Source organism: Euleptes europaea, chromosome 16, assembly GCF_029931775.1.
Source record: "Euleptes europaea isolate rEulEur1 chromosome 16, rEulEur1.hap1, whole genome shotgun sequence".
Taxonomy (NCBI): Eukaryota; Metazoa; Chordata; class Lepidosauria; order Squamata; family Sphaerodactylidae; genus Euleptes; species Euleptes europaea.
This window is the reverse complement of record NC_079327.1, coordinates 45,073,850-45,188,754: the sequence shown is the minus strand read 5'-3', so window position 1 is coordinate 45,188,754 and position 114,905 is coordinate 45,073,850. Positions and strand designations below refer to the sequence as shown.

General features: G+C 40.8%; 1 protein-coding gene and 1 long non-coding RNA gene across 2 annotated transcripts; one reads left to right on the top strand and one right to left on the bottom strand.

Annotated features, from left to right (window-relative positions):
* Positions 1–4,481: 4,481 nt before the first annotated feature.
* CTPS2 (CTP synthase 2) lies at positions 4,482–73,637 on the top strand. The gene is made up of 17 exons (XM_056861757.1): positions 4,482–4,683; positions 12,113–12,283; positions 13,463–13,563; positions 14,144–14,260; positions 16,136–16,219; positions 17,899–17,979; positions 20,153–20,304; positions 21,215–21,347; positions 24,636–24,724; positions 26,999–27,093; positions 28,606–28,668; positions 34,613–34,656; positions 61,606–61,702; positions 63,988–64,043; positions 66,024–66,120; positions 67,581–67,725; positions 73,527–73,637. Exons 1-17 carry the CDS (start codon positions 4,518–4,520, stop codon positions 73,594–73,596), a joined length of 1,761 nt encoding a protein of 586 aa, XP_056717735.1. The 5' UTR covers positions 4,482–4,517; the 3' UTR covers positions 73,597–73,637.
* On the bottom strand, positions 39,179–42,963 carry LOC130488156 (uncharacterized). Its single transcript, XR_008933815.1, has 3 exons — positions 42,922–42,963; positions 42,354–42,525; positions 39,179–39,294 (listed from the first exon to the last, which is right to left on the bottom strand). It is a non-coding gene; the product is annotated as an uncharacterized LOC130488156 (long non-coding RNA).
* Positions 73,638–114,905: the final 41,268 nt, after the last annotated feature.

Here is a 114,905-nt window from a genome sequence, read left to right as displayed (position 1 = left end):
AATTAGGCCTACTACTGCATAACAATGATGAATATTTTTCTACAGTCATTTTATCATGGGCCCATTGCTTACATCCTAGGAGCCTACGCAACACAAAACACTGTTGCTGTGTCTAGGTTTTGTTTTATTTGTTCATTTTATTTGATGCGGCCCTAAGCTATTGAAGGTAATGGGGGCCCTTTATATGTCCAGCTGTCCTTGGCCAACAGCAGTATTTCTATATATAGTATTATAGTAGCAAGTGGGAGGTAATAGGGAACTGTGCTGGAAAATGATAATATAGGCCTACTACTACAAAATAATGATGAATGTTTTTCTACAGTCATTTTATAATGGGCCCATTGCTTACATGCTAGGAGCCTACACAACACAAAACACTGTTTCTGTGTCTAGGTTTTTATTTGTTTATTTTATTTGATGCGGAAGGTAATGGGGGCCCTTTATATGTCCAGCTGTCCTTGGCCAACAGCAGTATTTCTGTATATAGTATTATAGTAGCAAGTGGGGGTAATAGGGAACTGTGCTGGAAAATAATAATATAGGCCTACTATTTGTTTATTTTATTTGATGCGGCCCTAAGCTATTGAAGGGAACTGTACTCGTAAATAATTAGGCCTACTACTGCATAACAATGATGAATGTTTTTCTACAGTCATTTTATAATGGGCCCATTGCTTACATGCTAGGAGCCTACACAACACAAAACACTGTTGCTGTGTCTAGGTTTTGTTTTATTTGTTTATTTTATTTGATGCGGAAGGTAATGGGAGCCCTTTATATGTCCAGCTGTCCTTTGTCAACAACAGTATTTCTATATAGTATTATAGTAGCAAGTGGGGGTAATAGGGAACTACTAGTAAATAATAATATAGGCCTACTAGTACGTAATAATGATGAATATTTTTCTAAAGTAATTTTATAATGGGCCCATTGCTTACATCCTAGGAGCCTACACAACACAAAACACTGTTGCTGTATCTAGGTTTTATTGTATTTGTTTTTTATCTTATATTTTGGAAACTTACATCCAGTTAAAAATATTGTCGAAGGCTTTCACGGTCAGAGTTCATCGGTTCTTGTAGGTTATCCGGGCTGTGTGACCGTGGTCTTGGTATTTTCTTTCCTGATGTTTTGCCAGCAGCTGTGGCAGGCATCTTCAGAGGAGTAACACAGAAGGACAGTTACACCTCTGAAGATGCCTGCCACAGCTGCTGGCAAAACGTCAGGAAAGAAAATACCAAGACCACGGTCACACAGCCCGGATAACCTACATCCAGTTGTTTTTTCCTTTAATTTTTTTGGGGGGCCCCCAAGAGAGTGGGGCCCTAAGCTATAGCTTGTTAAGCTTATACGTAAATCCGGCACTGCTGGGGAGCGAGAGCCCCCCACGCGGTGGCAGGCTGGCCAGGGTGTCCGCTTGCCCGATGGCAAGTGGGCCCTGTGGGCCCCTGATGAAGTGGGGGGGGGCCTTAAACATTTAGACATTACGTTAAAAGTGTTAATGGCCTTTTAAAGGTAAAGGTCCTCTGTGCAAGCACTGGGTCATTCCTGACCCATGGGGTGACGTCACATCCCGACATTTCCAAGGCAGACTTTTGTTTGCGGGCTGGTTTGCCATTGCCTTCCCTAGTCATCTAAACCTTACCCCCAGCAAGCTGGGTCCTCATTTGACCGACCTTGGAAGGATGGACGGCTGAGTCAACCTTGAGCTGGCTACCTGAAACCGACTTCCGTCGGGATCGAACTCAGGTCGTGAGCAGAGCTTTTGACTGCAGTACTACAGCTTAATACTCTGCGCCACGGGGCTCCTAATGACCTTTTAGTAGCTAGAAAATATAATAGAAGCTCCAATGCTGTTAACTGTATGCAACGAAAAATTTAATGGAACCTTTTTTCCACTTGTGCATTTTTTGAAAATTGTATTTATTTCTTATAAAGATTAAATGGTAGCCTTATATTCGTGCGTGGGGGCCCTTTTTCTCCTGGCAACCAATATTTTTAGACCCAATCTGCCACTGGCCCCATGGCTATGGTGGTGGCTTGTAGCCGGTGGCTCACAAAGTGTGGGCCTTTGCCCTGCTCTGTGTGCATGAGCTTAACAAGTGCTGATTTGACTCTCCTCTGCCTCACTCATGTTCCTGGAATAATGTCCAAAAACTACTTTTAGCGATAGCAGTTCTGTTTTTTAAAAAATGTTTATTTTGAAGCAGTACATTTGCCACGTGACAGGCAGTGGTCCATCAAGTATGTCATATATTGGAGGGGAGAGGGTTGATGTTAGAGAAGGGACAGTTTTTAACAACACCAAAAGAGTGGCAAAGACTGTGGATGATGCGGAAATGCAACTATTTCCGTTTATGTGGATTATAGAAAAGGCTTTAGCAGTTGAATTTCTGACTGTAGAACAGTTATTAAAAGCACAGGAGTCTTGTCAGATTTGTCTTCCTCCTCTCAGTCTGCACAGTTTGTGAGCATGGAGGCACTGTATGTACAATCCCTCTGGATTATTTGTGAAATAAACAGTGTGAGGCTTCAGCCTAGTTCTTTCACTGGAAGTTAATCTTCCTGACAATATAAGTGTGTGAGTGCTTGAGAAGCTGATCTTAATTTCAAGGGATTCCTTTTATTTTCAAATGATTCTATCAATATATCTATTTCCAAACTGTGCCATAGGTGATATGATTGACAGAGCCACAAAATGGAGCTAATAACTGGAATCCTTATTTCAACTATAAGTGTACATTGTAAGGCTGAGGAAATTCAGTCTCTCTCTCTCTCTTTTTGACCATGAAGTTACAGCAAGAGATGTTCGGAGGTGGTTTGTCATTGCCTGCCTCTGCATCACAACACTAGTTGTCCTTGGAGGTCCCCCATCCAAATACTAGCCAGGGTTGGGGCTGAGAGTGTGTGACTGGCCCAAGGTCACCCAGCAAGCTTCAATGGTGCAAGTGGAGATTTGAACCTGGGTTCCCCAGGTCCTAGTCTGACACCTTAACCACCACACTGTCTCTTTTTACTACCTCGGTAATTAAAGAGCACCAAGGAATAACTGAGGGGTAACATTAAAGCTGCAGTTCTATGCATCCTTTATTTACTTGGGAGCAAGCCTTTTTGAATTGAGTAGGATTTATAAACTTGGATATTATTGAGCTGCAAATGATCTACAGCATGGATTCACCTCCAACACGTGTATATTTTAGTTTCTTAAATTCTAGATGGACAGTCATATTAGTCTGTTGCAGCATAATAAAACAGGATTTACAACAAGTCTATCCACTAAAATAACGCCTCTTTGTCCCCTCCCCCTTGGTTTTGGTTATTAACATCTCTGTAAAAAAGATTTTCCACACTATACGACTCTGATAAAGTAAGCTCTAATTTACAAAAACCTATACTGGAAGGAACTTAATTAATGTTTCAGTTGCAACTAGGTCTGTTTTATTTAGAGCAAGCTCTGGCATGAGGGAAGGTTTTATTCTATATTTTTTGTCTTTTGTTCTATTTAAAGTATAGCCGAATGAAGGGAAAACTGTAGATTTCTTTACTTATACCATTCCAGTGATTGTAGTACAATATCATGCTATATGAGAATGGGGGGATGGATATGAACCTGTTGGTCCACTAGCATAAAGAATGGGGATAGATATGCTGCAGAGGGCTCAGCAGTTCACAGTTGCTTTTTTTAAACAACAAAAGAGAGTCAAACGTTTGGAGACATAAGGGTCACAAACTCAGTGAAAATGTAGACACATTTTTTTGATCACAGTGAAACATGGAGCAATCAATGCTGACTATGACAGGGCACCATAAATATTGGAGTGGGTGGGTAAATTGGCTCTTTCATTCAAGAATATGTTCCTGCCTATTGTATTATAATATTCAGTTGGATGTGAGAGTGGAGTATAACCCATCTCTTTCCTTTGCATCTGGAAGCATATAAACTCTAGTAGAGAGTTGGAGGGTTATATATTATTTATATAAATAAATAATAAGGAGCAGCAGCTAATAACAGTAAGCCAATCAGCTATTGAGCAACAATATATTAATATAACCTTGGTGGTAAATGGAAATTAAACAGAATCTCCACTATTAATTTTGTTTGTATGCCTTTAAAAGACATTCTTGGGAGTAAAATGTATGAGATGGGAACTGGGTCAGAGAAATTATTTATCTAACTCAATATTCTGTCTTCAATAGTAGCCATATCCAGATGCTTCAAAATTTTTACAAACACACATTGTTATTTCATGCCATTATGGACATCGTAAACATTATAATGAATTCCTGTGTATCCTGCCTTATGGCTGTTTATGTTTTTGTCTTCTAGGAATTTCTCTGGTGGGAATAAAATGTTATGCAAAAACATCTGCATGAAAAAAATAAGTTATTTCTTTGAAGATAACTTTAATTTTCTTCTTCTGCAGGAAATGTCAAAATACTTCACAAATCCACATTTAACAAATATTTTTATTTTTAGATTTCCAGTTCGAGATTTGCAGTGTACCTTTAATTACCCCATGAAGTACATCCTGGTAACTGGCGGTGTTATTTCAGGCATTGGTAAAGGAATTATTGCAAGTAGCATAGGCACCATCCTGAAATCATGTGGCCTTCGAGTTACTGCTATCAAAATAGATCCTTACATTAACATAGATGCTGGAACCTTCTCGCCTTATGAACATGGTATGAGTGTTGCAAATTTTCTCTCTACAAATCCAATTGTATTTATTTTCTTAAGACATAGGGCCCGCTGAAGTTTTGAAGCATCTGATTTTGTAAAGACTCCCAACAGTGAATTGATGCATATTTATCTAAAAGTACTGAACTTAGTGAGAGAGTTTTTTCTGAAGAAAGAGTGTTCAGGATTGCAGCTAGTGGCAACCTTGGTATTTGTTTAATCTGAGGATGCTGAGAGTTTATTTACATATTCATGATTATCATTCATTTGCTATATCATCAAGCAGTGAAGTGCACATGTGAATGAGCTATCATATCTACCCTTCCCCCATGGATCCAAAAATCTGTGGAGAGGGGGCTAAGACATACACATTTGCAAACCTGGCGTAACAGAGAAATTTGAAAACTTTAACAAAAAGGACAGGTTTTTTAAAAAAAACACCTCATACAGGAATAGGGATGCCTGTACATGCACAGACATTGCAGGGGGGGGGGGGAAACCCCAATGTTCCCATCAAAACAGAGTTGACCATTGTCTTGTCAGTGGGGCCTTTTGGCAGTGGCTTAAGGGCTAATTAATTGCTTACTAACTTTAGAATATTGCTGAGAATCTGAGCATTACAATGTCACAATAAGAGCTGGCAGTAGAATGTGATATGTCTTAACTTAGACATAAAGCTGTAAGTGAATTTTAAACAGCCTTGTTTGTGTGCCACATATAATATGACTGGTATAGATAGTTAATAAGAGCATACAGAGTATAGGATATGTTTTTTCTATATTATTTTGAATTAACTATTTTTGTTACCTATAGCATGTTGCAAAAGAAAGAAAACCCAACAGGTACTGTCAGGTCCAAAGTAGAAAAGCAGTATAGGAGATGAAAAATGATTTTTTTGTTTTTCCCTATGTAGCTGTTTGACTTACATTGCAATGCTAATCAGAGCGATACCTTCCTAAGACCGTTGACTTTGATGGATGTAAAAGGTATAACTATGCTTAGGATTGCACTGTAAGTAAAGTTTGGATCTTCTAAATGCATGTGGATGTTCCAAACATTGTTTCTAAACAATTGTTTGTTAAAAAGTTATTAACAAGGATTTTCGAGTGATGTCTTTAATTTTCACAATCTTAATTCAGCTTTTTGTACAAATAGATTGTGTTTACTTTTAATACATTCTCCTTTCCACTTTACGCAAAATAAAATTACATTAAACATCAAGTACCAGTTATGATAAACATAGTAAAAATTAATGTTAAAGCAAACATTGAAGCATGGCAAACCATGTCCTAAATCCCTCCATCCTGAAGCAGTAAGAATGACAGACTGGATAAAATGCTAGTGTCATGGGCCCTGCTTTGGGAGCTGAGGACTCGGAAGACTCTGAAGCTGAAGTGGAGGAACAAGTTGCCTCTGGGCCTTCAGTACCTCCATTGCAGTCAGTAGCACAGAAGCCTGAAACAACTCAGCAGGAACCACAGCTAGGCAGAGAGATGGAACAAGGGCAGACAGACGCTACTCTTCCCCCAACCCCTGCAGCGGAAGCTGAGAATGGCAGCCCTCCAAGCTCACCTGAACCTGATAGGCATATCAGGACTCGGCAGCGTGTGATTTTGCAGGGTAAAAGGAGAAGTGCTCGCTTGGAGAGGCTAAGCAGACAGAGAACTGGTGCTGAGTCGTTTCAGGATGAAGCCTAGCTTGGAAGTGCACTGACTGATAAAGGCAGTGCAGGCATGCTTTCACTTTGCGGAAGCAACCGTGCAGTTTCTCTATGTTCCTGCTACCGCCCGTGATTGATCTTTCCGGCCGTGACTTCCTGCTTTGACGACGCCTCTGACTTCTGACCTTGGTAGATAGCATAATCTTTGTTGCCTGCTCCGAAAGGGGCTAAATACCTCCCGCACGTCTGAGGACTGCGGGCACCGCCCAGCCCTTGGCCTACGCCGGCACAGCTAGTTTGTCTCAATTTTCTAAAATGGATGGAGAAAGAAAAGCCTTTACCACTTACCTGGAGTATATAATGAGGTAACCTGGTTATAGATTTCACAACAGAGTAATTTTTCCAGACTCTTCAAATTGAAAGACCATGATAGTTTAATTCTTCAGAAAAGTGGTCCAGCTGTCCTGTGACTTGGCTTTTGTAATGGAAAACTGGAGAGAGAAAAATAGTTATTTGTTACTGGAATGTTTCCTGCTTTGTTTAGAATCTAGGTAATTACTAGACATTCCTCTGATTTCGGCTCAACATAGAAAAATCTTGTTCATCATTGGGATCCAGTTTGTAGCTTGGGTCCAAAGCCTGGGGTCTATTCCTTTGAAGAACTCCCTTTTCCCGCTCTGAAGGAATCTTGATCTTTGGGTGTTTCTCGCCCATTGCTAGGGGTAGGCAGGACATCACTAACAACTTTCTGTCTCCTGGGCGAGGAACGCCTCCACTTCCAGTTCTTCTCCTGCCTTCGCTGGGGTAGAGTGTGTGCAGCCATAGCTGCAATCTAGCATAGATAGAGAAGTGGATCAGATTTCCTTTTTACCCTATTTTCATATCCAGCTGTTCTCCCTCCTTCCCCCCCTCTTGTCTGGGTACGTTTGTAGCTATTTTTAGCTCCTGGCTCAGCCGTCTAACAGCTGAGCCGTGGGAGAAACCATGGGAAAAACGCGGCAAACAAAATGGCTGCTGGAAAAGATGCATCGGAGGAGATTGAGCTCCTTTCCGATGCAGACCAAGAACTGGCCCTTAAATTGGCTCCCGCCGCTAGCCGCCCTGGCGGACTATCGGAGAGGGAGTCAGGGAAGATTTCGCCGCCTTCCGACACAGCCGGCAAAATGACTAAGAAAAATAAAACTAATGGCAGGAAGAAAAACGGCAGCCGCAAGCGCCCGTTTAAGCAGAGTTCCACTTCGACCTCTAAGATCCCCGCCGGATCCTCTGTGGCGCCTTTGAATAGGGAGCCCAAGAAGTCATTGGAGGGTAACATATTTCCACCTTCTGAAGAGGGCCCCCCCTCTAAGAACCCTACCTTTGAGCAAGTGCAAGATATGATTGAGGGATCCGTGGAAAGGCAATTCCAGAGGCTGCAGGCTCTTATCCTTCCCTTCCAACAAAGTTACCCTCATCAAGGGTCGTTCCAAACTTATTCACAGGGGTGCCCACTCAGTTTGGCTTCTTCCCCTAGGTCCTTGGCCATTTCTGAACCCATCCAGGAGGAGCCTGGCTGCAGCCAAAGTGCGCCCTCTAGGCAGTGGCTTACTAAGGCAGCCATGAAAGCAGGGCCAGTTACTCAAGTGCAGTTCAATAGGGATGACTGCTCCCTTGCAGATAGGGCCTCTGTAGCCGATGATAAATAGGAGGGAGAATTCATGTCAGACGAAGGACTCCCTGTTATGCAGGAACAGCAGCCCAGGCTGTTCTGTCCTGATGATTTTCAAGCACTTCTAGCTGATGCTTCGGAAGAATCTAAACCTAAATACAGACGCAAAGGTTCTAAGGAATACTTTTCCCAATGTGATGTTCAGACTGTTAAGGTTCCCTTACCGGAATACTTTGAGAAAGTTATTAGAGCGGAATGGGATAAACCCCTCCATAATAAGCAGTTCTCTGGCAATGCCAGGTACATTGTATCTAGGTTTTTATTTGTTTACTCACCGAGAAGTACATTGTTTACTCACCGAGAAGGTCCTTTCCACTCTGAAGTAGAAGGGCATCTTGCCCACCCGGAGATGGTAGCATCATCTTCCAAGGGTGGACAGACGCATACCAGTCTGACATACAGATCCGATTGACCTCATAGTATTTTAGAGTCATCATTAACTAGTTCTACTTTTCTTGTTCAGTTGACTGTTGTTTGTTGTACTCCTTGTTTGTGAGTGCTCTTTCCCTGTCTCTCGAGCTTGCTGTAGAATAACTAGAAGTGGAGGCGTTTCTCGCCCAGTTGTTAAGTCCTACCTACCCCTAGCAATGGGCGAGAAACACCCAAAGATCAAGATGCCCTTCTACTTCATAGCGGAAAGGACCTTCTCGGTGAGTAAACAATGTACCTTTCCATTATGATAATTCACAGTGGGTAGCCGTGTTAGTCTGTCTGCAGTAGTAGAAAAGAGCAAGAGTCCAGTAGCACCTTAAAGACTAACAAAAATATTTTCTGGCAGGGTATGAGCTTTCGTGAGCCACAGCCACTTAAAGACAGATGGATTCACATTCTAGCTGTATCTGAAGAAGTGAGCTGTGGCTCACGAAAACTCCTACCCTGCCAGAAAATATTTTTGTTAGTTTTTAAGGTGCTACCGGACTCTTGCTCTTTCCATTATGGTAAGACTATCTGGGCAAAAAGGCAATGCCAGAAAGGAAATATAATTTCAAATGAGAGATGAGTAGCTGAAAAAAAGACTGGATTCAGAAGTTCCAAATCTTCAGTTTCCTACTTTAATCTTTTAGAACTTTGAATAAATAATCCACATCCATGTTTATTTCTTATATGGCCACAAACTTATTCATGTGTATAAAGCAGATTAATAACCATTATTAATTAGTTTCCAAGCAGGAAATGTTTCAGCAATCAAGAAGAATCTTTTCCTCCTAGCTAGTGATCTACTGAAGAAGCAAACCCAATAGGAAAGTGGGCCCATGCTTCTGAAGAATTAAACTGATCAGTGCCAACTTCCATTTATTAGAGGCTCCATGCAGGTGCCAGGCACATTTCCAATTTCCTAGGCATGGATCCAGACAGCTACGCAGCAAAATCATTCAAAAGGAAATAACATAGAGGCACATAATGGGTGCTAGACCAGGTTCATTTATAGCTGCCCAAACTGGATCCAGTCAGAAGTGCACTTGTAAGGTTTCTCAAAAGCACACTCAAGTGAAGCAAGTACATACAGGCAGGGAAGGAAAATCTGGGCAAGGAGAAGCTGTGTTGGAGGTAGTGTTGGTTATACCCTTGAATGGAAGTTTCAGTGGGAGAGTCCAACAGTCCAAGTTAGATCACATTATACTTGGGACAGCTAATGTAGGTGTAATTCATTTCTAAGGTTGAGAGTTAATGTAGTCAGATTCTTTGTATTTAGGATCTCAGTAAGAGTACACATAATACAAAGGATCTGTTTTGATGACCACATAAATTGATAAAGGGCTTGATCTTTTAACACAGTTTTAATAAGTGTTCAGTTTGCAAATTGGTATGCTTCTTAAGGTGCTCAATTATCTATGTTTTTATGCTTTGGTTGGTTTTCTTTTTAATTTTTGGTTTTAATTAACAGCTTTTAATGCTTTCTGTGTTTATTATGTTGTAAATCGCCTTGTGTAGGTTGCCTGAAAAGGTGCCACATAAAATTTCTAAAATAGATAGAGAGAGCCATGTTTCCCTTTGAGACTTGTCTCCAGTGAGTGTCAAGAGATAGATCATGGTGGGATTATGCCTGATCCTGCTTTCTCTCAGCTAGCTCCCAGTCTTTATCTTTGAATTGAGCTCCAGACTTATTTTCTGGGCTGAGTCGTCTAGCAGAATGAAACTGATTTTAGTGCCAAGGTAGAAAGAGGCAGAAGAAAGACATGCCAAAATGGAGGCTGGATAGCAACATAAGACAAACTGCAGTTTGACTCTGGTTTGTTATCTGATTGATAATTCATTTATTATCTGATTGATTTGGGGCTTGGGGGATTTATGCCATGTGTTTACCTACTTTTGTTTTTTTGCTGATTTAAAAATTATTTTTAAAAGTTTTTTTGTTATAAAATTGTTTTATGTCCATATTTCTTCACTTCTGAAATTCAACAGTCACATACCTTTCAGGATTAAATTTAACATCATATTTAAGTGAATATATTAGAAGGAATGGTAAAAAGAAATCTGGTCGTGCTTCTTTTTACATATTTTTGAGACATAATATAGACTGTCATGAGGGATAATGTCATGAAGGATAATGTAATAGAAAGCAGCTTATTATTGTTATGATACTTTTATGAAGAAAATGCAAAGAGGTTTTGCTTGTGGGTTCCCTTATTATAGTCCCATCCATTATACTTAGGAAATACTGTGAATCTCATCACTTGCTATAAGTGGGGGCAGTTTGAGAGTAAATAATAAGACTACCCCCATCTACTGCTATAGAGAAGGCAGCTTGAGGAAGAAGAAAAGCCAGAATCATACTACTTACTCTGGGCATTCAACTGGAAAGAATATGTATGCCCTTGTAACACTGAAATAGGGCTGAGTAGAGAAAATATTGGAACAGAGTAAGGTACAATGCATATCTTGCAGATCTCATTTGACTTTTGAAGTGTTTTCATATGGTACAACATCTCTGGTCAGACGATCACCTGAAGTGATAGTATCACTTTACTCTGCTCTAGTTACACCTCAGTTGAAGTATTGTGTTCAGTTTTGGGTACTGCAGTTTAAGAAGGATGTTGACAAGCTGGAATGTGTTCAGAGGAGGGTAATGAAGATGGTGAAGGGTCTGGAGACCAAGTCCTAATGAGGAAAGGTTGAAGGAGCTCAATATGTTTACCCTGCGAGGAGACAACTGAGAGGTGATATGAAAGCCATCTTCAAGTATTTGAAGGGCTGTCACATAGAGGATGGAACGGAGTTGTTTTCTTTTACCCTGGAAAGTTAGACCAAAACCAAAGGGTTGAAATTAAATCAGAGTTTTCGGCTAAACATTAGGAAGAATTTCTTGACAGAGTGGTTCCTCCATGGCACAGGCTTCCTCGGGAGGTGGTGTGCTCTCCTCCTTTGGAGGTTTTTAAGCAGAGGCTAGATGGCCATCTGACAGTAATGCTGATTCTGTGAACTTAGGCAGATCATGAGAGTGAGGGCAGGAAGGGAAGAGTCAGTGCTCGGCACTTGTGGCTCTTCCTTACATATCTATGGTAATACCAGTCACCACTTTGGGGTCAAGAAGGAACTTTCCTTGAGGCTAAATTGGTGAGGGATCCTGGAGGTTTTTTGCCTTCCTCTGGGCATAGAGCAGGGCATAGAGCATTTGGAGAGTGGGTGGGGGGAGGTGGCTGTAAAGTTCCTGCATTGTGCAGGGGTTGGACCAGATTGCCCCTAAGACCCCTGACAGCTCTGTGTTTCTATGTTTCTGTGACTTCTTTCCAACTTTCATTTTTCAGAAATAAGTTTCTGACAGCACTGTCCTAAGCAGTTGCACCCATTGACTTCAGCGGTCTTAGAAGGGTGTAACTTAGTTTAGTGTAGTATTGTAGGTCTAATAATAAGTGCTGGATGCTTCAAATGAATACATTAGTAAAAGGCAGTTCAAATAAATTATATGGTTTCAGATCTCATGACTTTTCAGGTTTTTTGGTATGAAAAATTTCCTCTTCCTACAGGCTATCTGGTGTTTCATGTGTGTTCTTTGGAAAGTTATTTTTTCAGGACTGAAAATGTGTGTTGTCAATTATATATTTAAAAGATTGCTTTGTTTCTTCAGGTGAAGTTTTTGTTCTAAATGATGGTGGAGAAGTTGATTTAGACTTGGGAAACTATGAACGATTCTTGGATATTAACCTTTACAAGGATAACAACATTACCACTGGAAAGATCTATCAACATGTCATCAATAAAGAGAGGCATGGTGACTACTTGGGGAAAACAGTTCAAGGTACTATTGTGTTGTTCAGATTTGTATAGACCATTCCTTTATTGTGCTTGCCTTCTGCTGTTCCTCAAAGGAACTCAAGCACTGTGCATGTGGTTATCCCATTTTGTCTTTGGTGAGACTGAGTGACAGTTAGAGGTGTGTTCCATTTTTTGGGGTGCATTTTTTGGATTTGGGTTTAATAGACATGAACATTTTCAGAAAATCTGAAAAAAGCCAAATCCCCATACCTGTTTTTTTACCTGTTTTTTATGAATATCCGAAAAATTTTGGGTCCATTAAACCCTATGGGAAACCTTTGCGGGGCTCGGGGGGCAGTTTTTTAAGGTAGAACCACCAAATTTGTAGCATAGCTGCTGATGCCTCCCCTTACAAGAATCCCAAATTTGTGGGGCCCAAAATTTTCCTCCATTGTTTCCAATGGAGGACAAATGGGGCACCCTCTTTGGGGGGCCATAAAATTGGACCCCCTGACCCAATCTTTACCAAATGTCGAGGTTCTTGTAAGGAGTGTCGCCTGCATCTATGCTGCAAATTTGGTGACTCTGCCTCAAAAAACCACCCCCCAGAGCCTTCAAAGATAATAGACCTCAAACCCCCCCCCCCAAAAAAAAGATTGGCATTGCCTTTTCAACTCCATTAAAATGGTGCCTTTTTTTCCAGGGTTTGGCATAGCTGACTGCACGCCACTAGTGACAGCTGCTTGCCAAAGGCTTCCTAGCAAGCTTCATGTTGAAGCTTGTGATTATCTTTGTTTGCAGAATTGTTGTCATAGATTTGTTGTGTATTTGGCTATTCACTGTCGCTTATTTATTTACATATACAACTTTATACTTGAGATGTAATGGCAATAATTATATAAAGCTTTTCAAACTGTACAAAGTCAATTATGAAACCCTGCATAAGAATCTATTTGTAGAAACTTATTTTGAAGTGCTAAGTATAAATGTTCATGCCCAAATAATTGATATTTCAAACAGAACAGTTTATGTTGTCTTTTCCATTCACACTCCTTTTATTTATCTATTTAATTTGAGACTCTCTGAAGGATTTCTTTAGCTTAGATAAAGATGGCATGATTTTTATATGCCGAGCTGTCTCAAGTCTATTTTGCTAGTTAGTTTCTGATTTTTAAAAGTACATTATACTTTTTCTTGCATTAACATTTAGCTTGCCTTGCAGTTGTACCACATATTACTGATGCTGTTCAAGAATGGGTAATGAACCAGGCAAAGGTTCCTGTGGATAGTGATAAGAAACAGCCACAGATATGTGTAATTGAAGTGAGTATTACCATTATAGATATGGGTAATCAAAATAATATATTTTATAATGTGAATAGAGAATACCTTTACTTCCTCCTTTATGGTATTATTCTGAAGGTTCTTTAAGGAAACTATTTTGATATAATAATTGATCTGTTTTATTATCAGAATCTTTTTATGTGATGGTGCTTCTTTCCCTTTTGTTAAAGAACAAATGTAAGCAAATTACAAATGAAGAGTCTAGAGTAGCATGAGGGTTGAATTTGAGAGCCAGCGTGGTGTAGTGGTTAAGAGCGGTGTTTTGGAGTGGTGGAGTCTGATCTGGGAAACTGGGTTTGATTCCCCAGCGGTGGAGGCTCATCTGGTGAACTGGATTTGTTTTTGCACTCCTACACACGAAGCCAGCTGGGCGACCTTGGGCAAGTCACACTCTCTCAGCCCAACTACCTCACAGGGTGTCAGTTGTGGGGAGGGGAAGGGGATTGTAAGCCTGTTAAGTCTCCCTTAAGTGGCAGAGAAAGTCGGCAGATAAAAACCAACTCTTCTTCTCCTTTTCAATTTCTGTCTTATTTGATTAACTATAGACATTCCTTTACAGCTGGGTGGAACTATTGGAGACATTGAAGGAATGCCCTTTGTGGAAGCTTTCCGACAATTTCAGTTTAAGGCCAAAAGAGAAAATTTCTGCAATATCCATGTCAGTCTTGTGCCACAGGTAAATATTTATATTGTGTGTTGTGTTTTGAATATTATTATTAATTTTTCTAGTTTTAAATGTTATTAATAATAATATTTAAAACTAGAAAAATCAATTTAAAGTTTGTTTAAAGGATGGTGGATGAAGAGCAGGTTATGTTAACTTAGTTACAGATGGATGTTTATTGTTGCATTGCTGGCAATTGTGTATATTTTATATTTTCACATTAATTATTGCAAACAAAATTGTATTTTTTTAAGGCTGGATTGCTTTTAGGGTAGATTTTAGAAGCTAAGGATTTATTTACTTATTTCTCTGTGTGGTGTATCTTATTTTGATAGACGATAACATGTCTAAGCATAACTAAAATTAACAATTATTAATCTGAATTTAAAACAATCCATTAGTTGTAAATGAGGTACTACTTTTCAGAGATATGTTTTTGGAAGTTCAACAAATGCAAGGGTCCATGCCAATTTATCTTTTCTTTTAATGTGAAAATTGTATATTTTCTTAATGTGAACATGTAGTGAACAGTGCTGGTGCCCTTGGAGAGGGATGGTTGGTCAACTATGGGATTGGCGAGGACCCCTTGCGCTTACACTCCTCCTAGGAGTGCTTCACCAACCCCATGTCTCATTCCCATTGCCCAGTAGCATGATCATGAGCGAGGGGAACCGGAAAGGAGTTTTGGGAAAGAGGATCCTGCTTGTCAATGCACATCTGCCCCTTTGGGTCCTTCCTCCAGAGATGGGGTATCTGTTTGGGTTCTGAAATGGGAGAGGTCAGCCACAGAGTGTGGACTTGCTTGCCCCTTTAAGTGTTGGCTGAAAGTGCTCATCCAGTAGTGCCCTTTCTGTGCTTTTCCCATCGCCAAAGCGCCTTCCCGCTCGCTCTAAAGTATGCACAGCAGGGAGCTCTGAGACAAAGTCCTGTGCCGTTCACCCTACCTCATGAGTTGAGGGGTGTCCTGGCTGGGGTTTTTGTAGGATGAGAAGATGGGATTGGGTGCTAGGGAGGAGGCTTGGCTGCCACAAGGGAGGGGAACAATTGGTCGCGCCCATAGTCAGCATCGTGAGCTGCTTCGGGCCTCATGGGCATGGCTGCAGCAGTGGGTGCGGGCTTGATTTCTGAGTACAGTTGGCACCTGTGGGCTACACTGTGCTTTTTGTTGGCATAACTTTCTGCCTCTGACAGGGGGCATCCCCAGGCTGAAAGGGCTTAGGGAGCTGACTACCTCTGGCTTTGTCCCTAGAACTGGCCACAACCATGCTGGCGCAGAGGCCTACTCAGTAGCACTGATGGGCAGACATTGTGGGGCTGTGCTGGCACCCACGAGCAGCACAGTGGCATTGGGGGCCTGCACTGGTGTAACTGGCCCTTATGCTGTTGTAACTCAGAGATACAGCAATGTAAAGGTTAGTTGGCTCCCTGACCGCATTCGCCCCCCCCTTAGGATTGTGCTAGCCTTATAAAGTTTAACTCACTATCGGAGTTATTCTAATCCTATTATGACTGTTTGAGACTATCAAAAAATACACTTTCTTTTCTTTGCCACAAAGTTTATCCTTTTCATTTTCAACTTTTATTTTCTTTCCTGCCTCTTATATGTAGATACATTTGTTAAAGTAGCATACGGTTTGGCAGTTTGCAGCTCTCTGTCTCTAGTATTGTGAATATGTTCTATTTTGATGTAGAAAACTTAGTTTTAAATGTCATAAATGCACCAAATAATACCATTTAATATGCTTTTAAAATTATTTATTTTATATTAAAGCAGTAAAATATGTTTAGATTTGATAAAAGAGTAATTATTGCATATATTTCTGTTTTCCCAACATTTCTTGGAATTTTTTAAAATGTCTTTTTCACCCTCCCCTGCCAAATTTTCAGCCTAATGCTACTGGAGAACAGAAAACGAAGCCTACCCAGAATAGTGTCCGAGCTTTAAGAGGTCTCGGTCTCTCTCCTGACTTGGTGAGCTTGATAAAATCTAAACATTTATTTTCAAAGGAAAACCAATATAATTAAAAGAGTGCAAGTTAGAGACAACCATCAGTGTATACAGTGTAGCCCGTGGAATTCAAGTTGACTGTGTGAAATACGTTCTTTAAAATCACAAAAACATTATTTGTACTTTTATGCCCAAAACCATAGGGTCTGTTAAATGTATCCATTCTTTGATGTTTCATATGTTGATGTTACATTTATGCCCTGATATGTCAGGCGCCTTTTGGTTATACAATTACATGCCTGGTAGGCTCTTCCAGCTGTTTCCTTAATTACAGTAGGAAGTATACATTAGACTTCTCAAAAAGAGGCACACACAGGTTAATTAATCATACCTTATCTTATTTATTTTTATTTAATTTATACCCTGCCTTTCTCCCTCATGGGGACCCAAAGCAGCTTCCAGCAGTACTCTCTCCTCCATTTTATCCTCATAACAACCCTGTGAGATAGCTTAGGCTGAAAGTGTGTGACTGACCCAAGAAAACCTAGCAATCTTCCATGGAAGAGTGGGGATCTGAACCTGGGTCTTCCAGCTCCTAATATAACCCCTACACCACACTGGCTTTCTGCTGGTTAGCTTGTCTGCAGTGCTATGAGATGGCAATATGAGGAGTCTGCTGTGGTCTTATCACTTTTATTGTTATGTAGTTCCCTTTGCTAGCTTTTTCTCATTTGCTCTCAGCTTTTGTTGTTTCGTTATTCTTCTTCTGGTGTGTTGGTCATCATATATTTTAGGCTTCTTTGCTGCTGCTTCCTTTGTGCTCTAACTTGATCTTTAATAAGGCCTTCCTTGTCCTGCAGTTATAAAGATATCACTTGATCTTGGTGTTGTATTATGTATTATTGTTATGGTTAAGCTCAAGACCTTTGGTCAAAGGAGCTAGTAAATAAATGGAATGGATATCACTTGATCTTTTACCCAGTTCTAACCCTGATGGTTCCCCAGTATAGGCTAGTCCATTCTTCTCACTTGCAACATAATTTATTCCTTTTTCTTCTAGATAAGAGTAAATTTCAGTGTATTAATTTAACCAATGGAACATAGTATTTACAGCCAAAAATATAATGCCATGTTGTACAACATGATATCTGTTGAAGGCACAGAGACTGCATATACGTTCCAGTGTAAACTTTGGTGAGGCACCACGATTTATTTTAGTTTCAGCAAAACTTTTATGTGTAAGGAAGGAATATATATTTATATATCACTCTGCTGACAAAACTATAGAGGACAAAAACAGCTTTTATTTATGTATGAACGTATCTAGATGCTCAGATTCTTTAAAAAGTTCAGTGCATCTCAGGAAACCTTATAAAAATTGGCAGGTACAAAAGAAACCGGGAAGGAAAATATTGCAAATGGTGGGGAAATGGAAGAGGAAACTTGCATAGCATTGATTTGCGTGTGGCTGGAAAGAAACATAATACAAACACCTTGCTGAAGCTAAGCAAGTTAGTGGATGGGAGATCTCTTAGGAACCCTATGTATATGCTGCCTTGAGTTCTATCACGATAGAAAGGTGGAATATAAATGTAATAATAAATGAATTACTTTGTTGACATTTTGGGCAGTCTACCATACAGTTCTTTAAATTGTCTTTCTACAACCCATGTCGTTTATCTGCTTGTTTTTATTTTGACAGATAGTCTGCAGAAGTACTAAGCCTATAGAAATGGCTGTGAAAGAAAAGATCTCCATGTTTTGCCATGTAGAACCTGAACAGGTTTGTAGGCTCTTCAATGTAGCTGCATATTTAGGCTTTCCACTGATTCGTAGTTTTTTCTTAGTTCATGAGAGGGAGTAAATTTTTGGCTATTCAGTGTTAAAGAACAGTAAGCAGTCTTTTATTGAGATGATTACATTCTTCCCAAATCTGTGGACTATCTTCTACTTCAAGTCCTTCGTACTTCTCAGAATTTTCCTACTTGATATTTATAATCTCTTGTATTACATGTAACATACTAACTAGAAAAAATCAGTAAAACCTAGGCAAGTTTATGAAATCAAGGTCTGCTGTAATCCAGCAGAGGTCAGTATTTTATCTTTACACACCAGTAGTTCATATACAGAAATTTTTTTAAAAAGACGTGTAATTTTTTATGCTATTAACTAAAGAAGAAAGCACTATTATTTTTAACATAAACAGTTTAGGGGCTGATTCTTCAAGTATTTATTTATATTCATTGAATAAGTGTAACCTGTGCTTTGTCCCTAACGGGACTCAAGGCTTACAAAAATACAAATATAAAAACATACATGTTACAGACATAATAGTTAAGCTAGGACAGATCTACAGCACAGAACCCTAAAAACAGCACTCTTATTTATTTTATTTACATTCTCTCTGGGGCTCAAAGCAGATTATACAGAATAAGTCAGTACAATCAACAGGTTGGGACATCCAATAGACAATGCAATAGGATTTGACTTGTAGAAATCTAGAAACTGATCACAGGTGAAGCCCAGCATAAATACAAATATGGCATGAGAAACAAAAGCAAAAAATACGTAGTAGGAATCTACTTACAGCAACAGATTCTACCCACCCATACTAAAAACCCATCTACAAAAAGCTGTGCCTTATACTGTCTTCTAAAGATTAACAAGGAAGGACCTTCTGGCCTCCTTTGGGAGGCCTTGTCAGGAAGCCACAACTTAATTTCTTGACAGGCCTTTCCAAAGAATAGGAAGGGTTATGGTGAATGACTAGGCAGAGGCTATTCTCACTGACTTTAGGAGGGGCACTCAAACAGAAGCTGCTGGGCAACTCCATATTTGATACAGAAGCAGTGTGTTTGTATGTAGGCACTTCCACTCATTCCAGATTGCGTAGGGGCCTCCTTATTCAGCTATGTGCATGTAATCCAGCTCAGGTGCAGCGGGCATCATCCCACTCTCTTCTATTTGTATACATTGTATATGCTTTTGAATGCATGATTTGAGGCTAAAGTGGTATCTTTTCAATATCTGGGGCAATCAGGGTTTTGGTTTGTAGATAGAATGTTTATATTTTTAACAATTTAAAAACTATATTTTACAGTTGGTGTATTACAGGCTCGTTTGCAGAATATGAGTATAGGAAATTATTGAATAGAAATTTACAAGCTGCTTATGTCACTAAAAAGATAATTTGCTTGTCTATAATCTTGTCATCCTTACCAATACCATTTTGCTGACTGGATCTTTCTTCAGGTTTTTTCCATAATATAAAATAAGATACCGAAACATCTTGAAGAAACTCCTTGGATGCATGTGGGCTTATAAAACAGTAATAATATATGAATTCTTCTTTTCATATTCTGTAGGGTTGTGAGCTAATGATAAAACCTGCTTAGCACGGGCCTATGAATGATTACTTGGAAGTAAGTCCCACTCTATAAAGGGACATTCCATAGTAAAGGCATTGAGGATTTCATATTTAGATTATTCATTCATTCAATGATTAAAATGAATAAGATATATTAAATTGCCTAATTTTGCATTAAAATAAATAAGGATTTTGAAGATAAAGCATGCTCTCCTTATTTTTAAATAATACCTGCATACAATCACAGCAGGCACAACCTTAGAAACAAATAATAGCAGAGGGAAACACCTCTTCTAAGATTGTGCCTGCCATCTGGGTTTTTTATAAGTGTTTGTATTAAAAATAATCCATATGAAGGCCCATTTAAAATCTGCTGTTCAGTTGACCAAGGCCCGATTTTGCTCAATGAATCTGACATTAAATTTTATTTCTGTAATTTCCCCAACGAATTTTTCCTTCTGGGTAAGTAGTCTGGCAAGGTTTAAAGGAACATTAGATTTAATAGGTCTCACTCTTTGTACTTGTAAGTATACATCTATTTTGTTTGTTTTTTAAATTTAAGATATCAGTAATTAAAATCTGTTTCTAGGTAATATTCATCCATGATGTTTCTTCTACTTATCGGGTGCCCATCCTGTTGGAAGAGCAAGGCATAATTAAATATTTTAAAGAGAGATTGAACCTGCCCATTGAGGTCCAGCCAAGTGATCTTCTTTTCAAATGGAAAAAAATGGCCGATAGGTACTGCTTTCTTTTTGCTTGCCTCATTTCTTTCCACCTCCTCAATCTTAATCATTTGCACCAGAGCATCTTCTTGTAGCACGTTAGTAAAGGACTATGCTCACATAGTATATATTATTTTTTTTGTGATAACTGCAGAGATGTATCATTCCAGGGCTACCCTAAATTCCTGGGAAACCTGCCAAATGGCATATGGCTGTATTGGCTATATTTTTTAAACCCACAAGTAATGTAATTTTTTTTTTGACAAAATGCCACACAATAGAACATTTTTACCATACCGTTTTCCACGAAAAACAGTATTCAGCTTGATCGCTCCCTGCTGTTGCTCATCTTCTCATCTGAAGCACAGCAACAGCTGAAGAGCTCTGGGTTAGGCTGTCTGTACGAAGAGGTCACCCCTCGCTACAGCATATCTAGCTGGCCATTGGTACATCCTAATCGTTCTCTCAATTCATGTGGAAGGATTTTTCTTCACAATAACCCTTCCAACTAAATGCTCAGCTGGAATAACTGTTGTTATTCCAGTTTCAGCCCAGTCATATGTATTCAAAAAGAACCCCTAATGATTTTAGTGGGACTTTCTTCCAAATGTGTTCGTTTAGGATTGCAGCCATCAGTTATAATGCAAAACATTTTGGTGTCTGATGTAGAAAATCCAAATGGTGCCTTTCTGTGGGGAAAAAAATGTAGTGCTGCCTTTTACTGCTTCTCCAGAATCTGTTGTCTGTAGCAGATTATCTTGCCCTCCCTAATGGCAGCCCTAGTTCTAACAGCTACAAGCCATCTGTTTTTTTTGTTCCAAGGAGGAAATATGATTATTTTTTAAAACTTTTATAAGCTAAAAGTGAAAAACCTTTTGATGATTTTACGTGTGATGAGTGCATTGAATGATAACTTATATCGTCAGGTATGAGAGGATGCTGAAGACATGTTCTGTAGCTCTCGTTGGAAAGTACACAAAACTGAGTGATTGCTATACCTCTGTTTTCAAGGCCCTGGAACATTCAGCTTTGGCAATTAATCACAGACTTGATTTAATGGTGAGTATTGATCTTTTTTTCTTTCATTTCTTTCACTTGATGGCTTGACTTCATCAAAGGGTTGTAGTTGAGAAATAAAGTGTAAAATACTTAGGACTTCAGAGGCATAGAACTATAAAGTAACTTCAAGTCATTGTTTAAAAAAATCATAACAGTAATTTGCCAGTGTCATGTAGTGTAGACTAATCTGGAGAACCAGGTTTGATTCCCCACTCCTCTACATGAAGCCTACTGGGTGACCTTGGGCTAGTCATAGTTCTCTCAGCCTCTCCTACCTCCCAAGGTGCCTGTTGGGAGTTGATTGTAAGCTTCTTTGAGACAGAAAAGAGCAACCAAAATGACTAGAGCAACTTCCCTATAAGGAGCGGTTAAAACGCTTAGGGCTGTTCAGCTTGGAAAGAAGGCAGTTAAGGGGAGACATGATAGAGGTCTATAAAATTATGCATGGTATGGGGAGTGGACAGGGAGAAGCTTTTCTCCCTCTCTCATAATTCTAGAACACAGGTTCATCTGCTGAAGCTGGACAGTGTGAGATTCAAAACAGATAAAAGGAACACATTTCTTCACACAACGTATAGTTAAATTGTGAAACTCCCTGCTCCAGGATGTGGTGATGGCTGCCAACCTGGAAGGCTTTAAGAGGGAAGCGGACATGTTCATGGAGGAGAGGGGTATTCATGGCTACTAGTAAAAATGGATGTTAGTCATGATGCATACCTATTTTCTCCAGTCTCAGAGGAGCATACCAATTATTGATTGATTAGGTGCTTTGAAACACTGGCAGGACAATGCTGCTGCAGTTGTCTTGTTTGTGGGCTTCCTGGAGGCACCTAGTTGGCCACTGTGTGAACAGACTGCTGGACTTGATGGACGTTGGTCTGATCCAGCATGGCCATTCTTATGTTCTTATGAGACTCCTTATGGTAGAGAAAAATGGGATATAAAAACCAACTCTCCTTCTCTTCCTTCTCTGGATCTCTGTGCTCTGAATGGAGGGGCATATACTTGGCAAATATTTACTATTAAGTTAACAAGCGTGGTGTACTGGTTAAGGTGAACCTGGGAAACCCAGGTTCGAGTCCCTACTTGAGCCATGGAAGCTTGCTGGGTGACCTTGGGCCAGTCACCACACTCTCAGCCTTGACCCTGGCTAGTATTTGGATGGGAGACCTCCAAGGAATATTAGGGTCATGGCAAAAAACAACAACCCCAATGTCTCTTGCCTTAAAAACTCTGAGGTCACCATAAGTCAGCTGTGTCTTGACAGTAAAAAAAAGTATATTTATTTTCACTTAAAATGCATTAGTGAGAAGAATATGTGCAAGAGTTTTCTGGATTATACTGCCATTTGGTAAATAGCAAAGGATTGGATTTAATAACTTCAAACTATTGTAAAACATTTTGAAATTACTAATTACCTTTCAGCGCTGGAGCAGCTCTGCTCTTTACAACAGTCATGTTTGCTACATGAATGTTACAAACATGTAAAATGTACGTGGAGTATTTAAATACCTGTACAAAATGGGAAACCTGGCTGTTCAGATTTATTATTTTAATTAGCTTGGTGCAAATCTAAAGAGTACTGCAGCAATATCAGCTGTTATTTTAGCATAATTATGACCTTTAATTCTGCTAACAGATGAGCTGTCATTTGTGTCAATAACATTCAGCTGGACTTTTTTCTGGTCAAAAAACTGACAAGACTTACGTTGCCATCATAAGAGCAAAACCCCACATTATGCTGTACATGACTTGCAGCCATACGGTAGCAGGGTCCTGATTTCAGATCGAGACCATTGGGGGGGGGGGGGATCCTGCCTTCCCCACTCACCATGATCCGGATCTGAATTGGGACCTGCTTTGCTGTTACATAGTAGTTGTCATTAGGAAATCTCAGCTGCAGTATGGCTGAAAGTTCCTGTGGCAAATTCATGTAAAGCATAATATGTAGTTTGGCCCTAAGCTGAGCTACACACTAAATTAATTGGAAGTCAGTGGATTTAGAAGGCTGTAACTCTGCTTTGGATGGTACTGGTAGAGACCTTGCTAAAGATGCTGTGTAAATTATTTCCTTTTTGGAAATGTAGCTTGTTCCCACACATTCTGTTGAATGCCCCTTGAACCATCCAGGAGTCACTCATAGTAAGGGAAGATGGTAATTCTTTGAACAGAGGTGTTAAACAATGGGAAAAGAAAACCAAAGGCAGCTTTGCATTCGAACAAAAGGCAGTTTTGCATTCTTTTTGTTGTTTGCGCAAAAACAAATATCCCATAAAATATTCAAGATTTCTAAAAGCTAGTATAAAATGTGTTGCCAGGCAAGCACCTAAAATTATTACTTGTGCCCTTTGCCCGCAGACCATCACAGCCACCACATATCTGCTTAAAATGCCTCGGTAGCAGCAGATCTTCCAAATAAGTTTCCCGTAGAAACAGAACACATCATTTCAGTAGCATTTTGAATTTGATTGCACACACAGTCACAGATGTATACTTTCTCAATGGAATTTATTATAAATAATGTTGCTTGAGACAGAAATGTAACTGTTTTATCATTGAAATGAGTGGTACCTTTTCCAAGAAAAACTTAAAATGATATGAAGGTCTCAAACTTGTAATTATAAAGAAAAGAGAACAAATTTCACAGCACTTAAATCTATGAAAGCGTGTTTCCATGTCCTGCTGTGAATGTTTACGTTGTGAAGAATTAGGCAGCAGTGGTAACAGATGTTTAGATCTTTTCCTGCTTTGCAAGTTAGACAAGAATTAGCGTGTGTTGTGTTTCTTGTGGTGCTCTGTGTCTGTATCATTTTTTTTTATTGTATACCACTGTTTAGAAAAATAAAATGTAAAGCTACAATTTTATTTCGTCTTTTATTTTCAAGGAGTTAAAATAATGATGTAGACTCGCAAGACTGCTTCTAGCAAAAGGAATACTTGAACAATTCTTAGGCCACAGCCAAGAAACTTAAGCAGAATAATGTAGATCCTGTGGATCAAGTCCACTAATGTCAGTCCTTTCCTCTGGCTCTTCCACTAATGCAGGCAACTTTTTTGTTAGTAAAAGGGCCTCATGCTTCCAGCGAAGGTTCCTTGTGCCATGGGGAAAAACTGCCATTAGAAGAATAGATCTTCAAGGTTCAGCTCAGGGTTCTATAATGTTCTGTGGTGCTGGTATTTTTCATTCACAATTACTGGAAAATCCCATAGGTTTTAGAAAGTATGGGGAAAATATGGAAACAGCTATTTTATTTCATTATTTTATTGTATGTATGTTTTCTTAATTAGTATATAGACTCAGCAGATCTTGAACATAATACAGAAGTTGAGAATCCAGTGAAATTCCATCAAGCCTGGCAAAAATTATGCAAAGCAGAGTAAGTGGTATTTGGTATTCTTTAGCTAAAATAATTGAAAAGTTTGGTTTCTTTGTACCTAATAACGTCTCTTACTTTATTTTTTGTCATTTTTATTTAAAAATACTATGTGCAAATGTAGTTCGATTCACTTTGTATGCCTATATCTGAAGTTCTTCCATATCAAGATTTTTATTGAACGATAAGCATTATATATTCTGCTGGTTAAAGCTCTACATTAAACTGCTGGTTCTTGCAGCAGCATCTGTAGAATTTTATTGGAATATTCCAAATCTTTGAAGAACTGTCAGAGTGATAGGCAAGTGAGGCTTCATGACATACACAGCTTTTGAAGCAAGGCTTTCTTTACATTTGGGGAAAGTATTAGGGATGGATATAAGTTTCTAATCCAATGCAGGTCTACTCAGAAGTAAGTCTCATTTGGTTTAGTAGCATTTACTCCCAGGAAAGTATTCTTAGGATTTCAATATAAGAACAGAGCCAGTTTGAGGAAGCGATTCCTCCAGCAGAGCCCTGCACTCCTCCAAAAAGCCACTGGTGCATACTGAGGACCCTGCAGAACAATGCCACGCAGCCGAACTCAGCTAAAATTTCCCCCACACATGTACACCCTCAACTTTTTGGCTCTAACTCAGTATATCCAAAAAGCCATCGATCTTCTTCCTGGCAGGTGGGCAAATAGTTATTTCTATCCTACTTATTTGGCTCCATAATGGGAACCATTTTCTGTAAGCCTGATACCCAAGGTTTTTATTACTTGGTTCACAGGCTAGAGTGTTTTCTTTGAGACCAGGACCTCTCAGAGCATTAATCAGGACCTCTCAGAGTGTTGATCAAGGCATCCTGCATTTCCCCATCACCAGATTCGTATTCACATAATGGTTAATTAATTTTTGGAATTCTTTGCCACAAGATGTATTAGACAAATTTTTGGAAGACAGTTAAATCAGTAGTTAGTGGCTGAAAGGAAATGCTGTGTAGAGAAGAACTGTAGTTCTCAGTTGCTGGAGACTTCACAGTATAAACATTACTTCAGTGGCCAATTTGGGAGCTTCTGAGGCCTTTGGTTGGCTGCTGTTGAAAGCAGGACACTAGACTAGGTAGATCTTGGTCTGATCCAGCAATTCTTAAATTGTGCAGTTAATTCCCTTTTATTTCAGCTGATTAATACAGTTTTTAAAAGGTTATACATGTGATGAACCAGGAGGCCAGCTTCCTGTGACTGATTTCCCTTTTAATAAGTACCAAAAATAGGGGAACTGAGAGTCAATATCTTACCTAAAACCATGTATTAATTCATGGAAGAAGAGTGGGAACCGAGACGCTGTGATTTGTACCAAAGTATCTCAGGGCCAAAGTAGATGATATGTTGAGCCATGAACTCTGTATTCTCCTCAGACACATGCATCTGCAAGGAACAAATTTCCCAAGTGCTTCAGAAGCCTGATCCACATTGGGACTGTGGTCGAGTGGCAGGAGGGGCTTTCTGTGCTCTTTTCCCAACTAAAAATGGCCTGTAGGTGTTGTTATATGTGTAGTATTCAGTGCAAATTCAGCCCTCTGTGGGCAAATAATGCCTTCCTGGGACATTAAAACGCTGGGTGGAGGAGCTGAGTATTCTTCTCCATGCTGCAATCCTCATCTAAATTGGGCCCCTGCAGAGCTCGAGCAGTTAGTTCCCCACACCTGGCATCTGGCTGTGGGGAATGTGAGTTAGGGAAACCCAGATCCAACTTGCTAAAAAAATGTAATGTCTACTTTGAACCTTATTGTGCAATCCTGAGCAGACAATGGGCTTGGAAGGATGTAACTCCATTTAAGATTGCACTTAGTCACGTAGGATTGCACTTAGTCACTACTTCACCAGCTGTCAGGACTGAGAATCCTGTATGCAAGTATTTATCCTTCCCCTTCTGGAACCATTATTTAAATGTTTTATATTACACATAATATGATTATTATTAATTGCATTAATGTGCCTGTGAATTTTTAAACTCCTTGAACTACCTGTACTTAATCACTCTGCTTTATTAATTAAAAACTTAACTGGTAAACCAGTTCCTAGGTACAGAATAGGGAAGTTTTAGAAAAATTCTTTGCCATAAAATTAAGGATGTAAAAAAACAGAAAAAGTAAGAGCCAGTAAAAAAGACATATTTTATTTTCAAGCAACAAAAAGCAATCAGATAAGGCTGTAATTTATCACTTTAGGTGATCTGAACTGTCGTTCCATCCTCTCATCTCTTTTTGCCCTTATATTCTGTATTGTTTCAGTTGCGTTTTAGTCCCTGGTGGTTTTGGGAACAGGGGAACAGAGGGAAAGCTTCAAGCTATTTCATGGGCAAGAAAAAAGAAGAAGCCTTTCCTTGGTAAGATGTTTACTTCAGCAGTAGACTAACCTCATCCTTGCACATAGATCAAGTCCTTGTGTTGAAACCTTAGAGGAAGAACAAGCTAGAAGTGGCTTGGGAGGGACCATTCAAAATTGTATCTAAGGTTCTGAATGTGAATTACTTAGTGAATGTAGATCCTGAGGGAGGTCAAAGTAAATTATTACATATAAATATGCTGAATCCATACCATGATGGAAGTAATCTTGTCCTTGTGGCAAGGGAAGGTAAGAATGAGGAAACGGAATTGACTGGGTGGGGACAAATATCCAAGGGTAGCACTGAAAGCGAGGTGAACTTAGCCCCTAGTTTGACCAAAGAATAAATATGGCAAGTAAAAGTGGTTTTAACTGATCAGCAGACCATTTTTCCAATGTTTCAGGAAGAAATAGTCTAGGCCAGCATAAGATTGATACTGGTGATTCGAGACCTATAGCTCTTCCACCATACAGAGTTACTGGTCCATATGTAGCCTATATGGAAAGACAGATTAAGGAGATGCTGAATCTTGGGCTTATTACACCCTCTGAAAGTCCTTGGGCATCACCTGTAATTTTGGTAACCAAACTAAACTAAACAAGGTAACAATATCTGATGTGTACCCTATGCCAAGGGTATTTTTATAGAAACAGTTAGGACTGCCAATTTCATAACAACTTTAGACCTGACTAAAGGATATTGGCAAGTGGCAGTGAGTCCCCAAGACCAAGAAAAAACTGCTTTTGTGACAAAAGAAGGTCTATTTGAGTTTACAATCTTAGGGTTGGGTCTGAGAAATGCACCAGCAGCATTCCAATGGATAAGTTGTTAATTGGGTTGAAAGCTTATGCTTTAATATATATTGATGACATAGCCATATTTAGTAAGACCTGGAAAGATCACCTACAACATTTCGCTATAGTATTCAAATGAATAAGGGATGCTGGCTTAACTGTGAAAGCAGCAAAATGCCAAATAGCCCAGAACCAAGTAAAATATTTAAGACACATCCTTGGAGGAGGAGGAGAAATAAAACCTGAATAGAACAAAGTACAAGAGATACAGGAACCAAAAAGCAAATAAGAGCATTTTTATGAGTTTATTTATTTCTTATATTGATCGCCTGCCCTCATTCCCAGTGAGCCAGGCTCAGAGTTGTTGGGTTCTATAGAGGATTCATTCCAAAATTTAGTTTCATTGCAGCACCTCTGTGTGACCTTGCTAAGAAATGTGGATCTGACAAAGTACGGTGGACACCTGAATGCCAGACAGCCTTTGACCAACTGGAAAAGAATTACACACAGCCTTTTATTCTTTACACTGAATCTTCCAATGTTGGAATTGGAGCCATGCTCAGTCAATGAAAATAAACAAAAAGTGCCCTACATTTATTTTATTTTTATATCCCACTTTTCACTTGCTGGTCCACAAAGCACTGCATATGCTATTGTAAAAAAATAATAATATGTAGAGTTCTTCCCATTCATTCTTGCTCCTTTTTCTTTCGTATAGGAGTTTGTTTGGGGATGCAGCTGGCAGTAGTAGAGTTTGCACGGAACTGCCTGAACTGGCCAGGTACATTTATCTGCCTGCTATGCAATTGTTCAGTAAAACAGTGGTTCTCAACCTTTTGTGTTATCCTTCTTTCCATTCCTTCTATCAAAGAACCCAGGTCTCAACATGATAGAAACAGTCCCACTTTTTCTGAGGACAATTATATGTTTACAGGCTTTCTGTTACATTTATCATTTATGGTAAGTTTTAAGGATCTAATAATTGCTGTAGTATTTTCAGGAGTGAATTTTATTACTATAGCTTTAAAACACAGATAAAAAGCAGCAAGACACATCAAATATTCCCTCATCAACCCTTACCCCCCAACCAAGTAACTTGTTTTTGAAAGCTTCTATCTTAGTTGTAAGGTGGAAGGATGAAGTTAACAGACCTTGCATCTGCAAATTCAGTTCATTTAGGAGCCCAAATACATCTGCCATGTATGCTAGTTTTGATATCCATTCAGTAGATTGAATCCAACACAAAATTCGCTGGAGCTCTTATGCAAGCAGAGATGCAAGAAAAAGATCACGGTAGTGTCGCGTTTCAGTGCCTACGCTCTTAGAATGGACCTCTTCCTCAGAAGAGATACGTTATCTTATTCAGCAAGGCACGTACTAGGCAGGAATCACTAATTCTTACCGGAGTAAGCTTTCTTGTGAGATGCGTCAATAAATTTATAAGATGAAGCATAAAAGTATATAATGTTTATTGAATATAATGTATATATGCATGTAAATGGTTTCAATGTGACATTAGTTCAGACATTATAAGTCTTGAACTCATTCATGTTTGCAAGCAGTCATTTAAAAATCTCTATGCCTCTATATGAGAGTAATATTATTTCATTTCAGAATGTATACAGTTACAGAAATCATGTAAAGGTTGGTTAGTGCATTGGATCACATATATAATACTCTAAGCATCTTATTTCAGAATACTTATAATCTTAGACATACATTACCCAGTCATGTCATTTCAAACCTCCCCTTCACGGATTGGTATGGTCTGTCAAGTTTCCAATGCCTGTTGAACCATCAATGTTGCAATCATTGATTGTTATGTTGTTTCTGTGTTGTATGCAAAGGTAACAGATCTCTCTGATTTCATGTATCCATGTTAGAGCTAGAGTATGAAGCTCTTAATGCAGTCTATATCAGGACTGAAGTCATGAAACCATAGAATCATGAAACTATATGTTATCATGCTTCTGATGTATGTTAGGATCCGGAAAATCTGTGTGTATGTGCAAAGCTGAAGCTATGCATTACTGTAGTCAGTCAGTTGTAAGCTATGTGTAAGCTTAGAGCTTTATGTAAGCTATTTGTAAGCTTAGAGCTTTATGTAAGCTATGTGTAAGCTTAGAGCTGTATGTATTCTCTCTGTGTGCCAGTCTCAGAGAGTTCTGTGAGTGAATCTATAGCCCACTGTAGGAGCTTAAAGCTCCATGGATCTTAATCCATGTATTATATGTAGAGTTCTGTATGAGAATTAAGTGTAGAGAATGTGCAGGGTTATCTCTGTGAGGTGGAGAATCTCTGATGCATGTTCTGAGAATGAGCTCCCAGCTTCTTTAAAGAAGAACTTGTAAAGGGAGCTATAAGGTTTTACAATCTCCATGTCTGTCAGGACTGGGATAAGGCTAGTTAGATCTGGTGAGAACCCATATATAGCTAATAGCATCAATGAGATCTCAGTGTTACCATATTCAAATATGGTCAGATCTATACTCTTAGAACCCATACTCTTAGAAACCATACTAAGATGGATGGTTTCTAAGGGTCTCCATCTCTCGAGATGGAGTAGCATTCAGACATTCATTCCACACATCCAGTCCTTGCTAGGGCTGGCTGTCTGGCAATGAATCCCCTTAGGGGAATTCTCCAGTCTCCAGTCATAGGTAGAATTGCAAAAGCAATATGTTTATCATCATGAGAATACCAATCCATGCAAGGATTTCCTTTTACATCCTGGGGAGGGATGGAGAGATACCTGTGTAGGCCAATATGCAGTGACCTGTCAGGTTCTCCTCCTGCTGGTTGGGTTGCTCCTCCTTATATACTGTTCAAAGACCTCCATCCTTGTCCTCTCGAAGGATCTGTTACTTAAGGTTATACCTTTACCCTTGAGCAGCCAGCAGTCATCACCTCATGAGGTACTTGCCTTCAATAGGTAGGAAGAACTCATGAAGGACCTATGAAGGTCTCCAACTTCATAGTCTATTTTATGACAGTATAATGAGTCTTATACTATAAACAGGACACAGGGTCTTATTCTAAGACACTGAAATACTGGACAATTCTACCAACTATTTTGTCAGATTGCACAGAGAAGCCATTGAAATTCATAAACATCAGCACAACTTTAACAGAAAAGAAGAAAGTTTAAGAATGAATAAGGCTTGGCTTCCTGTCCTGAAAACCTCCAGACTAAAAAAGACTACAGTCTACAATAGCCATGCGGATTAGCTTTGGATTCCACATGTTAACAGATCACTTCAGGATACAATGGCTCCACATTAACATACCACACCCTCATTAGCACATTATCTTGTTACTTATAGGACAATGATTAGCACATTACCTTTAATACTTTGCAGGACAATGACTCAGCTCAAACCCAACCCCCTTCTGACTATATATTACTCTTCCTACTCACTTGACACTGAGAGACACTGTCCTTCAGTGTTACTCCTCTGAAGATGCCTGCCACAGCTGCTGGTGAAATGTCAGGAAAGAAAATACCAAGACCACGGTCACACAGCCCGGATAACCTACAAGAACCGATGAACTCTGACCGTGAAAGCCTTCGACAGTACTTATAATATAACTTTAAACAGTATTTACATGGTGCTAAGAATACTGATAATGCAACGTATTTCATGCCATTATAAGACATCCTTAACTATATAAATATACATACATATTCATGTATCAAGTGCTACTTTACTTCAATGTCATTAGATCATTGCTATCCAAGCACAAGCTAAAAGTCAAAGCAGTATGAACTGAAAGTCAGTTACATCTCCCTTCTTCCAGCTGAAAGTCATTCAATTGTCTGTCCTTTCTCCCATCTGGAAGCCTATCAGATATCTGTAGATATCTCTTTGGAGTTGCACTGTGTCAGTGTGACATCCTTCTAAGTGCCAGGCAGTAACTTTGAAGCACAGGCTATGTCTTTGAGGGACAGATTGTATTAAACTTTGTAGAATCCTTGGATTCTCCTTGTGAACTGTTGCTGCTGCTATGGGTTACATAGGGGTAATGATCTAACCTTATATGCCATTGCCGGCGACAGTAGCTACTTATATTACGTCAAAATTATTAGGTCCCCAGGTGCATTTCCATTTGCTCAAGATCTTCTGCAACCAGTTTCTGGGCACTATAATATATATATAAGAAGGAAGGAACAAAGTGTTGCACAAGGTCCTGCAAAAATAGAAGAAGAGTTGATTTTTATATGCTGACTTTCTCTACCACTTAAGGGAGAATGAAACCAGCTTACAACCACCTTCCTTTCCCCTCCACACAACAGGCACCCTGTGAGGTAGGCGAGGCTGAGAGAGCGTGACTGGCCCAAGGTCACCCAGCTGGCTTGTGGAGGAATTGGGAAACCAACCCGGTTCACCAGATTAGCGTCCGCTGCTAATGTGGAGGAGTGGGGAATCGAACCAGGTTCTCCAGGAGTCCACCGCTCCAATCTACTGCTTTTAACCACTACACCACGCTGGCTCTCTGCACTAAGTCCATTTATGTTGCTACTTGTCACTCGATCAAAGCCAGTATTATTGAACAGAGCTGTTAGCTTAGATTTCTTTTCAACCAAGAAATCTCACCTCAAAGACACTGTGTAGCTCCTTGCCACAATACAGCCCTCTTACTTTGATATGCAGCAACAGTCCTATATGCTCACTACCCATTTCCTCACTAAATAATTTGAAGATTGGGTTGTTCAGTGCATTGGCTTACAATTTTTATGCAGCCAGACAGCTTAGGAATCCTCCGTTGGCTTGCTAGTATTTCACGGATCATAACAGTGAGTAACTTGCAAATCAGTGTTTGCTGCTTGGCAAAATTATGCATCAGACCCAGAGTGCATGTTTTTCATTGCGGCAGCACCATCAGTACAAAGACCAACAAAGGTCCTCCAGTCCAGGTGGTTCTTTAAAAAGCATTCATCACAATTTTAAATCTCTGCACTTATTGTTTGTTTAGATATGTTGTGAACCATCAACACGTCTATTTATTTATTTTATTCAATTTATACTCCGCTATCGCCCGGCAAAAGTCATGCTCAGGGAGGCTTCCAACAGCAATTACATTCATAATAAATTACAAGATTTAAAAATTTAACAACATTATGTACTTATAATAATAAAGTCACTTCTGGTTAATAAAATTGCTTCCAATTAAAACTCAACATTTTGTTCCACTGTCTCTGTGACTATATGGCGTCCCTGATGTGGTCAAATGTAGATTCCAGGGGGAGATGTTTGTCTATAAGGTCCAACCTGAAAAAGGAAAAAAAAGGATGCTTAAAAAGGAAATGGGAAGGGAAAAAGAAGTGAGGAGGGAAAGGAGGGAGGCCAGCTTATGTGTAGACTGCTGCTGCCCTCAACCATAGGCCTGGCACAACAACTCCATCTTACAGGCCCTGCAGAACTGAGCTAGGTCCTGCAGGGCCCAGATCTCACTTGACAGAGGCCATTTACGCATGGTAATTAGCAGCGTGTTCCAGGCTGAATTGGCCCACAGATTTTTTTGAATTTTGCACGCTGAACCGTCATTCCAAAAGTGCGCTGGCTTCGCAGTCACAACTGTCCTTCGCATTACAAAAGAGCCCACTTAACATGACCTTTTGTCTTTGCTCCTCTGCTGCTGCGAAGAATAACCAGAGGGACCTATGCAAAACAACAGCTGCGAGTTAGCTATGCACATGCTAATGGCTATGCAAACGATCAAAGGAGCAGGCGAGGGGGTGGTGGGTGGAACGTCTCCTTTTGCGTTGGGACCCTGAATAGGCATTTTTAAAGAAAGCTTTGAGTGAGCATCAACATTGACCATGCATAAATGGCCAGAGAGTTCCACTGAAAAAGCCCTGACCCTCACTGAGGACAGCTGGATAACTCTAGGACTAGGGACCACCAGGGGGTTGTTTCTCTTAGAGCGTAACACTCTCTGGGGGTATGAGAGGAGGTCCTGTAGATACAAGAGTCCCAGACCATGTAGGACTTTAAAGGTCAATACCAAAACCTTGAACCTGATCAGTTCTGGAGCCAGTGCAGCTGGTGGAGCACAGATTGTATATGTGCTCTCCATGGGGTCCATGTGAGTACCCGTGCCACCACATTCTGGACCAGTTGTAATTTCTGGTGCAGCTTTAAGGGATGCCCTGCATAGAGTGAGTTATGGTAGTCTAACGTGGAGGTGACTTGCATGAATCACTATGGCTAGATCAGAGCGGGCCAGAAAGGGGGCTAACTGCTAGGCTTGGCAAAGAATGGAAAAATGCCATCCTGGCAGTGTTTGTGACCTGGGTCTCCAAAGACAGCGAGGAATCCAGGATCACACCTGAACTCTTGACAGAGGAAGCAGGTGTTAGCTCAATTCTGTCAAGAGTGGGAAGTTGGACTCCTCAATCTGGACCACCCCTACCCAACCACAGGACTTCCGTCGTTGCTGGGTTTAATTTCAAGTGACTGTTTTAGCCATTTCACCATGGTGCCCAGACATTTCGCCAGTTTTTCTGGGACGGTGCCCAGCTGGTCGTCAACAGATACAGCTAAGTGTCATCGCACAATTTTGACTAGTTCATTGTAGGAATATATTAACGTTATGGTGGCAAAACCCAATAGAGGAGTATAATTTATTCTTTAAAAAATCACAGACTTGAGGATCCCTATGATGAATATAGAATAAAGCTAGTATGGCTAAAATATTAAAACGCATCATTTTTTCTTTTACAGATGCAAATTCAACAGAATTTAACCCAAACACTAAGAATCCTGTCGTAAGTACTAATTATCCCCTTTTATAGATATTCAAATAAGTCCTGGACTCTGCTGAGATAAAGTCAGTAGGATGCTGTAAAGGATGGTAACTTCTGTGGGATTTGCCACAAGTTGTTGCACAGAATTTAATACCTTTGATTTGCCAATAGGAGGGGATAAATATGTACGGGGTTGCATTCCTCAGAGGGAAATTCTTTGTTTGAATCTGTTTTTGGTTTTACTAATGTTTGTTTCTTGTTTTAATAGTTCATAGTATAATCTGGATATCAGGAAACCCCTTCGAGTGTATCACAGGAAAATGTTGTGTGTGTGTGTGTGTGCAGAGAGAGAGAGTTTAAATAAATTCTTGTTAGGGTTTCCAGGACCCCTTGGTGAGGAGGGTGGTGGTAGGTTGCTGTCTTCAGGTTGGGAAATTCCTGGGGGGCTTTCACGCATGCCAAATAATGCACTTTCAATCCACTTTCAGTGCACTTTGCAGCTGGATTTTACTGTGGGCGAAAATGCATGGTCGCTTTAGCTTCCTTTATTCCCTGTTTCAGCCAGGATTCAACCAGGATCGAACACATGCGTTTCACCAAACGTGCATTTGATCCTGACTGAATCCTGGCTGAAACAGGGAATAAAGGAGGCTAAAGTGACCATGCGTTTTCGCCCTGTGTGAAATGGCAAAATTCATTTCCAAATGATGGTTAAAGTGGATTGAAAGTGCATTATTTAGTATGTGTGAAAGTGCCCCTTGGAGATTGGGAGTGGAGCCTGAGGAGGACAGGGATCTCAATGGGGTCTAATGCCATAGAGTCCACCCTCCAAAGCATCCAAATTCTCCAGGAGAACTGATCTCTGTAGTCTGGAGATAAGCTGTAATTCCAGGGAATCCTCAGGATCCCCCTGGAGGTTAGAATCTTTAATTCTTGTGCACTTTGTCATTGCTGTAAGACAGGTGCTTTTTGTTATCTCTGACTTGTGTCCAATGGTGTAATACCAGAGCTACATAGGCTCACGTGGAGTCAGCAATTACTTGACACAAAGTTCAGTCCAGTTTTAGAGTTTACAAGCAGGGGTCTTGTGAGGACATGTTGGGGGAGGAGACATCCCATTCTCCTTTCCCCAGCTAGTAACTGTGGTCACTGCTGTGATAAGCCTCTCTCCTCCCTGACCAGGTGATGGGAGAGCTGGGTTTGGGACAGAAAAGGCACTAGACATGCTTTTCCTTCCAAAGCCAGTTAGATGACTAGTGGGGGCAGGGTCATTTGGAATCATTTCTGTTCCAAACCACTCCACCACCACTGGCCAGTTAGAGAGGGAAAGGTATAAGTGGAAACAGTTGTTAAAGGAAAAAATATTTATTTATTTCATATATTTTTATCCCACCCTTCATCCAAGGAGCTTAGGGCAGCACATAATCTTCTCGATTTTATCCTCACCACAATGCTGTGAGGTGGGATAGAGTGAGATACAGTGACTGGCCCAAGGTTACTCAGCAAGCTTCTATGGCAGGGTGGGAATTTGAACCTGGGTCTCCCAGAGCCTAGTCTGATACTGTTCTTCTGATTAAGCTCCTACCTAAGCACTAAACATGACAGGTATCCTAGTGCATAGTTACACTTGTACAAAGAGATGGGCAAGAAAAGATCATGTTGGTGCTTAACCCCTGATAAACTTCCATAATTTCTCCTGACACCTGAGAAGCTTCCAGAGGGAAAGGTAAGAGAATCTTGATGAATTAGATAAAGACAAATGGATGTAATTTCCATCCCTACCTTGGATGGTTAAACCTAATATTATCCTTTCCCCCCAAGATCAGGCGCGGGTTGAATTTTGCAGTGGTGGAAGAAGAACCCTGGCCTAATTTTGGAATGGTGTACAAAAGTGCTAGTTTCAATCAGCTAGATATGTGGTTTGTGTTATTGTGTTCCCATTGCTTCTAGAGAATAAGTGAACATGTGAAAAGATTTTGCCTGAATTGAAAGATTTTCTGGAGCTCTACCTATTAGTCACAAACAGAATAGCAGTAACTAAAGAATCAATATCCCTATTACTTATGTCAGCATTACAACTGGTTAAGTGCTTTGCAACCCTTGCTGATGAAACAAAGTTCTTAAAAAACTTCCTGTGGCTTAAACTATATTTCACTTTTTAGATCGCTATCCAATGACAATGTTTTGATTAATTCAAAGGGTGTGCTTTTTCAGCAAGTGTCATTTTTTCTGTTACCTTCAATACCATGAGTTTGGGACATCATATGAAGGCCTTTACCAGTATTCTTGACCTCTTGAATTTATGCAATGGTCTCATGATCAGGGAAGGATCTATTCACTTTTCTAGCCTCCTATCTTGAAACTTGCTCTTGATTATTCCATTATATTTAGTAAATGATAATTGTTAGAGTTAAGAGACTGCTGAATAGAGGCTAGATTCAAATCCCGTAACACCTTAGAGATCAACAAAATTTTCAGGGTATAAGCTTTCGAGAGTCAACCTTCCCTTGCAAATCATTGGTTTTAATCAAACCTGTTTTTTAAAATCTGCTATTCGAATAGGAAAAATGACAGGGAATAATGGTATATATTTTAGTGTGATCATATAATCATATACAAAATAATGAATATTATGTTTCATATTCTATACAGAGAGACCACACAAATGTTGCAGAAATGTATGTGCTTGGACTTTTCAATAAGTTTTTTGATTAAGCCCCTTATTAAAGGCTTCTAAAGCAGCAATGTGATGGGGTACAAATCTTACTATGGGTCAATAACTGGTTAAAGCAAGGACCTGACAAATAGGAACAGATAGTTCCACGATGAAGGAAGGTGAACAGTAGGGTGTTTGAATGAATACTATTAACCTCACATTGGACAACAGAACAGTGGATGAAATACATCATTTCTAGGTGCCAGGCAACACACATTGTGCCAAAATGGACTTCACATACTGACAGGGTCTGAATTGGTCTCATCTTGAAACCATGAAAAACTCATAAAAGTATCAGTGTGCTGTAGAATTGGAAAAGAATTGGAAATACAGTTACATAATGATTTTATAATAAAACAATGTATCTTGTATTCACATTTATAATATGGAGGGCAGTTCTGGATGCCCTACTTGTGAAAGGATATATTTGAAATAGAACATTTACATTAAACGAAAACAAAATTGATCAAGGAGTTGGAGCATATTCATTACAAGGAAAAGTTTAAAGAAGTTATGTTTTTATTACCTTTTCAAAGAGATGGCTAGAAGGGGTATATATAGGTTTATAAAATCATGAGTGAAATTTATGGGCAGAAAATTCAGACTGACGAAAGAAGTGCTATTTGACACAACACATTAAAATGTGGAATTTGTTAGTAAAAAATGTAGTGTTCACTTACTTAGCTTTAAAAATGACAGTCTGGAGCCCATGTGGAGTATTAGGGGGATTAAACTTGGGAACTCTCCCCACCCCAACAGGGCAAGATTGCTAAGCTTCCTTCTCACCTAGTCTTGAACTTCAGCAGTCTAGTTCTGTGGCATAATTGCCCTTTTGCGGGAAGGCATTCGACTAGGGCAAGGCTCCCCATCGTGGTTCCCCTGGGCATAGGGTTGCTAACTGCCAGGTAGTAGCATGAGATCTCCAGCTAATACAACTGATCTCCAGCCGATAGAGATCAGATCACCTGGTGAAAAATGGACGCTTTGGCAATTGAACTATGGCATTGAAGACCCTCCCCTCCCCAAACCCCACCCTTCTCAGGCTCCGCCCCCAAAATCTCCCCCCGGTGGCAAAGAGGGACCTGGCAACCCTACCTGGGCACCATGGCACCCGCTGACACATTTCCTGGTGCCTGCCAAATGCTTTTAGAAAGTGGGTGGGGCCAAAGGGGGCTTTCCCCAGCAGGGCTTCTGATTGGCCATTGAAAATCTGATGGGCTGTGTGGATTAAAATAAAAAATTTTCAGCAGCTACCATTGCACTGCTGGTTTTATTCCCTCTCACACACCTTTTCCCCAGTGTATTTTTAAAAATTACTCTTCTTGTCTCCTGCACTTAGGCTTCCTCTATGTGTATGTGGGTCTGCCTCCTGAGGCAGCCATTCTGTGTTTCTGCCCCACACCCTGTGTTGGAAATCTAAGGGTGCCCACAGGTTCAGAAAGCGTGAGGACCCCACAGAAATTCTCAACTAAGGACAAGATTCTCAGGACCCATGGTTGTTCTGCTAGTAACTACAGATAGCAGGTGGAATTGCCACACTAGGATAAACTTTCTGTAGCATTTTAGACTAATTCTTTTGAAATTACTGGGGAAAATCACTACCAGGTTTTTACCAATCATCAAACAAACATGCTTTTAAACTAAAGTAGATTTTTATTAAATGATATCTATATTTTCACAATTATTAAATTTAGTTTAAAAAATAGATTTTTTAATGCAAAGGCATACTTAATGTGCATAGTAGTATTGGTTCAGATCTCACAAGGGGTTCCCCCTCTGTGTTCTTCCTCATCATGGGATCTTTAGGAGATCAGACTTGTTAATCCACTCAAAGAAGACAATCCACTTATCTTGCTCATCAGTGTCTTAAAAACATCAAAGGTGATTTTTCCTTCTTTATTTACCTCCACATATTTGGCTACATCACCGAGAGAGAATGAACCCTGCGGTGGGGGAGAATGGAAAACAAACAAGAACAGTTTAGACATTTTCAGAACAGACATTAATTCAAGGAAAATGTTTAGGCTACATTATGTCAATGGAATTATGTCAATGGAATAAAAAAAAGTTCTTGATCAATTATAGTTGCCTTTTTATATACAAAACAGAGTGGGTACACTTTTTTATTTTAAAAAATCCCAGTTGTTTCATAATGTTAAGAATTAGGTAAATTCCAACTAGCTTTTCCACTGGTGAAAAGGGAGGAGAGTGTCCCCTTTGCCCAGCAAAGACCTGTGGTGTAATATATGTGTCTTTTTATAACATTCCACAGAAATGACTGGATTTCATATTGAGAAAGACACTTATTCCTACTTTGTTATCAACAGAAATTAACCAAAATTAGCTGGTACCACTTTGGCACACCCATTTTTATTCTTTCTGTGTTGGCAGTTGCAGCAACAACACGGAAAGCACACAAACATCCCTGTGCGGGAAACTCCTAAATTGGGTCTTGAAACTGATTCTGTGTGGTGGACAACCTAAGAACTCTAGCCATGAGTTATCACTGGCCCTAAAGAGTGGTATTGTAAAACTTTAAGCTGAATTTTTACTGTTCTAGTTGAATGAAAAAAATAATAAACTTATGCAAACTATTTAAAAATTTGCTTGTAAACAGTTTTACCCAGGTATATTAAGAAAATACTTCCATTTCCAAAAATTACTACTCTCAGTAGAGAGTTATAACAGAAATTAGCAGTAACTTTACTTTTAAGAGATTTACTGCATACTTAATTGTGTGTAATATATGTGTCTTTTTATAGCATCCCACAGAAATGATTGGATTACATATTGAGAAAGACCCTAGTATTTCTATTTTGTTATTAACAGAAATTAAGCAAAATTTGCTAGAACCACTTTGGTACACCCATTTTTATTCTTTCTAGCTTGGATCCTCAGTGACTGCCATGACAGATGATGTTCCCTTTACTAGTCCATATATCTGTTGAACCTTCTGGAGCTTTTTGGATGTTTCCCTGCCATTGAAATGTGTTGCTCTAGGTTCAAAGTTTTGGCAAAAATTCTTATGGGCTTTGTTTTGCTAGTTAGATGGCCCTGGAGTACATTGTCCTAAACCCATCCATAGCTGAGATATTTGTCTCTAATAAGAATTAACCCAAAATTGGCCTCATTCAGGAATATAGAAAAAGTATTTCCAACATTTGGCAGCAGGCATAAGCCTTCTAACTGGACAGTTATTCTGGTGCCTTTTTGTCCAGCTTTGTTTTTCCAAGTGGCAGGAAGGCAAGTGGGAGAAGGTGAGCGAGATTTAGCAGATATTTAAGTGAGAGGAATGTTGCCCAACCAGAACAATTAGCCCACTTCCCACCAAACAGGATTGTCCTGTTTGACAGTTCTGTGCAAGTTATTGTGATGTCTCATTAACTTTGGAATTCTGCATCGGGACAGGCCTTGTTCACATAAGCTATTCCTTTATCTTGGGCTGCATGTATGCGAAGTCAGCAAGGAAAAGGCTGTACTTGGAGCTGTGGAAGTTCATAAGAAGAGACTGAAGGGGGTAGTCAGAGAAGCACAGAGACCGTGATTTGTTTCTCCCTCCTCCTGAAAATAGGACATTTGCACTAGCTAGAACCCACATGCCCTACAGGGAATAGAAGGAAACATTTTATTTGTTTTATGTATCTAGTAGAATTTGTCCTGTCCTTCTTCCAGGGACCTCAGGGCAGCATACTTAGTTCTCCCTTTGTACATTTTATTTTCACAACAATCTTGTAAGGTAGGCCAAGAGAGAGTGCTTGACCAAGATCACCAGTGAACTTCATTGCTGAGCAAGGATTTGTACCCCGGTCTCTCATATCCCAATACTTTAGTCATTATACTATACTAAATCGGGTGGGGTGGGATCTTGGCAGAGGGCCTGGGTTTTGTTCCTTCTTGGCCATTGGTAGATCCTTGCCCTGAAGACAGACTGGTTTCCTAATAACAATTTGTTTAGTTCTGATATGAAATAACCTGAGACAACTTTTCAAATGACAAAAGAATAAGACTTTTTTGCACATTCCTAGTTCACTGTTATTGTTGAGACATTTATCCACTGTAGTATTTGTTTTAGGGGGGATCCTTCATGTTTTCTACAGTTCAGTGTCACCCTTCCATTCTCTTTAAAAACTTTCAAAAATTTATTGTCTCTTACTAAAATAAGACTTCTGTTTTCTTAATTGTATGCTATTGCAATTCAATTTCCTTGACTTCATTTCCATAGATTTAAGGGGGGGAATCCTCTCTAAATACATTTATAGACTGCCCAATTTATATAATCTAATAGATACTTGTTTTCCAGAGGAAAATCTTGAAATGTTAATTAAAAGTATAGAAGTCGAGAAAAAAATGGAAAAATGAGATATTTGAAGACGGTTGTGGAATTTGGAACTATTTACACCAGGGGTCCCCAACCTTTTCTAGTCTGCAGGCACCTTTGGAATTCTGACACATTATGGTGGCTGCAGCCACAAAATATCTGCCACAAAACAGCTGTCATAGGAGGTGGAGCCAGCTCTAAAATAGTCACTACAGTTACAAAGTGACCATCCTTATGCTGTGGTTGTAGCTGCTGCCAAACCAACATTTTTAAAAATCTGCACAACCAATTAGAAGCTTTGCTGGGCAAAAGCCCCACCTCACCCTGATCACTTTCTAAAAACATTTGGTGGACACCAGGAAAAGTTGGCGGGCACCATGGTGGTGACCCCTGATTTATGCTACACCATGTAAGAACCAGCATGGTAGAATGACTAAAATGTTGGGCTAGCATCTGGGAAAAACAGGTTCTAATCCCCACTGTGCCCTGGAAGCTTGCTGGGTGACCTTTGGCCAGTCCCATACTCTCAGCCTCACAGGGTTGTTGGTAGGATACAATGAAGGAGAGGAGAATGATATAAGTTGCTTTGGGTCCCCATTGGGGAGAGAAGCAGGATATAAATTAAGTAAGTAAACAAATAAATGTAACTGGCAGTATATTTGATATAATTTTGGAAAAACTTACCAAAAGGTTTGAGAAATGAGTCTGAAGCAAGTTGTTAAGTCCTGACATGGAGAGCAGATGGTTACCACCCTCTTTCATCGCAAACTGAGTAAAAAGTTTTAAAAGTTCATCACTAGTCATATTGGCCATATTTTTGTGTCTTAAAAAATGCCAAAATGCTTTTGAAGAAAAGCTGGAAAAGAAAACCCGAAGTTAATATTTTTGAGGTCTGTAAGGAGAAAATACAATGTTTGAATTTGACAGCCGACAAAAAAGTTTGCTACATTCAATTGGAAAAATAGTAGGAGTATATATAACTATTACAGTTAAGTAAGTTCTTTTACAAAGAAATTTTTAATTCTGCCCACACAAAAGCAATTATACTCGTTGACCTTATTATATATAAACTTTCCAGTGTTTATGAAGGTGCATTATTTTCTTCACAGGAAAACTACTTATTTCTAAAGCAATTGTGATAGGAGAAATAAAAATACTTTATATCCAGCATAATGCAATTCACTTTAAAATAGTACATTCGTATGAAATATTTAAAAAGACACTGTATATATATATATAAAGCATACTTTACCTTATTCTCTAACCCAGAGGCACTACAGGCACAACTGAGAAGCTCTGGGTTGGGACTCGCTTTATAGATTTTGCCAGCTTTAACTCCACCCTGATGACGAAATATCCTTATGGAGTTAGATATTATTGAAAGTTTTTCTATTAGCTTTGTCAGATTTACAAAAAATATTTTATCATGAGTGAAATGGTGTTAGTTTTTTGACATTTTTTCCATTTCTGTTTGTAATCCAAACTGCTGAGATATGCTAAAATGTTGTACTTAGAATGGTTTTTATATGAAAAGGTTCACAGAGCCCAGTATGAATCTTGGTAATCTCTGGAATGTGTTTATGGTTATAGGAATTAAGGTATTATAACAGAATGGATCTTGCTTTTCAGTTGGATTGGCACATAAACAGTTAAGTTTTGAATTAATCGAGTCTTTATTGATTTTTGTCTTCAAGTCACAGCTGACTTATGGAAAAAGCAACCCTGTGGGATTTTCAAGGTAAGAGAAATTCAGAGGTGGTTTGCCATTACCAGCCTTTGCTTCCTAATCCTGAACGTTCTTGGTGATCTCCCATCCAAACACTAACCAGGGCCAACCCTGATTAGCTTCTGAGATCTGATCAGATCGGGCTATCCAAGTCATGGTTGAGTCTTCATACATTGTAACTAATACTACCTTCTGAGACAAGATGCAGGAGATCCATGGAAGCACCTCCTGCCACCTTCAGTTTTCTCAAAAATCTGCTTCTGGGGATCCAGTTTTGATCAAGTCACTGAGCTGGTACTGTGGGGGCGTTAAACCTCTTCCCCTGTGCCTGTCTCTTTTCTGTACTGGGCTTAAAGCAAGTCAGGGCACTAGCTTCTCTTGGGGAAATAACATGTTGGGAGGAGGGATTTAACTCCCCTCTATTCCATGTTGTAGCCCCAGTCCAGTTTCTCATGGCTGCTTTTTTGAGAAGACCCAATTACAGATTTTGTGTGTTTCATCTGGTCTTAAAGAACATGAAAGAAATCTACCAGTTGAAAACAAGCAAGGGTAAAAAGTCTGATTAATCACAAGATGGCTGTAAGAATGTATGCTGTTTCCCCTTGAGGGAAGAGCCACTTGGCTCCTTGGGCTGGAGAAAGGCTTCAGACTCTGCTGAGTGTAGTGGTAGGTTATAGGTGTACATTGCTGAGGCAGGTCAGGATGGCAGTGAGAAGCAAGGCTTTCATAGCAGTCACTCCTAGACTCTGGAGCCTCCTTCCAGAAGAGAGTCATAAAGCCACGTCACTGTTAAGCTTTTAAAAGTAATGCAAGATGCTTCTGTTCCAGTAGACATTTGGCTGACAAAGAGTTCTGCCTTTTTGGTGTTTGCATTTTGAATTTTCGTGTATTGATGATTTTTCTGATTTTATATTGTACTTTATTTCTTTGACTTGTGGAAGATCATATGACATTTTTTAAATAAAAGAAAGTAAGGTGTAAGCTACCCTGACCTGGAGGGCCCAGGCTAGCCCGACCTCATCAGATATCAGAAGCTACGCAGGGTCGGCCCTGGTTAGTACTTGGATGGGAAATCACCAAGGAAGTCTCAGATTGCTGGGCAGAGGCAGGCAATGGCAAACAATCTCTGTTCATGTATTGCCTTGAACACTCTACAGCAGGGGTGTCAAACATAAGGCCCTGGGGGTCAGATGTGCCCTTTTGAGTGCTCTTATCTGGCCCGTGAGCCAGCCACACACACACCCTGTTCTCAATCTGGGCTGAGGAGGTATGGCTGGGCCCCCACCAAGTGACATTTATGTCATATCCGGCCCTTGTAACAAATGAGTTCGACACCCCTGCTCTACAGGGTTGTTATAAATCAGCTGTGACTTAATGGTTACACACCTAGGTATAAGTTGCTGGGTAGGCTGTGCTGTGTTAATGTGTCAAACATAAGGCCCAGGGGCCGGATGTGGCCCCTTGAGTGCTCTTATCCGGCCCGTGAGCCAGCCACACACACACCCCTGTTCTCAATCTGGGCTGAGGAGGTATGGCTCGGCCCCCACCAAGTGACATGTCATATCCGGCCCTCGTAACAAATGAGTTCAACACCCCTGCTCTACAGGGTTGTTATAAATCAGCTGTGACTTAATGGTTACACACCTAGGTGTAAGTTGCTGGATAGGCTGTTCTGTGTTAAATGTTTGAACAGTGCATTCCTAAGGAGAGTTACTCCAGTCTAAGCCCATTCATTTCAATGGGCTTAGACTGGAGTAACTCTCTTTAGGAATGCACTGTGTGCTTGCATATTACTCAGATTGATCTTTACAATGAGCACCACTGCTTTGTACTGAGGTCTGCTGAACACAGATGTGTCAGTATGCTGATAAGTACTGCCTGTTACTGCTTGTTTATCTGCTGTACATCTGAACACCCCCACATTTCCCATAGGGTGTGTGCTGTATCCATTGGGTGTATGTGCACTGAATACAGGCAACTTAATAGCTGGCTGGGAGGTTTGAAGATATTTCATTCTGAAATTATTTCTGGCCTTGAAGAAATAGTGTTCTCTATATTTACCTTTCATTTCCTTAAACTTGTTGATAAATAAGCTTTCTGTAAATATATAACTTTGGGACTTGTAGTAAATCTTCTGTATATTGTGCTGTAGTTGATCCCACTTCTCTACACATTGAGATATTATATATATTTATTATCACGGTCAACAACTGTGATAATTAAATAATTTAAATATAGACAAATAACAATAGTTCAATCATTTCTGATCACATGGTTTACAAATTCTAAAAATCCCAAGTAAAAATTTATAGTTAAATACAATAAAACATCACTCCCCCAATGAAGCACAAATAGATTTTGCTAAAGTGAAAAATTTTGCAATCTTCTCCGTAATCTGACTATTTTTATCTGCTAAAAAAATAATAAGGAAAGATTTTTCAGTTCTCGCTCTGAGGCAAAGGGCATCTTGAAAGTTGGGTGATTCCTGTCAGTTGCACAATCTGATTTCTTCTTCCTGTCTCCTTGATTGGAATCGCCTCAGTTTCCTTCCTGCTTCAGAGGGAGAAGTAGTGATAGCAGTTAGCTCTCAGTTGTAGTTCTTAGTGGAAACTTCTCTGTCCTTCAGATTTTACCTTAAATACCTCTTCTTGATCTCCTATCTGTTTCCATCCTGTTCTATAAAATTACTTATTCTTTAATTTCCTGCTTTTTGTTTCCTTTAACTATTAACTGTGAGAAGAATGGCTCAAAATGGCCTCCAGAGACAAAATGGCAGACGATGATTTAGCGGAGGTAGACCATGTATCAGGTCACTTATCCTCCAAGCAAGATCTTCAAAAAATACCCTCTGGCAGCCATTCCCACAACCCAGTAAAGAAACAGCGGTGAGAGAATGTGGCCATTGTTGCTAAACACAAGAGGCCCGATCCGGAGGTCCAAAAAAGCGCGAATATGCTATGGGTCTTTTTGGCAGCTTCCCAGCCAGCTAGTTGGCAGCCAGGATGGGGTGACTGATCCTCCATGCAGTCTTGGAGCTCCCAGTTGAGAGAATTCAGAGCTATCCGCAGCAGGAAGATCTTCGACTGGTAACGTTTCCACCCCCCCAACCAGGTTAGCGAGTGCCTCTCAAACAGCCCAATCAGAGTTTTCACCCTTGAGGGAGGCAATTCTGTCACTCAGGGAGGAGCTGCATTCTTTGCAGCCGACCTTCGTGGCTTCCTCCAGAGCCGCCTCATCCTCCCGTCCTTACTATAGTAAAGAAACTGAAGGAAGGCCTGTTTCCCCTTCACATTGGAAGATTGCTCAGCCATGGCCCACTAAAGCAGTGAGGAAAGCCAGTTCCCAGATGGAAGGGCCTAGCCATCAAGAAGGCTATCCCAATTTAACTGTAGAATCTGATGAGGAAGCTAAGCAGGAGGGAGAATTCTCTTCTGATGAGGAGGGCCCCATACTGACGACCAACAGACAAGACTGTTTGCCGCTAAAGATTACCAGTGGGTTTTTTTTAACAAAAAGCCGTTATAGCCCTAAATCTGACTGAAACCCCTGATATGCAATATGAATCACAAACCAAGGTTGCCCAACTGGAACACTACCATGGTAATACCACTGTAGCAAAAGGTGGTTTGAGGCACTTGGAAGACTAACAGATTTCTTGAAAGATATGTTTCATGAATTGTTTCTGTGAGAGACATGCGTACACATCACTTATCTAACACTTTTGAGGCAATATTGACAATTATATGTCATGTCTTTTCCCTACTAACATTTTTTCCTCTCTGAATGTGTATAAATCATCCATTTGAACAAATCTGCTCTAGCCTACTAAAATGTATACTTCAATCAAATGTCCATTTTAAAAGCTAAAGCCATGTGATTCTTTTTGTGTTACAGCATAAATAATAGAGGTAAAAAAGCTATTCAGTTATATAATAACACAAGTGGGGGGGTACAGGGTCATGTGGGGGCCACCTCATTCTCCCTCCCTACTATTTCCTCTTTCCCTCCCCTGAAAGCCCCCATAGTTTCTCCCCTTTTCCTGCTTTCTTCTCTCTTTCCTACTCCCCAGCCAACCTACCTATCTGTGGATCTGTCTTCAACTTTCCCTCCTTCCCTCCCCCTAGCAGCCTCTACCTGAGAAAACTAGTTGCACAGTGGTGGCTGCTGGGCCAGGTCAAATTGCATGGTGGGGAACCAGCAAGAGCTTGCATAGGGCACCTCATTTCTCCTTGTCTCCTTCCTAACCATGTTTTTCCCTCCTCCTGGCAACCCCCATATCCTCACCTTTCCCTGCTTCCTTCTCTTTTTCCCAAACAAGCTAGCTACCTTTTACCTGCTTCCCTATCTTGAGCTATATGTATTATTTATTTACTTCATTTATTCCCCTGTTTTCTTCACAATGGGGAGCCAGAGCAGCTTACATAATTTCCCTCTCCTCCATTCAATCCTCACAACAACCCTATGAGGTACATTAGGCTGAGTATGTATGAATGGCTTAATGTTACTCAGTGAACTTCCATGGCAGAGTGGAGATTTGAACCTGGGTCTCCCAGACCTTAGTCTGAAACCCTAACCATTTATACCTCACTGGCTTTCATGAGGTAGCTGCTGTTGAGCAGTAGCCAGCAGCCGAGTCTAGGTGAGTCACTGGTGGTGGTTCTTGGGCCTGGCACCAATGAATCTTCCTTCAAAGTCTCAAATAGCCCTGGCAAGGTGCCCCTCCCCCTACAGAAACCAAGGCTGGAAGGATGACAGTGTTGTGATTGTTACGCAGTGGCCATGGAGGGCATTCATTTCTTAAAGCTAAGGTGATATTTCTGTTATTTTGAAGGATTTTAATCTCCCAATGTGTTTTCTTTTTAGATTTCCTATGTTTGTGTAAACATTGGCCTTTTTTTTAGGTTTGTAGAAAGATATTTCTCATCTGTGCTTGATTTAAAAATCCACAGATTTAGCTATATTAAGAAATAGATATATTGATAATCTAACAAGCAGGAGACCTAAAGGACTTGCGTGGAGGCATTTCAATTTCCCCTCCCCCACTGTTTCCTCTTTCCCCTCCCTGAAAGCCTCTATAGCCCTGATGGCGAACCTTTTAGAGACCGAGTGTCCAAACCGCAACCCAAAACCCACTTATTTATCGCCGAGTGCCAATGCGGCAATTTAACCTGAATACTGAGGTTTTAGTTTAGGCATTCCCGCACATTTGGAGTCATGCATAGTTTGGTTCAAGTCCTGCAGCACCTTAGAGACCAAAAAGATTTGCGGGGAGTGGGGGGGAGAGAGATCTAGCCATTTATGCATGGGAGGTTTTGGCTTGGATTTGCTGCTCTCTAGATGCACATTTCCCCCATCCGAATTCTCAAAACTCAACAATAAGCTTCCATGTAGTTTTGAGAATTCAGACGGGGGAAATGTGCACCTAGAGAGTGGCAAATCCAAGGCAAAACCTCCCGGGCAAGAAAGAGCCTCTCTCTTTGGAGAGCCAGAGGTCCCTTCCTCAGATACAAGCCGGAGCGGAGACCCCGAGCCCCTCTATCCCAGTCGGAAGGCGGGGAGGGGTGTTGCAAAGAAGGGATGGGGGGGGGGCAATGCCAAATTGCCAGCAGCTTAGTTAGAGCCGGGGACGGGGGTGGAGAGGGAGCAAGAGAGGGCGAGAAGAAAAGGAAAGGCCATTTATGCATGGGAGGTTTTGCCTTGGGATTTGCTGCTTTCTGGATGCACATTTTCTCCATCTGAATTCTCTAAACTCTGCTCTCCAAACGCACATTTGCCCCAGCCAAATTGTCAGAACTCAACAATAAGCCCCCATGCAGTTTTGAGAATTCAGATGGGGAAAAATGTGTACCTACAGAGCGGCAAATCGAAGGCAAAATCTCCCGTGCGTTTTTGCCCAGAAAGAAACGAGGAGCTTCTTCTTCAAAGGGGGAACACCCCCCCATGCATAAATGTCCAAGAAGAAGCCCCAGAGAAACCCTGCAATGGAGGGAACCCCCGGGGAGGGGGGGAAGCAGACGGGCTGGAAGGCTCCTTTCTCCAGAGAAAGCGGGCCCCCTGATGCAAAGGAAGAGAAGAAGCAAGGGGGGGATTGAGGGGGCCAGAGAGCAGCAGCCCCTCTCCCGGCGTGGCACTCATCCTTCCTGCTGGGAGCCCCAGGCGGCCTCCCATCACCAGCAGCCCAAGTTCAACGCCTTCGTCCCCGGCCGGCCACGCGCAGTGCAGGAACCACGAGGCAGGAACCATGAGGCACGCCGGGAATCCGAGGTAGAGATGGGCGGGGCAGAGCCGGAAAGGCCAGCGGCTTGGAGGAACAGCTGAGCTGGCCGCAGATCAGCTGAGAGAGGGAGGGGCCCAGACGACCCGGGAGGCCTTTTGAAGTGCAGGACGGGAGGCTCGGGAGGGGGCAGACGAGCCACTTACCCGTGCGTGCCGGCAGAGAGGGCTACGAGTGCCAAAGTGGGCACGCGTGCCATAGGTTCGCCAACACGGCTCTATAGCCTCTCCCCTTTTCTTTCTTCTCTCCTTCCCACCTGCCAACCAAACTACCTTGATTTGCTCCAGTTTTTCCTCCTTTCCCCTGGCACCCTCCCTGGAAATTTTCTACAGGTTTATGACTACAGGGGTAGACCTGGTTGTACTGTGAGGAACTGCAAAGACTTGTGAGGAGCATGTCACTTTCTCCTTCATCAACATCCCCACACTATTTCCTCTTGTCCTCCTGGTAGCTCACATATCCTCACCTTGCCCTGTTTTATTTTCTCCTTCCCATCTACCCATCCAACCTTTTATCTGCCCCCCTCTTCAGCTACCGTATTTTTCGCTCCATAACACGCACTTTTTTCCTCCTCAAAAGTGAGGGAAAATGTCTGTGCGTGTTATGGAGTGAATGTGCGCACAGAGCCGGCTGGGCGCGCTGGAACGACGCGAGCCGGCTTTCCCCACCCGCCTCCCAGCCGGCTCTGTGCGCCCCGGGACTCACAGAGCCGGCTGGGCACGCTGGAACGACACGAGACGGCTTTCCCCGCCCGCCTCCCAGCTGGGAAGCGGGCGGGGCGCACAGAGCCGGCTCGCGTCGTTCCAGCGCGAGCCGGCTTTCCCCGCCCCGACGGCCAGCTGGGGGGGGCGTGTTATGGTCAGGTGCGTGCTATGGAGTGAAAAATACAGTATATTTATTTGCCTCGTGTATACACTACCCTTCTCCGCAATGGGGACTCAAAGCAGTTTACCTCGTTTGTTTTTCCATTTTATCTTCACAGCTACCACTGTGTAGGTAGATTAAGCTGTGAGTTTTGGTGGGGATTTGAACCTGGGTTTACCAGATGCTAGTTCAAAATGCTAAACGCTACACCACACTGTTTCTTTTCTTTTTTTTACCTTTAAAGATTTTTTATTTTTCTATAAATCATTATACATTTCATTACATATTGTAAAAAGTCTAATTCTTTGACTTCCCCTCCCCCCTCCTCTGATCCTTTAATTAACATTTTTCCCCCTCTTTGTATTGTTTTCCTAATTCAATTATAACAAAACCGTCAATGCCCAATACATCCGTTCTGAATTAGATCAAAATACATTTGTTAATATCACATTTAAGTTCATCTCTACAATAATTAATCCATGCCTCCCAATCCTTTGCAAATTCATTATCATCCTTTTGATTTACCGACGCCGTAGGTTTTGCCATTTCTACTAATTCCATCATTTTTTCAATCCACTCCGATTTGTTTTGTATATCTGTCATTTTCCATCTCCTAGCATATACCATTCTGGCGGCAATAGTAGCATACATCAAAAAAGGTCTCTGGTTCACTATAGTATCAGGTATTATACTCAATAGCATCATTTCTGTTGTTTTAGGGATATTTTGTTGTAATATCAACCTTAATTCATTATAAATCATGTTTCAGTAGTTCTTAGCCTTCTCACATAGTCACCAAACATGATGAAAAGAACCCACTTCTTTTTGGCATTTCCAACAGTTCGGTGACATATTACCATACATTTTGGCTAATTTCTTTTGTGTTAAATACCACCTATACATCATTTTATAAATGTTCTCATAGATTGTGAATATATATATTTCATATCCTTTAACCAAAGTCTTTCCCACTTATGCATATATATATCATGACCCAAAGTTTGTGCCCAAGTTATCATTGTTGGTTTAACCAAGTCTTGTTCAGTATATAGAGTCAATAACATCTTGTATATCTTGGATATTAAATGTTCATTGTTATCTAACAGCATTCGTTGAAAAAGTGATTTATCTTTTGTAAAACCCAACCTCATATCTTGAATAAACACAGATTGTAATTGATGGTATTGGAGCCAGGTAATCTGTTCATTAATTTCACTATATTCCATTAAGGCACATTTATTATCCTTCCATACCAATAAGTCTTGATAAGTAAGAAATTGTGTTGGTCTCAGTGGTTTCAATGTCAGCTCTCAGTGGTTTCAGTGTCAGCTATGCTACACCACACTGTTTCATGGGATGACTACTGTTGAGTGACCAGCTGAGCCCAGATGAGTCGTGCAAGTCATGGGGTGGCAAGTTGCCAGGCGGTTGCTGGTGGGCCTGACCCAGATGAGTGTTCTCCGAAAGGCCAAAACGATCCTGCTAGGGACCCTGCCCCCTCCCCTTGCTTTACTAACAGAAACAATGGAGGGCATTCTTTTCTTAAAATTACAAGTGCTGCTTCTGTTATTGGGGGGCTTTAACCCCCCCCATCCCTTTTAAAGGCTAGAGTAAAAAACAAAGTATTCTTTTACTTCTTTTATTTCCAAGACTTGGAAGGAGGAGAGGGGGCTAGGGGTGAGATGAAGGGGAGGAGGCTCAGGCTCCTGGGAATATTCCCAAATGAAAAAAAAATAATAGGAGTTGTCCAGGAGGGAAGAGGGTGTGTTTGGATGTAGTAAGTGACATTGTGTCTGAGTAATATTAATTATATTATTTTGATAGTCACGTCAATTTGAGGGGAATGCAGACGTATGTAACATTTGGCAGAATGTTAATATGGCAGGATTATTTTCTGGGTAAAGGCACTTTGATTAGTCACAAGGAAGCTTTGATCGATGATCCCACAGCCAGAGATTGGGTGAGGCTTTACTTCCTTTTAGGACATCTGTCCTCAGTGAGTGTGATGAAATTAGACATCGTCCTGCATACTCTGATATCTGCTCTGTCTTTGGTGTAGTAATGGACCAAAACTCATTTATTGGTCAGGGTAGTAGTAGACAAACAAAGGATATTGGATGTACATGCATTTCTGTTTTCTCAAGGGACAAAACTTCAGTTTATGAAAGTTAACTAGGACACCTCCCATTGTCAGAGTTTTGGGATTATATACTCGATACAAATTAGCATACAGACTGTGTACATGACAGGTTGATTGTGTCTCGATTAATAACATCTTTAACCTGAGGGCAGCCAGTAAATCTAGGTTAGTTTTATAAAAATGAGATTTTCCTATGTATATCTACATCGATGGTGATATGATGAACTGGTTTTAAATCTTTAAAAAGTTTACTAGGTTAGTATTGAGACTTCTGCAGTTCAAGCATTCCTCTAAGAATGGCTAAAGTTTGATAGCTTTCGTATAAGGGGGAAAGCTTTTTTAATTGGATGGTAAGGAATCAGTTTGCAAAATTGCTGGATTCGTGTGACACGTCTATCATCAGCTTTAGTAGGATTCCTAGACTCAGGTGGGGGGTAACAATAATTTTCTCTCAAGCAAGTATTTACTAAATGTGCTAATGTTAACAGGATCTGCCTCCATTGAGTTTCTGTGTAAGGTTAGAATATTACAGACAGAACACTTTGAAGAACAGGATAATTCATTAAGAAAGAAAAAGGTAATTGAGGACAAGAAGACCATTTACATTTGAGTGTTCTCTCAAGAATCCTTAAACAGTTATAACTCAGGAAGTGATAATTTACTTGAAATCTGTACTTAATAGGACTGTCACTGAACTGTGCAGTCTTTAAAAAATATGTATGTGAGATCTCATCAGGTTCTGGTGGAACCACTATTAGGTAGGTGAAGTGTTAGGGGTTTTTTAAAAAAAAATTAAGGATTTATATCCCACTTTTCTTCTAGGCAGCATACAAATGTTTGTTGTTTTCTGTCTTAGCAAGGGCGCACTTACACATGTATATCTCCATGCAGGGGTTGGTGGCTCAAGGCTGCTACAAGACCTACGCCTCCCACCAACTCTGCATAATGGTCTACTCTCATTAATTGTTTTTTGAGGTTGCTTATGTACTTATAAACTATTTGTCTCCTGGAGACTAAGCAATGGTCACAAAAAATGGACTCTCCATGCCCTTATTGTTGCTTAAAGACTTTTCAGTGTTGTAATATAAGATAAATGACCACCTCCAGTGGTCCAATTGATTGAAGATATTACAATCTTATGAACATTTGAAGGTGCCATATATAGATGACAATTGGTTATGGACATATTTTTACATATTTGGAAACCTTTTATAGATGCTTATCTGGAGGCTTGCCACCATTGTTGTTTTTCATTTTTTTTATTTCTTTCTGTTTGTGGGTTTGATTTATAATATAAAAAATGTAAGACACTAGACCATTATGTATTTTTAACATCATGCTCAGCTTTGAAGCCACTTGGAATGCAGTGAGCTTTCCGAACACCTCAGAAGACTTGTACAACTCTTAGGGTGAGCCTCTAGCCTTCTGCATCCTGAGAAGGGCAGGGGCATTTTCCTGTGCCAAGCTAAGTTTTAGAAGTGTTTAAAAAGCAGTGAAATATGTTTGCTGAAAGTGAGAATCTTGTTGCCTTTTTAGCATCTTCCATTCTAATTGGAACAAGCCTTTCTCCTGCTCATAAGAACATAAGAAAGGCCCTGCTGGATCAGACCAAGGCCCATCAAGTCCAGCAGTCTGTTCACACAGTGGCCAACCAGGTGCCTCTAGGAAGCCACAAACAAAACGAGTGCAGCAGCACCATCCTGCCTGTGTTCCACTGCACCCAAAATAATAGGCATACTCCTCTGATACTAGAGAGAATAGGTATGCAGCATGACTAGTATCCATTCCAACTAACAGCCATGAATACCCCTCTCCTCCATTAATATGTCCACTCCCCTCTTAAAGCCCTCCAAGCTGGCAGCCATCACCACATCCTGGCGCAGGGAGTTCCACAATTTAAGTATGCGTTGTGTGAAAAAATACTTCCTTTTATCTGTTTTGAATCTCTCGCCCTCCAGCTTTAGCAGATGACCCCGTGTTCTAGTATTATGGGAAAGGGAGAAAAACCTCTCCCTATCCACTCTCTCCAAACCATGCATAATTTTAAAGACCTCTATCATGTCTCCCCTTAGCCTCCTTCTTTCCAAGCTAAACAGCCGTAACAGCTCCCCATAGAACAGTTGCTCTAGTCCCCTAATCATTTTGGTTGCTCTTTTCTGCACCTTCTCAAGCTCTGTAATATCCTTTTTTAGGTGTGGTGACCAGAACTGTACACAGTATTCCAAGTGTGGTCTCACCATAGATTTGTACAAGGGCAGTATGATATCAGCAGTTTTATTTTCTATTCCTCGTCTAATTATGGCCAGCATAGAATTTGCCTTTTTTACAGCAGCCGCACACTGGGTTGACATCTTCATTGAGCTATCTACCACCCCAAGATCCCTTTCTTGGTCTGTCGCTGCCAGCCCAGATCCCATCAGTGTATATGTGAAGTTGGGATTTTTTGTCCCAATATGCATCACTTTACACTTACTCACATTCAATCTCATTTGCCATTTTAATGCCCATTCTTCCAGTATGCAGAGATCCTTTTGGAGCTCTTCTTAGTCCGATTTTGTTTTAACCACCCTAAATAATTTGGTGTCATCTGCAAACTTGCCTACTTCACTGTTTAACCCCAACTCCAGGTCATTGATGAACAGGTTGAAAAGCACCGGTCCCAACACAGATCCCTGAGGACATCCCTGCTCACCGGATGAAAAGATATGGCGCAGCTGGCTTCTTGCTGAGTGTAGTTGTGGGTTCCTGTTTATGCTAGGCTTCCATTCTCCATATTAAAGAATGGTCATTTAATTTATATGTATATTTAATAATTTGGCAGATCAGGAAGATGTAGTATTAAAATCCACCCCTGTTAAAAGAACCCTCAAATTTTCAAATTCATAGACAGTTTCCATGATAAAAGCCTTTATCCATCTGTCTCTAGCCTCGCTGAGCAGATTGCAACTAAACAAGGAATGCTGGAGAGTGTCTATTTGGCCAGAACCACATTGACATACTCTCTCACAATACGGTACTCTATTTAAACGACCCATTAACTCCCCTGATGGAATGGCATTCAGTCTAGCCAACATAAATAATCGTCTGTATCGCGGGATTGTCAGAAAATTAAAATACATTGGGAGGGATTGCAGCAAATTTAGACCTAGGTATAGATTTACTGTTCAATACAGTATCGGCAGCTGGAATGTATTGACCACCTTTAGAGTAGAAAAAAAGATTATTGCCTTTATGGGAGTAAGCGCTTTGATCTGTGCAGTTCTGATATTGGTTTGTCCAGAACTTATTGGACTGGAAGCAAACTCCAAGTTATTTGAGCTCAGTGACCTGATCAATAAGATTACCATAATGTTAACATGTATTCCATTGACTAGGGGGTTGAAGCAGTGGTTCTGAAACCAGTCTCCCGCTCTAATGAAATTGTGGAACTGGGTGTAGAAAACTTGTGGAACTGGTTGTAGAAAACTTGTTGAAAACTGGTGTTGATGGGTTCCAGCTGCAGAACCTCATCAGCTAGCAGTGTGTGACTATTTGCTAACAGAAGAAATTCTGCTTATTGTACACGTTCTCACCTGCCATCTTTTGCTATGGCATTTCTGTGTTTCAGCCCATTTTTTTTCTTTCTGCTCCTAATACTGCTGGGTTGTCTTTGCTCCTGACTCCTAGGGAAGGAAAGCTACGGTACCAAGAGAGTTTGCAGTTTTTGTCTAGTCAGCTGCAGCCTGTCCTATTGCCTGAATTGTGTGGATGTGAGAATACGAACTTTTATTTGGTATAGTTTAGCTGGAGGCGAAAACTGACTCCAGACCACAGCTGACTCCAGACACCCAGTCTGAAGAAGTACGAATGCAGGCAATCTCAGATACACAGAAGACTGCTAGCTTAGAAGTACCCCGTGACATCAGGGCAGTGGATCAGCCTCCGAGCCCCAAGTCCCCAACACCCCTGGAAGCACGCAGGAAGCGGCTGAGAGAGGAATTGAAAGGTAGACAACTGCAGTGGGCGCTTGGCTGCACGCCAGGAACTACAGCTGGAAAGTGATTGATTACAGGACCCAGCTGGAGACACAGCTAGCACATTCTCAGGGCGTGGTATAAAAGGCTTTGGGCAAAGACACTGGGTGTGGACACAATGAGTTCGCTTCCCTCTGACCTGTCTGATATCTGATCTGACTACTCTTGGAATCCTGACCTTGGACTGTGACTGACCTTGCAAATCTTTCTGGCTCCCTTTCGACTCCGGCACTCCTGACCACGTTTATCCTGAAGAGAGACGCTGAACCCTGACACCAGAGATAGTTGTAACAGGTGGTGGTGAGGATGTTCCAGGGTTTTTTTGATCTTTGAGGGAGGACTCAGTGCGACCAGACCTGGCAGCAACTAGCAGGCAACTTGATACCACATGACCTGAATGACTCATGCAGCGTTGGCTGCTTGCTACTGTTTATGACATGAAAGTCAGTGTAGTGTAGTGATTAGAGGTTTAGGGTAGGATTTGGGAGACCCAGGACTGAATCCCCACTCTGTGTCCTTGGGCCAGTCCCACCCTCTGTTACTAACCTGGTGAATTGATTTCAATTCCTGGGCAAAATTCTCTTAAGAAATTACTTTCTGGTATACAACTGAGTCTAGTGTATACCAGGGTCCTTACTTTAGGTACTGCTTTGTTATGGGAACAACACAGAAATAGTTGGAAAATAGAATCAAATTGAAAACTTTATTAGGGAAAATAGTAAATAGAACAGAAGGAGACACACTGAGAAATTGAACATACATGCAAGCATACACACACACTAAATCCTAATACCTAAACATCACCTAACTTTCCTGGGAGTATGCCCCATTTACTAACATGGTGAACATTAAATGTTTTTTTTAATATAGTATTTTTTCAATATAGTATTTTAAGGAAAAGGTTCTACCAGAAGAAGTGCTGGGTAAAGCTTCTACATGCTTCTTTCTGATGAGACGCATGTAAATTTTGGCACAAAATAAATTCCAACTTCAGATCCTTTTCAAGGAAGCCTTTTGTTCAGATCCCTGTTCAGATTCTGTTCCAACATTTATAAAGTATAAATATAGCTCAAAACTGGAGATTTGTATGAAAAAAATGAGAAGAGGAAAAGCTGTGGAATAAAAAAGCACCTTCCAGGGAAATGTCTTTAGGATTGCAGTCTATGTACTCTGTAGGGTCCTCTCCAAGTCTTATGTCTAAGAAATTAGAGGCAATTACCAATACACCCCTTATCACTTAAACAGTATGTAAAGATGCATAAAGATATGCAGTGTGGAATAGTTCTGTAACACTTGAGTCCCTCTTTTGTACAGTCCACAGTGTCAAGCAGTCTGAAATTTTGCTGCTTGCTAATGTAGCCTTTTTAACTGATGTGGCAGTGTAGCCTGGGAATGTTAGTTCTCCAGGCCCAGCATGAAACCCTGTTCCAGAATAAATCACAGAACAAAGAATACAGTATAAAGACCACCTACTCCCTTAAGAACCCATCCAAATAGAAAGCTAATGAGCAGTGAATGTATTTGGTGTCTGGATTAAAGAAATAAAAATGGGAGAAAATAGAAATTTTACGTTTTTATGAGAAGAAACACTTAGAACAATAATGTGCCACGCTGCAGTGTGGCAACCATGACAAAATTAAGCACGCATAGCAAATTATTACAATGTTTTATTTATGTATTTCATACATCCTGCTCCCCCCCCCCCAATTGGGACCCAAGGTGGCTTATCACATCTTTCTCTTCCCTTCCACTTCTGTCCCAGAACAACCACTTTATGAGGCAGGCTAGGCTGAGAGATTGTGATGGGCCCAGGGTCACCCAGTGAGCTTCCATGGCAGAGGGGGGAATTCAACACAGTTGTCCCAAGTCCTAGTCCAACACGCTTAACCACTAACCATGCCAGCTTTCAGTACAAAGACTGCAAATGCTAACTTTGAGTGAATATTTTTGAGATGGAAGGAGAGAGATAGTGGCCAATTTCAAAATGAATTTGTAGGTTCATCTTGACCCTATGAAGGAGTGCAGCATTAGATATTTTAAGTTACAAGATAAATAATTCTTTCTTACCTGACTCAAGTAAACCAAGACTCCTGAAACACTTGAGACTGCTTCAGGGGTACTAGTGTGGCGCCACCATTCTTATAGTGCTTCCAAGCTGACACATCAATAAGATTATGAGATGTTGTGTTTCTGGTTGGTATAACAATAGTAAATGGTTTAAGTTTGTTTCTGCTTCTGTTGTATCTGCTTATGTGTCAAAATTCCCACTTATTTCAAACATAACCCAGATTGTGTAACAAACCCCTCATTATTCCCTGGGACCAACATCACTGCATATTAATGGCTATTCCCCTGCTTTAATGTTGATTTTGAATGATATATGGGAGGGAATAATAGTTACTGTGCCATCTCTTCACTTCGATCAGGTTTTTATGACTATGTATATGTTTTTATGTTTTATATCCTCATTTATTATTGGTTATCTTGTATAAGTATGTTGTTAGCCACCCTGAGCCCGGCCCTCACCGGGAAAGGGTGGGATGTAAATCAAATCAAAATAAATGAAAATACTTCCATGTTATTTTAACCAGGTTTGGAAGTACACTTGATAAATTCTAATCATTCACCATAGTAAAGATTGATGCTTAGCCTTGATTAAGTCTTCGCCTTGATTAAGGCCAGCAGAGGTTGGATAGGGATCTTTCTAGCACAGTTAAACAGGGAGGAGGGGATCTTATGAGGGCACGGACCCCTGCAGCTTGAACTGAAACCACTTCTTGAAGCCTATAAAGTTCTATTTGAAAACTGATCAAATGCATCCCTCAGTTTCATAAGTCTTGTTAGGTAGCTTATAGGTGGCCCATGTGAGATTGTCCTTAAACTATAACTTTTCTGCAAGAATCTTCATAGAATATTTCCTTGTGTTGTTTTATTTTATGCATTAAATGTTTTGTATCCCAAAGAAGAGAAATATATCTTCAGCAACTTTTAACTCCTTTCTTTCTTCTGAAATGTTAACTTGCCTACGTATAGTTGCTTTTAATTACTTGTGACAGGTGTCAGACTCTTGGAACTTCCAAGCTAAGTAAGAAGCAGGGTATTTTTTCTCCAGCCCTGTATGTGGCCACATTTTGTCCTTACATATCTCACAGGTATAAGAATTGGGCAGGCTGGGAAATCAAAACAAACCTAGAGCCTGTGTTAATTGAGGAATAACTTTTAGGCAGGTTTTGTTATCTTTCCAGGCCACTGTGGCTGAGGTGAGGAGGTGGCAGCTGCCCAGCCTCCTCCTCATGACAATCTTCATCATGAAGATCACTGTCCAGATGTAAGAGCAGTGGTCACCACTGCCTTACCTGCTACTGCTGAATCCTCAGAAAGAAGTGACAAGGAGGCAGCAGCTGCTGTGCTCACATCTCCGCTGCCCTACTTGCGAGAAAGAAGAGGCAGTGGCCACTGCTGGCTTTTCATCATGAAGAGGGCAGTCCAGCCATGAGGGCAGCGCATGCCTCTTACCCTCCTCCTCCTTTGAACTTGTTGGCACAGTGATGACAATGTACACTCATGTTGCCTCTTCACACTTTGCTGCTGGCTAAAGCAGCCTCTGCCAGCCATCCAGAACAGTGGCCAAATAGGAGATTTCATTGCAACTTACTGCCCATTCCTGAGCTGACGGCATACGGGGACGGCAGGGAAGAGGCGCAGCTGCACCTCTTCCTAAGTCGATTCCCGTACACCGTTAAACAAAAAAAAAGCCATCTTGCAGATTTTTTTTTGTTTAACTGGGGCCTTTTGCCCCATAGGGAACAGCGAGGCTGCGCCTGCTAAAAAGGCGCAGCACCGCCATTCCCGGCGCCAACGTACCGGGCTGAACTGGGATAGGAAGCTGCCTAACCGGTGGCTCCTCCCCCCCCGGCCTGCCCCCGGAACGCCCTCCGGCGCAGCCACTCTACACCGTGGCCTGCGCCACGAAGAGGCCGCACTGGCGGAGGGGTGAGGTGTGGTCCCGCAGCGCTTGGCCACTGGCAGGACTGGCCTGCCGGTGACCAGTCCTGCCGGTGTTTTGCCCCCGGCAGGACTGGCCATCGGCAGCCAGGAGTTTTGCCCTCCCCGCCCAGGAATGCTCTGTTAGTCTGCTCTTGGTAAGAATAGTGCTTTCCTTTGGTTGTGTTATCTCTCTGTCAGTTTTACCAATACATGAAAGCGCTTGACTTTGGCTGGATCATACACTTTGTGAATATTTGAAAAGATTCTTGCATATTTGTAATTGCATATGTTCATGGAAGAAATGAGCAGTAGACAGTGATAAATAATAGTTAATACAGCACGAAATTACAACAGAACAATAAAAAGGTGAATGTACATCTAGGAGATGGGGTGTCAGGTTTCAATGTATTAACAGCTTCGTTGAGAATTATCTTTTAATTTTTGTGTGCTCTAAGTGGCGTAGCACTAAGTGGCGTAGTAAAAACTACTTAAATCCTTAAAGTGATACAGCTGTAGATACTGAAGTGAAATTCAAGCTCAGTTGAAATAGGGTTGAGTAATTAAAAGTCCTCCATGTATTAAATCCATCACCTCAGACCAATATTACAGTGTGGTATTCTTTTGTTTTCACATTTACATGCTTATCTCTCCCAGTGGGACTTTAAAAATCCATAACCTTTGCTAGATCATGCCCAAGATTTCTAGAAAATATTGTTCTCAAAATATCTGCACTGATAAACATTTTGGCATTGCATGTTCTCTTTGGAGGCAATCACACTCAGTGCTATCAACAGTCAATGCTATATAAATTCCTCCATGGCCCTCAACATATTGGAAACATGGGTTATATGTGCATGTGTTTGTGATCAAACATCATTTTTTGTTCAGAATATAAATAATATAAACAAAAGTAAATATTTTTCTCTGTTAAGGTCATTGACATGCCTGAACATAATCCTGGAGATATGGGAGGAACAATGAGATTGGGGAAAAGGAAAACAATTTTTAAAGCCAAGGACTCAATCTTAAGTAAGTTGTAAGCCTCCTGGCAGATTTATCTACCGTTATGATAAAAAATGGCACACTTTCTGCACCCTAATGTATACTATACATACGGCTTAAAGTGTAATTTACTGTTTAATTCAGTATCTTTTCCACTTTCATCATTATGATCATGTCTTACAAAATTGTACTTGTGTCTGAAGGCATTGCTAGAAAATTACCACCATATAAGACAAATCCCAAAAGACTGAAAAGTTATGTGTTGAGTAAATAAAATCCACCACGTTTCAAGTTGCAACTGACCCTTCATCAGGGGATTTAAAAGATCATGGCACTTTCTGACTTGAGCTGATTAATATCTCGTCTCTAGCATACATAAGTACAATACATAAAACATAAACTGTTTGAAGAAATAGCCATCCCTTTTTGGTGTGATACAAAGATGAACTCACATTTTATATAGCAGACCTGGAGTTTCAAACTCACACTTGTCATGTAATACAGAGTGAGGTGATGACGGGGATGATTTTCAGGGGAATATTGCACCCTGACCTGGATGGCACCAGGCTAGCCTGATCTCATCAGATCTCAGAAGCTAAGCAGGGTCAGCCCTAGTTAGTATTTGGATGGGAGACCACCAAGGAATACCAGGGTTGCTGTGCAGATGAAGGCAATGGCAAACCACCTCTGCTCGTCTCTTGCCTTAAAAAGCCTGCGGGGTTGCCATAAGTCAGCTGTGACTTGACGGCACTTTACACACACATCATAAAATCATAGAGATCAGCCTAGATACCATCTTTCTAATTGATTATTTAGTGGTCCACGTGGCTCCATACAGTTTTTTGAAGTTACACAGTTGTGGTAGTTCGTTCAATGTCTGTTTGTTTTTGTAATAATGATGCTAGGATTTTGTTAGTTTGTGAAAGGCTACTAAATTGAAAGATGTTCTAATTGTACTCTAATCTGCTTGCTATATTTATATATGCAGGTTGCTTATTTAATTCCCAATATGCTTAAGGCTTTTATATTTTTAACTTAAGCGTTTTCTAGACAGAAACATTCCAGTTTGACTGGATTATTTTAGCATAGAACACTGGAAAAATGGAAGAGTTGAGTAGGAACAAATATACTGTTGTTTTTGTGTCATCCGTTTTGTCACCACTTGGAACAAAATGTTGGTTTTGTGTTAGTAACTGGAGCCAGCTTTTATATTATCAAAACAGTGTGGTCTCTACTTCATATGGTTATCTCACACTGCAGAAAAACAATGTAGCTAGTAATAGGACATGGATGTTTTCCCAGGCAGTGCCTCCCATTTTCTCTTGCTGAAAGGACAGCCAGCAGTTTGCCCTCTGTTACCCCACTTAATCCAAAGAAGAATGTTAAGGTGTTCCCACCCCAGTTATTATTATTTACAGCTTATGTAGTTTGTCAGCCCTCATCTATCCCAAAACTGCCTCGGGCTCTTGTTAGCTGTTTCCACAGTCTCCTTGGGATCTGCTGGAAGTGCAAGATAAAGCTGAGTCTCATCCTTCTATTGGTGGCAATTTAGCACATATCTCCAACTGACCTCCCCCAGCAGCTTCCCATAGATGCTGAAAAGCATGAGGAGCCTTGCATGATGGAGTCTTGTGGGACCCTGCATGCAAGGGGCCAAACAGCAGTCCCCCAGCATCACACTCTGAAACCTTCCTTCAAGGTAGGACCAAAACCACTGCAAAATGGTGTCTCCCAGTCCTAACCTCAAAGGCAGTCCAGAAGGATATCATGAAAAACACTGAGAGGTCCAGGAGAATTAACACTCCCCCTGTCCTCCCAGCACAGGTCATCCACCAGTTTCAATCCCATAACCAAGCATCAGTCTGCCTTTTACACATATCCATTCATAGCTATTGTCTACTCCAGCTGGTTCCCCAGCTAATCTTCAATCCAGCCTGTCTACCCCATCAACATTTCACTATACAGATGCATTTTTTGGTGATCTTTAGGAGCATACAAGACAAGGATCACAAAAGAAGCATACAACATGGCTAGAAATACCTGTCTCTTATTCCAGCATGGTCTGTGTATGTATGGTCTTGAAACTCTCTTAAACCGCCTCTCCCCTAAAAATTCCTTTTAAGCATTCTGATTATCTTCCCTTTATTTTTAGATATAGGATGTGGAAAAAATGGGCTACCGTGTTGATTTGCTGTTTATATCTCTTGAGTTTCTAACAAAGCTCTTATAAAAATTTACTGGTAACGTGACAACGTATGAATGCGAACTTTACTGGAAATTTTAAAATTTAAAACGAAAAATGTTGTTTTTAGGAAAACTCTATGGTGATGAAGTTTTTGTAGAAGAACGACATAGACATCGCTATGAGGCAAGTAAACAGAAACATTTTATTCTTATCAGACATTTTAAATGAAGCTACAGGAGTACCTCTGTTAATTCCAGCCAATAGTCTATAAATGATATTAGTTGTATCACTTAAGACTAGAAGACAATTTTATACTATAAAACGATATGGCAATAGTGCATTTTATCATTTATTCTTTTGGCTATATTCCTGCAGAATCCACATATTAAGTCTAAACACACCAGTCTTGTGAAATACAATATGCTGCTAACCAAATTTATAGGCAGTAAGTTGGATCCAAAACTGTGAGCCCGATGGAATGTATCTTTCCTACTTGATCCCATTTTATATGGCCTACTGTGACACTAGAAAGTATGTTCCTGAGTAGTGGAGGACCCTCAGGAACAGTGGACTGTAGCTTGAATGGAAAATCACAGATCTCTTTTTGCACAAGCAGAAAGGCATCTTTGGATATATCTCAGTACTGTGTTGTGGCCTGTCATACCATAACAAGGAAAAACCCATACCTAACTACAAGGACATTTGTGATTTATGGATCTAGGGAGGCTGACAATAACTATTTTCACCACTGTGTCACCTTGCATAAAACAGCTGCTACACCTCCAACTGCAAGGCTAAGTTTGGGTCCTAATCTATGTGCATAGCAAATTCTACATTTTCTGTTCTAGTAAAAGTGATGACTGTTTTTCTTTAAAAATTATTTATCATTGTTTTCTGTCAGGTTTTTTTCTGTTCTGTTTTAAATCTGTTGGCCTAAATTAGAGATATTGGCCAACCATCGTTTAGCCATGATGAGACCCATATGAGGTCACACAGAATCTCATTCCTTCCTTTACTACTTTTTCTTACTATGGTAATGTCCAAATCAGGCAAAGCAGTGTCAATATTAACTAGGCACCTTACTAGACCATGATTTGAAAACTCACATTGAACCATAGTTTTGTGGTCTGGAGATGATGTTTACCTAACCATACTTTGTTTGCTTCAGATGTCACAGCAACCTATAGTTTGAACAAACTAGGAAAGGAGGAGGTATTGGGAACATATGGGCTCTCAGTTACCAAACCATGGTTTGGCTTTTGTATCTAAATTGGATGGATCATTCTTTTATTAGTGCTGAAAATGTTCCTTCATTAGAAACATCTAGATGTCATGGTGCTGTCAGTATATTAAACTAGGGTCCCCAGCATGGTGCCTGTGATTACCATGGTACTTACTGGCACCTTTCCTGTCACCCAACAAGTGTTTTTAGAAAGTGGGTGAGGCCAGATAAAGCTTTTGCACAACAAGGCTTCTGATTGGCTGTACAGGTTTTTAAAAGCATTGCTTTGGCAACAGCTGCCAGCACAGCAGAAGAATCTTCACTGTGTGACTGAAGGTAAGCTGTAAGTATGGGAAAAATACTTTTAAACAATATGTTCATTTAAAAAGATATCTTGTTATGCAGGGGGTCTGCCTGAAATGTTGAAGATACTCTGTTAGAATTATGCATAACCTCATTCTCTGGCATTTTGTGGTTGGTCCTGCCTCCTGTGACAGCCATTTTGTGGTTGGCCTCACCTCCTGCAGCAGCCATTTTGTGTTTGCGCTACCACCCTGTGTCAGAATTCCAATGGTGCCTACAGGCTCAAAGAGATCAGGAACCCCTGAATTAAATAGTAGCTTGCTGCATAATCGTAAGCACGTGTAATAAGAATCCTACTAAGATGTTCAGTGGGGTTTACTCCCAAGGAAGTGTTCTTTGGATTGCACTGTTGGTCACCTCAGTGTTGGTGCACATGTTGCTGATACAAGTAAACATATGAACGGCCATCTACCAGTATCACAATGCTCATTTGAGCCTTACAGATGTAATACATGTACTATGTGGAAGATGTTGTTGTCCAGGTGTTCTAAGTGATTTTGAAAATTTAAATGGTGGAAAGGGAGGATATAAGTCTTTGAAATAAGTAATATTTTATTTTCTCTCCTTTGCTTTTCAAGGTGAACCCCGAGCTGATTGATTTATTTGAAGAAAAAGGTTTGAAATTTGTTGGCCATGATACTGAAGGGAAGAGAATGGAGGTAGTTGAACTGGATGGTAAGTGATTTGGCTTTTGGAAGATGGAATGTTCCTTTCATAGTAACAGATTTGACAAACACATAGGGTATACACACCACAGAATTTTAGCTATCATTCCCATTCATCTTCTATCCCCAAGAAGCAAAATGTTTGATAGATTTGAGTCTGTATGAGATCTGCCCCCATTGCATTGATAAGAAAAGCCTTAGGTGGATTATAGCTACACTGTTTTCACTTTCAACCTTTTTCTGTCTATGAATATAAAGTACTTTTTAGTTAAAGCAGCAAAAGATTATATCACAGGATACATTTTAGTTTAAGGTACGGAGGATTGGAAGGGAATGTAGAACATCCCTTGCTGAAGCCTTCACTTCACAGTCCTGTTGGTCATTGGTAGGCTAGACTGGTGAAATATATAAAATCCTGTACACTGAAGTTGAACTTGATTTGTCAAGTAATCCCAAGTAAAGATGTAAAGTTCTGGAAATTTTGAACCCAAAGCGGGAGGAAAAACCATGTTTCTTTTCCAGTTTCTCCCCCCTGGAAAATAACTGAAAGTTTTGGGGAAATTGAAATAAATGCAATACTTACTGTCCTGTCAAACCTCAAGTAATATTACTGCTTTAGCAACATAAAATGCATCATTTATAACTTGTGTGTGTATAAAGTGCCATCAAGTTGCAGTCAATTCATGGCAACCCCAGCAAGGGAATTTCAAGGCAAGTGTGAAGCAGTGGTAATTTCCCATTGCCTTCCTCTGCAATCTTCCTTGGAGGTCTCCCATCCAAGTAGCAACCCTGCTTAGGTTTCAAGATCTGACGAGATCATTCTGCCTTTCCTCCCTGTAACTTATTTAGCATATAAAATTACAATGTGGAAGTAATTTATGGAATTTAAAAGTTATGAATGCCTTAGTTTTGTACAAGCAAAAATACCCAATACTTGAGAGAGAAAATTGCAGGTTGATACACCCTATGCTATCTAAGCACCTGTACCTTAATTTTTGCTAATTAGAGAGAGGGGTGAGTTGCAGGGAGTGGGGAAGAGATAGGATTTGACCAAAGTATTACCATTTGGCTGCAAGAGCTGGCAACCCACTCTTCTCAGCTCCTACTCTTCAGTTTGGGGATAGTAGTACTGATCTACTTTACAGAGCTGTTATAGTGATTACAAGATAATAGGTTGGATCCAGATTACATTTTCCAGTGGCAGAATGGAACTTCAAAAACAAGAACAAAATATATGTTAGGACCAACCAAATTGGCATAAAGCATTGTGCAAGCTTAGTTGTTATAAGATATTTTAAAAAAGAAACGTGGAAAGCAAATCTTTCTATTAGATTAAGCTAACAGAAACTAAATAGTTTGGAATACTGTTTCTGAAAATTGTTTTGTGTTGAATATTTGTACCTTTTAAAGTGGCTTCATTACAAAAAAAAGTATTATTGTCTTCAATTTTTTGGTGTGATATGTCTTCAGATCACCCATACTTCATTGGTGTCCAGTTCCATCCAGAGTTTTCTTCAAGACCCATGAAGCCCTCACCTCCTTACCTTGGCCTCTTGCTTGCTGCAACAGGATCACTCAGTGCATATTTGCAGCGTGGATGTAAACTGTCTCCGAGGTAACCTTGTTATTGTTTGAATGTTGTTTCATAATATCTTTCATAAGTGATAAATAGTTTCAGAAAGTAGAAGGGAATTTTTTAAGTATTTGTTGTTATTACATACATTGGAAAAATATTAAATCATGCTTAATCCAAAAAGGTCATTTGGGGAGTCGAAATATGGCTTTGCTCAACCAAGGCAAATTCTAAAAATCCTTTAGCTATATGCAAAAAGAGGCATTGTGATTCTGTGTAGTAAATAAAAAACTGGGTTTATTCTCTTAGGAAGTGGGCTTGGATCCAAAGGTCCTCCTGCATTAGTGCAAGAAATTGTTGCTCATGGGGGAGGGGTGTTTGTTCTGTTTTCCCCTCTCATCTACAAACCCAGCTATGCCTCCAGAGCAGGGGCTGCAGATGGAGCAAGAAATAAGTGCCTCTTAATCTGTGTGGTCACTGTGCAGTCCCACATGAGAACTGCACATGCACAGGCCAACCATGGAGAACTTTTGATGGAAAGCTTCTAGAATATACGGGATGCCCCCACTCCCCCTCCATCAATGGCTCTTTCCACCAAACGGCTACATGACGGAGGGCGGGGGACCAGCCATCCCTCATTTCTCTCTTCACCGCTATGGAGAGAAAACGTGTGGAGAGCTTCTTCTCAGCATTTGATGAGAGATACTGAATGGATTATGAAATGGCATTGTTTAAAAAGTGTGTGTCCTGCAGAGCAAAGATGGCTCAGATAGATGAGCATGATAAATATCTATATTGTCTGGGCGAGGGGCATATTACCACTTCATATAGACTATGTGGCCTTTTTACCCCTAAGGCGAGGCAAGAGTGGGCCTTGATGCTAAAGGCCTACCTCTATGAACAATCCCTTCATCCCATTTTAGAAGGAGCCACTGCTGTGGCTGGATCATCTTCCTCTAAGCAGAAAAATTCTTCTACAAAGAAGAAGACTTCTAGCGAGGTGAAATCTAAGGGTAAACGCCCTGAGTCTGCCTTGACATCTAAAATTTCTCCCGGACCATCATTGTCTATTGGAACCGAGGCTCAGAGCCTCGGAAGAAGAGCTCAGAAGAAGACTTCTAGCGAGGTGAAATCTAAGGATAAACTCCCTGAGTCTGCCTCGACATCTAAAATTCCTCCCGGACCATCATTGTCCATTGGAACCGAGGCTCAGAACCGACTACCTTGAGGGTGGTATTGAGACCAAGCCTAGACGTTCTACCCAAAGTGGTCAACACTTTCCACATGTCTCAGGATGTGGTGCTACTGATGTTCTTCCCCCATCTGCAATCAGAAGAAGAGCAAGCATGGCATACTCTGAATGTTAAAAGGGCGCTTCTTTTTTATTTGGATAGAACACAGACATTTATAAAGGACCATAATTTGTTTATTGTCATGGAGGAAGCAATGAAGGTAATGCTGTTTCTGCACAGTCTCTAGCCAGGTGGGTGGTGTATTCCATTAGGATGGCTTACATGTCTTCAGGTTTGGATTGCCCCTTCCAGGTGAGGGCGCGCTCCACAAGAGCCCTGGCGTCTTCTACTTCTGTGCCAGCATGGATGTCCAAGAGATCTGCAGGGCTGCCACTTGGTCTTCTCCATCAACGTTCATCAGGCTCTATTCGATGGAGGTGGACGCAGCAGCAGAGTCCATTGTAGGAAGAGCAGTGTTGCAAGTAGCCTTACCGTGAACAGCCTCACACCCACTACCTTGCTATCTTCCCATGTGGGACTGCACAGAAGCCATGAAGTTACAGAGTTGCATTTACCTGTAACTATTGTTCATCGAGTGGTCTTCTGTGCATGCACACCTCCCTCCTTCCTTCCCTGCTGTGGGTTGCTTGGATTCTCATATTTCAGGCTTCTCCATGAGGGAAGAGCACTCCCCTTCGTCACATGCCCATTTCAGCAGGAAGAACCATTAGGCTCAGGCACGGAGGGGAGGGAGGAAAGCACTCTTAATGCAATAGACCTTGCTAGAAGTGTGCTAGAATTCTCTGCGGCAGGCCTGCTCAAGTGCAATTCCCATGTGTGCTTGTACAGAAGACCATTTTAATGAACAACAGTTACAGGGAAGTGCAACTCTGTTTTACCCAGCGCTGCAGCCCCAATCCATGTTCTCTCTCCCTCAGCAGTTGCTTTTTAGGGTAGGAATTCCAAACACTGAAATCCAGCAGCATGTTTAGTTTGGCTGTCACCTCTGCCTTCGTTTAGGGTTATGCCTTTGACATCTGTCCAAAAAAAAAAAAAAAAGAAAGATATGAAGGCCACTTCTGTGTATGTTTTCTTAGAATTAAGTCCCATTGTGTCCTATGGGCTTACTTTCAGGTAAGCATGCATAGGAATGCAGCCTTAATTTTTCAGCCCTAAATGCAGAGTTAGGGAAACCCTCAGTCTTTAACTCCCTTATAAGCAGGCTGATTTGTACAATCTTAGCAGATACATTCAAATCAGAGAGGTCAATGCCAGGGACTTGCCTTGATGTTAATGTAGGCATGGGACATGAAGGAACTATCCAAACAGTGTGTGAACTCAAATAAAGTAGGTGTTATTGCTAAGCTTTAGTAGAGAGGGTTTGTGCCCTTTCTCAAGTAGCAGAGGAATGTGTGTTAGTGCACTCTATTTCTCTGTTCTGCCACTTTATTAATGTCTGATCTAATCAGCTGGAGGGTAGCAGAGTGTAACCCCAGTCCAGGAGATCATTGCTTGGTCTAATAAGAAAGATCAGTAGAACAAATGGAAGCTCATTTCAGTAGCACATCAGAGCTTTGTGAAATGCGTGTGCATGTGTGTGAGAGAGAGACCTTTCCTGATATTTTTCTTGATAATCATAGACAATAGATTTATTATATATAAGGTAATCAGTTAGTTGAAGGCAGCAGGAAAAGAGGAAGACCCAACAAGAGATGGATTGACTCTATAAAGGAAGCCACGGCCCTCAATTTGAAAGATCTGAGCAAGGCTGTTAAGGATAGGACACTTTGGAGGACATTGATTCATAGGGTCGCCATGAGTCGGAAACGTCGGCACTCAACACACACACAATCAATTAGTACAGCTATTATGAGGATAATTCAAAGTATCATCTTTTGATATGATGATTTATCATTAAATCGTTACAAATATAAATAAAAATGAAAAGAGAGGCAGCCAAGGCTAAGATCTGATGCTCCTTCCCCCTCCCCCCGCACTTGGGTGATGGGTTACCCAAGGTGGTGGCAAGGGAGTGCTGGATCTTAGCTTTAGCTGCCTCCCTCTTCATTTTTATTTATATTGTAATGGTTTAACAATAAATCATATCAAAAGAAAAAAAACTGACGGAGTGCGGCCAAATAAGTAAGCAGCCACATGGCTGCTTACCTCTCCCGTATCAATAGTTTCCTGGGGCTTCGTGGAGGGGATGGCTGAAGGCTGGCTGGAGTGGGAGGAGGAAACATGAGAACAGGGGTGGGTAGAGAGACCCACGCTTTGTCTTATGCACAGTAATGGTGATGATTTGACCTGGGTTGTTCTCGGAGAAGAACTAAAGATCGCGTTAAAAGAGCATTGGGAAGACCCGGAAAGAGTGTGGGGTGGGCGCGAAGTCAACTCTGAGGGTCGGAAAACTCATTCATAACTCCAAGGAACAACTGAGTCAGTCCGGGGGTGAACATGAGTCAAAGTACCCATTCATAAAAGTCCCAAAACAGCATAACAATCCAAATTGAAGTCCAGTTTTCCATGTAGCCTACTGTTAAGCTTACAATAGAGTGCTCCAGAGCAAATTCATTCATAATTTGTCTATGGGGATGATTTAAAAGTTAACAGTGCAGCACAAAGCTAATGTGTAAATGAAAATTATTTCTCAAAATATTCATATATGCACAGTGTCTATTTGTAATTATATTTATAGCTAGCACATTTCAGATGGGATTTCTGTGCAGTGTTTAACACGAACAGTTTCCAAGTCCAAATTATTCCTTTGGTCTGTATGTAGCATCCTTAGGCAGCACTTGAGGATAATGTGATAGGAAATGTATGCTTATTCCAAGAGTTATCTGTTACAAAATGATGGACATCACTAGCATTTTCTGTAGTGGTTAGCATATGTTTGCTATTGTAGTGATAATGTTTTTAAAAGATGTATTGTTTTTGAGTACTTTATTCATTATTGATGTAATATATAAGCCAGTTTCAAAATATCAAATTTTATTCTATGCTTTCATGGATGCATTCAGAAAGAAGTAAGTATAACAGTAGTAATATTAATATAAATTTGAACATGTAATCCATGTTGTTATTAGTATTATAATATTAATTATTAGCAAAATGCCAATATAGTATTAATTATTAACAAAATGCCCAATGAGAGATGGCTTTGGTAAATCCTTTCCCTTCCATATGGTCCCTATCAATGAGAGTGGGCTGCCCAATCCTCTGCGCACACACATACACACATCCTCCTATACTTTTTTACTTTTTCGAGTAATTTCAGTTACCAAAGACAGCCCAAAGCTGTCTAATTCCAAGGAAGACTGCTATCCCCAGTTTCAGTGGTGTAATAAAAAAACAGAGACCAGACATGAGGTGAAATAACAAGGAGGAAAGCAATATAGAGTTGGAATGACAGGGATGCAAGTATGAGGATCAAGTGGAGTGATAGGATTGCTCACTATGTTTTCCTGTCCCTCTCTCTGATCAATTTTTTCACTCTTAGAAAGTCTGGTGAGGTAGCCATTTTAATTTCTTGCACTAAGAACAGAAACTTTATGGTGCCACAAGTCTTGCTTTTGTTTTTCATACCGTATCTAGCCATTCTTCCCATTTGTCAAGCCACCCAGTTTCTCACTGCTGCTCTTGGCCAAATCTAGCATCTACTTTACTGTAATTTTGCCCAATCTATTTGCTCTTCATGGACTTTTCTTGTTACTTTCCATCTTCCCTTCTGTTTCCCAAAGATTCAGCTTGATTGTACTGAGGTTCTTCTCATGTGTCACAATAGTTGAATTCAGTCAAAACCTTTACATTTTACCTGCTTTTCATGACATTCCTCTTAACATTTCTAACACTCTAGACTTCCAGCCTCTACAGCACTCTAACCCAGTAGTGTTCATTACCACTACAAAGAACTGAGGGAATTTTACTCAAAAGAATACCTGTTTACAGGCAATTACATTCAAACTCATCTTAGGAACAGTGCTTTATAGTGACATGGAATTTGAAAGAAGCCCTCATCTTTTTTCTAATTTAGGATTCTTGGTTAGAGTCATAGAGTTCTAGACCACCTATCCCAAACCCTCTTGCTCAGTTCAGAAAATCCTAAACTAGAGCTGACAGATGGCTATCCAGCCTCTGCATAAAGACCTCCGGCACGCAAAAGCCCATTTTCACCCTCTAGGTTATTGGTTCTATTGTGGAAGTGCTCTTATCATCAGGAAGGTTAAATCTGAATTCAGGTAAGCAAATTGTTCATGTGAATCCTGCAGTTAATTCACAAATGTTATGGAGATATAAACGTTTTATCACATGGTGATTCATCACAAAATTTATTTTCATCTCCTAAAGACAGCTAGATTGCTATCAGGATGGAAACTCATGTGATGTGATTTCTACTGTATTAAATAATCTTGGGGGAAATGAAACAAATGTTAAACAATTTTAAGTTTTATTGATTTCAAGTGAAACACCTGCTTAATTCTTCCATTGATACTAATAGGACTTAAAAACACTTAATATTTTGCTGATGGAGTTTAAGAGCTGTGGAATTTAAGGTGAAAACATGGTTGTTTAATTTTTAACGTATTCCACTTATTTTTTTCTATTCAGTGACAGCTACAGTGATCTCAGTGATGATAGTTTTCCAGAAAAAGAACTTCCTGAATCAGAAAAAAACTGAAAATTTTGTAAAACAGCAGAAACATGAAGGATGCAGGTAAATGGGATCATTTTGATATTATGGATGTGTTTCTCCCATCCATTTAGAAGATAGCATTGTGTGTTGCTAAATGGGTTCTACAAAGCGGTTCACTTAACTCTTATTGCTGTAAGTACGAACCAGTAGACAATAGACAAAGTTATCAGTTGGAGATTCTTGCCTTGAAGCTTTCTGGTCTCTTACCAACTTTAACTTGTTAATGAACACTTGACCAAAGTTGGTCTCGCCAGGAATGATATTTCTCAGACCACTGACTTGGTGGTTCAGAAAACAAGCTTGCCCAACACTAATGCAACCCTCACCTAGGCAAACCATTCCTCTGATATAGGACATGCCCTAGAAGCTTTACTGTTAATGAGGAAGACATTGATTGTTCCTTGGGTAGGGGAACATTATGTGAATCCTACCATCCATGATCTTTCTGCCTCTTGGGCCTGTTGCTACCAGTTGATGCCTGTCTTCATGATACACAGAAACAACATTTTCAGGTTCATATGCTGGGGCTTGTGGCTTGCTCATCTGTGAATGGCCAAAATGATTGTGTGTGGGGGGGTGCTATTCTACATAATTTTTCCTCTTGATGGTGTGCCTTCAATTTAGCTTAATTCTGTCCTCTTGTTTCATATTTTATTTTTAAAGCATGTTTTACAGGAGATTTTCCTGGTACATATAAAAGTCTCATGTGAATCAGTGGAAGTAGATCAGTATTGTCTTTAGAAATGCAAGTTATGTTTTCCTCTGTTGCCCTTAATTTTCTTAATTTAGCTTTATAAATGTACCCTTTATGCATAATATTTTTCATTTTTACTTATTTTGCCCAGAAAGGGCAGGTTAGAGACTGGGCAATAATTGGCCCCATCACTTTTCTGTAGCGATGGTTTTTCAAGTAGTGAAGTCTTTGAGTGGCTGAGGAAAAGGTGCCCTGTGTTAGCAACTGATTTATAATAGATACTAAGGGTTTGCTGATGTGGTCCTTACATGATTTTAGCAGTCAGGAAGGGAAAGGATCCAGAGTACAAGTAATGGCCTTCACCAGTCCCAGGATCTTGTCAACATCCATCTCAGAAACTGGGTCAAAATGATCCATAAATAGACTAGATGGTGTAATTAGACCTTGCTTCTGGCCTTTCTTCTGGTGCATGTTACAGCTGATATCCAGATCAAGGTGTATTATTGATATTTTATCAGCAAAAAACTTGGCAAAAGTATCACAGCTAATTATTTCTTCCTGAGACAATACAGGCTCAGATTTTGGCATCAGCAGTTGCTGCATTACTATGAACAATTGGGATGGTTGTGAACTAGCTGATGCTGTAGTAGTAAAATAGTAACATTACTTTGCCGCCGCCACTGTGGCTTCGTAGGTCTTCCAATGGGCTCTACAGCATAATCTATCTAATTTAGTATGAGTTCACCACCAGCATTGTTCCAGACATCTCCTGGCTCTCTTCAGATTACCCAGTTACATGGTAAACCAGGGGGCCAGTTTTCGCCCCAGAGGCAGGAGTGGTCATAGGGGGACAACCTTGTTGATAACTTCAGGGAGCTTTGCATTCCATACTCCCACTGCAGTTTCAGCAGAGCATGTGTTTGGACTCCAACTTCCCTAAGAGTTTTCTGGAATCCTGTAGGATATGTGAGCTTCCGTGGGCAGACCATTTTCACCAGCCCTCCTCTCATGCAGGATGCTAGAGCTACATTCATCTTGGCTTTAAGTAGGCAGTGGTCAGATCATGCTTCAGGTCGAATCTCTAACCCTGAAACTAGGCCTTCCCTCAATTGCTCAGTGCAAAAAATTAAATCCAGTGTGTGACCTCTTTCATGTTTTGGGCCCATCACAATTTGATAGAGGCCTAAGGCAGTCAAAGAGACTATAAAGTCCTGGGCTGGTCCTATTGAGGGATCGTCAGCATGGATATTGAAGTCCTAGAATGAGCAGTCTAGGAGTCTCCAGTACCAGATCCAACAGAACCTCTGCCAACTCACAAAGGGTGCCAACTGGGGAACTTTATGGCCAGTAGACAAGAAGAATGCCTAATCTGACTTTTGTCCCTAGTTTAAGAAGCATTTAATCAATGCCAGTGATAGTTTTCACTGGAAGTCTGTGGAAGGTGAAGGATTCGTGGAAGATCATAGCCACATCTCCCTCTCGGCCAGTTGTACAGTTGATGGAGGACAGCATAACTAGGGGGTGTTAGTTGGGACAGACACACCATGTCATTTTCCTCTAGCCATGTTTTCGTTAAACAAACCAGGTCAATTTCTTCTTCCAGCACCATCTCATAGAGGTGTGCAGTTTTGTGCTTCGCTGATCTGGTATTACACAACATTAGTGTAGGCATGGGGGGAAAGGGGGCCCTAGTATCATCAACACTCGGGATGCTATTAATGTTAGACAGGCAGCAAGTATCCTTGCCAAACAAGTATCCTTGCCAACCCCATACCTACCAGCTCCCACATGCACTGGAATAGTGCATTCCTCAAACACAGTCAACATTCTAGTGTCCACAGAGAAACCATACAATAATCCAGGCATGGTCATGATGTGCTGAGGTTACTGATGTCCAACAGGTATTTTCTATGTCAGACACAGCTCCTGGCTGCCAGATAAGTAAGTGGTGTAGCGCTCACTCGCTCTCCATTTGGGTGGGAGGGCTTTTTCCAATCATTGCATATAGTACTTGAGTCCCAACTCTGCACCACAAGCTAAGAACCATAGGCCAAGAACACTTTGGCTCGTGCTAAGAGGTGCAAGCTAGTTTTTAAATGCTAAATCAAGGCCTACCTGTAAGAGGAAGCAAAGAGGGTGGAGTAAACAGCATCTCATGGCCAGATCAAAAAAGAGAAAACTGAATGTTTGCCTGCTGCCTAGGTGTACCAGGCTAATGACTCCAAAGTGGAGGTCCTTTTATTTAGTTACATGGATCTCCTGTCCAAACAGCTGAAAGAATAAAGGTAAACCGTGCATTCAGCGTTGAGTGTGGTGCAAAGGGTGGTACTGGCAGAGGGCTTATGCTAAAAGTAGGTGAAAACATTTCTCCTCCACTTGCTTTAAGGACAAAGGATCAAGATAATAGGCGAGCTATAGAAATTCTATTTACATATGCAGAAAAGATGGATGCACAATAGTAATTCTTTTCCCCATTTTTTCACAGAATAAAAATTTCAAGTGGAAGGAAAGGTATTTCCACAGAACAAAGGCTAGTAAATCATCAAAGAAGACTACCACAACAGCTTTCCATTCATCCAGTGAAGACCTCCTGTGTTCCAGACAATACTTGTGCTGCCTCAAAGAAATAAATCAGTTTCATTTAAATATTATAACTCTTTAAAATTGCATAAAGGACTGTCATATCTTGATTGCAGTTGAATCTGTGCTAGCTTTTAGTGGCTGGAAGAGGTGGGAATATTTTGAATAAATTTCTTAATCACTTACAGAATGTCAGCCTGAAAAGTGCATTGCTTTTGAAAACCTGGAGGGAACATGATCAGTCTATTTGATCAAACCTGATTTCAGGCTCGCTTTTTCATATTTTTCTGTGACTAACCATAAGAAAAAATGCTTTAGTAAGTGATGATCCTGCACCATTGTACACATTTGCTTTTGTCTCTTGACAGTATTGTTAAACAACCGTCACTGTTGGAGTACAATGACAGTTTAGTAAAAGATAAAGCAGAAGAATGTAAACTATACAATACAGTTTTATATAAGTCCCAAATCTTAGTCTCCATATCCATCGTGTCTCCCAATAGAATCTGATTTGTACCACATTAGGACAGTCTTGAGAATGTTGTAATGTGGCTGAAACGAATTTCTACTTAAATTCATTTTAGTAGCACCAATGCACATACTAACTATAGGCAGGATTGTATTTTATTTACCGTGTCTGCCACAGTGTGGCAGCAGTCATCTCATCAAAAACAAAAGATCCATTTTGCACACATCTACTCTTGAAATTAGTGAAGATAAGTTTGGGCACCTAGTGGTAGCCATATTATTGCACTTTTTTTAGGGAGAAGATTTTCAGGCTGTCCTTTAATTTCCTATAAATTATATCCAAGAGACTTGTAAAAAGTAGCCTATAAATGTGATTTTTAAGTGGTTTATTTTACTTTGCTAGTATATGATCTTTTATTAACTGTTTTAGAAAGCCACTGGCTTTTTAATTCCTAGAAATATTTGAGACATGAAAAGAAATCTGGAAACATTAATTGTAGCTGCTTTTTTTTGAGCTGCCAAATAATGTGACGAGAGTTCTGAGAGAGGTGATTTTGCTAGATAATTAAATCTATCGTACCTTGATCATGATTTTTTTAGCACGTCAAAATATTCATGACTTTCTGTAAGTTTAAAATGGATTTTGAAGTTTACTAAAATATTGAATAGAAAATGCCCTTGTTTTATTTTATTATGTTACATTTATATCTGTTCAGGAGATTGGATGAAAGTATTACCACACTTTTAAACAAGGAAGAGTAGTTCAGATTTCTGTTCATGTCCTTTTCTCCCTTTGCTGAGACAAGAATGATTTCCGGAGGAATTATCTGTGGGCTATAGGATATTTCCAAACCGCAGTGGAATACAAATAGGTTCCCGCTGTTGCTGTGGTCAAGTGACTAAGAGAGAGAAACTGAACCCTGACAAGGCAGACGTGATGCTGATTGACATGGCATCCGTGATGAAGGGGCTGTTACTTCTCATGTGAGATAACTAACGTAATGGGATCTATGTGAGGCTTGCCTGAAAGAGTATTTGGAAACTGCAGTTGGTGCAAAAACCTGTCTGTTATCAGGGACAGGATGCATGGACCATATTATACCTATTTTGCAATCATTGCATTGGTTGCCTGTTGGTTTCCAAGTCCAAATCAAAGTGCTGGTGCTTACCTTTAAGTCCCTTTACAACCTGGGGCCTCCATATCTGAAGATTGCCTCTCCTGAGCTGAGCCTGTGTTTCAACTGCATTCAGTACAGCAATGTCTTTTAGTTGTTCTGACCCCTGCAAGGGCACATTCTATTGTTGTCCCATCACAGGCGTTTTCTGTGGCTTCTTCAGTGCTGTGGAATATGAAGTTGTGGTGAGATTGAAAAATGGAACTCTTTATTTATTTTTTTTAAAGAATATTTTTATTGATTTTGATATAATGGGATACAGGAAAGGAAAAAGGGTAGGGGAAAATATTAACAAAGTAGTATTGTTTAAACCCCTTTACTATGTTCAAATAGTCATCGTTTGTTAACATACTATATTTATTCATCCACATCATTTTTGTAACGTTTAAGAAAATTCATTGTCGTTTCTTGGTTTTAATAAATTCATAAAAAACGTGCCATTTGTCTTTGTTTAAATTTTTTGTGTCTGGTTGTAGTAGTTCTGTTAGATGCGCCATTGTTATAAATTCATAAGCTTTATCAATCCAAAGTTCGGTATTTGGTATTTTATCTGTTTTCCACAATGAAGCTAGGACTATTCTTGCCGCTGTTATTAAATATTTTAATATAACCTGTTGATTTTTGTTATATTCATCTGGCACTTTACTTAAAAGGAAAAGTTTGGGGTCATATGTAATAGATTGACCGATTATAGTTTCTATGTTCATATGGATTTTTTTCCAGAATTTTTGGACTAGTATACATGTCCACCAGCAATGATAAAAAGTGCCTCTAGCTTTCCCACACTTCCAACACAAGCCGGATGTTGAGCTGTTCATATTCTGGATGTCGCTCGGCGTGATGTACCATCTGTGCAACATTTTCAACCAATTTTCTTGAATTCCTTGACATAGAGTAAATTTAAGATTTCCACGAAATAGCTGTTCCCATTCGTCCGTTGTTATAATCTCGTTAAGGTTTTCCATCCATTTGATTTGGCATGTTTTTATTTGTTCATCTTCCGTGTCATATGTCAACAGTAACCGATAAATTTTGCCTAAAAGGTGATCTGTTGGCTTGCTTATCAGCTGTTCAAAATCTGTTTTGCCTTGTAGGACTCCCCGCGTCCAGCAATCTTCTTTAAACCTTGAAATTAATTGATGATATATTAACCAAGGCATCTGCGGATAATCAATCTGTAACTCAGTTAACGTTATGAGCGAGCCGTCTGCTTTTATCAGGTCCTGATACTGTATTGCCCCATATGTTTTTCTATCAGTTGCTGAGCCGTAAGCATTAAAAGGCGCCATCAATAGTGAGCTTTCAAACGTCAATCTAAGCTTCAATTTTTGCCATACTGCTGCCATGTTTTCTACAATTGGATGACCTCCCATTCCTTCTAAATTCTTCTTCCATTTCTTACCCCATAATAAGTGATGTATTCCACCTTGTAAATTTGCCAGTTCTAATTTAGTAGTTCTTTCATTGGTTTGCAAGATCCAATCTTTAATCCATACCAAAGTCGCCGCTTGATGATATATCTTTAGGTTTGGAAGGGACATGCCTCCTCTTTTCTTTGCTTCTGTCATAATTTTGAATTTTATTCGTGGGCGTTTTTTGTCCCACACAAATCTGTTAATTTTCTGTTGCCATAATTTCAGTGCCTTGTCCGGGATTTTAATGGGGATCGATTGAAATAAAAAATTAAATCTTGGAAGTATATTCATTTTGATTAAAGATATTCTACCCAACCAGGAGAGTTTTAGTTTAGTCCATGTTTGAAGTTCACTTTCTATCTTATTCCATACCGTTTGATAATTATAGTTATATAACTCTTGAGATTTTTTTGGAAAGATTATTCCCAGATATTTTATTGATTTAGTTGATGTTGTAAATCCTGAGGTATTTATTATTTCTAATTCCTCCTCATTTGTTAGATGTTCTAAGAAGATTTTTGTTTTAATTTTGTTAAGTTTGTAACCCGCGAGTTGTCCATAAACCTGAATATCAGTCATAAGTTCTTTGATACTAGAAACAGGTTGCGAAATTGTTAATAAGACATCATCAGCGTATGCTCTAATTTTAAATTCTTCTCCTTGTATTTTTAGGCCAGTTATTCTCTGATTTGTTCTGATTTTGTTTGCCAGTACCTCTAGTGTTAAGTTAAATAACAAGGGTGACAGGGGACATCCTTGTCTGGTTCCTTTTTCAATCTTAATATCTTTAGTCAGGGTGCCATTTATTATAAGTTTCGCATGTTGCTCTGTGTATATACTAGATATCCAGTTAAATAAATTACCATCATTACCTATACTGTGAACCACGTGTTTTATAAAGTTCCATGAAATATTGTCAAATGCTTTCTCTGCATCCACAAAAATGAAAGCCATTTTCTCTTTTCTATGTTTCACCAGCTCACGCGCATTGATCAGAAATCTGATATTGTCTGCCATGTGACGTTTTGGTATAAAACCTGTTTGATCTCGGTTTATCAATGTTTCTACGTAGTCTAATAGTCTTTGCGCAATTATTGTTGTGAATATTTTATAGTCTGTATTGAGTAAAGAAATTGGTCTATATGAGGAAGGTAAAGTTAGATCCATTCCCTCTTTAGGGATAAGCGTTATATAAGCTTCTTTCCAAGAGTCTGGTACCTTTTTGTTCTTGTGTATTTCATTCATTGCTTTCACTAGTGTTGGAGCCACTTCTTCCATAAAGGATTTATAATATATAGCTGTAAATCCATCAGGCCCTGGCGTCTTTCCACTCTTTAATTTCTTAATTGCTTGTTTCACCTATAGTAATTTCTTGGTTTAAGCAGATTACCTCTTCATTAGAAAGACAATTCAGATGATTCTGTTGAATATAAGTTTTTATATCCTCCATTTGTTCATTTTTCTCATTCTTTTTATACAGCTTATCGAAATATTCTAGGAAACACTGCGCAATTTCCTCTTCTTTGTGTGTTATCTGCCCTTCCATTTTTGCTGCATGTATTGTTCTTTTCTGTTTTTCTGTTTTAATCATAGCTGCCAGATATTTGCCTGGCTTATTTGCGTAGTCAAAATGTCTTTGTTTTATAAATTTTAGTTTTTTTGCCATTTCCTCTGCATAAACTAAGTCAATTTCGTGTCTGGTCTTCTTGAGCTCTTTCAGGATTTTTTTGCTATTTGTTCGTTGATGAGTTTTTTCTAGCTGAGCAAGACTAGTTTGAAGATCTATCAAGTGTTTTTCCCGCTCTTTTTTGTTTTTTGAACTTAATGAAATATAGATACCTCTCATGTAGGCCTTTGAGCAATCCCAGATTGTTGTTTGGCTCATTCCTTGTGTATTGTTTCTTTGTAAAAATTCCTTGAGTTCTTCACGGCCTGTGTTAAGATCTTTCTCTTTGTTAAGTAACGCATCATTTAGTCTCCATCTGAATATTTTTAGAAGAACGTTTGGCTCCTTGATACATTGGCTTTGTAAATATTGAATTTTGAAGGTTTTTTTCCCCCTTATGGTTGTTTTAATGTTGTTTATGTAATTATATTTTTGTACTGCTTTTATTGTTGTTGCCCACCTTGGATTGAAGTTAACTGAGGAAAAGGCAGGCGTATAAATGATTTAAATGAATAAAGATTAATTCTACATCCATGAGGACTAGAGATGCTTGAGCACTCTGAACATTTCTGTTCTGCGCATTCTGAGGAATGATAGAAGTGCGGGAGCCTTCCTGGCTTCCTTAGGTAGGCTATTGCCTGGCTTTGTTGGCACCAGTAACACTTTTTAAAAATGTTTTGGGGGGTCAGGTCAGATTAATGTTGTAGCTCTATTTCAGCAGTACGACAGTACGATGCCACTTTTCTGACCCTCTACAGCACTCTGCAAGTGTCTATGAAATCTGTGGCTATGTCTTCCTCCTATCCTTCATGATTTGTTCTGTGGGGGTGGGGGAACAGATACTGCAGAATGTGCAATTACACAATAAAATGGTGGTTCATTAATGTGTTCAATCACTGTCAGGAGATGGCTGCCTTTTGCTGTTACCAAAAACTTCAAATTTTTTTGAAGAAAAGAAAAAGTACTCAAAAACCACAATTACACAGCTTCTATGAAGTGCTGTCTAGGCAATTACTCTTTTCATTGTTGATGACTGCAAGGGGCCAGTCCTTTTCAGCAATAGCAAGTGCAGGAACTATCATAGCAGAAGAGAATTGCCCACACGTCAGCATACCTTTTAAACCAGGGGTGTCAAACTAATTTGTTAGGAGGGCCGGATATGACATAAATGTCACTTGGTCGGGCCGGGCCATGTTCACAAATAAATAAATAAATAAATACAGGAACACAGGAAGCTGCCTTCTACTGAACCAGACCCTCATTCCATCAAAGTCAGTATTGTCTACTCTGACCGGCAACTGCTCTCCAGGGTCTCAGGAAGGGGTCTTTCACATCACCTACTTGCCTGGTCCCTTTAACTGGAGATGCCAGGGATTGAACCTGGGACCCTTCTGCATACCAAGCAGATGCTCTATCACTGAACCAGGGCCCCTCCCCAGCTGATGCCCAGTCTCCTCCAAGGGAGCAAAGAACCACAGGACCTGCTCCTGAGGAGAGGCACTTGTCCTAACCGGGGCTCTCCAGCCTCTGCAGCTCTCCTTCCCATCTGGGTCTCTCGCCCTGCGTGGGGCCGAAAGGCGGCGAGAGCAGCTCCGCCTGAACGGCCACCCATGATCGCAACCCCTCCCCCCTTGAAAAGAGAAGGGGAAATTCCTCCTCCCCCCAAGAAAAACATCTTTCCCCATCTGGCCGGCGGGTTCAAAACTCCCAGGCATGTTGGAAGGGGGAGGGCATGCGGGCACCCCAGTGAGAACGCCAGTTGGAGAACGTGCCCGGACTCACGATGTTTCCCAGCGCCCCCCCCCCTCCTGCAGATGTCCGAGTGCGGCCCAGCATTGCTCATCTGCGGCTGCCCAGCCGGAGGGCTCCTGGGTAGCGGAGTGAGCGTGTGGTGGTGGCCGCAATCATGGCCTTGCAAGGGACCCTGCGGCACAGGGAGACCGGGCCAAAGCCGCCCAACTCCCGGCCTTGCAAGCCACCCTGCGGCCCGGTGCAACTGGGCAGAAGCCTTCTCCACTCCCTCCCAGGCCACGCACGGGCCTCGGGAAGCCCAGAAAAGGCCGGAGGAGAGGGGAAGGGGGACTAGGTGCCACAGCTCTGCGGGCTGGATAAAAGCCCTCCGGGGGCCAGATCCAGCCTGCGGGCCACATGTTTGACACCCTTGTTTTAAACAGAGGGCACAGTGATTGTCTGTGGTGCCTATGCAAGTACATGGAGGTTTTATGTTTTTTAAAAGATTATGATATTATTCTATTCCTATGAAATGTTCCCCAAAATAAAGAAAAAATAAAAGAGGCTTTGTACCATCTCCACCAGGCTAGGCAGCTGGTGCCTTTCTTGCCCTGATCTAGCCACAGTTATCCATGCAATGGTCATCTCCAGGCTAGATTACTGTAACTCATTCTACATGGGACTACCCTTAAGACTGATCCAGAAACTTCAGCTGGTTCAAAATGCTGCAGCGCTGGTCCTTACAGGGACCCTGCTGAGAGCTGATATTCAGCCAGTGCTCCAACAACTGCACTGCCTCCAGGTGAAGTACTGGATCAGGTTCAAGGTACTAGTTTCAACCTTTAAAGCCCTAAATCACTGGTTCCCAACCGGGGGTTCACGGACCCCCAGGGGTCCGCGAGAACTAAATTAAGGTCCGCAAAACAAAGTTATAAACCCATAATAAATTAATATTTTCAATTAAAAGTTCTCTATTATAAAAATATATATTCAAATATTATTCTAAGTTTAATGTTTAACTAACAGTTATGATTAAAGTTTATTTTCAAATTCTCGGAATTTTAATTTTGAACCTTGGGGTCCCTGCACCGAAAAAAAAGGCCTAGTGGTCCCTGGTCAAAAAAAGGTTGGGAACCACTGCCCTAAATGGTCTGGAACCATCATATCATCAGGACCATCCTGGTACGACCCCAAGAGACATTACCCTCTGCAAATAACTTATTGGTGGCCCAAAGAATGCCTGGCTCTTCAACTAGAGTTGGGGCGTTTTCTGCCCTGGCCCTGGCCTGGTGGGACTCCCTCTCTAGCAAGACAAGGACCCTGCAGAATTTGACACAGTTCCACAGGGCCTGTAAGCACAAGATGTTCCACCAGGCCTATGGTTGAGGGCAGCAATGGCCTGCACGTACACAGTCCCCAATGTGTGCCTGCCCAGAAGACACTGGACGAACAACAGTTACAGGTAAGTGCAACACTTCCAAAACGTTCAGCAACATTAACAAACCTGCTATATATCTACTCTGTGAAATGCTACCAGGAGCCTTTCCAAAGGCACACTGTTGTTGAAGCTAGACTTCTTGGCTTAGTGTTTTTTCTTGGTTGCAGGAAGGATGTTCATATAAATTAACTCACAAGATTAGTGGCATGCCCATAATACCATTCCTCCTGGAGTTTATTTTGGTGCAGCACCATCATAGTGCCTCTTGTCTCACTCTCCACCTATTTTATAGATCAGATCAAGTTTATTGTATAACGCCATAGGCCGTTAAAATAAAAAAACAGTATAACAAGTTAAAATATACAAAACCAGAATCATTAAAAGAATACAGAAATTAAGAGATTAAAATACACCCATTCGGCTCTATCCAGCTTTACCACCTTTCGTGATTTCCTTCGCCCTGATTTTCTTGGCCAATAGGCCAAACAGTGCCATTTTTCGGGAAATATAAGGGTCCATATCTGATAACAAATAGACTAATCTGTCAGCATCAGATGATAATTGTGACGCTGAAAGAATGTTTGCCAGAAACTTATTCCGGGGCTCAATATATAAAGGACAGGCCAGAACATAATGGGGGAGATCTTCTACTGAACCACCACATATACAAATGCGTTGAGCCAGAGGTTTTTTTTAAAAAAACTGCCTGCAAATAGCTCCGTGGGCTTGGTTTGGAAGCGCAGCGATGTAACGGCTGCTCTGAGGCTGTATGTTGTGATGCCTGCAAGGTAGGGGGCTCTAAAATGGTCTTTTTTAATCAGTTTGAACCATGGGGTGAATTTCGTTTGGGCAGCTAGATGGCTATTGATTAATGCATCTTCTTTATAGACCCAACCTTGTAATTCTAAATTGCTCCCTGAGGGCCGGAGCATATCGTCCAGGTTGGAGAAATGGGAGATGATCTTACCAAGGAAGTTAGATCGCTCAGTATCTCTATTTTGTAGAAGGTGAAAACTGCTTTTACTGAGTGAATCAGTGTTTTTTAAGTTACATTTTTTTTCAGGATTAAAAACTAAGCTCAAGCTTTCACTGAGGGGAGGCCAAGTTCTGCCCTCATCAGGACCGCTGGTGCTCCTTTTGGCAAAGCAAAGATGCACTGCATGAACATATTCTGAATAATTTCTAAGTTGGATAGAATTTGTTCTTTCCACCCCCATATTTCAATGCCATACAATTAGTGAGGAATAAGCTTACTAGTATAAAGTTTGAGAGCCGGGTCTATAAGAAATCCACCCCGGTGTAATAAAATCTCAGAATAGCTCCTATGATCTTTAAGGCTGAAAATGATTGAGATGTGGGCGGTCCAGTTCAGAGTTTCACTGAAAGTAATGCCCAAGTATTTAAAGAGTGCATTGCTCAATCTGGTGTCCTTGTATACTCCAGGGAAACTTTCTAGGTCTTTTCCTCAATACCACAACCTTGGTTTTGGAATAACTGATCGTTAGTTTTTCTTCGCTAGAATACTCGCCCAGGTTATTAAGGAGCCTTTTTAAACCAACTCTTGTCTGCATTCAACAGAATTGAGATTTTTTTTGTTGGCCTACAGACGGAGGGACAAAAGCAGGATCTGTTAGCTTTGGTACTATGTCATTAATATACAGGTTAAAGAGGAGGGGCGCAAGAACACACCCCTGTTTAACACCCTTCCCTGTCAAAATTTCATTTGTTAATGAACCCGAATTGCCCACTCTAATTTTAGCATTTTATAGTTTAGTGTACTGGGGTAGCAAAAGGTCCATGATTCTGAAGCCAGTGGGACAGTGGAGAAGCCACACTGATATCATGCCCTACTTTTCTCTTGTGGGACAGAGCCAAACCAAACAGTAAGTCTTGTGGAGTTGTTAAGTGTTCTGAATATTTCAGGTGGTTAACGTTTGCACCGCTGTCTGATTGTGTTCCTTTGACTTCAAATGACTCAGAATATATGAAGTAGGTGAATAATTTTTCATTGCAGCCTTGGAAATTCTCAACGCCACTGGGATTATTGCCTGAAAGCAACATAACCTGTTTCATTTCTTGTATGATCATCCCTTGGGCGGTTTTTCTTTCAAAATATGCGATTTCAAATAGTTAAGCAAGTCAGACAGTATTTTGATGAGTTTCATTCAGATGCTGCAAGAGATAATATGTATATCTGGAAGAGCAATAAAGGCAGCTCATAAAATTTAAACCTCATGAGTGAGAGCTTTATTCTCCTCTGTGCTTAATTTGTTCCCTGCATTATTACCTTAGGCGTAGGCAAAATTTATGGTTTCCTGATGCTTTTGGGAATGCAGTGCAATAAACATGTGGAGAAGGTTTAGCTATAAATTATGAACGAATTCAAATATTTGCATGGGATATTAGGAAAGGTTGCTTGGAGTTGTAGTTCAGTTCAGTGGAAGGAAAGCCAAGATGTAGATTGTTTGTTTGTTTGTTTAGATTTATATCCTACCCTCCATCCCAGCCAGGGGATAATTTTTGACTGCAGTGAACAGGTTAGTTGTAAATGAAAGGGAAACTAAGGTGAATTTACATTATTGCATTTCTAAAATCGGTTCACCCTTTGTCTTATATTGCTTTATAGTAAAGTGGGGGACCCACGACGACGTAGAAGAAGAAGAGTTGGTTTTTATATGCCGACTTTCTCTACCACTTAAGGCAGAATCAAACCGGCTTACAATCGCCTTCCCTTCCCCTCCCCACAACAGACACTCTGTGAGGTAGGTGAGGCTGAGAGTATGTGACCAGCCCAAGGTCACCCAGCTGGATTCATGAGTAGGAGTGGGGAAACAAATCCAGTTCACCAGATTAGCCTCCGCCGCTCATGTGGAGGAGTGGAGAATCAAATCTGGTTCTCCCGATCAGAGTCCACCGTTCCAAACCACCGCTCTTAACCACTACACCACACTGGCTCTCTTACAGAGGGGCATCTCATTTCCCTCTCCCCCACCATTTCCTCATTCCTTTTCCTGAAAATCACGTTAGTATCTCCCCTTTTCCTCCTTTCTTCACTCCTCCCCAACACCAGCCAACCTACCTTTACCTGCCCCCTTGCCTTCAGCGTTTCCTCCTTCCCTCCCCTGAGCAGCTTCTCCCCGAGAAAATTATATATGGTTTCAGCTGCCAGGCTGGGCCAGGCCCAGTTGCACAGTGGGGAACCCCCAAGGACCTGTGGGGGCACCTCTCATTCCCTTGTATCCTTTCCCCACTCTAGATTCTCTTTTTTTATTAATCAATGTATTAATATATGAATGTTGCATTTCTTATATTGCATTAAAGCTCAAACTTTTCCTTCTGAACAACCTTGAGTAAAACAAAGGAAGGTAAAGATTTTTGTATGTGATAGCAGCTTTAAAGACTTGTCCTATAGCTGAATTTCCATGCATAGCCTGACACTAATTTAAATGCAACAGAAATTGTTGTACCGATGAAATAAAAATGGAAGATAATTGCTTAACATTGCATCTAAACACAACATTAAAATGAATTATATATTTTAATTTCTTTATCATTCTTAATAAATACATTAGTAAAAGACTATTAGTCCACAAACATCAACAGTCAGCCTTTTTAATGAAACAATTAAATGTAGTGGGGGGTAATAAATACACATTTTAACATTACTTTTACTAATTATCTATTCCATTAGAAAATCATTGTAGAAGGTTTAGCAGCATGGGTTTGACTTTACAAATGTTTATTGGGCTCAATATATTTATATTTTTTAAAACACTTAAAGGCAAGAGAAATCATTTCTTTTTAGGCCTTGTTCAACATAAAAACATATAATGGGGTTTAAGTTAATTCAGTGCTACTGTTGAATGATATAGGCTGCTTTTACAGATGGCGCTTAAATTGTTTCTCCCATCTGTAAACAGTGTGCTGTTTGAAGAAGTATTCATAGCATGCTGGGGAAACAGTGGAATTATGCTTCATCTTCTTGCTGTGACTATATACCACAAATTAGGTTAAAAACTCTTGGACTTGCCTCCTACAGGATTGTGGCAGTAGCTGTGGATGTTAAAACTCAGGCTGGGAGCTGAGAATGGGCACCAAGAACACTGAGCTGAGGGCAGGGACTTATTCATCTGAGATGCAAAAACAATGTTAAGGTGTCCTGGCAAAGCTGAGAGCAACCTCTCCTTTTTCTTTCCAAATTAGTTGCTCTTATGCCTCTGAGTCTTCTATTTTCACCTGTTTTGGTGCTTATTACTGTTGTATTTTCATCGTTGCAGTGCAGGAAAGAGTCCACATGTGTTTTCTGGGAGAGAAAGCATGGATGTGTTTTCTCTCCCAGTCCCCATTATGAGCAAAGGGCCCTGTGCAATGAGCAAATACTTTAGCCTTTTCTACAGCTGCCCCCACCAACTGAAGAATTAACCTTTTTGGTCATTGTCGTGGCCTCTGTGCAGTCCCACATGGGAAATGCACTTGCGCCGGCCGGCCACGGAGCTTTCTGTGGTTGGAGAGTGCTCCCCTTCACCTCCATCTAGTGCACTGGTTCCCAACCAGGGGTCCATGGACCCCCAGGGGTCCGCGAGAACTAAATTAAGGTCCGCGAAACAAAGTTATAAACCCATAATAAATTAATATTTTCAATTAAAAGTTCTCTATTATAAAAATATATATATTCAAATATTATTCTAAGTTTAATGTTTAACTAACAGTTATGATTAAAGTTTATTTTCAAATTCTCAGAATTTTATTTTGAACCTTGGGGTCCCTGCACCGAACAAAAAGGTCCTAGTGGTCCCTGGTCAAAAAAAGGTTGGGAACCACTGATCTAGTGTCTGAGGCAATGGCTCTTCCAGCCCAAATTGACCCGTGACAGAGGGGTGGGTCCACACTCTTCCCTCAGTTCTTTTTCTGCCGCCACGGAGAGAGGACATACTTCATGGGCTTTGTGTTCCTGAGGGAACTGTTTTTTCTGTCGAGAATTCTTTAATTTCATTTTTTTCGAGACGTTGAGCAGAACTATGGCTTTGTTTGAGAAATGTGCAAAGGGTTGGACCAAAATGGCCCAAAATGATGAACATTCTGAATGTTTACTCTGGGAGAAGGCCATATCCCCGCTACTTATAAGGCTTGTTCACTGTTCACCCTTAAAGCGAGAGAGCAAAGAGCCTCTAGGTTGAAGGCTGCTCTCTGGGAGAACTCCATGTACCTTCTCAAAATTCCAAAGGAGCTTGCAGGCTCAAAAAGGTTGGGGACCCTTTCTCTCTCTGAAATCTATCTCTATTCCTCCCACAGATCCTCTACAACCTTAGCTCTCCCCCGCTACAGTTTGGATGATACAAAACGCTAGCGCATTGAAATAACATTGTATGATGTGGCACTTCATGCTTTTCGATTTATCTAATTCTTTGTTTAATATGACTTGTTTCAATATTGACTGTATCAGGAGGGGTCTAGAATAGGAGTGCGCCTAACGAAATTGCCGAGCCGAAAATATACATGGAAATGGCTGGTTCAGATCAGTATAGTGTTTTCCCAGAATGGAAAACAGGAAAGGCTGTGTTGTGTGCAAATTTGGTGGCATTATCTTTATAAACAGCTCCCCCAGAGACTCTCATATTCCTTCACCATTGAAAACGATGGCCCTGAACTCTGAAACAACATGGATTTGAATCCTGAAATGGTTATATCCTACCGAAAAACAAGCAGCCACAGAAAAATCCTCCTCCCAAAGCCCAAGCCAACATTTATCTTGATACACACCCCTGATCTAGAACCACTGAACTCTTACTACTTAACTGGCAAGGACATAAGGCCTAGTTATAGACTCACTCTTGGAACCCAGTTCTTATTTCCCACCCCCCTTTTAAGATGAAGCTTACCTGTTCACTTCCTCACTGAAGTTCTTGTTGTAAATATGTCATTACAACTGTTGGAATCCACCAGATGTTGATAGCCTTGGAGAGCCTTCAGCTTTTGGCATATAGGCATGCTATTAATGTATATTGGCATTACACAATAATTACACATTACCTTCCAGAATGAAAGGCATTCTTTCATTGTTGCAATCCTTGAATATTTTTCTAAACAATATTTTGTTCACTCTTAGCATGGGAAGTTTAAATAACAGTTTCAAGAGGACCAAATTAAGAGACCACAAAGAAGAGATTTACTGTCCTTTAATTTTCTAAAAATTCTCTGTCCAAATGTTCCTGTTTGATAGGCTTTTCTTGTATAATATGCTTTGTCTACATGAGCAATGATTTCCAGAGTGTCTCTTCTATATCTGTTTTCTGGTTATTAAGAAATCTCAGTGGGTTTCTTTGTGAAACTGTAATCTCCACTCAGGAGACAGAAGAAACTGCTGCTTTTTACCTTATTTGTTTATTTAGTATATTTATCTTCTGCTTTTCTCCCCAGTGGGGACAGATAAAAGAAAATACGTCTTTACTCAAAAAGCAATTAAATTGCGGACTTCACAGCTAGTGGACATAGTGATGGTCATGAGTATAGATAGCTTTAAAAAAACGATTAGACAGATTCATGGAGGAGAGGCTAGTAGGTGTCGTGAGTAAAGGTCTGTAAATCTCTGAAACCCAGTGGTAGAACGCAACATCAAGGAAGTGCCTTGGCCTTTATGCTGTTTGTTCGCCCTCCAGGGCAGCTGGTTGGCCACAGTGTGATACAGGATGCTGGACTAGATAGAGAGCAGAAAAAAACAGAGTTCAAGCACTGCTTCTGCCTCATCACAAAACGGGAGACTGCCTCTGGTAGAACGACAACAGGGAGAAGTGCAAGAGAACTGCAAAACGGGGTGGGAGCTGTGACTCTTACAGATATTTTGTGCCTGAGTGCCCACAAATAACTGGTGCTATTCCTGGGCTTAATGACAAATGTTTAATAAGTTATAGTGGGAGAGCTGCTTCTCAACACATTTCAAATTCTAGTTGTTTATACATTCAAAGAGTGAAATAGAATCTAGGAGATTCTGCAGCAACCAGTTTTGGTGGAAGGTGAAAGCCGTAACTGAGTACTGACTGAGAGGGAAATGACAATATTGATCTGTACTGGAAACTGCTTTCTACTAACAAGCAATGTACCTATACAAGCCACCCTTTGAGCCAACTCCTTCCAACCGAAGTTTCCCCAGAAGGTATGGGGCTCCCTTCTCAGTCACTATTCAGTGGCTGTGGAAATTCACTGGTGTTCACCTCACCTTGCTGGCCATTGTTGAGAAAAATAAGTGCTACTAACTCAGTCTGTAACACATGAGAGCCAGCGTGGTGTAGGTTAAGACCAGTGGTTTAGAGTGGTGGAGTCTGATCTGGAGAACCGGGTTTGATTCCCCACTCCTCCACGTGAGAGGCGGAGGCTATTCTGATGAACTGGATTTGTTTCCCCTCTCCTACACACGAAGCCAGCTGGGTGACCTTGGGCAAGTCACGCTCTCTCAGCCTCACCCACCTCACAGGGTGTCTATTGTGGGGAGGGGAAGGTGATTGTAAGCCAGTTTGATTCTGCCTTAAGTGGTAGAGAAAGTCGGCATATAAAAACCAACTCTTCTTCTTCTTCTTTTGTTAACGATCGGGCGTTTTGGAGGTCATTACAGAAGGGACTTGATGGCACTTACACACACACGCAACTTGTAGGAACAAAAGAAGAGCCTGCTTGACCAAACAGTGTTTTATAAGTCCCACATTTTGCTGTTTCAGGTAGGAGCAGAGCTTTGACCTCTACTTATCACAGTTAAAATTAATTACCAGATGGATGGATCATTAAGAGACAGTGTTATTTGAATGAGATTAGCAGTTTATGCCATGCTGTTATAAGGGCTGAAAGCTGCCAGCTCTTGGTTGGCAATCCCTGGGAGCATGGGTGTAGGAAGACTGCTGGGATATCAGTTCCTGTTTCGGAACAGGAAGTAGTGCTATGACACTGTAGGGATTTCCAAATCTCTATAGTAAAACCCTTAGAAATGTGGAAATTCCTACAGCGTCCTGATGCCACTTCTAGTCCTGAAACAGGAATTTATGTCATAATGCTCTTCCCGTCTCCAAAATGTTGACTGACACTGGTTTTCCTCCCTATTCCCCCTTCCCGTGTTACTTCCGAGGTAAATCCGGAAGTGCAGCGTCGTGTGGGACACTCTTGCACTCCCCCTTGAGTGACATTGTCACAGCCGGGCACACAGGATCACTGCCAGAGGGAAAACAGGTGCACTTCCACATGCAGCCGCGTTCATTGGCGGGCAGTTGCCCGCCAGAACCAGGCATATGCCAACCCTAGTTATGATCTGTTTAAAAGGATGCAATTATAATTTCCAGTTGTATCTGTATTATAAATCCATCTTGACAAAAGGGACCAACTATACTAGTCAGAGTTTCCCTTCAGGGGAGCAGCTTAGGGTGTCAACCCCCAGGTGGGGCCTGGAGTTTCCCGAGAATTACAGCTGGTCTCCAGACTACTGAGATCAGTTCCTCTGGAGGAAATAGCCGCTTCAGAGGGTAAAGTGTATGGAATTTCATCAATGCTGAGCTGCCTCCCTACCCCAAACTCCACCCTTCCCTGGTACTGCCCCCCAAACTCCAGGAATTTGCCAAGGCAGAGTTGGTGACCTTAGGAGCAGCACCCTGGAGTGTTTAGTAAACCTCTCATTTTCTGGTATCAGACTTGCATGAAGAAAAGGGATAAAGAACTGCAGGTCCGAGGCCCAGGCTTGCAGTTCATATGATCAGAGAACCCTTGCATTGCTAAACCGTTAATGCACATTGTTCTGTTGATGAGATGCTAATAAATGAATAGTAAAGAGAATCAGAAAGTGAGTACATGTTGTTTGTCTAATACTGACCCCATTCCTTTTTCTTGGCTGCTAGGATGGGAATGTTGGTGAAAATCTAATTTAGAAAGGGGGCATTACAAAAACTTGTATTCCAAATTATCCCTGTATTCCAAATTATCAGGACAATGAAGGAAAGTGCCTCAAGGTCTTATGGGCATACCAAACTGCACCCCTGCCCTCAATCCCCTGCCATCAAATTCTGAAGTGATGGATATTTTGTGAAAAACTTGCTTCAAAACATTAGGATGAAATAAATATTGAAAGACAATAGGGGTGTGCCAAGAAGATAATATTCATGATTTCAGCCCCAGCAAATGGAGATAGTTAAACTTGCACGTGTGGTGAAAGGATAATGTGGTGACAGCATGTCTTTATTACAGTACAGTAAAGGTTCTGAATGGAGAGCTGACAATTTGATCAGTTTGGAAAGAGCAGTTAGAACTGCCAGAGATGTAAAAGCATCTTATATATAATGTCATGGTTTTTACACACATGATGAATTAGTTTAAAGTCTGTGCCCAGAAGATGCAAAATCATTGGTGATCCAAATGACTGGTGATCGAAATGATTGCAAAAGAAGGGTCTTCAGTATCATTGTTCAATAGATATTCACATAGTGGGCAGGTAGAGAATGGCATAGCTTTGGATTTTTCAGGCTTCCTTGAGGTTTTCAACTTCCCTTTCCACTATAATAGGCTTAGAATGCAATCCTAAAATCACTTTCTTGGGAGTAATTTCCATTGAATAACCTTCAGTAAGCCGCGGAGTAGATCGACTTAGGATTTCACTCAGTAGCACATTTATTTATTTCAAGTATTTAAGTATAGGATAATGCAGGAAGTGTTTTTAGAGCGGAAATATTTAAATTAGTGGGGGATCAATGCCTCCTTATGGCCAAAAATGTAGAAGGTATTTATCAACAAATAAATAAGATCTTAAATAAATTGGATGTTTTACAAGATTTAATGAGGAGCGCTGCTGGAGAGACTGTAACAGGGTCTCAGAAAACATAAACAGAACACACTGCTTGCTCACCCTTGACTTTTCAAAAAAGAGATATGGTGTCACAGACAGTTTGAAAATGATTCCAACTAATTCAGGAGGTAATATGCTCTGGAAAAACAACAAAGTAGCTCTTGAGATTGCGCAGTCCCCTATAAACTATGGACGATGGTCAAACAAGTAAAATATTATATATTCCTTGAGTCAAATACTTCAGGTAAATCCTCCTAATATTGATTTGAAGCAAATAGACTACCTAATTCACCCAGCCGCTGGAGGATGGTGTTGTCCTTCTCCCGACCTACAATTCCCCTTATGCTTTTGAAAATGAGGAATTTTCTCAACTCCTTTAAAACGTGACCTATTAGGATATTCTGGAAGAGAGAAGACCATTATTTATAGGGAAGATATTTCTGGTGCAGTGGATCAGGAGCCAGCTGAGCTTGGTGAGCCACAAGGTGCTGAAACATCTTTTTAAAAAACGATCACCGTCCTAAAGCAATAGGCTAGACTACAGGAATGTTCAAACTTACTTCAAGGGATGAGGAATTTGACATCGGATTTGGACAAGCAGAAAGACGTCCCACAGCAGGATTTGATGGATTGGACTGACTTACCAGGTAGTTCCAACATGACTGTTCCTCAGTCAAAAATGACAGTCTCCCTGGGTGAATCATCGTCCTCTTGTTCCGATATTCCAACTCCCCTGCTCCCCTCTATCACAGCATCAAAGGAGGGCAATCCTAACAAGATACCGTGTGCAGAATGCAATACTCCAGACAGGGGGAAATTACCACACCCAGTGAATACAGAGGAGGAGCTTGAGGATATAGAAATGGCCTCAAAATTTACACAAGAATTGTCGGACCGTATTGCCAATCTTCAGAGTCTGTTCCAGACTCCACTCTAAAGTTCCTGCCTGCTTCCCCACTTACAGCCCATTACAGACACGTATGTGGAAACAACAGCCATGCAAGATAAGAAAGGCATGTGCTGGAGTGACAGAGAATAGCCAAGATCCTGCAGGGAGAAATTTCTTCACGTGGGGGATGAAAAGGTGCAACATCAGCATTCTGTCATTCTTTCTGCTCAAGAGCTGGAGCATTAGTCAGCATTTGGTATTCCAACCCAAGGGAATGGGACAAGGGACTGCTGCTCAGGGGCAACACTATTCAAACCCTGTGAGTTTTTTGGCACTTAGACATTGCCCCCATAGGTCTCCTACACCACACTTCATTAGACAATCAGAACTTTTAGACAAGGAGCTATCAAGAAGTTCCTCGTATTTGAAAAACCAGAAGGATTTGTGTTCCAGATTTGTTGCTGGGGTCCCCAGTGAGGAAGAGATTAAGACTGCTGCCAGATAAATCTGAAACCAGATAAAGCACCAGGTCCGGACGGTATTACCCCACAATTTTACAAGTTGTTTGAACAACAACTGACTCCGGTTTTACTTTCTCTTTACAATGAAGTAATTGAAGAAGGTAAGATCCCTTCGTCCTGGCAGGAAGCACACATCTCTCTGATTCCAAAAGAAGGCACAGATCAATTTCTTCCTCAAGCCTATAGACCAATTTCATTGTTGAACATTGATTACAAAATTTTTGTCTCTATAATTACCAAAAGATTTCAAAAATTTGTTGGCAAATTGGTACATCCAGACCAAACCGGATTTATTCCAAAGAGACTTATGAGAGATAACGTACGTTTGATTCTTAGTGCAATCAAATACATAAAGTCTAAATCATTAAAAGCCGCAATGATCTTTCTAGATGCAGAGAAAGCTTTTGATAATGTCTCTTGGCATTTTATTTCCAAGATTTTACAACAAATGGACTGTGGAGACACTCTTTTAACGATTTTCAATGCAATATACTCTGTTCAGAAAGCACGTCTCTTGATCAATGGTTCATTGTCAACAGAATTTGCTATTACAAAAGGCACAAGACAAGGTTGTCCACTTTCTCCACTTTTATTTGATTTATCAATGGAAATCCTTTCGAATTATATCAGAAACGATTCAAAGATTAAAGGTCTCACAGTAGGAAACGAAGAACATAAAATCAAAAGCTATGCAGATGATGTTGTCTTAATCTGTCAGAACCCTGGACAAACACTTCCACAAGTTTATAATCACATTATGGAATATGCAAAGCATTCTGGTTACAAATTGAACAAAACAAAGACGAAAATTATGACCTTTAATACTACAACAGATGAAGATAAATACATTACAGAAGTTTCTGGCTGTCACATTGCCAAGGAACCGGTTAAATATCTGGGTGTCAACATATCCTCACAAAACAAGACACTTTTAAGGTCAAATTATTTGAAAACCTGGGGAAAAATAGAAAAGGACTTGAGTTTATGGTCAAATATGAACATTTCATGGTTGGGTAGGATATCGGTGATAAAGATGAATGTACTTCCAAGACTGAACTTTTTGTTTCAATTTTTGCCGATTGATATTCCAGATAGAACAATAGAAAGTTGGCAAAAACAAATTAACCGATTTGTCTGGAATGGAAAAAAACCGAGAATAAGATTCAAAGTGTTACAAGATGAAAAGAAAAGAGGAGGATTAGCATTACCCAACCTTAAATTATATTATCATGCCGCTTGCCTGACTTGGACTGCAGAATGGATAAAATACCCAATATCCAGACATCTCATTTTGGAACGAGCGGACCTTGGACAAGGTTTTCATAAAGTTTTGTGGGATACATCGACAAGAATTCAAAAAGATAAAGTACCAGAAGATTCTGATGTTAAAATGGTGTTATTGAAAGTATGGAAAAAATATAAAAAGAGAATAAGTCCTTCTCCACCATCTATAATGTCACCAGTTGAAGCTTATCATGACAATGTTAAACTAAAACCGGGTGTTCATTTTACTTATAATCAAATGATCGAGTCTACAGGAGAAATCAAGACTTTGACCAATCTTCAAGAAAACTTCCAAAAACTGAATTGGTTAACTTATTTACAACTGAGATCTAATATACAAAAAGACTGTCTTCATCCTCAACCATTTCGTGAATTAACAGAATTTGAGCAGATAATCTCTAAAAACGATTTACACCTACTAGGAAAAATTTATAAGCTTCTACTGAAATACGAAACAGAAGAAGAACAAGTGAAAATCAACATGATAAAATGGATGCAAAACTTTGGAGAAATGATTAATATGGACTTATGGGAAAAACTTTGCACTTCTGAAATGAAATATACCGTCTCCCAAGAAGTGAAAGAAAATTGGTATAAAACATTCTATAGATGGTACCTGACTCCCAACATGCTTTCTCAGATGACTACTCCTGGAAAAAGAGGTGCCTGTTGGAAATGCCAAGATACTGATGGTTCATACTTTCATGTCTGGTGGACATGCCCAAAGTTACAAACATATTGGAAAAGAATTCATCAAGAACTACAGACAATGTTCAATATTAAGTTAACAATTGATCCAAAATCCTATCTTCTCAGTATAGTGCCCCCTAACCTACCGTTGGAATTTCATGACGTCTTTAAATATGCTACGACAGCAGCTAGAACGGTTCTTGCAAGAACTTGGAAACAAACTATAATACCTGATATAGAAGACTGGAAAGAAAAACTATTGGAATATGCCTGTATGGCCAAGATGACTTTCGAGACAAACCAAAAATCTAATGAATCCACAGAGCAATTTGAAGAAAAGTGGGTGACATTCTACAATTACATGAATTCTAGCTAATTGAAAGAAATGTGATGTTTAAATACATTTAATTTGTTATAAAGGATTGTGAGTAACATTAGACTCTTATATAACAGAATATTAGTATAAGTAGAATAATATAATGAGGTTTTGCAACATCTTTTTTTTTCTTTTATTAACATAGAGAAAGTCTCACAACATGTATCTGAACTCATTTTTTTTTCAAACAGTGTATTGTTTTTATACTATGATGCCTTATCCCTTCCCTTTTTTTTCCCTGTACCCCTTCATTAATACAAATAAAATTTACAAAAAAAAAAAAAAAAAAGACTGCTGCCACCTAACAGTAAGATGCATGTGGAAGTGTGGAAGAAACAGGCATCCCACTCTTTGCAGGAGGGTGAGAATAGTCCTGTCCCTCTAGAATATAGTCACCTGGTGGACACTATGGTAGTAACCAAACCTGCAGATCTTTCTGAGGTGGAATCTTTCTATCGCAGGTACTCTCCCAGGTGTAGGCAACGGGGCTCCCACGGGAGGGTTAGAACACCCACCCATTGGGAGGATGTCCATCACCTACCAGTGACGGGAATTTGCCACTTGCCATCAGATAACCACCAAGAGGAGCTACAAGCAACATCTGTCGTGCAGCCTAAAGACAAATGTGCCCTTTCCCAACTTTACAAAGGCAACCAAGGAGTACACGAACACTTCTGAGAATGGGCATCTCCCACCAAATAAATGAAAAACCAATCCTGCCTCTGGGAGAGTTGTTGGGGCATTAGCAGTATGCTAGGACTGGCTTCTACCCAGATTTTATTTTTTTAATTTCCTCCCAACTGAATTTATATATGTCAATTATACTTGCAGCAATGCTGAATGTGATATTACTTTTGTGTTGTTGTTTTTAATAAAAAAATAAAAATAAAAAATAAGTATTTGTGTACTGCTTTTTCCATATTGTTAAGCATAAAAGTAACCAATAAAATCATAATCTAGAGATTAAAAACAAAACTCAAATGAGAGCCCCACAAAAAATAATCAGACCAATATAACCAAAAGCCCTCTTTAAATAACTCTGCTTTATACCTTCTTCTAAAGTTATTTATTTGGATCATTTATACCTGCCTTTCAGTGGACAGCCCATTCCACAAGGATGGAATTCCCAAAGAAAGCCTTGCTGGGAGGAGTTGCATGTCTTCACAAGTCCTTATCAGGCAGAGCAGCCTAGTAGGTACATGGGTTCCAGGCCATATAGGATCTTAACTGTTAAGATCCAGCCAGGAGCTGGAATTGGAGGCAAGGAACTGGAACCAGTACACAGGCTTTCGGCTTCCTGGACTCCTGGTCTTCCTCAACCTTAGTTCCTCTGGCTCTTCCTCTAAGGACTGAGTCTCTAGGTTGGTTGGAGGGGGTCATGTCACCACCCCCACTCCTATGGCTGCACCCCCTTCCTCAGCCACTGGGCCCAGGCTTGGCTGTGTACTGGCATTGGAAGCGCCGGAGGGTGTCAGGCAAATGGACCTCAGAAACTCTCCCAGGATCATTTCTCTGCCTCATACCCTATCCAGTCAATCAAGTACTATAATAGGCCTCTGTGCCACCATTAGTCCAGAATCTGAGCGACCTCGCATTCTTCCTCACCATCTACCTGGATGGGCAACAGGCAGTAAGGGTACAGGACATCAGGGTACAGGGTACAGATCCAAAATCAGCAGGGATCAGTGAAATACCAGATGGACTCATATTGATGGGGGTAGCTGCAGTCAGTTTGCCACCAGTCTGACAACCTGGTATCGGTAGTCCAATTTTTTGGTGGGATGGTTGGTCTTGAGGGATATGGTGGATAGGAGAGAAAAAGGAGGAACGAGGTGCAAGGGAGAGCAGTTTATTTGACCTTTTAGATCTCAATGCGTTTCACGATGAGCTTCGTCAGGGAGTGTAATAAAACAAAGTTAAAATATATACAACCACATCAATATAAATAATATATGATACATAAATGTGGACACAAATATTTAGTCATGTTAAAATTATTTACATTTACAGACTGACAATTAGGTGAATGACATGTTGGAGGATGAGTTTGGCTGGGATGCGTTCATGAGGCTCCTTGACAGGCTGTGAAGCTGGCCAGCTTGATAAGTGTATCCACCACAACCATAGTGGTGATGCAGCCTCTTGAGAATGGTTGCTTGGTTATAAAGGTGTACCAGGGCCAAGCGGGAGTATGCAAGGGGTGCAGCAAACCTGGGGGGGAGTTGCCCAGCCAATCTTTGGCCCAGTAGCAGGTTGAACAGGTTACCACTTACCAGTGTACATCAGTGTGGAGTCTGCCTCTCTGGCCCAACCCAGTTCAATCATACTATATGTGAAAAATACTTTTTAGTCTTCACTGTGTAAACTTTTTAAATAGTTACAGCTGAATATCTTGCTAACATCCTACCCACTTTTAATTTTTCAAACAACATGCAGTTTTCTTGCTTTACTCCCACTTCTTCCTTTTCATAATAATGAACTCTTGACTTACTAGACAATGATATCTATTCCAGATTTTCCAAAGCTCACTGTATTGTTAAAATCTATTAAACCGAATTAATACAAACGAGCTATAATACATATAAATGTCTCTTTAATTTTGCAGTGTAAACCTTATTCTCTGCCTCTCTGTGTCACACCATAATTTTTTCCAGCCCAAATCTTTAGGGGCAGAATATTCTTTTCATGAAAGAATATAGCACAGACCTCTGACACTGTCTAAATAATTTTTTTCCCTTTGGGAAAATCATAATATAGAATTTAACATGTCAGTCATTCCCATAGCAACACAAAATAGGCAGCAATGATCCCATTGCAGGAAAAATTAAAAATGGGTCCATGAGACCGAGCTCACAAATGAAATTGTTGTTTTCATTTGAGTTTGTGTTTCATATTTTCATATGCATTTTTTTCCTCATCCACATTTAGGAACTCAATATTTGTAGATCTCATCTGAAAGTAATAATGCCTATATTTGAAATGAAGGTTTGAGTACTGAAAGAAGTCTTGATAATGACTGTACAGATAACAGCAGTGTTGAAGCGGGACCCCACCCTCCCACCTGTCTTCTGCTGGGCCATTGTTTCTACTCTGCTATTACGCCCATCATGCACCAGCTGCTGCAGCGGTAAGTGTCATGAGCAATTTTAATACCTTTACAGTACAATCCTAAGGAGAGTTACTCCAGTCTAAGCCCATCGAAATAAATGGGCGTAGACTGGAGTAACTCTTCTTAGGATTGCACTTTTTAGACAGAAGAATAGAGAGGAGGAGAAACAGCTGTGCTGAGACCAGCTGACATGTAATGTCTTCCAGGATTAACTCAGGGCAGAATAGTGAAAAGAGGCAGGAAGAAGGCATAAATATAAGACAAGAGGAAAAGTTATTCTGGGGAGTGTAAAAAGTATGATCTTTCCAGAGATAAATGGATTGCAGTATACATCAAGAAGTGGGGATCTGCCCTAAAGCAAGAGATAGTTGCAAAGCTATTGGCGGATACTGATCCAAATGTAACCCTCTCTGTGGCAAAATGTTTATCTATGGCTTTTAATGATACTTCCTTTTAATGGTATACCTTAGATTTTGTATTTCTGTGTGTTTTGTTATTTCTGTATGACTAACCTTATTAAATTTCTTTTGCTCATGACCTGCTGGTCCACAAGCATACAGAACAGAAATAAAGGAAACCAAGGAAGATAAACCACCAGCAAGTGTCAAGGAGATCTGGTTCTAGGTTTGGAGATGATGCCAAGGAGGAAGACCTCTGCTGATGCCTTCCAAAAGCCAGCATAATTGGTTGAGAGTGATGAGAAGCCAGGAAAAATCTTGGGTTTAAAACTTGTTAGTCCAGATATTTAATGGAGCAGCTATCATATAAAAATCATATTTGATGGTATTCTGTTCCTCATACAATAGTTCTTGTACTGAACTTGGCTGAAACATGTATGTAGAACAATTAGCCACCATTGTATTCTCTTCCATTATTCACATTTTTTTAAAAAAACTATTTTGAAAATATCTTTAAGGGGTGTTTAAATAGGATTGCTTCCTTCTATGTACACAATTTATGAAAAAACTGCAAAATGCATTAAAATTTAATTAGATTTTTAATGTTTTTATTCTATTTTTCAGACAAGAATGGTCTCCCAAAACATCTCTCACATCTGTTCAAATTAAATATACTGTGCTGGTGGCAGGAACTGTATATAAACGAAAATAAGACATTATTTTAAAAAAGTGAAAATCATGCCCTCAGGCTTCCAAAACATAAGCTTGGCTTATTGTGTCTTTATCCACCAGGGGTCTCAAAACCAGACTTTAAGACTGATTAAAGTTAATTTATGTAAAATATCACTGTAGTGGCTGAAGGCTTTTTCTGTGATTAGTAGACATTGTAGAGATCAGTGTACTATAGTGGTTAGAGTGTCACACTCGAACCTGGGTCTCTCAGATCCTAATGTCACATATAAGCAAATAAAAGAATTTAAGTTCAGCCAGTGAGATCATAATCAAGTTAGAGTTCTCAGCATCCATGACTAAACATCACAAATGTTGACTCATGGCTTCATCCCAGTTAAAACAAAGATGAGGAAACAAATGGTGCAGAGGGAAATCAGTTCTTTAATAATTTTTGCAACCCCTATACATTTGGCACGCAGCTTCATCAGGGGGAATCTTTCAGATTCATTTTAGTAACATCCCCATGCATGTGTTACCAAAAAGAACCTGAAAGATTCCCCCTGACAAAGCTGCATGCAAAACACATAAGGGTTGCAAAAACTGTTAAAGAATTTGTTTCCCTCTGCACCATCTGTTTCCTTGCTTTCATTTTGCCTTGGTGCGGCCCCCTTCTTTTCTTCATTCATCCCAGTTAAACCATTGCGTTTTGGCCAAATGCTAGAGTGTTGCGGGCAATGTGGTGACATCACTTCTGGTTGTGCAGGAAGTGATATTATTGCAGTGGCAGCAACATCATTATGTCACTGGCGCGGCACTCCCCCACAGGTGGGTCTCCCACCAGTTGCCATCCTCGTGCTGGCTACACTAGACCCAAGTTGTATATATGTGAATAAAACCTGTTGAATTTTTATAAGCGGGATAATTTCTTCAGGGAACTTGGAAGATCTTCCTAAATTCTCATTATAACAATATACACACATTTCTGCTCGAAGTTCAACAAGCAATCAAACAAGTTAGGTTGTGTGTTTTCTGTACCAGGGCTGGGAAAAAGAAAACTGATGATTGTAAGAATTTAATTCTCATTCCTAGTTTGGGCCCTTGTCATTTTAGAAGTTAACAAATTAGTCAGTATGTACTAGCAATATTTTTTTTTACTGTTGTGTAGGTGTGCTTGCAATGATCCCTAACTTTCCAAATAAGAATTGTTCCCTTAATAGTGTTTTTCAATCATTTTATATAGATGCTAAACTTTGATGTTGGCATCTTGTGCTTTCTCAGGTTGAATACTTATTTGACACATATCTTTTTGAGAAAGTTCTTAAAAGATAGATGCCAAGAGATTCCTTATGCCTGCTATTGTAATCAGAACGCTAAATGTTCAAATAAAAATGTAAAACAATTTTCAAGTAAAATATTAGCATATTTTAACATTTTTTGACATTTATAGACATTGAAGGAAAGATTATTTTGGCTGGTAACATTTCTAACACTATCAAGTAAATACAACATTTGCATCACTCTTGGGACTGTCATACTGGAAAAAATAAAAATAGTTTCTCCTCTAAAGGTGACATCTTCAAACTATGGACAAATTCCATCTTCATTTTTATACATTTATATGGATTAAAAGTGGTCTTAATATGTGTTGCCGCGCCTATGCCAATATAGGGTATACGGAACTACAGCAGCAAAATCTCAAAGAAAATATAGGTTGTTAACAGTGAAAAGTAGGAATACATCACATGTGTTATAGTGAATAATGAGGCACTGAAAGCCATGAATGTCAAGTAAGATCATTTGACCATTCCACAGCTTAAAAGAATACTTTATAAAGCACAAAGCAAGTTCTCTATCCTTTTATCCAGTACCATGGGACAGAATCATTTCATTCCCACAAAGCGGCCAATTAAGGGAAATAATGGCTTATTTGCTAAACCTAGTCTATGCTTAAAAAAGGTAAAGGTCCTCTGTGCAAGCACCGGGTCGTTCCTGACCCATGAGGCACTGAAAGCCATAAATGTCAAGTAAGATCATTTGACCATTCCACAGCTTAAAAGAATACTTTATAAAGCACAAAGCAAGTTCTCTATCCTTTTATCCAGTACCATGGGACAGAATCATTTCATTCCCACAAAGCGGCAAATTAGGGGAAATAATGGCTTATTTGCTAAACCTAGTCTATGCTTAAAAAAGGTAAAGGTCCTCTGTGCAAGCACCGGGTCATTCCTGACCCATGGGGTGACGTCACATCCTGACGTTTACTAGGCAGACTTTGTTTATGGGGTGGTTTGCCAGTGCCTTCCCCAGTCATCTTCCCTTTACCCCCAGCAAGCTGGGGACTCATTTTACCGACCTCGGAAGGAGGGAAGGCTGAGTCCACCTTGAGCCGGCTACCTGAAACCAACTTCCGTCGGGATTGAACTCAGGTTGTGAGCAGAGCTTGGACTGCAGTACTGCAGCTTACCACTCTGCGCCACGGGCCTCCTCAGTCTATGCTTAATCTCTCATCAAAACGAATACTTTCATAACCATGTTTTTATCATAGTTCTTTTTGGTTGGTTGGTCAGTGAAATTAGAAATGCATTAGCTATTAAAACCTAATGATTTCCTTTTTATCATTGCTGACATTAAACACTTGTAACCCATATAAATGTATAAAGATGAAGTAAATGTAATTTGTCCTTATTTTGAAGAGTTCACTTTTTGGGCAGAAACTATATCCAGTCTCCGCCCGCCCGCCCCCCCCCCCATATGACAGTCCCAAGTACAAATGAAATTATTTGACAGTGTTAGACATGTTACCAGCCAAAATACATTTGGTTCTCGGTATGTATGGCAGAGGGAAAGTGGTACATTTCTTTGTTAAATTGGTAGCTATCTTGCTTCTATAGATCTCAAAGCAATGCAATAGGATTGCTAGGTGGTGCCTATCCATGTACTGATCAGTCTGAGACCTGGTTAACTTCAGCAAGGTTGTTGTATAATGCGCTTTTGGGTCATGCTCCGGTTACCTGTATGAAGTACATCATAAACATACCTACTTTACTCTCAGATTTCCTTTTTAAAATTTTAATTATTTTCACATTGTGCATTCAGTTGTTCACTTAATGGACTTTTTGCAGTTGAATTGCCCTTATTCTCAATGCAGTTCCAATCAGTCTTGGGTAAAGTCCAGTTTCCAAATCCTTGTCAGCTTGCATTCCAAGCTGGGTAATTTCCATAAGAAGTATAAGCATGGGCCTTGACTTACCTTGAGCCCATTTTGCGGGCATGTGCAGGGAGTCCAGCGCCGGTAGCTCCAGGGGCGAGGCAGGCTGGCGGCTTCCTGGGCTCGGGACAAATGGCGGGGTTTCCCCGCTTGCAGTCTTGGCCCAGCATGGAGCCCACCATTGGGCGCACAATGGCTGGGTTAATGGCAGCTCAGCACATCACTGCCTCACCGTCCCAGCTGCTCTCCTCTCCCTTTGGATTCAAACAGGCCAATCAGGGCCCTATGGGTGAGGGGCTTCCCAGCTGGCTCACAGTGGACCTGAGATTTTCACTCAGGACCACCGGCTGGGTCCTTATTGTCGGCATGCTTATCTTCCTGCTCAGTTCTCCATTCAACTTTGTCCTGCCCTCCCTCACTTCATGTAGGGGTTTGTTGTGTTTTGTCACAACTTTAGAGGTTGGTGGTTTGGGCATGGGACAGGATCCAGTTTGTGGGGGGGGGAGCCAGCCTGTGTGCCCGCTTTTCCCCACTCTTGGGACCCTAACAAGGGGTTTTGGGGGAGGCCTGGATTTGTACATGCTCAGCTCAGGGGCTGTGAGGTTGGCCTCCTCCCAAGAGGCACTGGACCACAGCAGCAGGCTTTCGTCCATGTGGGTCCTGCACACTGCCATCCCAGGCTACACCCAGCAAGCGGGCTGGGTTGTAGGAGGACTTCAGTGGACAGTCGGGTCAGCTGATGTCTGGATCCTGCCCCTATGCTATGCCAATGCCTAGTGCTGTAACCAATAAAGTTGTGGCCATTTCCTCCAACAAAAAGTCTCCATGTATAATTTGCTGATGTGTGTCAAGGTTAGGCGTGCATGCTTTAGGGAGGGAGATTTGGGTGCTGGCTCCAGGCTCACTAACTAAACACTGGGTCTGCAATCTATAATTATTTTTTCTTGGCCTTCAAATTAAGATCTTCTATAGATTGTAGGTGGCAAGAACAGCAAACTCTTTCTTATTGGGTTTTTACTATACATTAGTAGTTTATTACAAGCTGGATCTCCTAAAGATATCACCTACAAAATGCAAGCTTTCAGCAAAGTTTGTCTGAAATAGCTCCAGCATTCAATTAAAGATATAATTTTACTTACTGTACTTTCTACATAAGGAGCCCCGTGGCGCAGAGTGGTAAGCTGGCATATTGCAGTCAAAAGCTTTGCTCACGACCTGAGTTCGATCCCAACGGAAGTCGGTTTCAGGTAGCCGGCTCAAGGTTGACTCAGCCTTCCATCCTTCCGAGGTCGGTCAAATGAGGACCCAGCTTGCTGGGGGTAAAGGGAAGATGACTGGGGAAGGCACTGGCAAACTACCCCGTAAACAAAGTCTGCCTAGAAAATGTTGGGATGTGACATCACCCCATGGGTCAAGAATGACTCGGTGCTTGCACAGGGGACCTTTACCTTTTTACTTTCTACATGCTGATATGTATTTTCCACCAGATAGTGCAGGTAATGTACAGATTTCGGTGGTTTGCTATTTAAGAAAGCTGATTTTTGTTATCTACACAAACATACACAACAGCGGTTGGTTGGCTTCCTAAGGGCTTTTGCCCCCCTCCCCTGGACTGAGCTGAGAATTTATTGATTTTGTTAGCACCCCAGTTTTCCATAGCCAATTTTTAGAAAAGGGTTCCGAAGAGGACTTCCAAATATAAGTCTTACATCTGTTAACCAATATAGTATATACATTGAATTGTGTGACAGAATTCACCTAAGTGATGGTTCAGTTGGTATAGGGTAACACAGAATTTCAGAAATTAACTTTGAAGTCACATTCCAGAATCACCAGACTCTTAACTCCTTGATTCATGAATAAAATCAACTATGTCTTGAGGCCAAATGAGCAGTTTCCATTTGTTGGAGATGTGAAAGTTTTATTTCAAAGGGGACAGAGATTAACAGGAAGAATGTGAGTCTGGCCCTGCCGATTGTGTGCGTGTTAAGTGCCATCAAGTCACTTCCAACTCATGGAGACCCCATGACTGAAGTCCTCCAAAATGTCCTATCTTTGACAGCCCTGCTCAGATCCTGCAAATTGAAGGCCGTGGTTTCCTTTATTGAGTCAATCCATCTCTTGTTGGGTCTTCCTCTTTTCCTGCTTTTCCTCTTTTCCTGCCGATTACTTCTGCATTAATGAAACATCTAGAGTTAAATTTACAAGGTCTTTGGCAGCCCAAATCTAGAAACTCCTGGCTGTCTCATTGAATGACAATAGTGAAAGTTTACTGCTATTGTACGCTCTCTTACAAGGCAGCTACACCCAGTGTTAACATTGGCGCATATTTGTTAGCTCCCAAAAGAAGTCACATGCAAATTTCCTTCACAGGTAGATTTATCTGTCTCCTTCTATCATTGTCATCTTTCAACAGCTGAAGACTTTTCTTTTTTGTTTGGCATTCATGCATGTATGTGTTTTGTTTTTAATAGTTATATATAAATCTTGTTTTAATTTTTTAATGTTTCCCACTTGGGGAAAACTACATAGGTAGAAAAGCAGCTCAAAATTGTTTTAAATAAAATAAACATATATGCTAAACATAACATGTAGCTAAGTCCTTAGTATAAGACTAGACTATTTGATAGGAGCCAGCATTCTACATGTGCAGCAACTGTGGATTGGCTCCATTTCCCCCTCCCCATCACAGTAGCCATTTCTCACCCTGTTAAAGCTGATCCCCAGGGCTGCAGCACCCATCTGTAGTAAACGCCAGGTGGGTTGGTGGGCGTGGGGAAAAAGAAAAACATTGTTCCCTCCTCTTCCATCATTAGAAATGGCTGCTAGGGAGAATGAGGAAGAACTGGGAGGTGCAAGGAAACAGTTTTCTCCTTGTTCCTTCCCTCCTCCCATCAGAAACCTCTAGCTTGGCCAGCTAAGGAGAATTCCTTTATGGTGAGAGAAGATATTTCATAGGGTTCCCTGTTCTAGGATGTAAAATTCCTGGAGATTTTGGGGGGTGGAGCATGGAGAGGACGGGGTTTGGGGAGGGGAAGGACATCAGTGGAGTATAATGCCATAGAGTCCACCTTCCAAGCAGCCATTTTCTCCAGGGGAACTGATCTCTGCCACATGGAGACCAGTTGTAATATCAAGAGAGCTCCCACCACAACCTGAGCTTGGCCACCCTAGATATTTGTGTCCAGGCCAGTGCAGTGTATAGGCATGCCTGGTGGCTCATTTCTAGTTTCTGGAAACAGGATGCTGTTTGCAATGAAGATTTGTCTTCATTGGTATAGGTGCGCTTCGTTTTCCTCTGATCCCATCTTGCTCTGTCTTTTTTTCTCTGCTGGCTGTTGGCACACAAATAATGTCAGAGGAAATACAGGTCGGTTAGATGCTGACCTCTGCCTCAAATGGAGGTTGCCAATCAAAACAGCTGAGGGTGCATTAGCTGATGCCTTTTCTTATTGATGAAGCTCCCTGCGGAGGGTTGCCAGGTGGGTGGTTTCAGCAGGCAATGGCCATCTGCCAATCCACCCAGCTGCTCCGGAGCGGGGATCGCATGTGCGGCCGCATGCAACACGATTATGTCACTTCCGGGTTTACCTTGGGGGTTTGAGTGCCAAAGAGGATCAAGGAAAGAAGGTAGTCCAGCAAGTCCCATAAATCTGTTTGGGTAAACATTTGATTTCAAGTCCTGCTCCATAAAATTCTTTAAAGTTTTTAAAAGGGAAGTGGGAAATTAAAGCCCAGGAGCGTATACCACTTCTCAGCCAGTGTGATTGTATGCAGAATTGCTTCAGGCTTATTGAAATCAATATACTTAGACTGGAGTAACTCTGTCTAGGATTATACTGTCAATTAAAAGTACACATGGTTCTAAAACAAAGCCATTATTTAAATGTTTGGCACAATTAAACAAATTACATTTCATTATTCATAGAATCATCGAGTTGGAAGGGACCACCAGGGTCATCTAGGCCAGCCCCCTGCACAATGCAAGAATTTCACAACTACCTCCCCCCCACACACACCCAGTGACCTCTACTCCATGCCCAGAAGATGATCAAGATACGTTCCCTCTCATCATCTGCTTAAGGTTATAGAATCAGCATTGCTGACAGATGGCCATCTAACCTCTTCTTAAAAACCTCCAGGGAAGGAGAACTCACCACCTCCCAAGGAAGCCTGTTCCACTGAGGAACCACTCTAACTGTTAGAAAAATTCATCCTAATGTCTAGACAGAAACTCTTTTGATTTAATTTCAACACGTTGGTTCTGATCCGACCATCTGGAGCAACAGAAAACAACTCGGCACCATCCTCTATGTGACAGCCCTTCTAGTACTTGAAGATGGTTATCATATCCCCTCTCAGTCTTCTCCTCTTCAGGCTAAACATACCCAGCTCCTTCAACCTTTCCTCATAGGACTTGGTCTCCAGACCCCTCACCATCTTTGTTGCCCTCCTCTGGACATGTTCGATCTTGTCTACATCTTTCTTAAATTGTGGTGCCCAAAACTGAACACAGTACTCTAGGTGAGGTCTAACCAGAGCAGAGTAAAGTAATATAGCAGGTAAGAAATATAGCATAGTCTGGTTCCCATTACTTTATTTTAAAAAGGTAAAGGTCCCCTGTGCAAGCACCGGGTCATTCCTGACCCATGGGGTGACGTCGCATCCCGACGTTTACTAGGCAGACTTTGTTTGCGGGGTGGTTTGCCAGTGCCTTCCCCAGTCATCTTCCCTTTACCCCCAGCGAGCTGGGTACTCATTTTACCGACCTTGGAAGGATGGAAGGCTGAGTCAACCTTGAGCCGGCTACATGAAACCAACTTGTGTTGCGATCGAACTCAGGTCATGAGCAGAGCTTGGACTGCAGTACTGCAGCTTACCACTCTGCGCCATGGGCCTATGCTTAATCTCTCATCAAAACGAATACTTTCATAACCATGTTTTTATCATAGTTCTTTTTGGTTGGTTGGTCAGTGAAATTAGAAATGCATTAGCTATTAAAACCTAATGATTTCCTTTTAATCATTGCTGACATAAACACTTGTAACCCATATAAATGTATATAGTTTACCACTTTGCACTACATCTAATTCAGAAATATTTTCCTCAAATAAATGGGACTTTCTTTTTAAAATATTATTTAATAACAGAATGCTAGAAATGAAAGCCTAGCTTTTGTTTTATCCAAGAATGTAATCCTGTCCCCTACAGTCTTTTAACTAACAAAGTGGGGGAAATGTGGCCCCCTCAATTCAAAACAGTAGGAGCATTTCTGTACAAAGCTTAATTTAGTGGCCAGAAATATGGAATTGACTTCATGGAGGAACATGAATTTACTAATTTTACCTCTCTTCTGCACAGCATATGGAATGGGTGAGATGGCCTTCAATGACTTTTGGCCATTATTATCCCCACCCCCCATGTCAGCTCAGTAAAGAATTTTTTAAATTTTTGACAAGCTGTGTGTTCAAGCATGGAATTATATCTGCCCTAGTTATTGCATCCAACCTGGAATTAGGATTCAGTTGAGCAATTTTGCGTAAGAGAAGCGGGAAATATGGTCTATCCTTGAAAATCCACTCATGTCTTGTTCATTCTGCATTTCCGCCTTTGGTTGGTTTGTTTGTTTACAGCCTGCCTTTCTAGCTGAGTCTCAAGACAATGCAATCAAATAGCATGAGACAGCCAGAAAAAATGAGAAACAATGCAAAAAAAATCATAGATGATATGTCATTAACAGTGCAAAAATGGAATTACAAATGTAGAAAACAATGTACTAACAGCAAAATAATGCATACAATAAACAGTGGAGCATACAGTCTTGTTCCCTTTATAAAAAAACACAACCCCATCCATTCCACTGTACTACAGCTTAATTTTCTATATAGAAATGCCTTCCTTAACGATTCTGTTTTATATAGTATGCAGAATGACAGAAGTGTGGGAACTTCCTGACCTTAGGCAAACGATTCCACAAGTGGGAGCCACAACAGAGAATGCTAATGTATGGGCAGCTGTCGATTGTACACATTTCCAGGGGGGTACTTTCAGAAGGCTTTGCTCAGGTGAGTTGCTGAGCCCTACTGGAAGTACACACATAGCAGAGAATGTGCAGGTGAATTCACACAGAGGTAATGGGATAGCTATTGTAGAGTTGCACTGTTTAGTCTCTTGGATGGGTTGAAATATTTTGATAGCTTAAAAAACAGTATAACCTTGATGAATCTGGCCTGATTTTTAAATTTGTCATAAAAATCAGCATCTTGGAATAGGCATTACCATTTCAGGAAGGATTGTGTTGTCTGGCTTTAGGGAGAAGGCCATTGTTCTGTGGTAGAAACCATGCTCTGCTTGCAGGTCTGGTCAAGGTTCAGTCTTGGTGACTTTTTAATGGATCTCAGCTAGCAAGGGATGGAAAAGACCCAGGTGTGCCTGAAGATCCATTGCTAGTCAGTAAAGATAATACTCAGCTTTAGGGCTGTTGATTCAGTTCGGCCTGAACTGAAAAACAGCCGAATTTTCCCTTGATTCAGTGGTTTTTAGTTCGGGAGGAACCGAACTAAAAAATGGCGGGCAACCGGGGGGGCTGAATTCAGCGAGTTCGGGAGTTTACGAATAAATCCGGCAAATTAGGCCGTCAGTAAGCAGCATAACTGTCAGTAAGCAGCAGTCTCCTCCCCCGGCCAATCGGTGGCCAAGCTGGGTCTTCTTCTGGCCAATCAGTCAGGATTGAGTACTGGAGGAATCAGCTGATGTGCGGCCCGGCGGGGGGGGGGGAGAGAGAGAGAGAGAGAGAGAGGGAAATCTTCGTGTGTGTGTGTGGATGCTTGTGCACATTCACTCCTTTCTGTGGCTGCAGGGAGCGTATTTTTTGGGGTACAGACACAAAACTTTCAGCAGAGATTCAGACAAGCCTTCTTAAGAGACCACCCAAGTTTTGTAAATATTGGGTCAGGGGGTCCCGAGATATGGGCTCCCCCCTTTTTTCTTTCCATGGCTGCAGGGGGTGCATTTTTGGGGGTTCAAACCCCAAACTTTCAGCGGAGCTTCAGATGAGCCTTCTTAAGATACCCCCCAAGTTTTGTAAACATTGGGTCAGGGGGTCTCGAGATATGGGCTCCCCCCTTTTCCCTCCCCCCTTTTCCATTTCTGTGGCTGCAGGGGGTGCTTTTTTGGGGATACAGCCCCCAAACTTTCAGCATAACTTCAGACAATCCTTCTTAAGATACCACCCAAGTTTTGTAAAGATGGGTTCAGTGGGGGCAGAAATATTGGCTCCCCCTTTTCTCTTTCCGTGGCTGCAGGGGGCGCATTTTTGGGGGTGCTGATCCCAAACTTTGAGCGGAGCTTCAGACAAGCCTTCTTAAGAGACCACCCAAGTTTTGTAAACAATGGGTCAGGGGGTCCCAAGATATGGGCTTTCCCCTTTCCCCTATTGGGATGAATGGATCAGCTGATTCTGTGCATCTCCAGAGCAAAACATCCCGTGCCTAATTGGAATCGTCTTGGATTACAAGTCCTCCCCAGCCCCTCCTGATGGAACAGAAGACAGCCACAGTAAGACCCCTTTGGGGGCTTTAATCTATAATTTTTCTCCTGTGTGTGTGTGTGGGGGGGAAGCAGAGTCTGTGTGTGTGGGGGGAGGGAGCAGTTTCTGTGGGTGGGGGGGAAGCCAAAGGGGGCTTTTGCCGGTTCTGCCTGGGGGTGTGTTCCCCCTCCAGTCTCTCTCTCCCTGGTTTGAGGGGGGATTTCAGTTGTGTGTCTTCAGGTTTTCCCTCATTCATAAGAGCGGTTAGGTCTATTTGGATGCTTGCTCAAAACTTGTTTTCAAATGGTGACTTAAAGAATGCATTTGGAGTCCCATGCAAAAGGGGAAATTCCACCCCTGCTCATTATGCATAGCTAGCTGCCTTTGTCTCTTTCCATGGTTTGCAAACTCCCAGGTGTCAGGTGTTGCTTTGCACAGTTGCAAAGGTGTTGCTTACAAGGTTGTGTTGCTTTTGCAGTCGTGTTGCTTGCAGTTGTGTTGCAATGCTTTGCAAACTTCTCAGCAGTTTGTCGGGGCTGGGAGCTTTGTGTGTGGGCGGCAAACGCTGCTCAGATATGCACATTAAGGGTGGGGGGACCCCTTTCAGGGTCCATATCTCAGCCCCCCCCTGACCCAATCTTTACAAAACTTGGGGGGATCTTTCAAGAAGCGTCCTTTGAAGCTCCGCTCAAAGTTTGGGACCTCTACCCGCAAAAATGCCCCCCCAGAGCCATGGAAAGGCGCGGTTGTGTTTTTAATGGCTTTATTCGGCCGAATTTTTTCCCCGAACTTTGAATTCCTGCCGAATTGCATGGACCCGAAGTGGGGGAGTTCGGACTTCAGCATATCCCGAATCTAAACGGGCCGAATTCAGCCGAATCCGAACTATACCGAATTTTTTTTAATTCAACAGCCCTACTCAGCTTGATGGACCAATACTCTGACTCAGACTGAGGCAGCTTTATATGTTCATAGAGATAATGCCTGCTCTCATACATATATTCATCATGTATGAAGTACATTATTTTTTCAGAACATTGGTTTTAATGCACATACAAATTTATGTAGACTTCGTTGATTAACTGGGTGACAGTGATAACCCTATGATTTATGGTACTTATGCTTGAAAAATTAGAGATCTTGGAAGTTATGTCTCTGTAGAAGCTTATACATATGACATTTAGAAAAATATTTTGAATGGTAAAACAAACCTGATCTGAATTTAATAAAGCAGTGCCAAATGTCACTTTATATAGTCACTTCTCTGAGTGGCAATTGCACTTCAGGGTCCCAAAGATTAAGGACCAAATGTTGATAATGACATTCTCCAGCTATTAATCCTGGCTTTTGTGCTGAGTAGGCATGCATGGGTTTGAACTTTATTTAAATGATCCTCAGTAGCATGCCATTTAATCATCCCCACCATGTTAAGCTGGCCTTTTAAATAGGAAATGTATTTAATTTGCTGCTAGTTGGAGCAAATTTCTTACTTTTATGGGGCTTGCATTCATGGTGTAAAGTGAATAATGGAGAACAGTTTGCTGAAAAACGACATTGTGAGTTTGCTCTCTTGCCAAATGTACGATCATGCCAACTGAGCAAAGCAAGCTGTTCACCAGGTAAGATCTGAAGCAAAGAAAG

Excerpts from the sequence above, each read along its gene's own strand:
- CTPS2 (XM_056861757.1), top strand. The coding sequence starts at position 4,518 with ATGAAGTACATCCTGGTAACTGGCGGTGTTATTTCAGGCATTGGTAAA. Across the intron at positions 4,684-12,112 it reads CTTCTCGCCTTATGAACATG|GTGAAGTTTTTGTTCTAAAT; the intron begins GTATGAGTGTTG and ends TTGTTTCTTCAG. Across the intron at positions 12,284-13,462 it reads CTTGGGGAAAACAGTTCAAG|TTGTACCACATATTACTGAT; the intron begins GTACTATTGTGT and ends CTTGCCTTGCAG.